Source organism: Thermobia domestica, chromosome 12, assembly GCF_964235325.1.
Source record: "Thermobia domestica chromosome 12, izTheDome1.hap1.1, whole genome shotgun sequence".
Lineage (NCBI taxonomy): Eukaryota > Metazoa > Arthropoda > Insecta > Zygentoma > Lepismatidae > Thermobia > Thermobia domestica.
This window is the reverse complement of record NC_137465.1, coordinates 55,364,167-55,489,835: the sequence shown is the minus strand read 5'-3', so window position 1 is coordinate 55,489,835 and position 125,669 is coordinate 55,364,167. Positions and strand designations below refer to the sequence as shown.

At 37.1% G+C, this 125,669-nt stretch overlaps 2 long non-coding RNA genes across 3 annotated transcripts; one reads left to right on the top strand and one right to left on the bottom strand.

Annotated features, from left to right (window-relative positions):
- Positions 1-11,379: 11,379 nt before the first annotated feature.
- Positions 11,380-66,877, bottom strand: LOC145665713 (uncharacterized). Of its 2 annotated transcripts, none has more exons than XR_014127615.1 (3): positions 66,375-66,877; positions 26,990-27,096; positions 11,380-11,502 (listed from the first exon to the last, which is right to left on the bottom strand). It is a non-coding gene; the product is annotated as an uncharacterized LOC145665713 (long non-coding RNA). The 2 variants fall into 2 exon arrangements; XR_014127616.1 differs by lacking the exon at positions 11,380-11,502 and adding an exon at positions 16,752-17,927.
- Positions 37,468-62,937, top strand: LOC145665712 (uncharacterized). Its single transcript, XR_014127614.1, has 3 exons — positions 37,468-37,529; positions 37,896-37,953; positions 62,611-62,937. It is a non-coding gene; the product is annotated as an uncharacterized LOC145665712 (long non-coding RNA).
- Positions 66,878-125,669: the final 58,792 nt, after the last annotated feature.

Sequence of the window (125,669 nt, the reverse complement as noted above, 5' to 3'; positions counted from 1 at the left end):
ATAATTCCGCAATAATTCATATTTTGTATACGGACTTGTTATTAATTTTTTTAAATTTTCACTTGCAGTATATAAATTTCTACACTTCACATAGACCCAGTGGCGTAGGGAAGGGGGAGGCCCAGGGGGGCCGCCCCCCCCAAAGAGGTCCGACAATGTACTTTGGTACTTTTATGTTCGTAATTTTTTATATATTTTTGTTTATATATTTTTTTGTTTGTAATTTTTCTATGTGTACCTATAACAGCACTTGGCCCCCCCCAAACACACATCCTGGCTACGCTACTGCATAGACCCATTCTGAAAATATTAGCAATTTAATGAGACAGTTGAGGAGTTACATGTTGTATCGTCTTTTCCCAGGGTGTTACTCCTGGAGCCTCTTTTGCGCGTTACGTCTCATAGTCGCTCTCAAGGCGTATGAATACACTAGTTGAATAAAGATAGTTCCCACACAGCACTTAATTTTTAAGTAATTTCTTCCCTGATAAAAGTTGATTAATTGAATATTGTCTTATTGGGGACAGATTAATCACATTTAAACACATGATAATATAAGTAATAAGTTGTTATTGTGAAAAATGCACATTATGACGTATAGTTTTAGCTTCGGAATTCAGCTTTGGGTAGGAGGGAGAAGAGAATTAAGCTGAGTTGAATTTTTCGTCCGTATTTGGTCGTATGAAGAGAAGAGTAGGTGGGCGGATGCACACACACATAGAAAAAATCAATAGGCTGATATTCAATATTACTAAATAAGAAATATATTGACGAAATTGAAAGAAACTCATTTAATTAAAAGCAAAGACATTTATTTATAAAATATAAGTATATATTTCAACATAGGTGATGTTCGTAAGATCCAAATTTTGACTTTGTTCATTCTATTGACGAAACAGCTTTCCATTCACTAGCAATTGATATTCTTCCCTCTCTTTGGATACCATTTAACTTTGACATTAAATTATGAATCTCTTCCAGCATGCCATCTTCATAGATGGGTATTTTCTGTCTTCGGCATTGATTCTTTTCTTCCTTCCATTACTTTTGTCAGTATTCCTCCATTTTCTTCTTCTTATTATTATTATTTCCAGTATTCCTTTTTATAAGGCCAACTTTAGAACAGCTTTCCTCCTTCAGCTTCAATGGGATGGCTGAAAGAATGGCTGGATAGGGGGAAGACAGACAGGGGAGCACGAAAATTTCAGGAGAGACATCTGGCCCATAGGACATCGGGTCAGATGAAAATGTAGGCATCGGACCAAGTGTTAGGGCGCTGATAAAAATGCCATAAGCTATGAAGAAACATACATAACATATGGAGAGCCAGGTAAGGTATGGTGTCGTGTAAGTGTAATTGTTCATATAACTATCACTGATAGGAGAGGGCACACAAAAATAACCGGAATTACAACACAGTATGGATACGTTTTGTAGTTACAGAATGTGCCACTAGACATTGTAGCTTGTGATTCCCTAGCCAATGTCAGGAGTGGTGTCAGCCTGTAAGTGGTTCCATCTTAGTGCTGCATTGTGTGTCTTCCTACTCGTAGTGTTCTGTGATTATTGTGATGTATGACCACAAGGAATAAGGGGATGTCTGAAATAGATTTGTTGGGAAAAAATCTACGGTCGAGACTACAGTTATCCGTCATTAAGCACTTAAGAATAATTCTTTCTGTAAATCACAAGTTTAGGATGTTTTCCCCTTTCGGAAATGGCAATATATCATTTGAATACATGGTTTCTTCAAAACGTATTTGATTTATTTTTTCGTTAACAAATATATAAGGAGCAGTCAATAAATAATGAGGCAGAAGATATTGTATAAAAATCTATGGTATTTAGAAAAATTGGGACAAACCAGACAAGTGGTTACTGGTGTTAGGAAAACTATTCTCCCGTTTTACTCGCTAAATGGCGTTACGTGTCCAGCAAGGAATAAGAAACGATGATAACTGAACAGTGGCCGTGTTGTCATTTCTTCTTTAAAGCTAGACATAATGGAGGCGTTGAAAGAAGAGCAGCAGGATGTTGTGTGCTTTTAGATAGCGGAAGGTGTATTAAGTGAAATCCATCGTCAAATGGAAAGTATTTATGAAGAATGCTCAAGTCAACCATTGGAAGTGCATCCCAGCACACTTTAGTGCCGGTCCAAAGTCGGAATAAATAGCGAGGGTTAGTATCAGGAAGTTCTTACGGCCGGGATAAAATAAATATAGCATACTTTAATCTTGCTTCGGAAAATGTTACGGTAGGGCGTTTCCCGTAAGCAACGCGTAATGGCCTCGTCTTGCCTGTTGTGAGAAAAGCGAAAGATACCGAGTAATGGGAGATCACTATTAAAGAAGCTAGTCCAGATATGATTCGGAACCTTAAATGTGGGGTCAATTACTGGAAGGGAAAGAAGTAATAGATCTAGTGGCAATAAGAAGAATAGAACCACTGTTTCCCCCCCCCCCAAAAAAAAAGTGAAGAGAAAATAAAGCGAAGAACTTAGGAAATGGATATAAACTACCGTATAGTGAAGCCAATCAACAAGGTAGAAATGGAATACGAATCGTCATGAGTAGTGATTTAAGTCGATATGTAGTTAGTATAAATAGGAGGGGCGATAGAACAATAAGTGTCAAATTGTATCTTGAAGAAATGTTTAATTTTGTAAGTATGCACTCCCGTAAGTTGGATGCGAAGACAAAGAAAAGGACGCTCTCTGGGATGATTCGGAAAGAAAATTAACTAGTATATCCACTATTAGTATTAGTAATGCAAGAAAGAGAATTCTGGGTGGATATCTGAACGTGCATATTGATGATAGAGTAGGAGTTATACGTATTCAAGGTTCCAGAAAGTTTGGAATGTCGGAGAAAATAATCGGAAATTGGAGAAAATATTAAATTTAGCAGTGGCATCTGATTATGTTATATTTAACTCGTTCTTCTAAACGAATACAAAGCAGTTAGTTACATATAAAATTGGAACAAGGAAGAGCTAAATAGATTTTCTCTCTTGCATAAGGTAACACTCGAAAGAGATTTTAAAAATGCAAAAATGAGAGAAAACTTTTACGGATAATTAGGACATGGGACAAACAAAAAAATATTTCTCTCAATATTATGCAAATAAGATACGAAAAAGAAGAAGTACTACATGAAGAACATAAAACCAAAAGATGATTGGAAAACTACTCTAGAGAGCTGTTAAATGAAGAAAAGTTAGAGAGAAATGATGGAGAACGGTGTATCAAAGCAAGGAGTTACAGACAACATAAAGAAAGAAGTAATATTAACGGTAACATAATAAAAAAAATAGGCAAAACAACTGGGCCGGATTAAATACCTGTGGAAGTATGGAAATCCTTCGGCGAAGAAGGAATAAATCTATTTTTAAATCTAATGCAAGAGTTATTTGCCGAAGAAAGAATATCCAAAGAATGGAAAAATAATATAATAATACTAATTTTAAGGAGATGGATGATATCCAAGATAGCAATAATTATAGAGCTAATGTCCCATACAACAAAGAGTTTGGGAAAATGCATTGAGAGACAGCTTCGCAAGGAGACCTCAATAGGGTAGGAACAATTCGTATTTCGGATTCATGCCAGATCGGGTAACAACAGATACCATTTTTGCAATTAGATAAATGATGGAAAAATATCAAGAAAAGAAGAAATAAATATATATGTAGTGCTTATCTACCTGGAGAAAGGTTAGGACAAAGTACCATGTTAAAAGATTTGAAGATGCATGAGAAGTAGCGTACCACGAAAATATGTTCGTCTCGCCCTTGATATATATGAAGAAGCTAGAAAAAGGATCAACAGCAGCATAATCTACACCGACTGGATACCTGTCAGTCGAATCTTCCTTCAGCCCATACACATTCAATCTGGGTACTGATGTCCTATGTGAAAAGTATCAAAGACACATCACATTAGTGCATCCCGTTTGTAGTAGACGATATTGTTCTGTATAATATCAAGAGAGAAGAGTTAGAAGAGAAACTAGAAAAGTATAGAAGACTTTGGGGGACAGATTAGAAATTAGTAGGAAGAAAACTCAATATACGAACTTTGGAGGAGAAGAGAAGAAACCATACATATTGAAGGACAGAGTGTAAAGGAAGTAAATACATTTAAATACTTAGGTTCCACGGTGGATAAACATGGGAATTTAGATGCAGAAATAGAGTACAGAATTAAGGTGGGATAGATGAAATGGTAGATTTCAGGTTTCTTTGTGATGCAAGAATAACTGTCAAAGGAAAAGGAAGAGCCTACAAGACCGTAATGAAATCCACATGCTGTACGGAGAAGAAACTAGACGTGGGCAAAATTAAAAAAAATCAGATGGATGTATGGTGTTACTAGGTTGGATTAGAAACGAAAGAATGTAAGAGAGCGTTAAATTGAATGATGTGTCGAAGGAAGTATGAGAGAAGATTAAAGTAGTATGGTCACGTTATGAGGAAAATGGTAAATATGTTGCAAGAGTGTGGGGAAGATGGAAGTAGAAGGCAAAAGAGAAAGAGGAAGATGAAAAAAGATGGACAAACTATGTGACTGTTGGAAGGAAAGAAGTTAATAGTGCATTATGTTTGGGACCGAGCAAGATGGCTGCGAATCATAAAAAATGTCAACCCCGTATAAGTGGGAAAAGAGATTAAAAGAAAGCTGTATGTCACTGTCAAGAGAAGATGCGACGGACAACCTGCCCGCAATGCCGGAAAAGACGCCCCAGCGCTGCTTTAAGATCCGTTGAGACAAGTATTTGGCAGCCCAAGGAGGACTATCCTGAATACACAATGAATAAAAAACGGATATTTTTCAACAAACTTCGTACAGTCATCCTGAAATAAAAATACATTGAAAACAATTCAACAGGCTATTAATGACGATAGTCAAAAGCTGCTGAGTGCCTGCCAGCAAACTTTATAAGATGTTGTAATAGGACGGGAGTCAGTCACAGTTGGGTCCTGATGCTCATACAGGCACAGAAAGAGCTCAATTTGTGGGAAATTTTCAGTTCAACCGGGAAACACTTGCAAACTTGTGGTTTATTCAAAGAATTATCCTTAATGGATAACAAAGTTCAGTTGCAGTTTTCTCTAACAAAAAGTAAAATTTCAGGCACTCTCTTCACTCCTCGTAATCATACATCATAATAATCACAGAACGGTATAAGCAGGAACACATACAAAGCAATACCAAAAATAAAGAATTCCAGCCCCACACAGAGATGACGCGACTCGGCTAGTGACGTGCGTTCCATAACTATAAAACGCGTACATGTTATGTTGCAATTCTGGATAGTTTGGGTATTCCCTCTTACTTGCGATCTAAAGAGCTAGAGTGCGCGTAATTGGAAGTATCAGTGTAATGTATTTGTGTAAATGTATGTTTTAAAAAAAAGACCCCTGTGGCTCAGTGGTAAAGCGCTCATCTCAGGAGCAAGGGGTACCTAGTTCAATTCCACATTCCGCTATGTAAGCGTTGTGGTAGACAAGCACCGTGCGCATGGATTTCTCGGGTTGTTCCCGTTTCCTATCATTTTCGCGATTCCACCATTATCATCCGTCTTATCATCAGCATCTCTCTCAGCCTCGGTGCATAATTATGGGACGTTAAACTAAAACATAATTATAATAAATAAATAAATAAAACTGTAGAAAACGTGTTTGTGTATGAATAATATTTTCCTGTCTTTAGTACGAGAGACTCCGGTTCTATTATCTGTGGGAGATCGTGTGATTCCGATTCCTTGTTAAGCTATGGATCCACCTTTCACAAAGTGTCAGGTGGATCATGAAAGATGTGTCAATATGCGTTTGTTCATGAAAGATGTGTCAATATGCGTAGTACACAAGTAGATGTGTAGAAACATTTGAAGTCAAAATGATGATATATGAGATGATTGAGACATTGATCGATGTGGGGTGGTATGAATCGGTACAGTATACAGGTAATAAACTAAAAAGCAAAAAATCATAGTAGCTATAAAAATTTTAAAACAAACTCCACAATGTTGAAGTATATGGAAGATATATTTATGCATTTATTCATATTTCCAATGTGACCACTGAATTATGGTGAATGTTTAAGTAAAGGAAACGAATAAACCATTCGGAATGAACGAAGATCGGGATTAAGTTGTAGAAATCAATGATTATTATTAAAAAGAAAAGTATAATGGAAATTTGAGGATAAAAAGAACTGGGAAATACATTATAGAAAAGCAATTTTCGAAGTAAGTGAAACAATAGAAGACAACAGCAAGCAGCGAATTCTTTAGGGGTGGAAGTTGCAAAGAAAGGAGAGTAAAGAAGATAATTGTAGACATAATGAAGTATATGATTTTAAAAAGGGGGGGGGGAGAAATGCACATTAGAAATATAAGAATAATACTACAAGTTTGGTGACGAGTGGGTTTCCGAAGTTCAAATTAGGGTTAAAATAATTTACGATTTAGGCAATATCAAGGTTTGTGGAATTTGGTGAGTGGAAATGAAGAATAATTTACACCATTTCTATCTGTTATGTAGATTGATTGTTGTTGTTGTACGGTTTAGGAATGTTAGAAGTCGATTGGAAAAAGAAATGCGGAAACAATGAAGTAGATTTTCTTAATAATATTAACTATTTGTAGATACGATTGAAATGATATTTATGTTCGATAGTTGGCAAGATAATGTAAGGTACACTCATCGAAAAGATCAGGATATTTTACTTGGAAGTCCTTAGGAATCAGTTAACAAGTATCTTCTAAGAATTTTGATTTTTATCAGTGAATGCAGTTGTCTACGAGTGACATGATAAACGTTGCTATGAAATCTGTGTAAGTGTGTTGGATTCCTTTTTTTATTTTTTGAGTTAAGCGTCCCTTTCAGCAGCGAGGCTATATGAGGTGTGGATCTACAGCTTAACAAGGGATTCGAACCACATATGCTCTAGCCGAGTATTGGACTCGGGTCTCCCCGTGTATGTGTCAATACATATATATCTATATCTATCTATATCTATATCTATATCTATCTATCTATCTATCTATCTATCTATCTATCTATATATATATATATATATATATATATATATATATATATATATATATATATATATATATGTGTGTGTGTGTGTGTGTAGGTGTTCGTATGGGTGTGTGACGTGCTAGCAATGTAGATGGGGATGCGTGTATGTTAATATATTTATACGTATGTACTTGGGTATGCGTGCATGGAAGTGGTGTCGTACGTGTATATGTCTACGTATAGATGTGTGTGTGTTCAGAGTAAAACCTTTCTGCCTCTTAATTGGGATGTCTCTAGACTTGACTGGCATTGACTCTGTAAGACATCCCACGCACCCAATCCAACGCCACCCAAGAAAAAAAAAAGATTAATATATAAAGCGCAGATTAAAAAAAAAAATACGTAACTACATCCGACCGTCTGCCCAGCGGCCCAAACGCCCTCCTTCCACTGCCTGTTCCCCTGTCTGTCAATCCAGCCACCATCAATCTTCACCTTTGACCCTTTGAAATGTCTGAAGATTGATGGTACACTATCCCCACCCACCCATTGATCCAACCACCCCATTTAATTAAAGCTACATACCATAAAATCAATTCTGCATACCCTTTGTGATCTGAAAATTGAAAACAAATTGATTTAGTGCAAATTGATTAACTGCTTATAAACTATCATCAGAAGGGTCAAAGTACTGATGCAGATGTAGTAGTTGAAACGTGCTGGAGAAAACTAAAACTCGTTGAAAGAAAAGCGAGGGTAAAAATTATGATTATGATGATGAAATCAATTGTAGCATTTCACAAAATTGAACTCATAACTTCTATCACAATACACAAAAGTATGCTAGGAAGTATTCAGTAATACTAGTTAACACATTAGCTTACATGCAAAAGCATATTAAGCTAAAGGAAAAAAGAAAGAAAATCGGGAAATTCCTCAGTTCAGAATAATCTTTATCTTTTCTGTGATATATCTAAATTCAGCACTGAATGAATGTTTTATACAAAGAAAACTTGTTTCTGACTAAAGTGACTCTGTTCTACACTGTTTATTCAAAGGAAACAGTAGTCAAAAAACAATTTCTGCTCCTAATGTTGGTAACGTTCCGCAGAATTTATTAATTCCTCACATTCTCACATATGTAAATAGCTGTTTCGCCTGGTGAAAGGGGTATATGAGATAGCACAACTTCTGGATGACTTTAAGAAGTGTGTTACGCAAAAGAAAAAAAGTCAGCCATCTAATTTGAACATATAGAATTCCGATCTCAGTAATTCAGGCAATCGTTCTACGGAAAATCGAAGAAAAAGTAGAATCTATCCTTACATATGATCAATTCGGATTCAGAAGAGGAAGAGTTAGTTGAAGCTGAGCAAGAGATGGACGTTACGCGTAATATAATGGATCAGGTACTCAGAAAGTATAGTATGAAGATCAATCTAAGACAAAGGTAATGGCAGCAAGTAAGAACAAAACAAAGGCAAGATATTTTATTGGTGGAGAGAAGTTACAGAATATATCTACTTTCACTTACCTTGGTTCTAAGATAACACTGGATGGAAGATTTAAAGAGAATGCTATCGAATAAACCAAGCTAATACCACCTTCAACAGCAAATGGAATATACTTATTCCTATAATATTGATACGAGGATTCGCAAGCGCTTGCTAACTACCTTTGTCTAGAAGCGAGAACTGGACGCCTGGCGAAACAAGTAAGAAACGCATAACTGCCTTTGAAATCTGGTGTTATCAACGTGTTTTGAAAATTCCAAAGATGAACATAGTAACAAATTAATAAATACTAAGAAGAATGGGAGAGAAAAGACCTTTCCTGTTAAAAGTGTTGTGAAAAAAAGTAGAGTTTGAAGTGATAATATCTTACGCCATGAGGAACTAATTGAAAAGTTGCTAGACCAACTTAAAGAGGGAAAGAATGCTAGAGGAAGACCTAGGTTACAGTATATACACTAGATAACGGAGGATACCAGTTGCAAGAGCCAGCAAATATTGTAGATACTTGTAGACGAACATGCATTTTGGATTACTTCACACCAATCATTTGATTGGTTACCGGAATGTGATGATTCATTTAATATATTAAACAAGATGTTTTCCATTAGACGAGCTGTCTTTCAGAAAGAAAATACAATAAAAATTATTGTTGATAGATGCAAGTGAATAATTTTGGAAAAAGATGGTGTGAAAGTAGAAGAAAATGTGAGAATTCACTCTCATAATGTCATCAACGTGCACACCATGAAGTGCAACGCTTCCAATCAGCAAAGAGCACTATACGACCAAGATACTACCATTACAATTATATAAAAGAAACTAGAACTTAAAATATAAAGCAAAATTAATTACTGACTAAAAGGAGAAATGCATAATATTTCTTTTGTTTCTCCATAGCTTAAACCGTAAATCTGTTAAGACATGGAAACCTATTTTACGATCAATCAAAAATGTTCAAATAAGATTAATTCTTTGCAATGTTATAAATCATATTTAACCACTTAAATATGGAAACACAAATATATTGCTTTGAAGATGATACAAATAAAATTTTACCAAGTAAATACTTCATTCTTGTTAGATGCCATGAGAGACGTATACATACTTACAGGCATATACATATATTTGTAGTGGGTTGATGCGATAGAAACATCGAATAACGTGTAACGTTCAAAGATGAAGAAATGATACCTTGTTAGAGCTGTTTTCAGCTACAGCAACACAGTCATGATGAAATAAGTTTGGAGTGTGCAATGCGAAGCTCTCAACTGCACGTTGCACTGCCGGTGAGCATGAACGTTTCCTGCCAAGAAGTAATCGAGATGCCGGAAGAGGCGGTAGTCGGAAGGAGAAACGTCAATAGAATATGGTTGGGGAGGAAGAGTTTCACATTGCAACTTATGGAGAGAGTGCACCGTCCTTCGAGCGGCATATGAAAATTCATTTTTATGAAACAAGAGGATATCATATCTGTCTGCCATTGCTGGATGCTTGCGAGTAAATTTTCGATGAACTTCGGAGATCGCTATAACGTTCCGCAGCGATGATCTCGCCTTGATGGAGGGAGACATAATGGATCACTCTTACCACAAACCGTCATTCCAGCAACAAAAGCTGCGGGTGAAGAAGTCAGTTTGGACGTTGATCAAACCAGTCCTGACCGTGTATGATTGTCGTCGCAGATCCAATTTTCATTCAATTGACCCTTCGATGCAGGAAACCTTCCCGGTTATTCAGTAGACTCAGAGAACTGCACACTTCCAGATCCCTGTTGTCCAGTGTCAACTCATGTGGCACCCATGAATCCGACGTTTTCACCTTACCAATTGCTGGAATCTAATATTCTTGCGAGGGTCCACTTTCACGATATTGCTGAGAACGACATCAGAACATCCCGTTGATCGGTTGCCGCAGAGCTCATTTTTCAATATTGTGTCACCGGTACCAAAATTCACTCTTGATGTTTTTCCGCGGATAGAAAGCTAGAATGTTTCAGTTTAAACTTTTAAAGGATACGCGCTCACAATTAGATATTCTCTACAATGCACTTTCACGCGACCCTGTTCAACACATTTCAATCTGTTTCCTGAACATATACTGAGTTAACGACGTAGTATGAATGACCTCAGGTCATTTATTGTAATCCAACATAAAAGCCGACATTCCGATAGTAGCAATTAAATATGTAACGCTTTTTGTATTTTATGTACTCTTTTTTTAAAGTGTTTCTTGCCTTTCTTGATAAGTGCCTAATTTATTTGCAAACTCCTATAGACCTACTATGTATAATCAGTAATGTTAATAATGTGACTAAGATCCCTCATGCCTATATGGTTAGTATACACGTCTTCGGCGCGGGACATCTGGGAATTCCCGGCCGGAGCTCATGGAGTTCGGATCCCAAGTTAAGTTGTAGGTCCACGTCTCATATAGCCTCGATGCTGGCAGAAACACCAAACTCCGACACAATGGTCGGATTTTAGTTGGTGTATGGTTAGCTCTTTGCATCCCTTGGTCATTGTGTAATTCTGTATAGGATGGAGTTCTTTACCTCTTAATCCAATGACCTCAATTGCTTCACGATGGTGGGCTTACACTAGAATTCTATGCATTCCAGAAGTTGAAACCGAGACCACATTTTATGAAAGACATGTGAGATGGCCCTTTGGTTAGAAGTTAACATGACAAATTGCCAAATTGTTAATAGAAATATATTTATATAGCACTAAGATCTTTGAGAATATAATTTCGAAAACATACGTGAAAATTGTACCTCTTGTAATCCAAACCAAAACTTGAGATTTAACGGGACTAGAAGGAATCTCTAAAAAGCAAGGATAAAGAGAAAACTTACTTTCTTGAGAGGAAAGAGATACTTCTTGCTCTTCTTTATGTAGAATTTGAGGTAATTGGCAAGATTAAGATCTTAACTGTAGTTAGCTACATCGAAGATTTCTAAAAGCTGAAAAGAATGAAGGATGTTAAAATTTTGTTCACTTTATTCAGTAATGCATTTCAGATGTTTTACGTTATGTGCGAAAATTAACATATTTATTATTAATATTTAAATTGGAATTCAATATTCACAATATCTACAATTTAAGAAATCAATTTCATTCTAATTGTTTCTTATACTCTTTTTAGTTTATTACACACAATCGCGAGCCATAGAATTGAATGAATGAATAATAATAAATAACTATTAGATGTAAACAGTAATAATAATTAATATTTTCCAAATAACAAAATATGTGTAGTTAGCTTAGACTCATTTGTACAATATAAGTGGAAATGAATTTTGGAAAATCTGTTGTATTCACTTGTAAAATTGAGAATTTAAGTACTGTAGATTTCAAATAACAGTGAGACATTATCTTGAATAATAACTTGCACTCATATTTAATATATTGCTATAGTGTTATATACACGTAGAAAACAATATATGTACACTCATGTCCAAAATTATTGTAGCATATCTATAAATATGTTCTTGTAGGAATATAATTTGATAAATTTGCCCGGTATTTCTTATAATGTTAGTATGTGTATAATCGACAAAGACATGTATGTGGTAAATTTCATGTCAAAAGAGCAGTAAATAAGAACAATAAAAGGAAAGTAAAACTTTCTTGTTCATTTAGCAACATTTTGTTTAACATTCTAATTTTCGTATTTATAATTCTTTTCCTATGAAATTTACAAATATATATTTCCCGATTATACACACAGTATCAGTATTAAAAGTACCCTGTAAAATCATTATCAAATTATATTCTTACAAGAAGACAGTTATAGATATACGACAATCGTTTTGGTCATGAGTGTACATATACAGGGTGGCCCTTAATTGTGTATCTGATATTTGACTGACTTTGTAATTCTGACTAAAAGTTTCGATATGACAACACTGTGTAGTCTGAGAGTTGGTATAACGGTCACTGGACATAGAATTGTGTCATACCAGTGCGAAAGTAGCTGAACGAAACACATATTTTCGAAATACACTGAACTCTAGCCATAAGGCATTGTGAACGGAGTTACGCTTGGCAACAATGTAGGAAAAATGAATGACGTTTATATCGCGATCACGAGTCATGACCTACATATAGCACAAAGTAAACGCCATGTGTTGTCGGCCCTGGTAGCGGAGTGTACTAGCGCAACATACTAGTAAGGAAAATTGTTTTGGCGTGGGTTCAAATCCTGCCTGAGGAAAGTTTTTCTTACTATTTTTAATTTTTTTATAATACTTCTTTCGTTAAAATAAGATTAAAATAATATTCAAAAAGTGATTTAACGATTATTTTTTAAAATTTTCATTAAACTTCTTTCATTAAAATAAGTTTGCCCTTGTACTTATACAGATCCATAGCAAAAGTAATAATAATAATAATAATAATAATAATAATTAATAATAGGAACGGGTTAGAATGCAATTCAGCATTCGTTTCCGTGCGATGTTGCCAAACCTAATGCCTTCTGGCTAGGGCTGAGTGTATTTCGAAAATATGCGAACGAAACACCCCTGAACTACTGCATCTGTCGACGTTGCCAGCTCGATCTCCCGTTTTGGCACTATCTGATTATTATTTCTTATGAGGTGTTTTAAAGGACAAATGTGTCAATATCGCATAAGAAATTTGGCCGAGCTGTGGGACGCTATCACAGAAGTTTTCCACGGGATACTAGTACGGGTCTGTCAAGCTGCTTGTGATAATGTTGCTATTTGTCTCAGCATGTATCAATTTGGATGGTGCATTGGTGGACCATACTATGGAGAACAAAGGTTAAAATTCTTGTAACGAAAGGTATGAGAGTAATTTATATTCAAGTTATGTTGCTGGTTTATATATATATATATAATTATGGGCCACTCTGTACATCTATGTCATTAACTTTAAACTTAACTTTATTTCACGAAGTCCCGAAGAGTTTGAGCTGACTAAACGTCGTCAAGTTAGGGAATGTGTCATCAGCATATGCGAATCCCATAATTATTGTTGCTTCTTTCCTTGGCCTGAGTTCCCTTCTCCTTCCACTCTAGTAGAGAAGCTGATGCTTTTTCTATTCAAACAACTTGAACACAGTAATACCTGTCAAACTGGGTTTTACAGACCAACAAAACTGTACGGACACGTGTATCAGTCTCTCATGTGTGCAGCAAAATAAAGGTCTTGCAATGGGCAAAATGCTGACGAGAAAAATCGCTTTTGAGAAAGGTACCTCATGACTCCTTCCCATGGAAACTTTAGCTTTTCCCTCATAATAGAATTGTAAAATAATACAACAAATGTTTTGTGATGGGACAAACCTCTGTCAGTGATTTAATTAAACGTTATACACAGCATACTTTCTTGCAACTCACATCACCAACGAAATTGCATCCAAAGAGAACAGCAGTGGAACTCACAAGATCTAAAGAAGACCAAAAATGGGGCTACCTGTGAGAAGCCATTGCCTTAGCGTGTTACGGTCAAACAATGATTACATGTGGCCCAGTCACACTGAGTCGTACGATCCATCATGAATTGAGGCTGCAAATTGCCCGCAAGGCCAGTGTGAATGAAATTTACATTATGGAGCGAAATCTGGTACCGCTGGAAGTTTGCTGTGACATGCAGGAAGCATAGATTTACCTAAAGGACTGTAAAAGGGGTTGGCCATCATCTATCTAGAAAGACCGATGTAACTTAGTGCGTCAATGCGAATAAAGTTTCTCGAAATATTTTTAGATTGTTACTTTCATAGCTGCAGAGTGAAGGTCGAAACAAAAGTCAAAATCAATGCCCTCATTTACATTGAGACAGTGGTGAAAATCCCGGAGGATGAGGGGGACATGTCCCCTCCAGGAGACTGTCCCCCCAATAATCCGATTTGAAATGTGATGATTTGTGTCCGATTGCCACAAAGGAAAGTAAGACGAAATTGATGTTCCCCAGAATAAGCCTCAAATCTGCCCGCCTCCCAATGTTGAAGACAACTCTGCTCCCTTGTTCCTCCATACCATTATCTTTCCACTTCATAAATACTGTGAACATCGCTTAAAAAAAACGGTCTTACCAATTCCCCCAATATTGAAGACAGATTTGCGCCGCTGCACTGAGAAATACTAGCATTGTGTACCGACGACGTCTATCGTGAGAAACTGCACCAGGACTATGGCCACCCGCAGTAGAGAGTAAACACTAGGTAAAAGCAACATTGCGAACACTATTTGCTTCCCCATCCATCTCATCTAAATACTGGCAAAGTCTAGGGATGATCATACAGAAATCAGTAAAGGAGAGAAGTTATGGCTTTGGTCTGTGTTATTGTAGACAAATTTTACGGAAACTTACTGGTGAATGCATGATTTGTATAGTGTAATAACTTTTAATTCGTTTCTTCTAATTTTTTTTTCTTTTGGTTGCTTGCCTGTTTCAAACAAATAGGATGAATTCATAAAGACAAATAGATTTACCTAAATCTTGACTTCTGGAAAAGTCATTTTGAATGAATTTGGTAAGAATTAGGAACTGCGGTAAATTTGAACTTGCTCAGCAAGTTTCCTGAACCACAAGTCAATTAGTTATATAAAGAAAACCAAGAGGATTCTGTAGCGTTTTCACCCACCTCCTTCGAACATCGATATGTCACTTAAGACGTACCTCGAAGATCACAAATAGTCCCCATTAGCATCGACGACTTCTGCCAACGTTCTGGAAGGCCATGGATTCCATCGCAGTAGAACTTGATGGACAATGAAACGAAGAAGTTATCAAGTGCATTTTGCACCTCTACTAGAGATTTCAACTGGCGTCCTCTAAGATGATTGTCCAAGGAATGGACCAATTGATAATCGGATGATGCAATGTCCGGGAACTATGGTGGATGCAATAGTTTCCCATCTAAGGCATAAAATGGTGTTACGGGTCATCTTAACCACGTGGGGCTTAGCGTTGTCCTGTAACAGGAGGAACCCATTGGAATTCAGAAATGCTGGTTCCAGAGTTTTGAGTTTATCTTGAACACGGATCAATTGCTGGCAGTACACAGTTGCATTGATGCTTGAACCAATTGGTAGCAGTTTCAGATGCATGATGCGGCGAGCAGTCCAGCAAAAACATAGGTGGGCCTCTTTTGGTGCAGTGCTGGTTTCGGCTGCTTTGGAACCGGTTCATGGGATACTAACCAATGATGATGGCGCCGTGGAGAGTCGTAAAGAACTCACTTCTCATCACATGTCACAGCAAAGAAACACAGGTGTCTGCTTACGTTGCCTTCTGGCCCGGAGTCAAATCATGTGGAATCCATTGAGTCAACTTGTTGTTCTTCCCAAGTTGATGGAGGTGCTGCCGAATGGTTTCTCCACTCATACTGAATTGTAGTCCCAGTTCCTCATATACAGTATCTGGCCACCGTCCGCCTAAATTGTTGCCTGAAGATCTTAATTTTGTGCATGTGTTGGTCTTCCGACATGTAGTGCGTCTTTGAGTGTTTCGTCACCGTCCTTAAACTTGTTAAACCACCGTTGCACTGTCCAGCACCCTCACGAAAGGCCTGGCATTTATTCTGCCCCGCTGCAGCGGCGTCTGACCCCCGTTTAAACTCGTACAGCATACCCGCCCTTATGACGCTCTGTGCAGGTCTTATGCTCACTCTGTCCTTACGCAATTTCACGGTGAAACTGAACTGCCACAACCAAGTAGTATGTTGGATATACCCATACCAAAAACTTAGCTTCGCCTTATCTCCATTCGCATTCAGTTCACTGTGTGAGGACCCATTGAACACAGACCTCCACAAAAAGTTACAGAACTTTCTTGGTTATTTTTATATGTAATGTTCAACTCTTGAAAGTGCTTTTTTGTTGTTCTGAAAGGAAATAGAAATATACTACAGTACATTAATATTTAGATCTAACATTATACTTACTAACTTCCATTGGATGTAAAACAGGCATGAACAGCAGTTCCAACGTAGGAGGTGGGTGGAAAATCGACAATCAGTGTCTCCAAGATTGCAGGCATGGACAGCAGTTTAAAAGTAGAAGCTAGGTGCAAAATCGACAATCAGTACGTAACATCAACAATTCATTGCAGATGTATGTTTCAGCTCGTTGAAGATTTAGTATATGTTTCTTAATTCACAGTAATATTGAATGTAATAATCTCAGGTGCACTATAAAGAGTAACAAAGTCTTGAAGAAGTTAAATAGCGTTGAACAATCCATCATAAACCTTGAAACCTTACAGCTTCTTACTTCAAATAATTGGAGTTGTTCGATCCCTCTAGGCATTGAGTAAGAAACATTATACTGTAGACTCTTCTTTGGAAGAAAACTGATTGTTAGGTAAATCGTGAATCTCGTTGTTTCTTTTCAATTTAAATCTCAATAATCTTTGAGTCTTCGTGTACAGATCACATTCAACTAGTCATAAAATATTTTGCACAAAATGTGACTTGGCGTGAGTGTGTTATGAACTTTTCCATGTATTGTGATCACATTTCGAAATTTGTTCCACTGTGTCCATGGGATTTATAATTTATCATCATCAACAACGTATGGCCATAGAAGAATCAAGAAAAATGTTTGGTTGACGAAGGTTGTATTAATCGTGTATTTTTTTTTTCAATTTCATTATATCTGTATTCTTCTGGTCGTTTACACAAATTATTTTTTTCACTTTACACAGATATTTATTGACAAACTTGTTTTGGCCAAAATTTGTCTTAGGTCTGATAGAATTAATTTACAAAGTTTTAATGTCTTTGATGCTTAAAACCTGATAAATTTCTTTGAAATAGAAGTACAACTGCTTTTGCGCATTATACTTCTATATTAAAGTTCTTCTGCAACATTAAGTTTCATTGCAATCTTCTGATTAACGAAACACACAAGTTATGAACATCGTCTTAAAGTGAACCAAGATTTAAAAGAAATATTAAAATTACACAAGATCACTATATTCTAGAAGCAAGGAATTATTGCATCTACTTCACAGGTATGTCCATTATATTATTCATGATTCTTGTCGAAGCTATCTCCTTTATCAAACTATATTTTTCAATGTATCTTAATAAATTCTTCCAATAACTTGAAGTTAGGCTGTATATTAATTCCTTAATCATCCAACCGAAGCATTTCTTGAAGACATGATTAAGGACTATACGTACACAGTTTTCCTTTCCATCACCAGTCACTTCCGATAGTTTGGTATTCATGGCACAAATAATATTATTTGTTTTCATTCCATAATATCAAGAATGTAACCAAGGTAAGTTTAAATTCATTCCATAAAAACACATGCAACTTCTTCCATTCGTCTTGATTTCTTAAGGATTTTAATTTATTTTTGGATCCAAACAAAGACTTTTGATTGGTAGATCTGACGAATTAGAATCTGCCTGTAAAGACAGAACGCTTTAAAGAACCTACACATCTTAAAATAGATATTTCAGTTATATTGTCTATCAATTAATGATACCATCACATTTTGGAAGGAATTGAATTACTAGCTGGGATTGTTCTTTCCTTCATTACACTAGTTAACAAAGGTTTTGTTACATAAAAGGAAATACCTGTTCTTAAAGGAACTTTTTGCGCTGAATTCGAATATGCACTCGGTTTTTCTCCATCACGTACGATTTTCCCGTAACAGAGGTATTTTCGGGAAAATCCGTCAAAAATTTCCCTTTTCGTTTATTTTACACCCCAAGATCTTGTCCCCTTGCATATACTAACATAGAAATTATACCTAAGTATACTTTGATTCATATTTAACAAACCCTCCTAGTTTCGTAATAATCGCTTTATTCTTTCTAGAGAAATAAATATGTTTGTATGTATACTGTGTGTACTGTTTATTGCACCTTATAGTAATGCTTTCAGATCTCTTAAGTTGAGGTAAAACGTTTTGCTTTATTACCACAAACACATATATAAAATATAATACAATATAATTTACAAGTGTGACAATTTACAATAAACAATAATACAAATGTACCAAAAGGTCATGAAAAGACAATCAAAACTATCACAATATATGAAACTTTCATTGGGTTACAAAAACGTACACTACTTCTTTCTTTTGTAAGAAATATTGCATTCTCTAACAAGACCCCAACAATAGTCCGCCATCATTGAAGGATCCCATCGTCCCTGGTACCTTTTCTCCATTGCCATTATATCTTTGTGGAATCTTTCCCCCTGTTCGTCGCTGAGAGCATCTAGGTTAGCAGGAAAGAAGCTGAGGTGGGAGTGCAAAAAGTGGATTTTTAAAGACATCCTACAACCCAACTCTTTGTATTTCTGTATCATGTCCTGTACGATTTCTGTGTAACTCTCAGCTTTGTTATTGCCCAGAAAGTTGCGCACAACACACTTAAATGCTGTCCAGGCAGCTAGCTCAGCACTGTTTAACTTGCCGTCAAAGCTATCATCAAGCATTAATTTCCTAATTTGGGGACCAATAAACACTCCCGCTGAAATCTTAGCATCACTCAGGTTAGGGAACTTATCTCGCAAATACTTGAAATCTTCACCAGATGTGTCCATGGCTTTGACAAAGTTTTTCATAAGTCCTAACTTGATATGAAGTGGCGGTAGTAATATCTTATTAGGATCTACCAAAGGAGCGTATTTGACGTTGCATTCTCCAGGTACGTAATTCACTCTAGGTTCCCATTCCTTCACTTCATAATGTTTGTCATCAGCTCGGCTATCCCATAAACATAAAAAACATTGGTACTTCGTGTAACCGCACTGCAGTCCTAATAAAATACCAACTACCTTGAGATCACAACATATTTGCCAACAATGGTCCTTGTAATTTATAAGATTTAGCAAAGTTGACATGGTGTCATAGGATTCCTTAATCTTCACTGAGTGCGCAAGTGGTATAGAAGGTTTTTTATTTCCATTATGTAAAAGGACAGCTTTAAGGCTGACCTTTGACGCGTCGGTAAATAACCTCCATTCTTCTGGAACGTAAGGAATTCCTAGCTCCGCCATCAACCCATTTATATCCGTACATACGCACACATTATCTTGCATTGAGAAATAGCTTGAAAATTGAACATGCCTTTTCCTGTACACTGATATGTTCGTTTCTGCATCCAATAAGTTCCACTGCTGGAGCCTTGATCCCAGAAGTTCCGCCTCTTGTTTTGTCAGGTGCAAATCACGGACTAGGTCATTAAGTTCACATTGCCGGATGAAATGTGGCTCGCGAACACAGTCAGGGATGAACGTTGGATCCTTGGATGTATATGTTGATGTCGATGGTTCATCAAGGTCATGATCATCATCAGAGTCTTTTGGCCATATCTCTTCCCAGTTGGTAGGGGCCTCGGGAAGTGGAAGTTCTTTTGCATTCTGTTACATTTGATAACAAATATTGATAACCATTTCATGAACAAAACGAAAGAACTTGGAGAATTGTATATATATGTATTAAGATATATATATACTGTACGTTTTAAAAAAAATATACGTTGGAAGTACATTCTATTTTTATACACGTTTCTAATTTACAGAAAGCAATACAAGTGTGTTGTTGACTATTGTAAATATTCATTTTTATGTCTGTGTTTATAGTAATAAAGCAAATCGTTTTTACCCCAACTCAGGAAATCTGAAAGCATTACTATCAGGTGCAATAAACAGTGCACACAGTATACATACAAATATATTTATTTCTCTAGAAAGAACATAGCGATTTTTACGAAACTTTTAGGGTTTATTAAATATAAATCAAGGTATACTTAGGTATAATTTCTATGTTACTATATGTAAGGGGACAGGAGCTAGGGGAATAAAATACCTGAAAAAGGGAAATTTTTGAGGGAATTTCCCGAAAATCTCTCTGTTACGGGAAAACTGTACGTGATGGAGAGAAACCGAGTGCATATTCGAATTCAGCGCAAAAAGTTCCTTTAAGATCAGGTGATTTTTCTCATGTAACAAACAAAAAGTTTAAATTTCTTAACTAGTGTTATACTTAAGACTACATGGTTCATCAATAAACAAAATATATCAACGCGGATTTATCGATAACTGTGCAACTTTGCTAGTCAAGAAGATCTCTTCACAAGACAGCACAGTTGCTGCTAATATTTAAGCAAGTCTTCATAAATTAAAGTTCTTAAAATTTATTAACATTTGGATGAATCATTTTGTATATTCATAACTAGCAGCGTTCACCCCGCTTCGCTGCGGTCACCCCGGAACGCAATAAACTTTGTTACTTAGATAATTTTTACTTTTTCGCTTTCAAGTGATATGATAAAAACCATAGAAGATTGCACTAATGTTAACATTATATCGCCTGTCATTTATGTTAACCCGCCCCGCTTCGCTGCGGTCACCCCAACCCGCCCCGCTTCGCTGCGGTCATCCCCGAACGCAATAAACTTTGTTACTTAGATAATTTTTACTTTTTCGCTTTCAAGTGATTTATAGCGCCTGTCAGTTATGTTAACCCGCCGAGTCACAGGGTCATGCGGGTTGCATATAAATACGTTTATTTTTATACCTATGATGAACTAATAACAAAGGATTTGTACGTATGGACACCTGAATGGTCAATTATCTCAAGACACTGGTAATTGAAAATTAAAGTGATATGATAAAAACCATCTAGGGTCCACATCCTAACAACCCCCCAAAAATGAAAGAAATCGGTTCAGCCGTATTAGCGTGATGAGCGGACAAAGGATTTTTTGTACGTATTGACACCTGATTGGTCAATTATCTCAAGACACTGGTAATTGAAAATTAAAGTGATATGATAAAAACCATCTAGGGTCCAAATCCTAACAACCCCCCAAAAATGAAAGAAATCGGTTCAGCCGTATTAGCGTGATGAGCGGACAAAGGATTTTGTGCGTTCTCTTTTATATATATAGATTTCAACCTGAGAATCTAATGAAAACGAATAACATCAACAATTTACATTTAACGGTTAATATTATGCGAAATCTCTGATAGCAAGAGAGAACCCACTAATCACCCATGATCTCAAATCAAATCATATCAAAGTCTTACCAATTTTTAAATACTATCTTAAAATTGGATTCAAATATGGTAGTTGGTTGAAAGTAAATTCAAAATAACTCAAGTACATTAGCTAATTGTAACCAAATATTAGTGTCATAATTTTAAAAGAAGACTAAAACCTTTGTTTGTCAGAAAAAGTTTCTTTTAGTTACGACACCCAATGTTGTAGCTGAGCTAGTACGCAGTACTGAAAATATAGAAAACTAAGCGTATTCCTTCTATCGGCTTGGGCATCCTCAGTAGGGGGGGGGGGGGACAATTGTCCTCTCTGGATTTTAGACAAGGGTTCGGTTCTTCGTAATACATGTCAAAATATATTTACTGCAATTCGGTATTTAATATGTTTACTCCATTTAATAAAGCTATGTAATGCGTCAACAATAATTGTTTTACATGAAATAACATATGCATCAAAGTGTTTATATTCGAGACTTCGCTTGTGTCAGTGTCCTGCCTTCCCTTTGAAAAGAATCTTGCAGATGCTCTTGTCTTCGATATACATCTCCGTTCCCTAGCAATTTTGTATCACGTACTAAAGATAAATATGTTGATTCCCTAAGTCGAAACGAAATCTGAGCAGAGAATTCGATTATGGAAGGTTGTCATTTGTGAACAGATCTTGAACGTTAAGTTGCAACAGATCTGTTTGCTTGTGATTTGCCATTTTGATTTAGTTTTCCAAAAGGAGTTTGACGCTGTAATTGGAACGTAAGGCACCGAGAGAAGGAAATAATAAAATAATGCAATAAACACCTTACTGAAATTCCCAGATTAGACTTAGACGAAACAATGTTTAGGGGAAGTTGCTCATTCCAGGGACAACATAGGCTATATCTACAGTCCTACTGAAATTCCTGGACAATTATTTCTTCTTCCAGTGAAATCATTTTCCCAAAAGTGATTTGCGTACTATGAAATAATTATGTACAACAACAAAATAAGTTAACGGAAAGGTAATTTAGGTTTTCCACATATAAAATTAATTTATGTGTTCGACATTTGGATCTATTTTTCTTATCGCACATAAATGAAGGTAACGAGCAAATATCTAGATATTTAAGATGGCCTGTAGCCAATCTGATTTCTTAGAGGAGGTAGAAGTGAATACTGAAGGGGCAATGATAAAGACATCAAGGAACACCACAAAACTATTTATTTATTTATTATTTATGAAATCTGTAACAAAGAGTTGTAGCTCCTTTTACGGATTATACTGTGCTGACAAATATTATGGTATACAACTCCAAGACTACCGTGATTCCTGTGAGGTAGTTTAGCAAGAAGTATATCATTTTCCGCGGAAATAAGTAGAATACGCTGAACGGAATTTAAGATGGTAAAATTGCATGAATTTCTGTTCTTATTTTGAGTAATTTTGAAAAGTTCTCTGCTAGTTCTATTTCAAAGAGGGTAAAAATATTTTTGGGCGGACAGTGCCCACTATAGCCCATTCCTAACTACAAGTCTGATTTAACACGTTCATCCATTGTTTCTTTATTTAGACAATTTTTATTTATTATGCACTTTTATACAATTGGATTTTGTATATGGATAGCAGTGATGAGCTCCCCCATAGAATATATATGCCCCCTAGAATATCTATACACATGCATTGAAATATTTGTTTTTCCTGTTTATTTATTTTTATTTTTTTCGAAAATTAAAAGAGTCTTAAAAGCTTTGGGTCTTATAAGCGAATGTGCTATGTTTAAAAGTGCGAGTGAATTTCGCAATTTAACGGAAGATCAAATTGTAAACCTTTGTAATTTATTATGTCATGACTTGAACGTAGCAGCGATTAAAGCGCATTATAACTGTTACAAGTTTTACATAAAGAACATATATCAAGTGACGTTAGGATTACAACAAACGTGTTTAATGCGTCGGTTAAATATGAAATCTTGAAATCACGGCTAGAATTAGTGTTCTGTGTCCCTATCTTCACAGCTACGGTTGAAAGAAGTTTCAGTTTGATGAACAGGGTGTTACCTAAGTTAAGTAATCGAATGGGAGAAGAAACATTAGATCAAGGTATGTGTATTTCCATCGAAGACACTGAGACCCATCTTCAGATTTTATTTCTAGAATTATCCAGGGGTGCCCACAAAGGGGGGCTATGACGCAAACTGCATCATTGAAATATTTGGGGGGGTTAAACTCTATATAAATATGTTTGAGGGGGTGTAAAAATTAATCGAAAAGTTTTTTTTCGTGGAAGAACACCTACGGATAGACAATTGAGGGGGGTGCATCATGGACATGAGGGGGGCTGGGCACCACTGAATTATCGACAGATACGCAGCTAAGAAACCGCGGAGGATGTGTCTTGTATAAACAGGTAAGATCTTTTTATGTTAAGTTCTATTTCTTTGTAACGTTTTGTTTTAAAGTTAGGTTCTTTTTGTATTTTTCCCTAGTATTTACATTACGTTGCATAGGATTCCTTTGTATATGTGTTTTTCTAGAATTGAACAGTAAATACATATGAACCTCCGGAAAAGTTTAGTGTGTTAGCAAAGTACCCCGAACAAGGTTCAAATTAGCCTTCATTTTCCTGACTCATTCTTCACATATGTATTGCCTAGGTTTCGAGACGTGCTGTTTTAGAAGCCATTTTGCACTGTTGGGAGCAAGGAAGGAAGGCAAAAAGTCGAAGAAGAGAGTCTCTCACATGGAGGTATAATGTGAGGGTTTTCCATACTGGTTTTTAAATAAAGGTTTCTGTGTTTTGTAGGGTACTTTCTATGCATCCCGGCATTCGTTTGGTGGAACTAAGGAAAGTTTTTGAAAAAAAAAAAAAGTAGAATGGTCATCCTATGTTGATACTTGCAAATATTATTGGAATATTGGCAACTATTTTCTTAGATAGCAATTGCTAATGTTAATATGAGTGTCCTTCTGGTTCTGTGACAATTCTCGGCAAGAATTTTGCCAATACACATCTAGGTTTTCGTGTGTAATATGGTAAAATTTGGAGCCGATGGAAATATTTAACTCTCACGATTCAATCTTTCGCTCCGAAAGGATGTACGCTAACCATATAGTCACGGAGCTGTACATTCAAATCCCATCAAACTCAGTACATGACTTATATAGACTCAATGCTAAAAAAGAGACATTAAACCGAAAATAAATTCTGCTGTGGATAATTATGTTAATTGAAATTTTTATTTATGTTTTCGACATGCTAATGTGGACATGATGTCTTTAATATATTTTCTCTCATGACCTCACCACTGCTGTATACAGGGGCGGATTAAGGCTTTTGGGTCCCTGGAGCCGGCTACTTCAACGGGGCCCTATGTTACGAATAATTCCAGCACATAAATTTTCTTTACTGCCTTCCACATCCTCATAGACTTACCGGAACAGCGAGAACTATGCTGTAATATTTTAATGTGGTCTAGGTTTACAATAATTAGTTTAAGTTAAATGCTCATATACTGCAGTGTAACACACAAATGCCAAATACAATCCAAATGGTCAACAGTCCCTGTAAAAACATTAATAGAATAAAAGGAGAAAAATCATGTCCAAATAGGTAAAGCTGTACAAGGCTACAAAATTAGAAAAGTTGTCATCCTACATTTTTGCTCTGTCTAGAACTCTAACATACATTTTTTTTAACTCTGACTAGACATGATTCAATAGATAACAGGGCAAGAGCATTGAGCTTCTGTTGCGTCATGTTGGACCTCACGGGACTTTTTAACCACTTAAGTTTAGAAAAGGATCTTTCGCCAGTACAACTTGTAACAAAAAGAGACAGATAAATTCTGTACGCAATGCGGACATTTGGAAAGCTGTATCTAAGTTACTTTCATATAACATCAAAAATATCATATAAAAGTAATGACAAAAACAGTGGTAATAAAACAGGCAGAATTCTCAAGGAAAAGGGAATAATTTTTACAGGCAAAATAGAGGAAATCAGAATCATAATCAAAGAGGGAATTTTAGAGGTCGTTTTAGAGGTTATTTTAGAAAGTTCAGAGGCCAGACGAGAAATCAATTTTAGCCTAGAGGAAATTTTCATAATTATCAGTTTCGAACACCTATATGTGGAAACAATTATCAACAATTTCCGAATCAGGCACAAACACATTACATTTGCTCTTTTTGTGGTCATGGTTTTCACACAGAAGATACGTGTTTGTTGCGTAAACAGTATTTAAACGCGTAATGTCTGTAAATGGGAAGTAGGAAATTAGGGTCATATTGTAAAATCCTCTATTACTACATTGTAAAATCTCCATTGGCTCTGCCTTAAAAGCGGTCCTACAGCTATGTGGTAATTGATGATATGACCTTAAGGGTTTTCACTACAGCGAAATTAAACTACCGCTAATTTTAGAGTTTTTCTGTAATATCTTCAAAACAAATAAAAATATTCGAAAAGTAGAAACGTAGTGAACTAGACAATACGATTTTGCATGTGATACCTTTACCACAACTCACCTATCCGCTTTTAGTATCCCGCTATTTACAGAACCCGCAAAAAATGCTAAATCTTTCTTCAGTTACAAATCGAAAGCAGACAGATGAGTTGTGATAACGGTATCACATGCAAAATCGTATTATCTAGTTCACTACGTTTCTGTTTTTCGAGTATTTTTTATTTGTTTTGAAGATATTACAGAAAAACTCTAAAATTAGCGGTAGTTTAATTTCGCTGTAGTGAAGACCCTTAATGCCATTATTGATTGAAGATAAGAATGCTGATGCCGGATTAGATTCTGCTTCGTAGATATCAATAATTAAAGAGGATTTAGTTTCATCTAAGGCTAAGATATTGAATATCGACATACGAATAAAAGGAGTTACTCAGAATTCTCTTTTGATAAACAAGATAGCAATTGTACGTTTCAAAATTAATGGAAGAACATTTCATCATGCTTTTCGTGTGTTAAGCAATTTTTCCCAAGATATGTTGTTAAAGAATGATTTTTAGTATCTCAGAGAGCCCAAATTGATTTGAATAGGAACGTTTTATTGTGAAGGAGATTGGGAAAACCTAGATTTGCTCTAAGTAATGAGATATTTTCAAGGAATTGTCACCACAATCTAATAATTTGGTTTGTAATACAGTTCCAAAATAGCTCACTTCCTCACAAAATAAGTATCGTGAAGACGCTGGTATAAGATGATTTAACTGTATCGATACCGCGAGTGTAGCGAGCGGGAAAAAATTAGCATGGCTTTGAAGCCTATAATATAAGTTGATTGCTATATTTTAGTATTAAAGAGAGCGATTTGGGGGGCCCTCTGAGCCTGGGGCCCCCGGAGCCTTGGCTCCCTTGGCTTCGTCCTTAATCTGCTTTTGGCTGTATAAACCTGCAAATAAAGGTCTTTTAAGCAAGAGTTTGATAGAAGAAACACATTTGTCTTATTCTACTTGATAAGAGCTTACCAAATCCGCCTAAGCAGCACACATGACCCACTAGGATCAAGACAGATTCTTTCATCAGTCGAAAGAACCACATTCTTTAAATGCTCAATGCCCCGATGAAACATAGTCTGAAAATAAAATAAATAAATAATAAGTGTCATGCGGTTTAAAGCAATTTAATTATTATTGTAAAAAACTCAGAATAATACAGGTGTTGGAATTCTGACAGCTTTTAAATACTCATTACACATTTCAACAAACTAATCTTTTCATTAGCTAAGTGTTACAAAAGCAGTAGAAAATTTGGTGCTGGCGGTGCTAGTGTAACCTTTAAGAAAAATGATTTGATTGAGGAAAAAGTACTATTGGTGTGGTTGTGCTTAGCTGAGCAAATACAATGAAACTTTCACCGCAGTATTGTTCGTCACGTAGTACTATCAAGGCATGGAAGGAAACATTTTTATCGTCAGAGAGTTAGGTCAGACGTTACGGTAATGCTAAACCCCGAGTGTGAAATGAACCTGTATGGTCGATAAGGGACTGTTTCACACGTTACTCATGGAAATCACTATCCACATTATCCCTTTGGACTTCTTTCTTTGGGAGTACATCAAACATACAATGTTTTTAGCTAAGTGCTAGATCTACAAGAACTGAAGGACCGTATTCAGAATACCATTATTTCTGTAACCCCTCAGATACCCCAGAAGACGTGGGGTGAGCCTGAATACAAGATGAACACTCTCCATATAACACAGGGAGGTCAATGGAGCTATACTGAGGTATGGTATAACACTGCTTCCAATAAAACTTCATGAATTTGTATAAAAAATGTATGTTTTTTTTTTTTTTTTGTTTCTAGCTACTTTTCACTATATGAAAATAACACACATTAGAAAACTACCAGTGTTACTTCGGATAATCTGTAGTTTACTCAACGTATAAAGTTACGTTGTCTTTTAAGCGTGTTTACACAGTGGCGTATTTAGGATTTTGTTTCGGGGGGGGGGGGCATAAGATGTGAATAAGCACTTATATTTTTCTTTTTGTGTGCCGACAAATTTTTAATGAAGTTGTACAAATTGATTAAATGGGTGCGTTAAAATACTAAATAATACTTTTGATAAAGTGGATACTTTCAAATATCTAGGATCAATATTAACAGAGGAAAATCATATTCACGGAGAAATTAAATGTCGACTAAAAGCAGGAAATTCGTGTTACTATTCGGTTCAAAATATCTTGTCGTCGCGAATTCTGTCGAGGAATTTGAAACTTAAAATATACAAAACGATAATCATGCCTGTAGTTCTGTATGGCTGCGAAACATGGTCACTTACTCTGAGGGAAGGACATAGACTGAAAGTATTTGAGAACAAGATCCTGAGACGAATAATCGGACCCAAGAGGAACGAGAATGAGGAATGGCGGAAACTACATAACGAGGAACTACATAATTTATACGGTTTACCCAACATTGTTAGGGTCGTCAAGTCTGGGAGGCTTAGATGGGCGGGTCATGTAGCTAGAATGGAAGAAAGTAGAGACGCTTTCAAAGTCTTGACTGGAAGACCAATCGGAAAACGACCATTAGGAAGACCTAGGCGCAGATGGGAGGACAATATTAAGATGGATCTCGCAGAGATTGGAATACAGAGTAGAAACTGGATGCAGTTAGCTAAGGATAGAAGTCAATGGAGAGCTTTTGTGAACGCGGCATTGAACCTCCGGGTTTCATAGGCCATAGAGTTAGTTAGTTAGTTAGTTGTACAAATTGATAACAAATTGGTTTCGGGGGTCTTGAGACCGATGGCCACCCCTAAATAGGCCACTGTATATACATAATGCATGCTGGAAAATACGCAATAATTTTAAGTTATAGAAACGAAGAGGGGGCTGCACACTTTTCTGTAACAAGCAATGTGGTTTGTTGATGCGCGGAAACAAATAATAACACAGTTCAAAGAAGATTACCCTTTGTGTAGAACAAACTATGCAGTTATGATTAGATTAAAGAACTACAATATATCTGTGAAGTAGCCTACAACAATTCATATACGAGGGTTGGAATTAAATAGTGGCAACACTGCTGTGGAGACACTATGCAATGAAATATACTAGTGGAGCTGATAGCGCACGTTGTTGACATACCTACCTAACCTCCGAGCAAATAGACTCGCCTGTCGCAAGTCACCTGCAGGCGCACAAGCGAGGGAGGCACAGCCACTTGTGAGCGAGCGGTCTAACGTAAAGGTGTCACTATGTTTTCGAAACAGGAACAACGGAGTTGGATCGAGATTGAATGTGTCAGAGGTCGTACAGCATGACAGTGTCATCAAGGGCTTCAAGAGGCGTTTGGGGAATCGGAATTGCCTTACGGAACAGTGGCACGATGGGTAAAAGCCTTCAACGAAGGTCGGCAAACTGTCAGACATGCATCGAGCAGGTCGTCCTAGCGTCTCTGAAGAAGAAGTGCAAGCTGTTGCCGCGTTAGTGAACAGTGATTGCCTGACGATTCGTGAGCTCGCCCACGAAACCGGATTAGCGCATACGACTGTGCTTCGCATCCTGAAGGAACGCCTGAGCATGTGCAAAATTGCATCACGATTGGTTCCTTTACGTTAGACCGCTCGCTCACAAGTGACTGTGCTTCCCTCGGTTGTGCGCCTGCCGGTGACGTGCGACGGGCCAGTCTGTTTGCTCTGAGGTTAGGTAGATATGTCAACAACGTGCACTATCAGCGCCACTAGTACATTTCATTGCATAGTGTCTCCACAGCAGTGTTGCCACTATTTAAGTTCCAACCCTCGTATATGTATAAAATAGTTTGTTTTCTGTTGTACAGGTGCAATATGGCATCTTGTGCGAGGAAAATTCAGTGTGTCTGTTCACCTGCGTGTTATTTTCGATTACATAGAGGTCGTGGCAGTCTATTAAAAAACCAAGCAAGACAAATTGTTTTAAACGTGCCAATCCCTGTAAGCGTGTGAGTGATGTTGTTAGCCTTACCGCAAGTGTCAGTGTGCGTGATTTTTTCGTTGAAAAAGGTATTCTTGGAAGAGGGGAAAGTGTCAAAACCCTTAAAGACAAGAAACGGTTGGAAAATAAAGGTATACTATTGGAAAAAATGGACGATTTTACAAAGCGTGTCATCCGTCAAAGTACATAACTTTTGGTGCAATGGAAGCAACAAGGCTTCCACGGTGAAAGAAATTTCGGCTGAAATCAACAGTGATCCTGATTTACAAAAAATATTTTTTTAATCTTTAGAATACAATTTGTATCGCCTCTTTCCACAAATTTCAACGTGAATGACAGAAATAATATAAAACTTACGCAAGCTCTTGAGATTTCTGGCTATATGGTTAGCGTACCCGTGTGGGAGAGCCACCTTCGATTCCCTCTGGGAACCCATGTTAAGCTGTAGGTCTACGCATCATTTACCCTCAGTGCTGAAAGGGACTCAGATACAACCAAAGAATTACACATTTTTTAAATGAACACACAGCAGAAGAACAAGGAACAGCACAATGTACTTTATTGAGATCCAATTTTCTATTACAATTTACATCTTTAAAATTTCCTTATTTACCACGAGGTTTCCCATAAATGTATTAAAGACAGGCTTTCATCGCACAATTTGGTGATCGCAACGCAACGTAAAAAAACAATAAGCAATTATAACTGCTATGCTTATTATCGCAAATTAAGATGCAATTGTTGCATTGTGTTGATGGAAACTCTACTGAATAAGGCCTAGAGAGACATGATTTTTTTTTTTTTTTTTTTTTTTTAAGATTTGAAATTTGTAAGCAAGTTTCATTCTCTCCCATTCTATATGGGGACACAGTGGCTCAGTGGTAGAATGTTTATTTCTGATTGGGGTCAGAAAGTGTATAAATTTTGGTACAATGGAAGGAACAAGGATAACACTGATAAAGAAATTTAGGCTGTTTCTGTTCTACTGTTTTTTAATTGATCGTCGACCGTGATTGATTGCTACGTGATGGTCAGAAGCTCTATGTCCACTCCTACACCTCGCTTCACATACTGGTTATCAGCTGTAGAAAACTCTCCTGAACGCGCGCATGAATACAATATTTTAATTCTGATTATGAGTAGGCCAGTGCTTACGTCACTGCAAGCTTAGATTGGCCACGAGTACAGATGAAAGTTAGGCACGAATAAAGTCTTTTCTTAAAGAGATTCGGTAAAACGGAACTATAATGTATTATTATTAGCTTCCTAACTATGGTGGATCCAATATTGAAATCGGAAGAACTACTATGTCCGGTTCCAGCAGAAGATAATATCGTTGTTTATATCAATAGAGGGATAAGGCCAATGATGAAGCCTTTTCTTGTGAAATCCATATCAAAATCACTTTTCGCTGGCTGCTATTGTTTCTGTACTGACGCCTCTAACAGATAGATCATAGCATAGTTCGGAAGTCTAAAGACATTCATCTGCAAACAAGAATTAAACAGATGAGTCTGAGATTTTAACTTGACTTAAGCTCTAAGTCATTCTGCATTACTATTCGGCAAGAAAATAATAAAATAAAATAAATAAAAACAATTGAAATACCAATATTTACTTTAACATTCGGTGGACCTTGTAGGAAATTAATGAATGGTGAAATAAAATAGTAGAAGCAGACGGAAAAACCGTGAGGAAACTCATACAAACAATGTTTTTAAACCACAGAGTAAGTCAATCTTCTCTTTCTGTACTTCATTTGGTCTATGATTGACCAAGGAACACTTCATAATAGAAGTAATTTACCCTCACGTGTCAGTGAAAAAGGATGCATGTCAAAAAGACATGTTAAGAATGTTAAATACCGGTAGGTAGCTTTTATCTTATGAGATAAATGAACTGTCCACGTGATATTCTTAGTGGCTACAAACTTGGAAAAAACTATTCTGGAACGAAAGGTACATATTGAATGCACTGATCACTTTGTCTCATAGTATTAATGTGTAATGTCTTGCGCAATGTTGACCAATGATAAAGGGTAAATCCTTACAGTATTATCTCTCATAAGATTTAAAGAAATATAAAATAATTTTTTATAACAAAATGTTTAGTGTTATTCATCGTTGTATATTTTAGTTCAGTTCTGGATTGAGCATTCTAAATGAATCACAAGAAATAAAAGAAAATTGTCGTGGCAGTTAGATTCCCTTCTGGTAGCCCCATAGGCTGCAACAGCGTCATTTCAGATTTTGCTTTGGGGGAGCATAAGATACTTTACCGACATAAAGTTCTATTTTTTTTACGATACTAGTATTATTACTATGATTACGATACCTCTTGCATACGTTCCTTGATATGTTAATCAAAGATAACTCATAGCATAACCGCAATATAAATTAATTAAAAATATGAATTTCTCGAAGCTTACTACGATCCCCTTGATAGTGGCGTAACTAAAGGCTTGGGGGCCTTCCCGCAGACAGCATGGACTGGGGCCCCTTCTGTACGTCCCACTTCAAGATTTGGAGCCCTCTTATGGCTTGAGGCCCCCCCCCGCAATGCGGGGCCTGCCGGGGCCTTAATTACGCCCCTGCCCTTGATAGATTATGTACAACACATGCACCACCGTTAAAAAAAAAAAAAAAAACGCTAAGAAAGACATGTAGGAGTGGAGTTAAATTTATATTACAGATTCATTACATGTCCGTACAGAAATGAATACAACTTCAGAATTGAACAACCCTCTAACCTTGCATTATGATTTATCAAGGTTACACCGTCTAATCAAGCAGGTATTGAATGTATTTTTCAAGAATCGCCTGCCACGCTGCTAAAGTTACGGTTACCAGACGTCTTCTTTTCCCAGATGTTACAAGATTTTAAAACAAAATCCGTATGATCTGTGACCGAAGTTGAAAAGTTAACGGATTCACTAGAAAAGTCAGATAACCTTAGCTTAAAAGCTCGAGTCAACAAGCCATCGACACATCTGTTGAAGGTCTGTGGTAAACAAAATGTCGACAATTATATTACTCTCATTTTCGATGAGAAACATCAGGTGACGAGTAGGTGAGGGAAACTTCGTACCTGTTATTCCTTTAAGAAGGATTCTACATTCTTGGATACATATGGCCAGGCGTTGTCCTGTTGAAACATCATGCGAAGTCATGTGAAGGAACTTTGCTAGTGTATCGTTTTCTGGTGGGTAGCAGTTGAGGTCGAATGTTGCACCAAATGGTGCCAACTCACACTTCCTCGCCTGTGTTTTGGCTGCCTTAATCACGATATCAGATTACACTCACTATGATAGTTTCTAATAGGTATGCAGCAGTCACTATACGACTTGCCTGCCGCTCAACACGCCAGCAACGGTGCTCACACATCCTTTGTAGTGTGAAGCATTTGTTGTTCTGAGTCAATGGAAGTCAACACAAAGCCATGCATGCCCCAGCACAACGTTCACCAGACGCTGTCAAATTGTCGATTAAAACAGAATTACACGGATTATGCTCCAGCGTCTAGCTAATTGACCCTACTGTGGACGATAATGTTCACTCTGTCATAGCAACGCGAACAATAAGTCTGTTGTTAAGTGGTGTGTGATCACATTGAGCGGTCGACTTGTCAAGGATCCCTGTGTATGGTTATCTTCTGTTTCGCCACAAGCATCAGTGTTTTAGGGGTATGATTTGCATTGCACAAATTTCACAGTATATGAACCCGCCTTTCTGTAGAAAGACTATGAAGTTCCATTCAAACACAGTACATCAATGCATTGAGCCCTCCGACGTCGACGATGCACATCTGTTCACTTGTCTATGCTCTGCTAGCTGAGAACTTCATTGTCCGTCGTTTCATGGTGATATTCCTTATATGTGACTAAAGAATGCTTTCCTTGTATAAATTATACTTTTTAAAATATATTTTCTCAATGTTTCGCAAGATTTTCAAATTATTTTCTCTCAACTTTCTCAAATTCTATTGATGCACGTTCGAATATAACCACCGAATTCTTGGATATTTTCACAAGCAAAGCTAGAAAGCCAATTATACTGATACCTTAAATGATTCTTCAACGATTTCGACGTTTTTAATTATTTGATGATGTTTGATTAACTTGCTGTAGCAAGTTAATCAATAATAGCTGCGCTCATAATTTCTCCAGTCGTTTGGTTTTAATCATAACTCAAAGAAAACTCAGACTTTGGTTACTACTGTATATGCCAGCAACACAATGTTCAATTTATTGCATGACAAGTGTTAAGAATAAGCAGGCCAATTTTGGTCGCGATAAACTGTGAAACTGAGAGAACTAAGGCAGGCGAGTAATACTGTGATTGAGTTCCGAATGCGCTGGAGCAGACACTATTGTAGTCAATTGGCCTTAAAATACCTTGGAAAGTGTACGTTAGGTGACAGAGAGTTTACATTATGGGTGTTTGCTTCTCCTTACGGTGCAATATATAAGTAAAGTACCTTTGCTCAACTTTAGAAAGCCTGCTCCAGCTACAACGTGCTGTGGCTGGTATCCTCCTCAGGGACTGAAAGTAATGCTATTTTCAAGTATTTTAAACACACTGCAATATTGAAAATAAACGCCTTAAAGCACAAAATAAATTTCACACTTAAGGGGGTGTCCTCTTATCCCCCCAAACAATAATAATATTCTATTAAATCTAACAACAACTGTCCGAGACGATAGCCAAACACATGCTCAATAAAACTATGTCTAGCTGTATATTCTCTTAAGCAAAATATCACAGAATTGCAAACTTGCTGCATACTTAATTTAATTTTCAAAGAAAGTTCCTCGAATAGTTTAAACACGCCAAAAAATGTCACAGGCAACTAATAGTTGCTCCATCTGTCGCAAACAAAACTAACTAAATCTTAACTTTGAGCTCCCTCGTGGCTATGCGGTTAGCATAAGTGCCTTTGGCGTGGGAGACGCGGGTTCGATTTCTGGCGGAACCTCATCTGGTTCGGATCTTACGTTAAGCTGTAGATCTACGTCACATATAACCTTGCAGCTGAAAGGGATGCTAAGCTGAAAATCCAGTCAATCTTAACCTTGACACCCTTGTCATAGAAGACAATGCTACAGAGCTAACCCAGTACCAACGCAATCTGTTGCAAAATAATTCTAAACGAATCCTAGTTTTCGATGCTAATGAAGACAAACTGGAGCGTCTATTGTAAAACGAATCTATTATAGCAAGGGAGGTTTCAGGGTTAAAATCACGCATATATCTGAATGTTTTACTAAATTTTAAAGCATTAGAATTGTGAATTTTAAAGCATTAGAATAGTGGTCGCGAAAACTCGCGAAACCTGGGCTCTACGCGAATCATAAAACTGCTTTCTCTCACGTGTGATGATGCATCGGAAGAATTCGGTACGATTCATGGAGTTGCATTCCGAATGCACGCTTGAGAAAAAGTGTAACAATTGGAGTGCAGCAACAACATTGCCAAACTTCGAGGACATGACAAACAAGTGAAAAAACAGCACTTAATAAGACTATAAAACGAACACTAAGAATTATTCGAATTAAACGGTAACAATAAAAATAGTAAAAACATAAAATAATAGCAATAATAATGACAATAAGCATAAAAACAAAACAAAACTTTGCAGAAATCCGGCAACACTGCGCTCTCAGGAGATCCTCTCCATATAGCACGAGAGACGGTTCTGGCAAAATTTCAGGAGTAGAATTGATGAGCGGGATACACCCTCGCGTTCTATTGGATGGTGAAATTTGTAAATTTAGGTCAAGCTTCATGACTATTCATGACTACTATAGTAATCAGTATCAATATATATTTATAGCGTACATACAAATTCTTATCAAAGGTCAACGCACGTTTAAATTTTAATTCTTACATAGGTCGAATACAATTCGTCGAAAATATGTAGCTATTCACATATTATTATTTATGAAAGATATTACCTATTGAAAAACCTGCATGTGTATTTTCTTTCCCTAAATTCTGAACACCTTATATTATATTTTGCAAATGTATTAACCAAAACTTTGAAAAAGAAATTATCAACTCACCTAAACGTCCATTTTCCATTTTCATCAGATTATGTTCTCATGGTAACAGATTTTTAAATTATTACAACAAATGAAATACGTTTAAAATTTTATAATTAAACGAACTTTCTTCTCATTTTTATTGTTCACACAATACTTGATCAGTCAGTAATATTTATTTAAATTTTCTTTTCTTTATCTGTTCTTAGTTTCAAAGTCCAACATTATGCATTAACCTGAAGAAAGACAGTGGTAATGAGATGGATGTGATGCTAATGGTGGAATGAAGGAAGTGGAAAGAAATAGGAGAACCCCAAGAAAACCTAGGTACACGGTGTTTGTCAACCACAAAGCAAGCGAGAGCTGGGATCGAACCTGGGGCCGCACACACCAGAAGTGAGCCACCGCAGTCCAGTATTTTCTATGCTAAGAATATATTATCACCAAAATGCTAAAGAGAATGTAGAACTACAAATCTATATTAGTACAGCCAGGGACTCTGTAACATTAAAATTGACACTGACGTACGCAGAATTTTATCACGGGGAGTTCAAGCACTCAACCAATCAAACCAACTCAATGGAAATGACCTCACTGTCAAGAGTAAATTTCTCCTTGTGGATTTTTCGAAGTAAATGAGTTATGCCATATTTTCAGGTTATTATAATAATCAAACATTTATTTATGAAATATAAAAAAGAAAATGATTGAGTTTATTTTGAGATAATAACCTGCAAAGAACACACTAAGAATTAGGTACTACTTCTGGATTTTTCCCCGAGAAATAATTAACACCACAGAACACCGTTGTTAATGAAATATTGATGTACGAAATACAAACAAAATCGTTACAACCGAAGAAAATCGCATTTCATTTTCCTGTATTAGCTACTGTTATTCCCGGAGGTGGAATAAAATTCGAACTGCACTTGTAGAATCTTATGAAACTTTAAGTGTAAAAATCTGGTGTGGATGAATAAATGAAACGTACTTTTAATTTAACGTCCGACGTTTGTGTTCTTTATACTAAACAAGACTTTATGGGATAACGAAAGTGAAAATAATTTTTTAGTGATCATACACCGGGAATCGAATACGCGAGCACTTGCATCTAGGTGTAAGCGTTAGCCACGATACCTAGTGAAAATGCATTATCCCGAGGCAATGTGTATATATATCGAAATGAATAGATAGACAGATATTCAAAATCGCTTTTTCGGCGCGTAATAGCAATGAAATCTGTGCCACAGTAGAAATATCGAAATCGAATTTTTTTATAACCATATATTTTTTTCTGCCATTATTTGAAAGTAGAAATGGAATTGAATGTAAAAGATCGAAAAGTAGAAAAATATCTCGAAAGTTATTTGTATTGTCTCTTCTTTGCTTGGCAACATTTGTTTATATGCATATGTGATAAAGGTGAAAACTGTTAGTCCAAGAAATATTTAAGAAGAAAACTGTGTAAGGGTATTTTTGAGGGTGAAGTCGAGTGAGTATGAATGGAGGTGAGGGCAAGTGAGTGTGAGCGAGTTGCGGTGGGTAAGTATGAATGCTGGTGAGGCCATTCATAATATTTGACAAGGGAGAAGCTCGGTCCAAATTTTGCGTTTCTATGTAGTAGCATGGCCTGGGCGATGAGTAAGACAGTACTTGGCGAACCTAATCAAATATGCGGAGATAAAACATTCGACCTTTCCAGTATTTTTTTCGGCGAACAGAATTTTTGTAGAGTCTGACATCATTGTTACGTGTTATTAGGGATTTTTTAAATGTGAAAATCAAATGTTAACACTGTATATCTGGAGGAAGCTTTTTGCTAGCTAGGAGGAAGTTTTGTGTTATATGTATTATGTGTTTATTGTTCATCATACTATAGACAACTAATACACTTATTTTTCGTTTTAGCTTCCATCGCAGAACATCATTTGATTGCTGTATCGTTGCTTCTTCTGTAGATAGCCAGGTAAGAAACAGATTTTTCTTATTTGTAACGTTAGTGATTTGTGCTGTATACTATTTTGTTAGACAATGTTTCGGTTTTAAAACAAACTGGTGGCTTCTTTATTTTATTCAATATTTAATATCATAGGAGAAGCTAATGATTTAAAAATATCAACTGTTACATTATGCTCGGCATAACGTAACATGGCCCGGTGCTTTTGGGCACCTTGTATATTGAAAGGGAATTTTAATTTTATTTAGAATATCAGAAAACATGTTTTATTTTGTAGTAGGAAACTGTAGGTCGCACATTTTGCGTAATTTCAGTTAAGTAAATCGTTTCAACGAGTATTAAATGAAGAATTCATTATTAGTAATTATATTTTATATATTTTTACGTATTTAGCCAAAAATATAACATTATCTTAGAAAATAAGTGTATGTTTTAGCTTTTTAATGGTTTTCAGTTTATTTTTATAGATATTTCGGCATAGGGAATCTTCACAAGAAAACTAAAATTTTAATTTCGTAAATTTTCTTCAAAATTCCAAATTAAGAAAGTCAGCCATAATTTCTTCTTGGTGCATCTCTTTGCTTTCGGAGTAAATTTTTGATTGGATAATCCGCAATCACAGCTGTGGCAGAGATTTTCGGCTTTCTTTGATCTCAGCACCGAAGCCTATCATCCGATAGTTACGTCACAATTATCTTCCAATTAGGGATCATCTTCTCATTGTTCTTTGTCTTACATCTTCAGCCATTACAGGAGACAGGCGTGCAGTGATCGTCGTCTATAACAAAATTGTGAAATTGACTAATATTTCTAAAACTGAATTGTTCTTCGTTTGGTATCAGTTAGTACTTGTATGGAATGGTGCTTCCAGTAAGTTTTACGTTCTTCAACAGCGAGGAATTGCAGTAAAGACGGTGGCAAAGACTCTTGTCTTGATTTTGGTGAGTAGTGACGAGAAGAAGAGGTGAGTTTAGTAAGCCAGATCTGCAGAAGGAGAATTCGTTTGGATATCTCGCAGCTATGTCAATTTTTGAAACCACCGTAAATGATTCTTTCTAGAATCAGGTGGAAAGATATTATGGTAACATACTCTGGTTAATAGGTTTCGGCTCATCGTTGGATAATCAAGTAAGTGTAACTAGGAAAGTCAAAAGGAAATCGTTTAGAAACTCCAACCTCGAAATCAATGTTTTGTGGCATAACATTAGTAGTGTGGTTTCTTGTGCTTGTGTAAAATATTAACATGATGTGCTAAATGCATTAAGTTTTCCCCAACACCTCTCATATACGGGTCTGGACAATGTGACATCGTGAATTCATTCAATGGGGGGGGGGAAGAAAGCTAGAATTATCTCAACGCAGAGCGATTGTCATAACAACAAGAAAATGTGTGTACCACACACACATTTTCCCCCAGTGAAAGAAATGTTTAGATTCCCTACAACCTCCAAATTGTTCATTTTCGGTAGTACTGCTCGAAATTAATTTGTACAATTTGGCATGATGTTTTTCTTTGGTTTTCTTTTAAACAATCCTAAACATTATAGTAATTTTGGAAGTGTCAGAAGTCACGGCTAGAGTTTAGTACAAGGGTACATCAAATTTGCGTACCGATAGCAGGATACTATCGTCAATAGGTTGAATATCTGTCATGTTACTCTGATACCCATCGAGGGAGTTTTAAATATACAGTTGAATGCTAGTAGAAATGTTTAAAAAAATTGAAGGAAATTAGAATTTCAGAGCGACACTAAAGAAAATAGCCACTACGTCTTTGGTCATAATATGGCAGAAAAATCAACATAAATACATAAATGAGAATGGTGCTTCATGAATATGTGTATGACTTTTTTTTTTCTTTCTTAGGTTAAGTTTGTATAGTGTAGCTAGGTTAGGATAGGGATTTTAGGTTTAAGTTGTGACAATATTTTCTATGAGTGTTTACCTGTGCTAATTTGTTCAGTGGGTCCGAGCCTCAAGAGAGGTAGCGAAAAGCGTAAATCCTCTATGCCGGCCACAATTTCAATGCACAGAAGGTTTGAACACTAAAATGAAAAGAAGGAAGTAAAATAGCCAACCACAATATTATGTAGTGAAGTTTTAATAGTATGAGGTGTTTATATTTTGTTGATTTTCATTTGTTCTGTGTCGATCTGATGCGAATATTTATAAATGTGAAGAATATAAAAGAATATGAATATTTTAGGAATATTTGTGAAAACTAAACAAAAGTAAATAATGTTTCGGCTCTGAAAGTTAGAAAATCTTTAATGTTAGTTTCTTTCAGCTCAATTCAGATGGGTATGTCAGAACATGCATGTGTAAAGATCCTTTTTATAAAATTTTCTTGTTCAAATCCACTTACATAAAGAATGTCAAATAAAATTTACTAGCCGTGAAAACCTCTTTCTTTTCAAGAACAGAATAAAATTATCTTGTAGTTTTAAGTAATAGAAGTCTTGAGTTACAGTTATGTTTTGGTATGTAAATGAAGCATGATCAAAGCAAAGAGCAGTACGTACAGAATAACTTTAATGGGAAAATGAGAATAGCTGTGAATTGAGGGAAGAGACTTTCCTTAGTGCGACCGGGGTTGGAAACAACCGAATCTGTAGAAATATCTTATTTTATCAGTTTTAAATCAAAATCTCAGTTTGGATTTTTTTTGTTGCACGACAAAATTCTGTTTTGGGATTTGTAAGATTTTTTTTATTTAGATAGGGCTTTTACAGACAACATCAAGATCTTCATTGTGCTCATTGCCAGCTCCACTCGTAGGTCGATGTCCTGTGTCTGTAGTCGTGGTTCACAACCTATTTCCGGATGGGATGTGGATAATGAACTGCAGGCCTGGATACCGGACTGTGAGTTGAGATGGAGGAGACTTTGGAATCTTTACATTTTTGGGCAAGATTTGAGTTCTATTTTCCGTAGATGATTGGCTTGGTGAGTGTATCAGTGACTGTTGATGACAAGCCCATACGGGCCCAGTAGGTTCGGTGTCACTAGTCAGTGATACATTCAGCACAGCCTATAGACTCAAGGAAAGGAAACATCATACAAAACACAATAGTAGCATCATCATTTTAATTCTTTTATTCTTATTTTTTAAAAATCATTTTAATTTATTTTATAATACTTTTTTTATTTATAAAGTAAAAATGGCGACCCTTATCCAGGATCTCTGTTGTTTCAATCCTACGCGAGTGCTAAGGAAAAAAAAAACAAACAATCACAGCAAAGTATTTGTAATGGGGATCATTATGAGAATCGACTCATTGAGTGATTCATGGTCACTTCTGGATCTGTATGTGCGTGATGTTGAGGAAAACAAATTTAATGAAAGTGAAGATGTCTGCTGGTAGCAGGTCTAGTAACGAATCTCGTCATCCGAACGAGTACATATGTTGTAGTGACGAAATCGCAGGGTTCAGTGTATACTGTGACAGTTGCTTCCGATGGGTGCATGCCCAATGCTATGACTTGTCTGATGAACAAGTCCAAGAGTTAGATAAAAATAGTGAACCGTGGTTATGCAAGCCTTGCATGGCGAAACAGGTGAGAGTGTTGCCACTTCCGAAGTCATCGGAAACAGATACTGAGTAAGGTGAACATGAAACGCGGGGTAGCCCGAACGAATCTGACAAAGAGGAAGGAAATCGAGGAAATGTAGCTTCCGGTTCTAATGTACCGTTAACTGACTTTGCAGCTATGATGAAACGTTTCAGCCAGGCATTAACTTTAACGCTAAATGAAAAATTTGAGAAAGTAGACAGTAAATTCCAGGATATTAGTAATAATCTTCAGGATATGAATAACAGATTCGAAAAGGTAGATAGTAACTTTCAGTCAATGAACCAGAAATTCGATAATGTTAAATTTGAAATGTTGCAAATAATTAATGAGAAGGTAGCTCATATAAACGAAGATGTAGAGGCTATTAGGTCTGAAGTTCGCGATTTGTATACATCTGTTGGGAATTATCAGAGTAAGATAGACGCGCGGGTAGATGCCGTTGAGGAAGGTCTCCGGTTATCGGTTGAGGCGCAGAATCGACGATGTGATGACTTGACTAAGGAGTTCTCACATCTCGAACTAAGTACCCAGAGGTCATATCAGCCAAAATTCAGACATTAGAAGAGAACCAAAACCAAAGAAAAGACAAACGGTATGGACGAGAACGATCGCGAGACTTTGTTGTCTGTGATGGGATCGAGTCTGATGGGACCGAGTCAGACATCCAAGTGGATGTACCAGTCTCTTCCGTTGAGGAGACTCGTGCTATTCCCACGGTGACTGTCTCTGTCTGTCAGCCGACCAGCATTCACGGCACAAATGTCCTTCCATTTGAATTTCCCTCACATATGTCGAACTTAAGCAAGTCGAATACATCCTGTGTTGAGACAATAGGTTGTCAGGCTTTGTCCAGGAGGTCGAATCCATTGTTAGTTTCACCTCAGGTGTCAGGATCTTCAAATACCATGTGTCGGTTGACCTATGTGGTGTCCTCTAGTAATGTAGCAGACATGACTCCGTCGTGTGCTGGAGTTCAGGAGGGAATGTGTGGTCGAGCGGTGGTATCCATGCCAGACAATTTAACTTCTGGACAAAATTACCAACATTATTCCATGTTCGGTCAAAATTACTCGGGTGCAAAGAGCCCCGCGGTTGGCCACAATTCTCCCGTGAACCCCAGTAGAAGCGAGGAAGGCTTTGGTAAGCGAACTCTAAATTTAAGACTTTCTGAACTAAATCATTTACCTACATTCTCTGGTGAATACGGTTTGGCTAGATCATTCTTAGAAAATTTAGAACAAATGTTTAATGTAATTTCGTCATCGGAACTTGAACGCCTAACCTTGGTACCTTGTTGCTTAACAGCTGGGGCCAAGACGTGGTTTCAGACTGTTTGTAAAGACATCAGTAGTTATGCAGACTTTGTGCGTCTATTCCGGGAACACTATTTTTCGGCAAGGATGGAAAGATTGCAAAAGAAGTTTATTCAAGGAATGAAGTATGATAGAGCGAAATACAACCGGTTGACAGATTTTGCCTGGAAAATTGTAGCGAAGTATTATGCGGTGGCACAGCATCCGGATGAAACCGAATTCATTGAAATTGTCTTGGACTGTTTACCAGCTGGTGATGCAAAGTTACTGCGGGCTGTTGAGCCGAAAAACATACAACACCTTATGGTTAAAATAGCCGAGATTGAGGGACATCCGGAGCCGAATGAACCGGTCACTGACAAAAAGTTTAGACGTTTTCAGGTGCGTCAGGCAAAAGTAGTCAAGAAGGCCGAATAGTCAGGAAAACAAACCACCAGGGATACTTTGTCTCAGACGGAGGAAGACGAAGGAAAGAGGAATGAAGGAGATTCCAATGGAAAAAGAGATTACCGATTTTCTAGAAACAGGGGTCGAAGAAGAAACTTTCAGACACGAAGACCTTGGCCCAATAATGGAAGGCCGAATTGGGTAAGAGATGACCATGGAAATCGGAATGCTCCGTATGGGTACAACCAACGCTACCAACCAGCAGCGATGAGTTACGGGTATCCGCGGGGTACATCTCAGACATGCGCGCCAAACGTGATGAACTCAACAGGAGCGCAAGTCTATCCGGGATATGCGCCGAATTTACTTCCTGGAGGGGGAGTGTCGACTCCCACGTCCACTCCTTTCCCAGGAGTGAACATGGCGATGTCCACTGGCTGGCCTCCGCAATATCCGACATTTGTACCTACGATGGCTCAGCCACCGGAATCGAACGGGAATAGTTTGGGAAATGCATATCGCAGCCCTCATTAGGGGAGAGTGTGGACTACGATGTGGATTCCTCAACTCCCCAAAAAGAACAAGATCAGTTAGCGAGTAGTCAAAATTCCAATTTGGTTACAACCTCATTCGATTTTGATACAAACCCTCCAGATTCAAAATTCAATGTTTTGGCTAATTCCAAAAATCGGGAGACAAAATTGGGCACGCCTCTGTTCTCGATTCGTTTCGTGATCGACGAGAAGGAGTGTGACTCCAGTGCGGAGAAAGGTATTCTTTTAACTTATCCTTCACCTACGTTAACTTGTTCAGTTGGGAGTTTGACTTTAGTCTGTATCCTGGATTCTGGAGCGGATATGAATTTGTTGTCTGGAGACGTTTGGAGGAGGATCAAGGAAATTTATCCATCTGCTAAGCTTCGTCCAAAATCCAACTTTTCATTACGAGGTTTCGCAGGAGACGAATCTTTTCAGGTCAAAGGTTTTCAAATTCTAAATTTTACCATTCAAGGTTACGTTTTCGAGGTTTCAGTATATGTGATTCAGAAATTAAAAACAGATTGTATTCTAGGTTTCCCCTTTTTCATTAGGTATCATGTTCTTCCAAATTGCAAAAAGAAAAAAGTCTCTCTTGAGACTGATTCAGGACAGACCATCTCCATTAGCATGGAACAGCAGCATTGTTGCCAAGTCACCGTTGCAGAGGTATCATCGGATAAAGAGGAAGACTATATCAACCATCTATTACCAAAGAAGAAATTCAAAATTTTGTTTCTCAAAGAACCGATAGATGCAGATTCTAGGAATCGATTATTTTCGTTGTTACTCAGGTTTCGTTGTCTCTTCACAGAGAATCCCAGAGTCGTGAAGGTTGAGCCGTATAGAATACAGCTTTCAGACGATGTTCCCGTGGTAGGAAAGTTGTATCCTATACCTGTTCACCTCCAGAAGGAATTCGAACAAGTGCTGGACAAATGGTTGAAACTTGGAATTATCATAGAAGGTCCTTCACCTTACAGATGCCCTGTACATGTGGTTCGTAAGGCGTCTGGGGATCTGAGACCGGTGATGGATTTGCGTGGAATCAACGAGCGCGTGATTGCGCCAAGGATTCAGGTCGAGCCGATCAATGATCTGATCGCACGAGTCAGTGGTGCCACCATCTTTTCCTCGTTGGACTTTACGCAGTCATATCACAGTGTTCCAATCCATCCAGACTCCTACAAATATGTTAGTTTCATTTATAAAGGTCGTCAATATCAAATGACACGCCTAACCATGGGTTTGAAATCATCTCCAGCAGTTTTCCAATCAGTCATGCATACTTTTTTCGGCTTAGAACCTTTCAAAAATTTTCTCATTGTGTATCTTGATGACGTCCTTTGTTTTTCATCATGTATTGACGAGCATTTTCAACATCTGGAAAAGGTCTTTGAAACTCTTCGTTCGGCAAATCTTTCGCTCAATTTTCAAAAGTGCAATTTTCTTCAGTTACAAATTCCTTTCCTTGGACACATTATTTCGGGATCATCAGTCAAAATTAATCCAAAGAGTAACGAGGCCATCCGTCACTTTCCTCTTCCGCGAACTAAGAAAGCTTTACGAAGATTTCTTGGTCTCGTGGGATGGCGAAAGCGACATTTCCCTGACTTTGTTGGGTTAACAGCTCCATTCTATGATCTTCTGAAAAAGGATCGAAAGATTGAATACTCTCCGGAGTTACTGGAAAAATTTGATCAGCTGAGAGAACTTTTAAGTAGTCCTCCCGCACTTGCGCAACCGGATTTCGGTTTTGATTTTCATTTGTTCACCGATGCCTCTGCGGAGTCATTGGCCGGCTACGTGGCACAATATCCCCCGGGACAGGATGATCCGGAGGTTATTGCGTATGCGAGTCGGCGAATAAAACCGCACGAGGCCTCTTTGTCAGTGTTCCAGTTGGAATTAGCTGCAGTTCTTTTCCTCTGTGAAAAATTTTCATACTTCATTTTAGGTCGACGACTACGGTCCACTGTGACAATGCGGCAGTCACATATGCTTTCAGTTTGAAAAACGTAGATGCTCGAACTACTCGTCTTCTGCTCAAACTGCAACGTTTCGACCTGCAGTTTGTTCACATCAAAGGCTCTGACAATGAAATCGCTGACCTATTGAGTCGTTATCCTCCAGAAATTCCTCAGGCAGAAGAGGATCATTTTGTAAATTTCTTGACCGCGGAGGACACTGACTTCTTGAATGTCGCGGAACTGAAGCGAGAACAGCGGAAAGATCCGTATTGTAAAAAATTACATACCATTTGGAAAGGGTGTCAAAACAATACTAGGGTACGTGTGGAGAATAATTTGGTTTACGTTAGAAATTTTCAAAATTCTGTTTGGTTGCTGGTCATTCCTTCCAGCTCAGTGAAAAATATTGTTTCGGCAATCCACAACAAAGGCCATTTTGGAGTGAAGCGATGTTTGTCGTTCGCTAAAGCCATGTTCCATTGGAGAGGTATGCGTGAGACTTTTACAAAGTATATTCAAGAGTGCCTTCTTTGTGCACGAACCAAGTACTCCTACAGGGTGATTAGAAAGGAGCCCTGTCATGTTGAGGCGTCTTCTTCCTTTGAAAAGCAATGCCTCGATCTGGTCGGGCCTCTTCCTAAGAGCCAGGGATATAAATATATCTTGTCCATCCTGGACGTCTACAGTCGTTTTGTGTGTTTCTTCCCTCTTCGGACGGCACACACAAGAGAGATTGTGGCGGTCCTTGAGAAGAGATATTATTATCAGCTACCATACCCGAAGTATTTGGTGAGTGACCAAGGTCCGCAGTTCTTGTCGGGCGTCTGGAAAGAGTTTTGTCAAAAACACCGGATAAAACATATACTTACCACGCCATACCATTCGGCCTCTCATGGCATTATCGAACGCAGACATCGTGACCTTCATCGCATTCTCCGCCTATATTGCAGTGACAACCAGTCCAAATGGAGTAATTTTCTAAATGCCGCCCAAGATTTGTGCAATCACTCTTGGTGTGATGCTCTCGAATGTACTCCAGCAGAGCGTTTCTTGTCGTATTCAGCATCCAAGAGCTTCAAAGAAAACTTCATTTGGCCCAAAGAGACTGTGCAAATAAAAGAAGACAAGAAATTTGTAGTCTCTATTCCGGCAGCAGTACCGAAGAAGGAAAGAAAGCTGCGGAAACAACAAGATACCAACACAGAAAATTCTTTGGTGATGGTGAAAACTCACCATGTGTCGTCAATACCGAAGAAGGTATTCGCCAAATTTATGAATACCTATGTTGGACCGTATAAAGTTGTATCCTTAACTCGAAATTCAGCGAGATTGCAAACTCTGAAGGGAGAAAACATAGGACTACAGAGTTATGACAATCTGAAACTGTTCCGCTGTTCTGAAGAGAAAAGAAAAGAATTATTAGAAGGATGAAAAAAAACTTAGTTTATAGGTTAAGATTAGGTTAAGATATTATCATATTATATAGGGTGTATGTATAGTTGTGTTTAGGATCGAGAATTTATTCAAATTAAAAATTTTGTTTTGTCTTATATAATCTTCAGCATTTTTGTAGTAAAAAAAAATCAACTTAAGAAGAACTCAAAGTTCAGATTTTTTTTCTCCGAAGTTCCCGGAGGATGTTACATTATGCTCGGCATAACGTAACATGGCCCGGTGCTTTTGGGCACCTTGTATATTGAAAGGGAATTTTAATTTTATTTAGAATATCAGAAAACATGTTTTATTTTGTAGTAGGAAACTGTAGGTCGCAAATTTTGCGTAATTTCAGTTAAGTAAATCGTTTCAACGAGAATTAAATGAAGAATTCATGATTAGTAATTATATTTTATATATTTTTACGTATTTAGCCAAAAATATAACATTATCTTAGAAAATAAGTGTATATTTTAGCTTTTTAATGGTTTTCAGTTTATTTTTATAGATATTTCGGCATAGGGAATCTTCACAAGAAAACTAAAATTTTAATTTCGTAAATTTTCTTCAAAATTCCAAATTAAGAAAGTCAGCCATAATTTCTTCTTGGTGCATCTCTTTGTTTTCGGAGTAAATTTTTGATTGGATAATCCGCAATCACAGCTGTGGCAGAGATTTTCGGCTTTCTTTGATCTCAGCACCGAAGCCTATCATCCGATAGTTACGTCACAATTATCTTCCAATTAGGGATCATCTTCTCATTGTTCTTTGTCTTACATCTTCAGCCATTACAGGAGACAGGCGTGCAGTGATCGTCGTCTATAACTAATTGTGAAATTAACTAATATTTCTAAAACTGTGAATTGTTCTTCGTTTGGTATCAGTTAGTACTTGTATGGAATGGTGCTTCCAGTAAGTTTTACGTTCTTCAACAGCGAGGAATTGCAGTAAAGACGGTGGCAAAGACTCTTGTCTTGATTTTGGTGAGTAGTGACGAGAAGAAGAGGTGAGTTTAGTAAGCCAGATCTGCAGAAGGAGAATTCGTTTGGATATCTCGCAGCTATGTCAATTTTTGAAACCACCGTAAATGATTCTTTCTAGAATCAGGTGGAAAGATATTATGGTAACATACTCTGGTTAATAGGTTTCGGCTCATCGTTGGATAATCAAGTAAGTGTAACTAGGAAAGTCAAAAGGAAATCGTTTAGAAACTCCAACCTCGAAATCAATGTTTTGTGGCATAACATTAGTAGTGTGGTTTCTTGTGCTTGTGTAAAATATTAACATGATGTGCTAAATGCATTAAGTTTTCCCCAACACCTCTCATATACGGGTCTGGACAATGTGACATCGTGAATTCATTCAATGGGGGGGGGGGAAGAAAGCTAGAATTATCTCAACGCAGAGCGATTGTCATAACAACAAGAAAATGTGTGTACCACACACACATTTTCCCCCAGTGAAAGAAATGTTTAGATTCCCTACAACCTCCAAATTGTTCATTTTCGGTAGTACTGCTCGAAATTAATTTGTATAATTTGGCATGATGTTTTTCTTTGGTTTTCTTTTAAACAATCCTAAACATTATAGTAATTTTGGAAGTGTCAGAAGTCACGGCTAGAGTTTAGTACAAGGGTACATCAAATTTGCGTACCGATAGCAGGATACTATCGTCAATAGGTTGAATATCTGTCATGTTACTCTGATACCCATCGAGGGAGTTTTAAATATACAGTTGAATGCTAGTAGAAATGTTTAAAAAAATTGAAGGAAATTAGAATTTCAGAGCGACACTAAAGAAAATAGCCACTACGTCTTTGGTCATAATATGGCAGAAAAATCAACATAAATACATAAATGAGAATGGTGCTTCATGAATATGTGTATGACTTTTTTTTTTCTTTCTTAGGTTAAGTTTGTATAGTGTAGCTAGGTTAGGATAGGGATTTTAGGTTTAAGTTGTGACAATATTTTCTATGAGTGTTTACCTGTGCTAATTTGTTCAGTGGGTCCGAGCCTCAAGAGAGGTAGCGAAAAGCGTAAATCCTCTATGCCGGCCACAATTTCAATGCACAGAAGGTTTGAACACTAAAATGAAAAGAAGGAAGTAAAATAGCCAACCACAATATTATGTAGTGAAGTTTTAATAGTATGAGGTGTTTATATTTTGTTGATTTTCATTTGTTCTGTGTCGATCTGATGCGAATATTTATAAATGTGAAGAATATAAAAGAATATGAATATTTTAGGAATATTTGTGAAAACTAAACAAAAGTAAATAATGTTTCGGCTCTGAAAGTTAGAAAATCTTTAATGTTAGTTTCTTTCAGCTCAATTCAGATGGGTATGTCAGAACATGCATGTGTAAAGATCCTTTTTATAAAATTTTCTTGTTCAAATCCACTTACATAAAGAATGTCAAATAAAATTTACTAGCCGTGAAAACCTCTTTCTTTTCAAGAACAGAATAAAATTATCTTGTAGTTTTAAGTAATAGAAGTCTTGAGTTACAGTTATGTTTTGGTATGTAAATGAAGCATGATCAAAGCAAAGAGCAGTACGTACAGAATAACTTTAATGGGAAAATGAGAATAGCTGTGAATTGAGGGAAGAGACTTTCCTTAGTGCGACCGGGGTTGGAAACAACCGAATCTGTAGAAATATCTTATTTTATCAGTTTTAAATCAAAATCTCAGTTTGGATTTTTTTGTTGCACGACAAAATTCTGTTTTGGGATTTGTAAGATTTTTTTTTATTTAGATAGGGCTTTTACAGACAACATCAAGATCTTCATTGTGCTCATTGCCAGCTCCACTCGTAGGTCGATGTCCTGTGTCTGTAGTCGTGGTTCACAACCTATTTCCGGATGGGATGTGGATAATGAACTGCAGGCCTGGATACCGGACTGTGAGTTGAGATGGAGGAGACTTTGGAATCTTTACATTTTTGGGCAAGATTTGAGTTCTATTTTCCGTAGATGATTGGCTTGGTGAGTGTATCAGTGACTGTTGATGACGAGCCCATACGGGCCCAGTAGGTTCGGTGTCACTAGTCAGTGATACATTCAGCACAGTCTATAGTCTCAAGGAAAGGGAACATCATACAAAACACAATAGTAGCATCATCATCATTTTAATTCTTTTATTCTTATTTTTTAAATCATTTTAATTTATTTTATAATACATTTTTATTTATAAAGTAAAACAACTAAAACCGTGGAATTCATGTCAGTTTAAAATCTTTTGTTTCCGCAGAAGTTTAAAATATATACAAAACGATAATCATACCTTTTGTATTGTATTGATGTAAAACATGCTCACTTACCCTAAGGAAGAATACTAGCTAAAATATTTGAACTCTGAAACGGAAATGACGTAACTTCATAACAAGAACAAAATCATTTATAGCCTTTAGTAAACATCGTTGGCTCATCAATCACTATTGCCATCTTATTATGTCATGTAATCAGAATAAAAAGCACGTATTTAAAGTTTTGAGTGAAAGTTCAATAATAAAAAATAAACGACCATTAGGAAGATCTAGGTGTAGATGGAAGACCGATATTAAGTTGGACTTTGTAGAAACTGAATTCACTTGACTAAGGATAGAAGTCAATGGAGAGCTATGGTGAATGTCGCCTCCAGTTTTAATTAGTCATAGAGTTAATTACTGAAAATGAAATCTTTCAGTTTAACGTCGCACGCCTATGTCGATTAGGCAAAAGGAGGCGGTAATGATGTGAATTGAATGAAATGTTGAAGTGGAGAAAGTGATACGAACATCGAAGATAAATCCACGCACACAAGTGAGAGCTGAGATCGAACCAAGGCCCTCAGACGTCAGAGTTGAGCTCTCGACCATTGATTCACCGCAGCCCACATGGGATCCCTTATTTACGTATTGATGAGAGAGATTTTGTCCAGTATGTTTTAGTTTAACGTAAGCTTAGTTTCTAAGTAAGTAGAAACATTGGAATGAGTGTGGGAGAAAATTCACGGGCAATGTGTTTTTCCACCACAATTTATATCAGATCCAAAACTTTTTGTTTCGTTGTAAAGCGATAGACCGTGTAACGTGGGTTTCTGTCACCACGGCATGCCGCGTCCTCAGGTTGCGGATCGAGGAGAACGCCACTAGATATAGAGGTTAGCTGCGAATATACTAAATAAGCAGTCGCGGACAGAAGAATAGGAGTAATCCTCCAGCTTGGGGGTTTAGGTAAGGCTAACAACCTCATCCTGTATAAAAAGGCACTTGTTCAGAAACATTCACAAAAGCCTCGGACAAGAACCAATAACTTGGGACGACCTCAGCAAAAGAAAATATACATGAGATTTGGAACATGGAATACTAGAAGTCTTTATAGGGCAGGCGCGTTAAAAACCGTAACGAGTGAGTTAGAGAAATACAGGATGGACCTAGTAGGAGTTCAGAAAATTAGGTGGGAAGGAAATGGATCTGTTAATTCCGGAAATTTTAATTTCTTTTACGGGGAAGCAAATAAAAACCACCAATTAGGAACAGGGTTCTTCGTTCACAAACGAATATTACCAGCAATTAAGTGGGTTAAATTAGTTAATGACAGAGTTTCTTTTATTACTCTTGAGGGTCGCTGGTGTGAAATTATTGTTTTAAATGTACATGAACCAACAGAAGATAAGGATGACGATAGAAAGAAATGGACGGATATTTTTTTACGAAGAAGTGGAACGGATATTTAACCAACTCCCACGATACCATATGAAAATTCTATTAGGGATCTCAATGCGAAAGTAGGACGAGAGGATATTTTCAAACCGATTATAGAGAACGAAATTCTGTACAAGGATAGTAATGACAACGGTGTTAGATTCGTGAACTTTGCAACACCCAAAAACCTAATCGTGAAGAGTACAACATTCCCACATCGCGACGTTCATAAATACACATGGACATCACCAGACGGAAAAACACAATCAAATTGATCACGTTTTAGTACATTGAAGAAGGAAATTGATGTCCGGTCGTTTAGATGGACTGATTGTGACACTGATCACTACCTGGTAGCAGCGATAATAAGAGAGAGAATTTCGTTGTATAAAAGAAATATTCAATGTCCGAAAACGGAGAGATTTAATTTAAAGAAATTAGATGAGAGCCAGGTAAGAGGAATACCAGATTGAAGTTTCTAATAGATTCTCGGCTTTTGAAGATTCGGAGTGCACTAGTGTTGAGGACACTTGGATTGAAATTAGAAATAGTATTAAGATTTCAGCAAAAGAAAAATTGGGACACGAGGAAATACATAGGAACAAACTATGGTTCCACAGGAATGCATTAAACTAACAGAGAAGAGAAAACAGGCAAAATTACGGTGGCTACAAAATCCAAATGAAATAACTACACAAAATTTCGTAGACATCAAGCGGGAAACTTTCAAAACTTTTAGAACAACGAAACACGATTTTTTGAAAGCTAAAATAAACTCGAAGAACAACAGGAACTCGAAAGGAACTCGAAGATAACAGTAAAAAGAAAATCATTCGGGACATGTATAAGGGAATCAACGAATTTAAGAAAGGTTATTTACCAACCTTGTGCATATATATTAAAGGAAGCTGACGGAACAGTTCTCACTGATACAGATAGCATCTTAAAAAGATGGAAAGATTTCTTTGATTATTTGCTAACCACGCAGCCAAAAACTAATGTGCATGGAGCAAACGAGATGCACACCGCAGAACCGTATATTCCAGAACCTAACTGAATACAAATAGAAACCGTTTTAAAGAAATTAATGAAACACAAATCTCCGGGTGTAGATGAAATTCCGGCTGAGTTAATTTTAGCTGGAGGCAAAAAATTGTGGAACAAGATACACAAACTCATTCTTCTTATCTGGAACAAGGAAGAATTGCCACAAGAGTGGAAAGAATCAATTATTGTTCCAATTCACAAGAAAGGCGACAAAACTGACTGTAATAATTATCGAGGCATCTTTCTTCTGTCAAGATCCTAAAAAATCCTTTCAAATATTCAATTAGCAAGATTGACCCCATACGCAGATAAAATTATTGGGGATTATCGGTGCGGATTTAGACGAAATCGATCAACTATCGACCAAATATTTACTATTCGCCAAATACTCGAAAAGAAGTAGGAATAGAATACCCTGGTACATCAACTATTTATTGATTTTATATAAAGGCCTACGACTCGGTTAGGATAACAACATTGTACAGCGTTTTTACAGAACTTGGAATACCGAGAAAACTAATTAGATTAATTAAGATATGTTCAAATGAATCCCAAAGTAAAGCCCGGGTAGGAAAATTTTTGTCCACGAGCTTTCACGTCGAAAATGGCCTGAAGCCAGGAGATGCGTTGACGCCATTATTATTCAACTTTGTTCTGGAATACGCTATAAGGAAAATCAAACATTACAACCAGGTCCTAGAGATGAATGGTATTCACCAGGTTATGCTGATGATGTAAATCTAATAGGGGATGATAGGAGAACAATAGAAAGAAATGCAAAGATCTTATTAAACGCTTGCAGTGACTCGGGATTAGAAGTAAATGAGTGCGTCGGGACCGTAATACAGCAAATTATAGATGCGTTAAAATATTAAATAATGCTTTTGAAAAGTGGATAGTTTCAAATATCTAGGATCAATATTAACAGACGAAAATCATATTCACGAAGAAATTAAATGTCGACTAAAAGCAGGGAATTCATGTTATTATTCAGTTCAAAATCTCTTGTCGTCGCGAATTCTATCGAGGAATTTGAAGCTTAAAACATATGAAACGATAATCAGGCCTGCTGTTCTATATGGTTACGAAACATGGTCGCTTACTCTGAAAGAAGAACATAGACTGAAAGTATTTGAGAACAAGATCCCGAGACAAATGTTCGGACCCAAGAGAAACGGAATGGGGAATGCCAGAAACTTCATAACAAGGAACTACATAATTTATACAGTTTATCAAACATTATTAGGGTCATCAAGTCTAGGAGGCTTAAGTGGGCAGGTCAAGTAGCTAGGATGGAAGAAAGTAGAAACGCTTTCAAAGTCTTTACTGGAAGACCAATCGGAAAACGACCATTAGGAAGACCTAGGCACAGATGGGAGGACAATATTAAGATGGATCTGGCAGAGATAGGAATACAAATTAGAAACAGGATCCAGTTGGCTAAGGATAGAAGTCGGTGGAGAGCTTTTGTAAATGCGGCATTGAACCTTCGGGTTCCAAAAACCATAGAGTTAGTTAGTTAGTGAAACGATAGGATATTTTGTCGGAATAGAATCGAGGACTCCATGCACTGAAGATAAACGTGGTATCTCTAAACCACTGCGAGACAGTTATTAAAAGAAGTATTGACTTTTCCTTAGATAATGAAGAACGTAAGAATGATAAAATTCTTAGTATTCATCCGTATGAATTTGAAAAAAATATATTCGAGATTAGGAATGAAAAGGTAGTGGGATATAGGAAACAAATGCAAAAGAATTGCTTTAACTGTGCAATGAAAGTGGACAAAAAACTTCGTGAAGATACTGATAGCTAGTAGTGCTTTCAAACGGGTCGGGTCAGGTCAGTCGGGTCAGCTCGGGTCTGGTTATTCGGGTCGAGTCAATCGGGTCAGCTCGGGTCGGGTCAGCTCGGGTCGGGTTATCGGGTCGGGTCAGTTCGCTTTGGTCAACTGAGTTTAGGTTGAGTTTAAACTCGGCTGGAGTCGAAAGCTGCTGTCACTAGCTGCCTAATTAAAAATAGCAATTTTCAATTGATTTTATAGAAACCATAAATCTATTTTGAACACTTGCAGCTAGTGTTTTTATGGTAAATGCTTATTTTTCTACTTGTGTGTACTTTAATTTTTAAATGTGGAAGATTGATTTTACTAATCGACTGTAATATTAACATCTACGCCAATATGGAGTCTGGATTTAGAACAAAACTAGAAGTTGTTTAAGCAACGCCAAAAGTGATATTGGATATGGACGACCAAGCCCAAGCAGGACCGCGGTGGCTCAGTGGTAGAGAATTTATCTCTGGTGCATGGCGTCCAGTAGTGTAGCTAGAGTTTTTTTTCAGGGAGGGCAATGAAGGGCCCAAGAAGATTTTGAGGAGACCATCTCCAATATATATATATATATATATATATATATATATATATATATATATATATATATATATATATATATATATATATGTGTGTGTGTGTGTGTGTGTGTGTGTGAGTGTGTATTCAAGGTGAATGTTTCCATCTTTGTTGTTCATGATTTTACTCTTTGGAAAACAGTGAAAATATAAGAATTTAGTAGGCTACATAAAACAACTGCGATTCATTAATGCAATTGATTTCTAATATAAGTAAATAGTTGTTTAATCATGGCGTTTAAAATATGTGTAGCTGGTTGACTTAAGTGGAAGCAAACACACTTTTACAGGTAAAGAAAATAACTTATAGGTTCATGCCTCTACTTGAAGAGGATCTTTCTATTCCTGTGGGCAGCAGCAAATATATCCACAACTTGTTAAAGATCTAACGATTTAGCAATTTTCTTCTCAATATAAAGTAACACTAAGTTTTTCAACCTGTCATGAGTCATTCAATTGCGTATACAAGTCTTTAATCTTTTCAAAGAAGAGAATTACCTTTCACATGTAGCACTAGAAACTGATATAATCACAGAGATGATACCTAGCTTGTAGGTTTCTAAGAATGCGTTTTTGTAGACACAAAGAAGATCAACGAAATTCGTTAAGGAATCAGCTTTGGTTTTCTTCTCGTCTTCATACAACTTAATTGTTAGAGCAACCCCCACTATGCTTTATTTCTTGTTTAATTATGCTTTTTTAAAATTATGCTTTATTGTTAATTTCAATGATTATTTTACATTAATCGTGTATAATGTATAATATTTATTATACATTAAAAATTCTAAATATCTTGATCTATTTATTGATATTTTTTTGCAACTAGTTTCTCTCATATTTAATGAACTTTCTACTTAATTCATTGTAAAGAGATGTGCTTTGCTCGAATAATTTTTTTCTATAATTTGTGTGCGCCTTGCAGGTACATATATACAGAAAGGGAAAGTAAAAGATGCCACCAAAAAGTACAGAAAGTGCTTAAGTTCAAAAAGTAAACATAACAATATAGTATGGAGTTCTTGCATACTATTCATTGTTGTCGGAAAAATTTCTTCTTTTACTTTTTTCTTTTCTCCACATCAAAGAATTACACCGAAAAGTTTACAGAAATGAAAATAAGCTTTTCGTTGTTGCATTGTTATGTTCTCAATGATTTTGCATTGTAAATATTGGTTTTAAAAAATATTAACAAGTATGTTAAACTTTCAGTTAAAGAGAATTTTCCAAGAATTGTGCTATATATTTTAAATTATGCTTTATGCTTTATTTTATAAAATTATGCTTTTAAAACTAGTTTCTTCTGGACCCTTGGACAATCACAATCATGTTCAAGGTACCAACCATATGTGTAAATTGCTGTTATGCTTTATATGCTCTTTATGCTTTTGGGTTGCTCTATTAATTGTGTTTGGAAGGATTTTGAGTTCTCACTTTAATGTTTGCAGATCACTCCATAATGCTGGGTTATAGGCTCGACAATGTTGTAATTTAAAAAAGTTTTTACTTTTTGGATGTAGAATGGTGATTGATCTAATGATTTTGCAACATGATATAAAGCGGTTTTCCATATCAGAGATTGTCTATCAATAGTAGGGAGAAAAATGTCTCTTGATAGATATATTATCTCTAGAAAATTCGTTTTCTGCATCTAATGGAGGGAAAAATTCATCCAAAATGAATTTATGATATTTCGATGGCGGATGTCTAGTTCGTTTCCACGAGGAACCCCTATATTCTATTTGTTTCCGGATCTGGAATTCGAGACCATTTTCTTTGCACATCTCCAAACATTCTTGATAAATTTGTTCGAATATCGTTTGATGAGAGTCATATTTACCAGACCTCATCTTGGACAGCGTTTGACTAGTGTATCTACAAGGATCAAACCTTCTGACATGTCTGCATCTACTTGAGATAAGGCGAAACTCAAAGTTATAGCATGGCACCAGTAATCTTAATTTTAGCAGCCTAAAAACATTCCCTCGTGTACAGATCACACTAATTTTCCGGATGGAATGATGGAAGTAAATAAATATCAGAAGTTCCAGATTTGTTTTAATACCGCATGATAATATAATGTGTTGAAAACAGATTTTATGAAAAAAAGGAATAAATGGATATGATAATTTGTAAAAAAAAAAAAAAAAAAAAATGTGATAGTGCTTAAGTGAATTATAAGAAAAAGCCTTGAAAAGTAATCGAGAGAAACCATTAATATGTTTTTCCTTTGTTATAATAACTTGTCCTAAGGGACAACGGTGATAGAAACTAATGAGACTTTATAATTGTAAAAAAATCATAAAGCACTTAATTTGAAATTAAAGATTGATAACATTTGGTAATATAATGGGGATTCAGGCTGGCAGAGGGGGAGAGTAAAAACGGAAGCAACAGAGACGTTCTTTTTTTCTTTTTTTTAGCCATGTGCAAAGAGATTAACCTTGGACTTCGGGTGAGAAGTTACCATATACCAGGGTGGAAAAAAATCATGATTTTTTTTTAAAAAAATCATTTTTGTTGATTTTTTTTATTTAAATCGATTTTTTTGATTTAAATCAAATCTTTCTCCTCGTATAATACAAATCGCGAACTGAAGAAAAAGCATTAGGAATTAGTATTAAATGCTAATTATGCCATTTAAGTGAAAGTATTGCGGTTGAATTTTGAATTATCCCAAATCGTTAACCTATATCAATCCCAAACAATGTTTCTTAACCCTTTTAAATTATGGCTTTTTTAAAAGGTAAATTATAGACTTTCAGTCAAGCAGCTACAGCATCATCCCTATTTATCCTAGGATAATGGTACATACATCACTCTTTTTAGAACAGAACAGCTTTTGAAATGGTAACATTCACATTTCCCTATCATGTCTCTGAAGCGGCAAATTTTGAGAGTAATCGGCATTTTTTCTTTTTTTTAAAAAAAGTGATCCCCTCTGGATTCGCCTGTGTTACGCACAGATCTCAAAATCAACTGGGAAATACTAAGGGGTGTACTAAATGTGTGTACAAAATTTCAAGCTTCTATCTTGAGTAGTAAGGGTGAGGAAACGAGCTAAGAACATTCCCACAATGCCCGAAATGACCCGGATGTAATATAAAAATTTCCTCAGACATCCCTATTTATCCTAGTATCATGATTTGTACATTATTTTCTTCAGAATAAAATAGTTTCAAACGGTACCCTTCAAACGTCTCCATCATGTATCTGGGGCGGGTAAATCACGAAAAAAGGAATTTTCTGTTTATATTTATATTTATATATATATATATATATATATATATATATATATATATATATATATAAATTTTACCTCTGTGGACACCTCCCCCCGTTTTAAGGCAGAGATCTGAAACAAATCTGAAAAATACTGAGGGGTCCACTGAGTAAATGTGCAAAATTTCAATTTTGTAGGTGCAAAAGTAAGCCCGCGAAAAATATTCCCCAAATACCCCAGATTCCCATATAAAACAGAATCTCAGGTAACAGTTTCCTGAGACATCCCTATTTATCCTAGGAGCATAGGATGTACATGATTTTCTTCAGAATAGAACAGCCTTTCAAACGATACCATTCATATGTCTCCATCTGAGGCGGGAAAATCACGAAAAAAAGCTATTTTTTGTTAAAAATATCCTCTGTTAAATTTTTTGTTAAAAAAACATTTTTGCCCCTCTGGACCCCACAGGGATCTGAAAACATCTGAAAATTATTAAGGGGTGCACTGAACGAGTGTGCAAAATTTCAGTCTTCTTAATGCAAAATGTAACCCACCAAAAAATAATACCCATAACAAAATATATCTTTCTAAATTTATGACGTCATCACACACTATGCCTCAACGCAGAAAGGCGTGAAAGCATATGTAACGTGTTCTAAAATGCCTCCAGTCTTGAATAAAACGAAGTAAAAAGCCTTATTGGTACTTTTTAAATCGAATAATGAAGATTCTACCCTATCACCCAAAAATAGGTGATATAATTTAAAAGGTTAAGCATTAAGGAAAAAGTACAGCAACGTTTATCAAAATGACCCTTTTTTTCACAAAAGTTACTGATATTTGGCAGGGGCCTATTTTTAAAAACGCAGAACTAGCTTGCGGCATGAAATACATAAGTTTCGCCTAGTTATAAAATTAACAAAACAATTTTTGGAGAGGGGATAGGACCCCTCTAAATACGCCCTATTATCTGGGAACAAACAAACAGACACGCAGAAAAAAGAATTTTCGTCTTAAATGTCGATGGTGATTTCCCCGTTGAAATAGTTAACGATTTTAAAACCCAAACCCAATGTCACGAAAAGAAGAAAGCAGGATTGCTCCGTTACCTGTTCAAAACGGGATTTTCCCTAATCATCCTCTGCATGACACTTGTTTTCATACTATACTGTACATCTGAGTCTCATTGTATTGTGATTATTAACTTCCATAATCGAAATAACAGAACAGAAACGGGATTTTACTTATTTTCACTTTAAATTAATTTATTTCGGAATTCGATTTAAATCAACGATTTTTATTTAAAAAATCAAGTGATTTAAATCTTGATTTAAATCGTGATTTAAATCAGACTGATTTAAATCAATCCACCCTGCCATATACTCATGTGAGTTTCAATTGCTACCACTTGTAAAAGTTAGCTAAGAAAGACAGTCTGAGCATAGTTTTAGTTTTTTAGCGTAATTAGTTTTTGTGACAAGCAACTCGTATATGCAAATAGCATCGTTAATATCATCTTGTATGTTAGAATTGTCTTTGTGTAAATAAAATTGTAATTAAGCATTTCGAGGTTCTTTTACTTAACTTCTACAAAGAAAATATTAGAACTTACCTCTTATGCACAGATACGACAGCGTGGGATACTGTCGGTCAGTAAATAATATAATCTGAAGTCATCTAACATACGTAACTAAATATAATTGATTAATCATTTTTATTAATCAATAAATAGTTGTTTGGTAGATAAACTCATAATAATAATAATAATAATAATAATAATAATAATAATAATAATAATAATAATAATAATAATAATAATAATAATAATAATAATAATAATACCAAAGTATTTAATTGATGCTATGCATTTGTTCTATGTCGCCATAATCAATGGAAATCAATTACTTAGTGTACGAAGACTTTTTTCGTTCAACACAAGTGTAATGTTTTACTGCAGTGCATGTTATTTGTAAGTATGCATATCATATTTTAGTATGACTTTCAACATTGAAGCGAATGAGAATGCCGACTGATTTTCTATTTTTCTGGTTGTTTGTCAAAAACAAAGGAGATAACTAGATAATGGACAGAGGTTAAAATGAATGTCCAGGTGGCGAGATCAATGCAAGCATTCCACAGATTTCCGTGAATTAGATCTTCCCGTACTACAAACTAAAACGAGTGGAGCTATTTTATCCGGAACGCAACGGTATTCTGCAGTTCGTAACTTTGTTGTCGAGAGATGTTTTGGAAGTAGTTTCACCCACTGGCAACTCACCGTTTGTCGACCTACAATAGCATCATCTGTGTGTGGGGGGGCACTAGGGGGCCAAGAATTTGAGCAAGGGGGCCTGGCCCCCTTGGCCCTCCCTTGGTTCCGCCACTGATGGTGTCCATGGTTCGATCCCAGCTTGTGCTAAGTGGGCTTTGTGGTGAGAAACGCCGTGTAGTGAGTTTTCTCGGGGTTCTCCTGTTTGCTCCCACTTTCTTCATTCCACCATTTCATTCATTTCTCATGGTGGAATCGAGGTGCAGAATCGAGGGACCTTAAACTGAATATTTCATTTTATTTCACGAAGCCCAAGGACACCGATACAAGAACAAGATAAAGATTGGATATGCAAGACGAAGTGCATAGTAATCTTGCTCTTGGCCTTGTTTTGGTGATCACCAAGTAGCGATGAGCGTATTTTCTTGCTTTCCGTATACTAGTATGAAAGACCATAATCAAAATCACACTTGGTCTTCATTTGTACCGATGAGGCGAGCATTCTTGGCTCTTGTATAGCATGAAAGATAACCAAGACTACGAAATGCAGGACAAAGACTTGACTGCAAGACAAAGGATAAGACGCAGTATTGAAGACCAAGACCCAGGGAGCGAATTGTTTGAATTTCATTTGTTGGGCTGAAAGCGATGAAATAAAATTAGTACTTTATAATTAATTATCATACTGTATTTTTAAATTTTAAATTACAAAATTCATATTATGTATCTTCTTACGTGCAACTATATATACTGTAAAATATGTTTTAATTGCCGAGAAAGAAAAATCAAAGTGGCACGGGTCCCGGAATCATAGGAACCTATTTTGGAATAAAAGTTGAAGGGTTGGAAAAAATCACAGTTGTTCTCCCGTTTCCTCAACCCTTATTATTGTAGTTAAACGATTTCCTTTTGTCTCCGCCAAGATACTCTTGCTACTGCCTTCCGAGAAGACCCCCTGCCGTCCAAGCAGGTGAGAACATTGACCTTGAAGAAAAATTTCGTCACATAGAACTAAAGCAAGAAAAAAATTCTCCCACGTCGGACATTCGTATCAGTTACAAAAAGAAATAACTAAACCTCAAAAGTGCCAAATATTCATTAAGATGCATATACAAATCCCCCGCTTGATCTAGCTAGTGGTTAACGTGTAAGACTTCGGTACACGTGGTCCGGGTTTAATTCCCAATGTGAGTGCATTTTGGCGTTTACCCAGTGTCGTGACCATAGTGCTCTCAAACGGGCCGGGTTGACCCGACCCGACCCGACTCGGATCGGGTCAGAGCTCAGGTCGGGATATTCAGGTCGGGTCAACCGGGTCAGCTCGGGTCGGGTTATCGGGTCAGGTCAATCAGATCGGATCACGGTTCGGGTCAGTCGAGTCGGGTCATCGGGTCGGGTCACGGGTCGGGTCGGGTCGGTCTTCAACCCGACCCGACCCGACCCGTTGAGAGCACTATAGCTAAGACAATCGAGAGCAGGAAGTTAAGACCTTGGTTTAGAATGAATTTTAACATGATAGAAGAAGAAAATAGGGAGAGGCAGAATGAAAACAAAACTTTTCAGTTGCAACAACTGACTTACGGATAATGACGGAATATATACGATAAAATTGTACTGTTCTTGCTTGAAAGAAATGTAAATATATACATTATAGAGAATCTTAAGAAATGTGGTTTGTATTGCATGAAAAACTAACTGCTTGTTCATTAGACCTTCACGATAAAAGCGAAAATAATGTCGGGACTCTGTAATCTACGTTATATGTTAGTTTATTTTGAGTGGAACACATATTTATTATTTTTTTCTTTTTCAGATATTATCATGGAACGCGAGATCCCAATAATTGATTTAACTTGTGATAACGAGCTGCAAATAGAAAATGTGCATAAAGATTATAATCTGTTAACAGGGTTAGTGATGAATTTCACAATATTTTATTGCAATTATGTTTTTTTTAAATAATAATTTTCAAATCAATTTAAAAGAATTGCAATGAGAAGTAATTTTATTAAGAGCAATTGTTGATGCGACAAATATTTATTATCCTTATATACCATGTCACATTAGATAAAATTTTATGGGTTTGAAAAGGAAAAGTGTAAATGTAAATACTGAAAAAGGAAAGAAGAAAAATTAGATTAGATAGTTAGAAATTTGAAATTCAGTGTTTTATTTTACAATTTTCTTATTGTCCTCTCAACAGGTATACGTAAATAAAACGTAACTGTTTGACTTAGGAGAAGAAAGAGTGAACGTTAGTTGTTGCTCTTGTCATCTTTTCACCTGTTGAAAAAGAAATTTTCAATGCAATAGCTTTTCCAACTTCATGTGTGTATCTCTTTTTTTCTCTTTCTCCCTCTGTGTGTGCTGTAAGTGAATATATATATATATATATATATATATATATATATATATATATATATATATATATATATATATATATATGTGTGTGTGTGTGTGTGTTATTCTTTAGCTGTGAAGGAAAATGAAATTTCCATTTTTCATTGGTTTCCAATACTGAAACTAACTTATATTTAAAAAAAATGTTGAAAAAATACCAAAATTGGAGTTTCCAGCACCCAAGTTACTTGAGACTTAACTTACAATTTTCGAAAAGCTGAAATGTAAACACAATTGGAGTTTTCAGTATTGAGACTTTATGAGACGTGATCTTAAGGCTTGGGTTTTCCAACACCCAAGCTATATCATATGGAACTTAACACTAATAATGTTTGATGAACTGTACATTATATTATTTGTAATTTTGCGAGCGTACTTATCACACAAGTATTGATGAAATTTTCCATCAAAGTTTATTCTTGCTAAGATAAGAAAAAGTGACCGAATAATAGGAAACAACATGAACAAAACCCACGAACACAATATTGTGTATCACAGATTTAATTATCCATCGATCAAACCAGGGACTCATACAGGTCAGTTTATTCTTGATGAAACATTAGGATCGACAGTGTCTGGCGAATGAAATGAAAGTGAAATCTTTCAGTTTAATATCTCTCTGTTATGTCCTGCCACCTATTTTTAAAATGTATTAAAGTGGAATCCTTAAGAAATAAATAATGAAATGAAAATGTGGAAGGAACCCCGAGAAAACCCACAGACACGATGTTTGTTTAGCACAAAGTTCACTTGGTGGGAGCTGTAATTGAATTTCTGACATTCCTGAATACAATACAAAAACGTAACCTGCGTTCTACCTGCCCTAAACAATCAAACGCCTTTCTTGAATACCAAGAACAAAGAAAGCCGCCCTGTCAATTACTATCTATTCTCAGAAATTCATAATATTGTTCCCAGGCTTACGTGTCTCAGGTAAAGTCAACATTCAAAGAAAATTCCTGAATACAATACAAAAACGTACATCTGCGTACTACCTCCCACTAAACGAGAATTTTGAATACCAAGAACAATGATAGCCGCCTTGTCAATTATTATTTTTCATCAGACTTTACTAACATTATTTCCACGCACATGTATATACTCTCAAGGTCAACATACTAACGATATTCTTGAATACAATAAAAGAAACTCACATCTGCGTCCTATCTCTTTCATGATATTTTGGAATGCAATGGCAGTATTACAGCAAAAGAACAAAAGAAACAAAAGAACAATAGCATGAACAGGTGTTCACTTTTGAACGATGGGTGAACGAGAACGAGAACGAAGTATCTACTTACATGGACCTGTGGGCGGAAGTGCATAGTTTGTTAGTTATAAGGTGCCGAAAACGTGAAAAAATTAACTTGAAAGGTCCTTATAGTTCCTCTACTATAGGACAGATCGTAGTCAGGTCAGGCATCACTGAGGAACTTGTATGTGAACTAGTATATATTCATCTTGTGAACTAGTAGTGAATATTTGTTACTATCCAGAAATAAATAAATAAAAGAAAATGTAATTATGCATCTGACTTGTGTATTGTATGACGTTCACCTTCCCTTGATTGAAGTGTGCCCAAATGCATTGCAAGTTTAACCAGTCAAAAACCTGTTTGGGCCCCCACAGAAGTGCGCCTGGCAACCCACAAAACATTCGTGCACTCCACTATCATGTGGGAACGCTGAACTCAAAAGGGGTCATGAGTAAAAAAAAAATCTTGATAATTCTGCGCAACGACCCAAAGAAAAAAAATTTGAAAGGCTGTTATGTCTACTTTTGGGTTCCCCTGTAACGCTATCTGTACCGTTTCACTTTCTGTTGATCTGTTTCTCCGTAATTATTACAGAATCTTGTTACTGAATCTACCCTTGTACCACTTTTGTTCAAACATACCTAGATTCCCTAAACTATTGGGTTTTCTCTGTATTTGTTTCAAATAAAAATTTTAAGTTTCAAAATTTTATCTATTTAATTGGCATCTCAAGAAAAATTAAATAATAAAAAAATAATGTAATGTGTACGGTTATGCTACATTTCTCTGGTTAAGCTTCACAGTATGTTCACCTCCTATATCTGCATTACATTTACTGTATTGAACATTATTACGTATTCTTTTACCGCAAAAAATCAAAATATTATTTTACAAAAGTTCGCTTAAAATCTTAGAAAATAACCTTGTCATTACATCATCCCTGTTACTTACGTTAAAATTATAATGCATCATCAACAAGCTTTCAGTTTTATATTTATTCTTAATGCAGGGAATTAAACATCCTGCTCCTTCATGTTTTGTGTGCTATATTACTTATTTTGGCACAAATTATTATTATTCATTACAAATTAATTAAGCAGGAATACTCAACTGCTATGTTAATATTCATTACATATTCGCACACATCAACATTACATCCTTACCCTAAGTTAACCTAGAATTAACCTACACACAAATACATACATAAACAAAACACGAAATATCACATTATATGTATCAGCACATATTAAGCATAGAGACGTGCAAGAAAGCGAAACGGATATCTTTACCCTAGTCTATTTTCCATCATTTTCTTCTAATTTAGCGTTAAAAAAATCTTTTAAAGTGAACAGCAAACTTTGATTTTTTAAATATATATATATATATATATATATATATATATATATATATATATATATATATATATATATATATATATATCGAAGACGGGATACGAACTCCGTACCATCAGTGACGTGCAACTGTACACTTAAATATATATTTTCCATTTCTTTCGAGAGTGTATAAAATAATAATGAACTATAGGTATTTCAGAACACGTCGCTACCGAATTCTCATTTTTTACTTTGTATATATCATTACGGTATTACCTAGTTAATTTGGTACATGTTCATATTTAAAAAAATGTTATGCAAGCCTAAAGAGAGATATCGAAATTTCTATGGATTTATCTACCTTCTACATCGCATACTGAAATAAGATACTATACATGATATGTACATTTGGATAATCCCCCTTTTCCAAAGAGAAACTGTTTTGGTTTACATGCGAATGCTCGAAAAGTAGCTCTATAAGGAACGAGGTTATTACTTACACATCGTGCAAACGGTGACTATCACTAACATAATCATTTCTTGATCGTCAAATTATACTATGGAGTAGAATGAATTTGGTTCACTAACCTGGTTTTCTCTTTACACTTTCCAAACAATCACAACCTCGAATACAAATTTTCAGGACCAATTTCACAAAAAAGGAGGGTCTGGGTTCCATTCTTTCCACCGGACATCGAACCTGGACAATAGGATGACTGGGCTTCACTTCCACTTGCAGGTATTAACATTCCAGATTTCTGCATTCCACGCACAGTTCCTTCTATAGATACTTGGATATCTGTATTTATATTTTAACCTTATTCGTTTTCTACCGTTCGCTAATAGCGAACAATTCCGTAGTTTCAAAACATAATCTTCATCAGAAGATACCAATTCATTATGTGACCGTCAGCATGGCCACAAGTTTACACTTTTGGACAGACAGTGTATTTCTTTCTAACTTTTATTCATTTTACAAAATCATTATTTTATTCACGGAAAAGAAGTTATTTTTCTTGCTTGGTTCTGAGCGCTTCCAAGCTGGTGAGAAACTCAGTTCTTTCTTTATCCGCAGGTGTTCCTCAGTTTTTATCGCCGCTGACAACAAAACAAAGAACTCGTTGTTTCTCAACTCAACTCTTATCTTATTAACAGAGTACTTTGAAACAGTAAACTCCCTAAGTGAAGTTAACAACCCATGGTTTTCGTTACTGTGACTGTTTTGTATATATTTTCACAACAACAATTATTACAGTTTGGAAATCTTTTTACACATGACGTTGCTACAGTGTGAGCAAGTACGCGTTGAATGTTGCATTCCCACGCATTAACGTTTCGTCATCCCTCCTACCCAGGGTTGCCACACTCGAGACTCGCGATGATGCCAAACACGGGTCTGAATTATGCTAGATTTTTGTAAATTATGCCAGATTTTCAAATTACCTTTCCTAACTAATTTTAAAGACCCACCCCTATTTATCTTCATTATTTTAACCCATTTGAACCCAAATTATTTTTTTTTATCGAATTTAATCTTGGTTCCCGTCAGATTGGTAGAAATAAAGGTAAATAACATATTTAAATACATTATGGTTCACGAAAATGTCATGGACCCCTAATTCGGTAATGTTCCATTTTTGGAACAACGGGCCTGAAAGGGTGCAGGTTTCTGAAAGAAAATATTTCAATTTAGCCAGGCTAAAGTATTATTTCGTTAACATTTTAGGATACAGATTTTACAATAATTAGCAATATTCATTAGATACAAAGTATACAAATATTGAAACATGTTAATATTATGCATATCCACATAATAACAGATTTTTTTCATTATAATTATTTTCCAATACATTACATTCTTACTACTGATGGAAGTAAAAGAAGCACTTCCATGTTGTGTTGCTTTCACTGTCCACATCTTGATTGTCTTTCTGATTTTACAATGAAATGTCCTTTGTCATATCCCACTTCATTTATTTTCTTTGTTGACTGGTCGCAATAGGTCTCCCAACAATTGCTGGTTGTTGGGATTACTTTTGTTATGCGAATTTGCAGAAGGCTGACTTTCATTACATGTACTAGTTTTCGGAGCTTCATTATCCAACAAACTCAAATATAAATTCATTTCTCAGCTGGCCGGTTTGCATTACTGTAAAAGAAGCTTCTCCCTTCGCGGGCAACTAATTTTTAGATAGCCTTTCTATATCTGTTTTTCTTCTTCCGAGAACTCTTCATTTTCTGGTGGTGTAATGACAATATTTGCAGCAAGACTATCTTCTCCGTTAGCAAGTATATTTATAATTTCGTCAACAGCCAATCTGAAATATAAAAGGGAAGATTTACATTTCTGGGCATCAATGGCCATGTTAGCCCGTCACGTTTGACACTCGGCGAGAACACTCTCCAGGGAAAGGGAATGAAGCAAGTGTTGGGGAAGGAAGGAAGCGGCCTGGGACATATATGTTAGGTACCACCCCGGCATTTGCTTGGTGTGAACGAGAAAAGCCAGGAAAACCTCATTCAGGATGGCTGGTCTGAAAAGCTTCTTACACTTTTACGACCGAGAGCCCGCACCGTGAATCAAACCCGGAACCGCTCGCACTCTATCTGAAATAAAACAGTATTTCTAGAAATAAATAAAATCCATATGAAGTTGTGAAATATACATTTAAAATATAAAACAACAAAATATTTATTTATTTACAAGCTACCAGACACAGGTCAAAGGCCATTTTACAATGGAGTGATCAACATAATGATAACATTGGGGAAAAAGTGAAAGGAAGGCGGCCAGGGCCTGTAAAATTGTGTAGGCTCCTAATGATTCCCCTACAGTACCTATAAAATATAACTATATAATATGCCTTTATCTATGTCCAAAATTTACTGTTTTTATTTCACTGCAGTAAAGTGAAATCAATAATAAATATTACAAAATGTAATCAGGCATTCCTAACAACTCCTACATATAGGTAAATAAATGTACGATCCAGTGAATGAGCGATCAAGACACCTGCAACTCTATTTGGCTGTCATGTTTCAACTGAAAAAGAGCTGCTTCGTGGCTAAGCGGTTAGCGTACACGCCTTTGGCATGGGAGACCGGGTTCGATCCCGGCGGAAGTTCATGTGGTTCGGATTCCACTTTAATGAATAGGCCAATTCTCATATAGCCTCGCTGCTGAAAGGAACGTTAAATTCACAATCAACTCAACTCAACTGAAAAGCGTACTGTGTGGGTGTAACAATTAAATCAATTTTTGTGTATAAATTTCCCCTCCTCCATGAGACCAATAAATTCCGAATGTAAGTGCAAAATGCCCTCAAAAGCGGCACAAATAGCATCAAATAAAAATACGCTCATAATATGTACGAAACAATTACTAATTCATGCAATAAAATTGCCATATTCCATAACTTTATGGGTACATTTTCGCCCGTTTTTCCAAAAATGGAACAAACAAAACGCAAACTTCACGTACCCGTTCGAGCCCGCTGTTCCAATATTGGAACATTTAAAATTATAAAACGCTTTTATTAATAACAATCATAATCAATTATTGCATTTCACATGCACTGAAAACTTGATACTTCTCCTACCCAAATAGTATTATATAGGTAGAAAATTCATAAACGAACATAAAATTCACTGACCTCCTTTGAGACGCCATAATTTGTTCTTATTCAACGCAACTAATATGGACAGTACACATCGTTCCCGCCAATTCAAGACAAAGATACGCCATTTGCTGAACCATTGGTGTCAAATGAAGAGGTCCATACAAAAATTGTTACCTTTATTCACGTAATATGAAAAATAAAAGTAAAGTAAAAAATGTTCCAATTTTGGAACAACGGGTTCAAATGGAGTGTATTAACTGTATTCATGTACAGCTAACATGATGCTGTCAGGAATGATAGTAAATGGCACGTTATAGGGGAGGATGGTCGAATTTATATTTTATGAATGGATAACATTTTAAGAAATATATACACAACATGCTCCTTTGGACACAGGCCTGAAGCATTTCTTTTAGTGTATTACTAACTGTCCCCTGACGGTCATATCCTTCCTCTCCCAAGTTGTAAATTGAAATGGACAGAAACATCCCAGATAACCGATAACACATTCAGGTTTCAGTTGACAGTAATAAAGCTATGGGTAAGTAAATGTGTTTCGCAGAGTCACGTTTGCTATTTTTGAACATTGCGTTTGCTCTGAATTCAACAAAAAATTACAACCGCAGAAATACTGACAGGTTTCATTGCTCCAACCATCGTTTCACGTAAAAGAAATGATTCCCGGCAGTCCTTGAACCATCTAAATTTCCGATCTTTTTCTGTTCACCAGAGAGAAGAATGAAATTATGCTAGATTTGGCCAGGATGCTAAAGTCAAGATGCTAGATGCTAAATGCATGTGGATTATGCTAGATCTAGCACCAAGATGGTAGATATGGCTTCACTGCTCCTACCGTGCGAACAGTGCTCATAGCCTGCATGAGTCGCAGACGAAATGACTAAGCCACACAATTGCCAATGTGTATTCTTCTCCACTGAACTGCTTTATATAGAATTATTGGGTGAAAAATCCATCAGTCGTGGAAGGAACCTTCAAGTTCAGTCTGCAACACTTGTTTAGTCGCCGTCTTCGAGTTTTCGTTCCCACAGAACTGAAACATGTGTTGCCAGAGCTCTTAAATCTACCACCATATATTTGTATTATGTAGGAATATACAAACTTCGATACTTCTCTTATTAATTTTTATAATGTACTACCAACACGAGGCATGGTGATCGGGATGTTCCCGAGTGTTAGTAAAAGCGAGGAGTTGGCGCTTATCACTGGGAGAAGAAGGAACGAAAAGTCTCTTGCGAAGAATTTACCTACGTATTAGTACAGGATAATGATGAGGAGTTATTAAGTAGGTGGTGAAATTGTAATTGCCGCACCAACCGGAAAAGTGAACGAAGTGATGTTCTAATATTTATCTTCTGGAGTGCAGCATTTTCTGAGTTGCGAAGCTTCATCAGAAGTTAGTGTTCCCTCCGATTCCCACACTCATTACCCCAACTACACAGTGAAAGTCTAATGTACGTGTGAATAGCGATTCAGTGCAAGTGATCACAATATAACTAAAGGGCTATGTTCTTAGTGTTTACATCTATCATACTCATATCTACGTATATCAAGCTTTGTAATATCAAGCGTTTTATCTTCAATTTCATTCGTTCAGTTCGTGTGTATGAATTTCTCTGTTTAAGCATTTGTGCTATGTGAAGTAAAAATGTTGTGTGTTATTAATAGACTTCGGATTTTTGCATATTTGCATGTGTTTTTCCTGATGTGATATTGATATGCTCTTTAAACAGAAATCCGTTTCAAGTGTTTTGGGGTAAAATAGCAGGGTTTTATAGTGTATATATTTGCATATTTCGGAGGTTAGTGCATGTTTATGTCGTTACTGCATATAAATGCATATGTAAAGGAACGATCAAATTGATAGTTTTAACGTCCAACAACTTTCCTCATAAATGGAATATCAAGTTCCTAATATAAATTAGAGTCAAGATCTTAAAATGGTTGATTGTTCTCACTTGTCAGTTTAGAATATCTTCCAAGGCCATGTGAAAGGAGAATAACAAAAGGGTGAGTGATTCATCCTCCCGGCAATGATACGTGACTGTCACCTTTTTGGAAGAAGATATAAATAACGGTGTCAAATTACCTACAACAAAATTTCCACGTCATACATCTCAGAAGTTAAAGTTGCTACTGTCGTTTGTGTGTGGGGAGGGGGGAGATTTGAAATTGTGTGGTCTTGTGGCAGTATAAGAATGCCAAAAGAAAAATCTGGGTCCATTTAGTTGTAGTGCGACATTTTCAAATTCGAATTTTAACTAGCTCAGAATTTTGTCCAATTTTTTGTCCACCCAAGAAAAAAATTGTACCATTCAAATAAACGAGGTAGGGCCATTTCAAAATTTCGACCACTTCAATCACCTGTAGTGCGACATCTTAAAATTGGAATTTTAATTAGCTCAGAATTTTATCGAATTTTAAAACATTTTTGTATCACCAAGAATAAATTCTGAACCATTGAAATAAACCAGGGACGGTCATTTAAAATTTGGCCACTGAAATTACTTGCAGTGAGACATTTTCAAATTCGAATTTCAGCTATCTCGATGGTACAAAAATCTGCAAAAAATAGGGAAAATTCTAAACTAGTTAGAATTCGAATTTAAAGATGTCACACTACTGGTGATTGAAGTGGCCAAAGTTTTGAAATTACCCTCTTTTGTTAATTTGAAGGTACAATTTTTTATAGTACAAATATGTAAAGAAATTGGGCAAAATTCTGAGCTAATTAAAATTCAAATTTGAAAAGTCGCATTACTGGTGATCAAAGTGGCTGAAATTTTGAAATGGACCTCCCTCGTTTATTTAAATGGTACAATTTTTGTTCTTGGGTGGACAAACATGGAAAAAATTCTGAACTAGTTAAAATTCAAATTTGAGGATGTCGCACTACAGGTGATCGAAGTGGCCGAAAATTTAAATGGCCCTTTCTCGTCTACTTGAATGGTACAATTTTTTTCTTGGGTGGACAAAATTCTGAGCTAGTTAAAATTCAAATTTGAAAATGTCGCACTACATGTGATCGAAGTATAGAAGTATACAGGTATAACAATACACACTTCTCAATCATACCTATTCTGTCTATCAATACAAAACTTGGAACACACATTTCTTATCTCCTATATTATTTTCCGAGATACATTTAGATTGTCTACTTTTACCCGGGGCCACTCCAGAAGGGTCCAAAGTTGATGGGAGGGATTTCTGGAGGGGATTTTCCCAACATTTTCTCACCTGTTCAAATGCATTATGGACCCCAATACATAGCACCTCTGGAAAATTTGTTTTATGCTGAAGAGAATTAACTATAAACCGTTTTCCAATGAACAGTGTTGATACAATAGCTATTTCACTGCGATTTTCTTTATACCAACAGGGTTAATGGGCCACAGGGACTTACTCCGTTGTTCTTGGCACCTAATTTTTTGTGCATGAACATATCTTTATGTTTATCGAATACACTAGATTTGATTCGGATGTTCGGATGGAACGTTCATGTCCGTTCCTTGTTAGCTAGTTAAAATTCAATTTTGAAGATGTCTCACTACAGGTGATTCAAGTGATTGAAAGTTTTAAATGGCCTTTCTTTGTTAATTTAAATGGTAGAATTGTTTTCTTGTGTGGACAAAATTCCTGAGCTAGTAAAAATTCAAATTTGATGATGTCGCACTACAAGTGATCGAAATTTGTGAATGGCCCTCCTTTAATAATTTGAATGGTATATTTTGTTTCTTGGGTGGACAAAAATTGACAAAAAATGAACAAAGGTGTCACACTACAACTAAATGGGCCCGAAAAATCTTCTAGAAGTTATCTTCTGAAGCAATGAATTGAAGTTGACAGACGTTAACAATTCAAGATGAAAATATATTTTGTAAAGTGTATGCTAAACAAGTAATACTTTCAAAGTAAATTTATTTTCAGAAAATGACATTTCTATTTTGTTCGACAGCAAAAGCTCAAACTTTAGTTTTTTTTTTTTTTTTTTTTTGCCTTCTTATATTTTCAGTTTTAAATCTGGTAAGAAGTTTATGCAACTATGAAACAGCCTAGATGTAGCTTTCTTTTTGCATACTTGACAGAGTTTATCCCAAAGAAACCGTAGAAAAATGTATTTCGGGAGGAAATAAACAACCTTTTTAAAAATGAGCTCTAAATATAAGAGTATTTAAATGTAAGCTTGTGTTGCTTTCATACACACTTCTGTCTCTCGAAACGTAAATTCCCTACTAAGTCTTCTGTTATGTTTTCGATAACTTCACCTTCTTCCCATTTATTCCTTGCTCAAATCACTTTATTCCATTTAAAATATTAATATTACATTGTAAATTATTGCTGTTTGAGACGGACAATGTTACGGTAGGAGAAAATTGGACACAAAAATTAATTTCAAGTGGATTTATTTTCTTTTAAACAAGAACATAAGGGTTTTTAATATAGGCTTTTAATACAGTAAAAATTTCCTTCAATAGGCCCCTTTTTAAACAGAAACTTATTTTAAACGGAAATATTTCACGACTCCATGAATTTAAAGGTAAAATAAAATGTGTTAAATTCTCTTGATTAGGCGAAACCTGTGTTGTGAACAACGGATGTTAAAATACGCTTTTTAATGGAAATCAAGTTCCGTAATGCAGTGTTTAAAAAAAAATTTAGGCATTCTGTGAGAGGTTAGGTATATGAACTATGTTGTCTGTAAAGGTCTTCGTTTACTTGTTACCCTACACATTTACTCTTTAGTTTACCACCATGTAAGGCCCTAGCAGGACCGTAACTTATGGGGAGGCAGGGGGGCAACTGCCCTTCCAGGAAAGCTCCCCGCAGTTCGAGGGGGCTCATTTTGAGACAAAATTTTCTTACTCCATATACGATACGAACATTAAATTATAAATGAAGCATCAAACATATCACTATATTACATAAACAAAACAACACACTAAAGGTAAATAAAACAAAAATGAGTCGTGGGCCGATTTCAATAAGAAATGTCTACAATTAGGGGTCCTAGAAAAAATATTTATTCGTATGGGTTTGGGATTTGTCAATGTTGTCCACTTAACTAATTTATGTATGGAACGGGCCCAGGGGCTTAACTAACGGCCCCGCAGACCTTGTGCGGAAAGGCCCACAGACTCCGTAAAGGGTAAAAGAAAAATGGAGAGAGGGGACAAAAGAATAAGAAAAACAACTTCTTCTAAAAGACCCAAATACGCGTATTAATGCTCGCTCCCCCTCAAAAAAATCTAAGTTACGGCGCTGGGCCCTAGATACTGTGCGCCTTTTTGTACGAAGTGCAATTTACATTGTTATCTCCAAATACCAATCGTTCTCTAGCTGCTCTAGAGACAGGAACAAGGAGCATAACATACACAATAGATCAAAAGGGAGACAAAAGTAAAGGGAGGAGCGCTGAAAAGAGCATAGCAACTACTTTTTGTCTTGGCCTTTGAAACCATATGTAGGCTCTTTTTTTTGTTCACTGTAAGTTTTATGTGTATTAATTCATAGCATATATAAATACTGTAATTGAATAAGGTAGGCCTATGTACAACATTTTATTTTATCTCACTATGTCCATTATATGTATGTACCTTATTTATTTTTAAGCATAGATTTATCTTCGTTAACTTTAAAACCTTTAAAGGAAATTTTTGCCAGTCTTGTTCAATTTCGCTGGGCAGGTTTTATTATGTGCTTATGCCAGTAATGTTTCTTCACTTTTCTGAGTATATTTATTCTTTATTCACAGATACTTGGCGCATTATTTATAAAACAATGACGGATCAAAGGAGGAGCTAAACCATAGTTTGCAGCTTTATTCAGTATAAAGCAGGATTGAAATACATTTTATCCACTTTGTACCTGAGCGTCAAGGGGTTCCCTATATATATATATATATATATATATATATATATATATATATATATATATATATATATATATATATATATATAACTCTATGGCTTATGGAACCCGGAGGTTCAATGCCGCGTTCACAAAAGCTCTCCACTGATTTCTATCCTTAGTTAACTGCATCCAGTTTCTACTTTGCATTCCAATCTCTGCGATATCCATCTTAACATTGTCTTCCCATCTGCGCCTAGGTCTTTCTAATGGTCGTTTTCCAATTGATCTTCCAGCCAAGACTTTGAAAGCGTTTCTATTTTCTTCCATTCTAGCTACATGACCCGCCCACCTAAGCCTCCTAGACTTTGACGACCCTAACAATGTTGGGTAGACCATATAAATTATGTAGTTCCTCGTTATGAAGTTTTCGCCATTACCCATTCCCGTTCCTCTTGGGTCCGAATATTCGTCTCAGGATCTTGTTCTCAAATACTTTCAGTCTATGTTCTTCCCTCAGAGTAAGCGACCATGTTTCGCAACCATACAGAACAACAGGCATGATTATCGTTTTGTATATTTTAAGCTTCAGATTCCTCGATAGAATTCGCGACGACAAGAGATTTTGAACTGAATAATAACACGAATTCTCTGCTTTTAGTCGACATTTAATTTCTTCCTGAATGTGATTTTTTCTGTTAATATTGATCCTAGATATTTGAAACTATCCACTTTATCAAAAGTATTATTTAATATTTTAACGCCTCCATAATTTGCCGTATTACGGTCCCGACGAACTTCCATGTACGAGTATTTAGTTTTCTCTGCATTTACTTCTAAACCCATGCCGATGCAAGGGTTTAATAAGATCTCAGCATTTCTTTCTATTGTTCTCCTATCATCACCTATTAAATTTACATCATTAGCATATGCCATAACCTGGTGAATACCGTTCAACTGTAGGCCGTGGTTGCTATCTTTGATTTTCCTTATAGCGTATTCCAGAACGAAGTTAAATAATAATGGCGACAACGCATCTCCTTGTTTCAGCCCATTTTCGACGTGAAAGCTCGTGGACAAAAATTTTCCTACCCGTACTTTACTTTGGGATTTATTTAAACATATCTTAATTAATCTAATTAGCTTTCTCGGTATTCCAAGTTCTGTAAGAACGTTGTATAATGTTTTTCTCCTAACCGAGTCGTACGTCTTTCTAAAATCAATAAATAGTTGATGTACCAGGGTATTGTATTCCCACTTTTTTCGAGTATTTGGCGAATGGTAAATATTTGGTCAATAGTTGATCGATTTCGTCTAAAACCGCACTGATAATCTCCAATAATTTCATCTGCGTATGGGGTCAGTCTTGCTAACAGAATATTTGAAAGGATTTTATAGGATGTTGACAGAAGAGAAATGCTTCGATAATTATTACAGTCAGTTTTGTCGCCTTTCTTGTGAATTGGCACAATGATTGATTCTTTCCACTCTCGTGGCAATTCTTCCTTGTTCCAGATAAGGAGAGAATGAGTTTGTGTATCTTGTTCCACAATTTTTCGCCTCCAGCTAAAATTAACTCAGCCGGAATTTCATCTACACCCGGAGATTTGTGTTTCTTTAATTTCTTTATAACGGTTTCTACTTCTATTCGGTTGCGTTCTGGAATATACGGTACTGCGGTGTGTATCTCCTTTTCTCCACGCACACTAGTTTTTGGTTGCGTGTTAAGCAAATCGTCAGGGACCGCGCCGAGGTTGGACGACGACAAGCCTGGACACTTTTTGTGTCCAAGCTTGTTGTTGGCCAACCTTGTCGTCAGCGACCCAAAATGAGATATGTCAAAGCATCTCGGGGTCGATCCCGACAAGCCTGGACACCTTCAGGAATGTGTCCAGGCTTGTCGTTGGCCAACCTTGTCGTCAGCGACACAAAATGAGATGTGTCCAGGCTTGTCGGGATCGACCACGACAAGCTTGGACACCCCAGGAATGTGTCCAGGCTTGTCGGGATCGACCGCAACGAACCTGGACACTTGAGTAATGTGTCCAGGCTTGTCGTCAACGACCCAATTTGAAATGTCTGTTCCAACAAACTCTACCAGTTAAGGCGTTTCCACTTCATACATACATGCCCCTCAATATAGAGTTGCGTTGCTCGCATCTATATCGCTATTAGCTGATTCTCGCCAGTCAGCTACTGCCCTCTACTAGAGAATTTTCGAATTATTTTAAATTTATTTATCTTTTATTAAAAGAGAGTATTATTATTTATAAAATTTTCGTTTTACTTAAAAAATTACAAGCAGTACTTAGCAATCGTTGCAATATTTCCGCCAAAAAATCATGGTAAGTACGGACCGTGCGACTCTGCCGTGAAAGCCACGTTTTCATGCACCGCTGACTCTAGGGGCGCATTCTTAAACATCGATCAGGTTAAATGCTTTCTTTGATCAGGTTAAATGCCTAGTGTTATGAAATTCTTTTCGTGAAAACGCTTATTTCGTTACGGGAGGTGAATCAATTATTAGCGTGAGTAGGCCTACACTTCAAAAAAAAAAAAAAAAAAAAAAACTTTTTTGATGAACAATTATAGAAGTGAGTTATTTGGGGAGATCATCTGTGAGCAATCGCAAGCAAATTAAGTATATCTGGTTTCTGCAAGACTATCTGATAGAACAAGAAATATCTAAAAAAAATCATGATCTACGACCATATAGAGCATTTTTGTTTGCGTGCCTCGTAGTAGGATGTTCAAAAGCTGAGAATGGGGTTCGTCTGAAAGAGGGCCGTACCCAGGATTTGTTTGAGGTGGATATAGGCCATATTTAGAGTATTTTGAGGAGGGTATAGACCATATTTAAGATATTTTCGTAGGTGCATCACTGTATTTTATTTAAACCAGTAACTACAATAAACATAGCAGCATTAGGCTGGGACAACAAGTATTTGTGCTAATCTTGATGAATCAATCGTTTGAGCTATACAGATGTAGTTTTGAATGGTAGAGAAAATTCTGTGTGGAACTCTCTTGCTTGACATCAGTGTATGAAAGAGTGGATAGTTTTATGACTCTAATCCAAGGAGAATGAGACAGACGGGCAGCTAAATGCTGATACTTGCTTTTCGTACAAGTGTTACAGATTTGATCTGACGAGTCTGCATTAATACTAAGCTTCTTTCTCGCTCCCCCTGGCCTATCGCATTCTTCAGTTAGTGCGTAGTCGAACCCATTCTACTTCTCTTTAATTTCATCTTTTTAATATTGCTGTTACAGGACTTAATTTCTTCTGCTTTCCTTCATTATACAATGAAACCTCTACTAACGGACACCTCTATAAAGCGGACACCTCCCGTAACGGACATATTTTGTAATCCCCAAACATCGTAGTAGGAAAAACATATTGGCAAACCTCTCTAAAGCGGACACTCTCTAGTACGGACACGGACAGTCTTTCTTGTCTTTTATAGGTATTATTTACCTCCTATTACGGACACTTATTCTAAAAACAAGTTGAAAAGTACAGTAAAAATACACTTTAAGTAATTCATACTATGTCACCAAGGAAGAACATGAAGGTGTGACAACATTTTGCCTCAACTGTCTGTTCAGCAACCCTGAGGAAGGGTCTCTGTTTCACAACACCCTTATGTCCTTTGCTTGCATTTCACTCCCACCCAACCTGTTTCAAAAACAAAAGTGATTGAGAGTTGCCATCTGTTTGGGATGACACATCATTCTACTGTCCCGCTGGAATCTCTAACCAAGCAGAAGTCAAGTTTGGTATTTTTGACCACGGGTAAGCATATTGTCTTAAAAAAGTCCTTATTGGACTGCAATTAACTCACAAATTAAAGCAACAAACCGAAAACGTAGTAAGCAGCTATAAGTGTAAAGTGCAGAGAACTATAACATCTTATTCCCATGTTCTGCCTCGAACACAGGGAATTGGATGACGCAAGATAATGCAGGTACAGTATCATTTTGGTAATATTCATAAATGCGTGATGCATGCAAAAACATTTTTTCTTATTGCATATTACCTTGTTTATTAATTTACGTAAGAAAATATTGAAACCTCTGTAAGACGGACACCTCTCTATAGCGGACAATTTTTGATTACCCACGGCTGTCCGCTTTAGAAAGGTTTCACTGTATATTTTGTCTGATAATTTACCTTTCTCTCTATGCCCTCATTTCGAAAGTTTCCAATTAGATTTCATTATCTGTTCCTGCAGGCCCAGATTTCCCAATAGGCCTACTAAGCCCGGGTCTAGGAACTAAACGTTCTGAGATGCGCACGGACAAAAATTGTATAAGAAACCGCCAGAGTGATCATAGTTTAGTTTTATATCCTTATTGTCGAAGGATAGGAGAATGTACTAAAAACTTTTGATCAAGATATCTTGCAAATCAATTGCGTAACATTGCATTTTCTTAGGTGATCGCGTGTGAAAGTGAACATGATTTAAAGCATAAATTGAAAGCATGTAGAAAACTGTCGCTATTCTACATTTCAGACGCGAAAAATCAATGAATACGTTAGTTGAAAATTGATTCTATTTTGAGTTGGAACTCCAAAAAGTTCACCACGTAATACAATTACAAACACTAGAGGTGAACACATTTAAAGTTTCTGCGATTGCTTTTCACGGCGAATAGCCGCAGTCTTAGCGTTCTCTTTTGTATTAAATGCATGTGTGGTTAATTGATACTAGGTGCTGCGTTAAAGCCTGACGGAACCGCTCAGTTCGGCGCCACCGTTTCAGCTCGGCGCTTATGTTAATCAAATGGGATGTGTGCCCTTGTACATAAAATTTTCGCCGAACGGAGCTGGCGTCGAAATGTAGCGGCCCCAAATCCTGATGGCTTGAATATGTTTAAACCCTAGGCATTTTTGGGGTTTAATCCTAGTTTTTTTTAAAATTTTAAACCGGGTTTTTATTTTTCAGTATTGATATATGATATTGTAATTGAATAATCATGTCTGTGGTACTTCTTACGATTTTTGCGAATATACGGTGGTATAAAAATAATACTGCAGTATAATCAGAGAACAGTTGACCTTGTACGTTGATAACACTAACTGCCCTTGTACACACGTACAAGTGAATAAACAGTTTATTTGTCAGATCATTTAATTTAGAAAACGAACATCTGGTTGCTTAGTGGATTAATACCAAGGTTCTTCGAGACCTTTCGTATTCACCCACCAAGTGACCACAAGTGATCACAAGTGACCACCATTTAAAAAGCATGTATCGATTTTAAATTACTGGCAAGTTTTGATTCACCCCCAGTTCATGTGTTCTCATTTTATTGGTTGTAGTGTTATGTTTCTCTATATTCTGTATTTTTAATTTTACATAACAACATTGTTATTATTATATAATTAGTTTAGCAGTATAATAATAAGCAACAATTTTTTCTAACGCATAAGGATGAGCACAAGTCAAGATAAAACTCGATTCGACTCGAATTCAAGTCGAGTTTCGAGTCAAGTCAAAGGTAATATTCTCGAGTCGAGTTCCAAGCCGATTCAGTTTATCGCGTCGAGTCTTGAGTCCAGTCGAGTTTGTTAAATGGCTCGTTCGTTTTAACTCGTCTTGAAATCATGGCCTGATTACACTGGAAAGCGAAAACCATAAGAAATGTAAGCTAAGCAGTAATATGGAATACTTTTAGTGTTGCTCACGAGAGGGGACACTGTTCGCATCTCTTCTCGTCTCGATAGCGAGACCACAAGAGATTTTTTATAACAAGCTCAGCTCCGCTCGGCTCAACTGAGAAGATAGCTTGAGCCGGCTCGCTTGGGGTTAGGGATGCGCTCGAGTCGAGACATGTCTCAAATCTCGACTCGACTCGACTCGAATTCGAGTCGAGATTCGAGTCGAGACACACTTTGTAAAATTCGAGACGAGTCGAGACAAACGTATTTCTCGACTCGAATTTTCGAGTCGAGACACGAGTCGAGTCGAGGCGGCTCTTAAAAATCTCGAGTCGACTCGAATGTCTCGAAAATCTTTCTATAATTTTTAATATTATTTTGAAGAAAGTATTCACTCAGAAACAGCCTTGAAACCAATTCCAGCTTTTATTCCTTCAGAAAGGTACAGAACGCATAAAATTAATAGTTAATCTTTAAAGATCAAGATTTAATTTTCAGCTCAATTCAGTTAATTAGAACTAATAGTTAATGTCGTTGTATTTGGTTGTACTGCAAATATAATGATAATAATAATAATTGATTATCTAGTTTGTATAAAACTATTATCCGTAGTCTAAATCTAGTTTGTATAAAACTATTGCGATAAAGTAAACTTCATAAATTCTCTGAATGAGCAGTTGATAGTCTATAGTAATTTAGCATAGTTATAATTATTGTGTTTTCGTTCCCATGAACGCAATAGGGTTACGTAACTTCTGGATTATTCGCTTGCCCAACTATTCTGAGGCTTTAATATGTTGCAGCATATCACGAGCTACGGATAATATATAATGTAACATTTGTTGTACATCACATTTTATGATACGAGACTATTTTACATAGTATATCTTACCTAATATAAATAAAATAAAGAGTTTGTTTGTGTGTTTGTCTGTCTGTCTGTGTGCGACCTGGGGACCAGACGAGTGGACCGAGAGTTCCCAAAATTTGGTCACGGGTACTTTAGTCCAGGCCCCAGATCAAGACGAAGCGTTTTTTTTAATTTCGAACCAGGGCGTCACGGGGGGGACGTTTACTCGGACCGACCTGGGGACCAGACAAGTTGACCGAGAGTTACCAAATTTTGGTCACGCATACCTTGGTCCAGGTCCCAGTCTAAGGCGAAGCGTTTTTGTCAAAATTGGAACCAGGAGGTCTCAGGGGGGCGTTTAGCGAGACATGTAGTAAAAGTAATCTAAATTGATCGACATTAGTGTCAAGTCCATAATTTTCACGGTCGCTGAGATCAATGGTGACACTTCCATCAGCGATGACTTGCAAATTCAGGTACTACTGTATGCGGGCCGGGTGTTCCGGGTGAGGAATACCGAGACATGTATAAATAGCCCATATTAATTGATACTAGTGTCAAATCCATAGTTTTCGCGGTCACTGAAATGAATGGTGATACTTCCACAGGTGTTGACTTCCAAATACAGCCCCCATGCGAAGAATGGGTATATTAAGCTAGTATTACAATAAACGGACTGCTTGGATGCCAAGAACTAGTACAGATAAGTACCATTCACTTCTATGAATAGGTATTTTTTAAAAAGATTTTTGTAAACACTAAGTTATAAAACAATGAACTACATACAGTAGTTATGGTTTTGGTTCCCAACATAAAAGAAATATGGATTGTTCATGAGATATTGAACTTCAACTTTCACTCCTGGAAAATTTCAATTTTGGAGTTAGGCCACTTGGCATCAAAACAGTTCACTGTAAGATAAATACATTCCGCACATTAGTAACATAGTTGTTCAGGGGGCCTTCGATTTCCATCCTCTCAAATGAAAGCTGAACGATTGCTTGATACATGCTGACTATATAGGAGAAATAGTGTATTAAGTTTTCGAGCTTTGGTGTGTATCCGTATTTACACTCTGATATAACTTTAAGTTCACACTCAAATCGAGCTAATTGTTTAATGCATTTCAAAAGCTTTTGTTTTTATGCAGCTCATTAAGGAAAATCTATTTCATAATCGTAACATTTATGTACTAAGAAACTATGAACGTAAAGTGGACTCGACCTAGCCCCGTGGCCGCTGTGACTCAGTGGCACAGCTCTCACCCTTGGTGTGTGAGGACTCTGATTCTGTGTGTGTGTGTGAACTCCGCGGCTAGTGTACGCGTCTTTGCCGTGGAAGACTCGGGTTCAATTCCCGGCGCGAGCTCATGTAGTTCGGATTCCACGTTAATCAGTAGGTCTACATTTCATATATCCTCGCTGCTGAAAGAGACGGTAAAGTCAAAATCAACTCAACAATATATATGTGTGTGTGCTTATGTGAATTTCCTCGTGGCTGTATGGTTAACACATACGCCTTGATCGCGGGAGACTTTGGTTCGATTTACGGTGGAAGCTCATGAAGTTGTTACCGGTATCCCACTTTAAACTGTAGATCCATGCCTCATATAACCATAGATATAATATATATGCCTTTGATACACTTATTTTCCGACTTGGAAGCCATCGAAAATTTCCGGACACAGAGTCCCGTAGACCGAAAATGAGAAACATGGGTACAGAGTAAAACAGCCATAGAAATTTAAGCTTTTTAGGCTAACTTAATCCTTACATATAATGCAACTAGCTTGGCCAAGTTATAATGTAGGAAATGCTATCATTGCAACACTCTGAGAATAGAAAATGTTCGTCAGGTATTACTATCCCCCCTCTCCTGCAGAATGAAAACCCTGACTAAAACTCAATATATATATATATATATATATATATATATATATATATATATATATATATAAAACTATTTTGTGTAATGTAACAAACAGTGGCGGATAGTATTCATGTTTCCTTGCAGAGGTCCTTACGAGGGTTCGCTTACATCTTCCAATCCCCAAGAACTAAAATAAATTAAAAAATTGCTATTACTTGTTAATCTTGTACAAAGGATGCAATTAAAAGTTCCAGTGTAACACCCCTTCACATTTAGATTTTTCCCCTGGAAGAAAACCAGTTATTATTGTTTCTTGATTTTTCAGTCTCACCTACATAAACATACGAATAGAATTACAGGATATGACATGTTTAGAGTGTTTGCACGTGACATCTAACTATATTTCTCATCAAATGTGTCACAGATGAAAATTTCCGTTTGTACTGCCTCTATTTTCTGGTACATATGTTTCATTTATGTTATGTTGCTAAAATTCGTTAGGAAACAAGTACAGACTGCGCCTGTGTGCCTGACAAAACGTAAATGTACTGGATAATTATTTGTTCACTTTCTTCCAGAAAAAAAAGTAACCCATCTCATGTCGGCTAACAAAAGGAGGTAGCGGACCAAAGATAGCCGTTGTTTACCTAAGGTCGTTACACAGCAGGGGTTTCATTCAGTCAGAGGGAAAAGAAAAAATAATTTAAGGTTTCTACATTTGTTTTGAACTGCAATATACTTCTTCCTTTTATTTTAAGAACCATTTCCTTCTCATTTGTCTGCATCAGAAAAAGAATGCAAAAAGATCACTAGAATGTGCCTATTTACCCAAAGTACGTACTAGATCACTAGTTCAATAGTAAAATCACTAAATCTAGTACCAAATCATAAATGTGTCATCCCTGGGTTGGAGCGAAAGTAATGGTTGGAGTAAAAACTAGTCCGTATTTCTACTGCGTTCTGTTGTTGAATTCACAGAATTGTTCAAAAATAAATTCAAGAAGTAAAACACGATCCTACAAAAGACTGTTTACTTGCTCACTGGTTTTCGTATTGTGAACTGAAACTCAAGTGCGCAGTCATGTTGAATACTTCTGTCCCTTTCTACTTTACAACTTGAGGTGGGATGAGGGTCAGGATAGATCTAGAGATATACCGCTAAAGGAAGTGCTTCAGTACAGAGTCGGAAGCGGTATGTATTGTTTATACTACTTACAACGTTACCCCCACATAAAATATAAATTCACCCTTTCTCCCTTCCGTTTTTCGAATACAATGAACCGACTCTTTTGCTGAAGAAATATGCTAAAAGAAAATGGAAACATCTGTGTCTAAACTTTCTTTGAAGCGCAGTCTTTTGTATTTGTAAGGTTTTGCGAGTGTTTTCGAGATAGCCAAATCTTTTACCATGGACTCCTGCTGCGAACTGACCGTGAGTAAACACCCGATCACGCTGTGCTCAATTTCTCTCGCACACGTGAAATGGGTTTGTTGTTTCCAAAACAAATAGGAAGTTACCTTGTGCTTTTGCATTTCTGCACGCACACAGGTACCATTGTTGTTTTAATGATCAGAAGAAATATCAAAACCATCCGATATATATGATACGAAACAGCTAACAGAGCGAGGCAAAGATAAAAGTAGGCCTATACCAAGTTTTCCGCGTGGTACCATTATGGAGAATAAATATTTGATAAAGTCACGTAGATGCGCTTAAACCTATTCCATCTGTCCTTATAACTTTTCTGGTCTCATCAATTTCTCAGGAGAATACGTACAACATATGTCCAAATTGAAGATATACTCTTTCTAAACTAATGAGTAAACTCATTAAGAACACCAACTGATATCAATAAACAATACTTTATACTTCTATCATTTGGTACACATCTCTATGAAGCACAGTTTGTTTCTTTTCGAAATAGCTCCTTCGTGTCACAGCTGAGGTTAGTTTTGTTTTGTGTTAGGATGAAAGAGAGAAATGGAACATTTGCTTCGCGGTGAAGTTATATATATTATTAAGATGAGCGGTGATAAGCGAGGTTTAACAAAGAGTGCCTTTCGGATGCACAATTTAACGGGAAGTTGCAGTCCGTGTTGAGAATCGAACCAAAGCTATGTAAGACATGTTATGACAAATCCAAAAGGTGTGTTGTGTCGTTTCAGTACCAGTTTTTCACGTTTTTCAAAATGTTCCAAAACCCAAAGAATAATCTTTACTTTCTGATATTTTAGTCGTCACAAATTACAATTTTATAATGTAGTCAATGTTTATAATTACTGGGCAGTTGGGCGTTTAAACTAATGACATCATAATCAAGTCAAAACCATAATTTTGATTTGAATTGATTCTGAGTTTAACGTCCCGTTCAACAGCGAGGCTATGTGAGACGTGGACCTACTGATTAACGTGGAATCCGAACCACATGAACTCCCACCGGGAATCAAGCCCAGGTTTCCCACGCCAAAGGCAAGTATGCTAACCGTTAGCCACGAAGGAGCTTCACCATAATTTTAGTGGGCGATAAGAAATATCTCGCCAGTGCTTTTACAATAAATAAAATTTTATAAGTATTAAAGAATAGTGGTAAGAGATTTTATAATAGCTCTTTTATTTATGAGATATGAGTATTTTGAAAAAAAAAACTAAAGAATAGGTTGGCGGAACCACAAAAGACTCGTAAAATAAACTCTCTTATAAATACATACGCACCTTACTCACCTTTTATAATTGCCATGCTTACGTTCTCCATAAAAACAGAAATTCACTTTTAGTGATACTTTACACAAGATCATGAAGTGGGTTCAAATTTAATTAAAGGCAAAATACAATACAATAATCCACAAATATTGCCTCAAGTGAGTTTAAAGATTTCTAAACACTAGTGCGAAACCGGGCTCTGCCGTTGCGATCGATTTACAGGTCTTGAGACGAAAGTAAGAAGGGACTTACGCACACAGTAAGTAGAAACAATTAATATGCCTGTAACTTTCCCCCAAATGGGTGTATCTTAAAACTAACCTTACCATTATTTTTCTAATTAAATTCTAGCCCGAAATTATGTATCTAGCCCGACCTTAATTCAAAATGGCGGATTTCAAGATGGCTGCCATCAAGGTCATATCTACCAAACGACTTCCCCCCAGGACTTATATGTATCCACATGCGTGTTTTCTTCACTTTTCTTCATTAACGCTCCGTTTACAAAGGGTAGTAAGGGACTTCTGTAGTAATCTCTAATAACCACATCACAACTTTTAAAAGTTATTAAAAAAAATAGAAAACATGCACCATGGCAAAAATTTGTCATCACAAGTAATGATGCATACATGCCTTCTATCAGCAAAAAAAGTTTCATTGAAATTGGAGCCGGACATTTGAGTGATGTCCCTTGTGGGATGTGATTGAACGTGACCTCAGATAACATCGCCCCCCTTCCCGGAATTTACGGGAATTAGGTGACCTGAGTGAGCACATGTGGTGCCAGCTCTCTCCAGCGACCTATCAAGGATCATTGCGTGTATGCCAAGACGTGTCGCCATTTTTATCCATGCCAAAAGTCGACATACTGACAATTAGGTACGTAGTCATGATGGTGTGGCTGATGTGTGCGTATATTTTAACTCGTACATTTTGTCTCGACTCGAATTTCGAGACGTCTCGACTCGAAATTCGAGTCGAGTCGAGACAGAGACTGTAGAGTCGAGACACGAGTCGAGACAGAAACATATTTTCGAGTCGAGACACGAGTCGAGACAACATTTTCTCGAGACGAGTCGAGACAGGCTTAAATCTCGACTCGACTCGACTCGAATGCATCCCTACTTGGGGTGAACCATCGACTCGAACTGGCTTGGTTGGGATGAGCCATCTGCTCGGTTCGACTCAATTGAGCCGAGGGCTCTAGCCGAGTTGGTTGGGTGAGGTGTTGGGTCGGCTCACTTCTCGGTTCGGGTCGATAGTGATTGAGCTGTGAGCCGAGCTGCTCGAGTCGTTGACAATTCGAAGCACAGGCCGAGCAGTTTTGAAGATATTTGGCCAGTGCTTTATAATTTTATACAGTGTTTGGCTCGAGCTCGAATACTCAACCCAGACCCAAATTCAGAATGTCGTGAACAATGTCCTTGACTCTAGACTTCACGACTAGCGAGGTTGGCAATCAACTAGTTTTTAGTATTCAAATACAAACCGCCTATCTTTCATGTTTATATACGGTGTTGTTATAATAATAATAATAATAATAATAATAATAATAATAATAATATAAGTTGTAGTAGTAGTAGTGTCATTGATAATTATATTGTCTATGTAATATACTTGAAGAGAGTACTCGAAACTATATACAGGATTTGGCTCGACTCAACTCGAAACTCGACCCCAATTCGAGTCAATAATAAGCTGGTTTCAAACTCTATAATCAACGGGACTCTAGGATAAACAAACTGACCTGAAAGAACTCCAATATTACATACCATCAACAAACTATTTTCTAGTAATAAAGTAGGCCTGCTCATCAGAACAGTTTATTCATCTTAACCCCTTACTGTATGTCGTTAACTATGGTACCCTAGTTGTTGATATTTTCCACCAGGTGTAGAGACCTGGTGCGTACGTCATTTAAATTTTGATATGCAAATGACGTATCAGAATTTTTGCATATCAAAATGGAAATTATATGTAAATCATTAACCACTTATATATTATATCAAATAATTTGAATATTTTAATCATGCTAATTAAATGTTAAAAGCCAACAGTACGTATATTGTTTGTATTGAATTCATATTAATTTCATGGGAATGGGTGGAAGAGTTTCAAGTACTATTTTTTTTTCTGGAGACGTTTCAAAATTTTTCAACATAAAGTTCAGCGAACTCATAGCCTCCAGCAGAACACCCACGTACTGCAGCTGAGAGAGTACAACTGTTTCCAGCTTACTACAATTTTCGAGACCAGAGATTGGACTATTCTGAGATAGTTGTACAAAGAACTACAATTGTATGTCCAGGACTAGTGGATGAGAGATGGGTTGGCTACTCTCCAACATAGCGCCGTTCAGACGTGAACAAGGCTTTTGTATCCTAGTCGCACATTGGTGCTGGTTTTTGGGAACAATAAGGTGTCAGAAACGAACTCGATGACGTATTTTAACACCTTACCCGCGTCCCTCGCCTCCGCTCAGAACGGATCTATCGTCAGCCATGCGCGGAGTAATATGATTTTGAACATGTAAGTTGGCTTTTGGGAAATTTGATTGTATTTAAATTTGAAAGGTTCTTGGATGCAACCGAATCTAAATTATGTTAATTTACTACGGTATGTCCCACATCCGAAAGTATAACGTACTCTTTTAGTACGCTTTGAAAGTACTATTTTCAGGCAGTTTCTTGAACCCGTTGAGCGGCTTCCGTCTGCAAAAATGGAAGAGGCCTTCTGCCACCGATGCATCAGGAAGACAAAAATGTTAATTATCCCCACACAAGGTAATGACAGTTATATATTATAGTATATTTATCAAGTAAATTGTATATTATTATTAATGTAATGTTTAATTTTGCTGCATATATGTTAAATAAGCAGGGGTGAGTGTAATTAAGTTGAAGTTGGTATTTTGATTACACCCCGCGTCAGACAGGGTTTGTTTACAGATGGCACCACCTGTCACGTGAGTGCTTGATGGAAGGGGGAACGTGTATTTTTTAATATGTTTTGTTTGTTTAATTGATTTCGTTGTCTTCCTATGCATAACATATGTAGTGTTGAATATCAGTATAATCGTTAGAGTTCAAAGTAAATTATGAACTAACTGAAACTCACCAGAGTGTGAATATAAACGATATATCAGTGCATAAAATGGTGACCTATTTAAGAATTCGGTATTTACCGTAAGAGAGGGAAACGTTGACCCATAAGAAAACAGTAGACAAAAAGTGAGTCTATGTTTTTCTAGTTCCGCGAGCCTAATAACTACGGTTGCGAGGGAGGTCACAGGACACTTTGGTTCTGTTCATCGGACACTTCGCTACTAGTCACGATACACTTCACTTAGAGAGACGATACACCTCGGGTCTAAGAGTGCGACACTTGACTTCGCTTCTTGACACTTTGCTTCGAGTCTTTGCTAGTGTACGTTAAAATGTGTACAAACTCACTTAGATAGCAAGAGGGGAAATATCACCTATATATGACCCCATCGGGAGTGTGATTTTTCAAAATTAACTTTCTTTGGTTTCATCACCGTACAGATAGTTAGGGGTGTTATTTACACACCAAATCCAACTATTGAGTGAGAACATGTACGCAATAAGTGGAAATTATTAACGTGTGTTGGTGGACTAACAGTGTGGCACACCTATACAATGAGCACACTTCCGACAAGTTTTTTTTAACTCGCTAGAACATTCGCATACATAATACAGCGATGTTAGTCAATCTGTCATCGGAAGAAACATTTATTTTTCGTTTAACCTGTGCATCTCACGTTAGTGCACCATGAACAGTGTTTTTTTAACCTGTAAATTTTAAATAGTGGGACTTTTGAACCACAGAACCCAGAATCCAGTAAGGTGTGACGAGCCAATGTCACCTTTACTGTGAACGTGATGACAGTTACTCTCTAAAATTAAGAGAGAGATGCCAATGCAGAGATCTACGGAGACAGCGTGATCTTCTAGACCGAGCGTCGAAAAAAACCGTCCTATTTTGGGAAGAGGGACGTCACGCATAAACGGAAGAATGTGTGCGGACTGGAGACACCAGACAGCGGTGAAGACCTGGAATCATTGAGGACTTTTTCTATGAAGACAACTAAACTTAACGGACTAGAACTGTTTAACTAAAAAATACAGTAGCTACTGCGAAAAAAGTATAATTCTTTTTTTAAATGTGTACAGTGTTTGTGTGAGAAAAGTAGTGTACAAAGTTTAATTCTGCCAAGGATCTATTAAATCTTTATCAAAATTACTTTTACGTCCGATTTATACTGGAATCCCTGAAGGTATCCTGAATGGTCACATGCTGCGTGATGAGTACAAAACTACCGTATATAAAATGATTTGTAACTTCTATTTTTCAGGTGGACGTCGTTCGGCGGCTTCATTAAACTTAACTGCAAATAGTATTCCTTTGTAATGTGTATTCTGTTGGTGTCACTAGACTCAGTCTCATGTTACATGAGCCACTACTATTTATGTAGTACATGAGTCACTTCGAGAGCGAATAATCAGGGTAGGCCACATGAACTATGAGTCCTGTGTAGATCTCAAAATCGGAACTTTCTTTTTAATACTAAATGTAGCATAGATCTACATAGGAGCATTTTGGTTTTTCTATCTAATTAAATTTTGTTCAAATTAAAGAGTCTCAACATTTTTTTTATTCTTCAGTCTCTACCGCAACTAAAAAAAGTTCATAGTTCATGGGACCCACGATGACAGACAGTCTTCCTTGGTGTGAAATAAGACTGCTGTCAAAGGAAGAGAGAGAGACATACCTCACCATCACTGGTACGTCTTCCTCTTCTCTCCCCAGGGCCTCAGCCTAATTTACATTTTGACACCTCACGTCATATGCAAATTTTGGCACACCTGTGCTTTAGGGGCTATTTTACATTTGGCACCCGAGCCTGAGGCTCACTCCTCTATTCACAACGTGGCTGCCCGAGCGTAGGGCTAATTAGAGGCACCCTCGTCTATTTTATAACGTGGCGCCCAGCGTGGGGCTAAGCATACGCTTGCAGCGTAAGCCGAAAGGGTTCCTACCTTGATACACCAACAGAAGTACAAGGGTAGAGCAGTAACTTTTCATTTTTTTTCTTGATCTCTTATGCCGCGTGAAAGTTTTGATATTCAGTCCCCTTGGTATCCAAGAACCTTGTTGCAGTGGCTTATATTTGTTTTTGAAAGTGTTTATTACGAGTAAAAATTTGTTTCCAGTGTATTTGCATAAAAATTAGGGGGGAAAGATTTTGTGTTTGATAACCAATAGGGAAATTAGAGTTTGTTTTGATTTTGATTAAATGCCGGTAACGAGAGCTCAGACGCGTAAGATGGAAGAAGAATTTAGGTCACAGGAGTACGCGCAGCGTATTGAGCTGGAAGCAGATATAGTTAGCGAGAATGTTACCGTCAATACGACAGAGAATGCAAAGGAGGTAGATAATTTGCATAGCGAAACAAGCGTGGAAAGAATCACTGAAGATGTAGTAGGTTCAGGAACCGGTGACAGTCACCTACGTTCCGATGACGTCACTGAGAAAGAAAACAGTGACCCAGCTGATGGACAGTGTGGCCAACCTGTCCAGGAAAACCCAGCTGAAGTAACAAGCGGAGAAAGTGTTGCCGAGCATACCGGAAGTCCAATTGCTGAGACCGGAAGTGGGCAATCCGGAGCTCAATTCGTCACGACTGCTGACTTATCGAGGCTACTAAACGGGTTATTAGATTCTATTTCGGCTAAGATTGAACAGTGTAGTGCGTTGGTTGCTGAACAACATAGAGCTAGTAACCAGTCTGCGTGTGAAAAACTGGAGAAATCTTTAGTAACGAGATTAGATTCTTTTGTTGAAGAGAACAATAAGAGATTTGAGCAATTGAACGAGTCAATTGCTTTAGTGAATCGAATACTTGACACCTCCAACATGGAGCTGCAGACACAGCTAGTGTGTACCAGTCAGAGGATACAGGCTTCATTAGAGCAAGTTAGTGATAGGGTACAGTCTAATGAAGTCTCGATTGCATCCTGTAGTAGCGAGATACGCAGAGTGGAGCAGTCAGTGAAAGATGCTCAAAGTTCACTGACAGTTCAAATTAGCGACGTGGAGAATCGATCCAAGGACCTCGGTGATAGGGTAGGCGACCTCTCCACCAAACAAACAGACATAGATCATGCAGTAGAGCGCATGCACTTAAGAATGGAGAGAGTCGACCGTAGCGTAGAAGACATTGTAGGCAGTCAGGCCGAAATTAGAGCTGAACTTCAGACAGTGCAAAGTGAATTTGCACTGAGATCTGAATCCACAGCACAGCTGGGAGACAAAATTAGGGACCTCCGAGACGAAATGTCTCGTGAGATACAAAAAGTAAAACAGAGTTCACGACTTGAGATGGAGACGCTACTAACTGCACGAGACGGGTTGTCGTCTCGTTCAAGCGAGAACGAGACACAAAAAACTGAGGAGAGAGTAGTTGTCGAAAGTGGTCCCAGCACGAGCTATTTGTTAGCCCCGCCTGTACTGTTGTCGAGTAACAGTAGGGAACCTGTGCCATCAACATCACGTGTGGGAGGACACGGAAGCGTTCACACAGTTCAAAGTAGTGGCGAAGCAGCCCAACTCGCCACTGCAATGAACTCGTTCATGCACAGAGACCTGATCTTATCGTTATACAATGGAAATGAGGACGAATCAGCTACCCATAATTATCTAATAGACTTAGATAATTATTTTGAATTAACTGGAGTAGCGCAAGAGCACAGACTGAGCTTCTTAACACGCCCGTTAAGAGGAATTAGTTTACAGTGGTATAAGGTGATGCAACATAAGATCACCAACTATGCTAGTTTCATTGAGGAATTTAAGAAAAATTACTTAAGCTCCGATCGTCTAGCATCCCTGCGTGCAACTCTGCTAATGAGTCATTATGACCCCCGAATTTTCAGACAGCCGAGTGAGTACCTTCTCACTCAGCTGCAGAGAAATGCTGTTTTGGACCCTCCCTTGTCTGAACAAAACCTTTTGAAGTTACTACCGAGACTGCTTCCTCAGTGTATCTGTAGGTGTTTGATTAGTGCGAAGCCTCAAAGCATTTCAGAGCTGCTCGCGTTAGTAAACGAAGTTCAATTGACGCACAGGGAGAACGGTAATCACCAGCTGCGACGCAACATAAACATGATTGAAGTGACAGAAAACAATCAATCAGCAGGGGGGAACTTCAAACGTAACACGAGACGTAACAGAGCACAGCAGGGGCGGTATACTAGAAATAGTAGGGGCAGGCTAGAACGGTCTAACGAGAATAGTGAGCCTAGTAGTAATCCTCGAAATGAATCCCGACAGAATCGGTTCAGAGGCAATGGAACTAGTTCGTTCAGAGGTACTAGAAGTAGCAACAGAAGCAATAGGAGTAGGCCTAACCACCAGATGAGAAACAGTAGGGATGAACAAATACAGGTTCTCGAAGTGTACGATACACGAGACGAGACTCGGGCAAGTACTTCGAGACAAGTACAGTCCGACAACAATGGGCGTGTCCTGAATGTATCTCGTAACTGAGGACATTCGGCACACATTTGGAATCCCATTAGCGTGGAATCTCAGGATAGCGATTACACACCAATGAGGTCGAATTATGTAACTTAATGAGTGCTGGAAATTTCGAGTAATGAGACACATGAAAATGAGACATTGATCAAGGAAGTAAATGAAAATGCTAGTGACAATTGTAATGAGTGACAGGAAATTATTGAGAAAAATCACTTTAAGGAAAATTTAGTTAATTTTGGTACAAATAGTGAGAAATTAGAATTGAGATTGAGGAATGGAAATGTAATACTGTTGAATCGAACTGAATATGATCAAGCGAATTCTATTTTTGATAATTTATTAGATACTAGTGATGACCTAGTTGTTAGAAATAACGTGATAACTTTACCAGAAATTGAAGTTATCGTGTTCGCTCAACCGGTACTTGGCTTGTTGGACTCAGGTTCGAGCATCAACGCGATCAGTAGTGAATTGTGGCAAACAGTACAGAATAGTAACCCCAGACCTGCGTTCCTTAGAACGAATAATATGAAAGTAACGTCAGCATTCGGAAGTAATGTTGCTAAGATTCTTGGTCAAATTTTATTGCAAGTAACGATCAATGGAGAACAGTTTGAAACTGTGTCATTAGTAGTGCAAGGGTTGAATAGAAAGTTGATTCTTGGTTCTCAGTTCTTTGCTGAGACTGACGCTGTGTTAGACTATGGGAGAGGGGTGTTCAGTTTGAAGAAGCCAGTAGAAGTAGATGTAAGTTTCAAAGACGTCGAAATATCAAATGAAGATCTAGTGCTAAGAAATATTGAGGAGATTTTTAGTTTTGATGATCTCGAAGGCGGAGATCAACATAACGGTTATTCACTTGTAAGAGGTAGACAAGTTGGCACTCGTGAGATGGGTACGGGGATAGGGAAGAATAGGCTAATTGAGAGCAACCCACCCGTAAAGTCGCAGGTTAGAGGATACCCGACGCCCACAGAGTTGGCCAGAACCGTGTTTTCACCAGAAGAGTGGAAAAGCTTTCAAACACGCGCAACGGAGCGTGATATTAAAGAGCACGTAGATGGCTACACTGATCTCACTGATTTTCAGAGAGCAGAACTCACCTCCCTCCTCATAAGACATAAACAGCTGTTTGATGAGAAACCCGGTTGCATTAAAGGTTATGAACATGAGATACATCTAACCGACACAAAACCGATTCGTTCGAAAATGTTCCCGTTTGCACATTGTTATCAGAATCAGGTCAGGAATGAGATTAATCGTTTTCTAGCATGGGGAATCGTGAAAAAGGCTGCCACGCCTTATAGCAATTCACTAGTAGTAGTACCGAAGATGAATGGGAAGTTACGTCTATGTATCGACGGGCGCCCTCTTTCGCGGGTCACTTTTGCAGAAACTGACCAACCAATCCCCGCCATTGATGTTTTACAAGAGTTGAGCGACAAAAATATTTTTTCAGTTTTCGATGCAGTAGATTTTTCTTCCAAGTACGAGTAAAAGAGGAATTTCAGAAGTATCTTGGATTTGTGCACGAAGGCATTTCGTATTGCTTCGTCAGATTACCATTTGGTACGAAGACGTCTCTGTCTTCCTGTATAAGGGCACTTGATTTAGTACTAGGAGATGATGTAAAGAGCTTTTGTCAAACGTACGTAGATGACCTAGCGGTAGGCTCATACAATTGTACACAGCATTTAGACCATCTAGACCAAGTTTTCACTAGGCTGGAAACTGTCGGAATAACACTCAGATTGAAGAAATGTGTTTTTGCTCGCACACATGTCAAACTTCTAGGTTTTGAATTGTCTGCTGAAGGAAACAGAAAAGACAGGGAAAAGATGGAGAAAGTAGTAAATTTTAGACCTCCAAAGACGGTGAAGGAAGTTAGACAGTTGATAGGTTTCCTCCAACATTATCGTCCCTTCAGTAATCGTTATTCTGAGGTACTAGTTCCACTATTTGATCTTCTAAAGAAGAATACTAAGTTTAAATGGAAAAAAGTGCATGATGATGCCTTAGTCAAAATAAAAGAGATTTTTCAAGAAGAAATCGTTTTAAAGAAACCACTTTCAGATAAGGAGTTCATTTTAGAAGTGGATGCCAGTGATAGGAGTTGTAATAGTATCCTATATCAGATAGACGACAATGGTGAATACAGGATCATTGGGATGTCTTCAAAAGTTTTCAATAGTGCCCAGGGGGTTTATTCTATAACAGAGAAGGAACTTTTGAGTTTAGTAGAGGGTGTCGCTAAATTCAAATACTATTTGATAGGAAGGAAATTTAGAGTTCGCAGTGATCACTTATCACTGAAGTTTATTTTGCATTGTCGATTGACGAATCAACGTATCACACCTTGGGCCTTAGGGCTCGCGAATTAAAATTTTTCCTTTGAATTTGTTCGCTCACGCGACAATAAAGCGGATTTTCATTCACGCTACCCAGCGCAGACTAGTAACGTGACAAATTTCGATAGTAAGCCAGTGTTACGCGAGACATTAATGTCATTGCTAGAGGAAGTTCCGTGTGAACTTCGGAAGTTAATTGCCGTGTTGCCAGAACACCAATCGTCAGATGCCTTTTACGGTCCTCTGAAGAAGGCGACACAGAGTGCCGAAACGTCAAAGAAGATCAAAAGTCAACATCATGAGTATATTTTGTTTAGTGGAAGGTTATGTAAGAAAGATAAAGATGGTGTAAAGATTTGTATACCAGAAGTTTTGGTTCGACCATTTCTGCAGTACCACCACGATGAAAGTGGGCACCTATCCGCTTCGAAGCTGATACCACAGCTTGTCGAAACATACACTTGGCCAAAGATGAGAGAACAGATAAGAAAATACTGCGGGTCATGTGTCATCTGTCAGAAGGCGACTGCCCCACACACCTACATGTGTGGGCCACTAAACTCAATTATTCCTGAGAAGCCTGGTGTGTTCATTGCAGCTGATTTCTGTGGACCACTAGTGCGAGGTATTGGTGGTGTCCAATACATCCTTGTGTTTGTTGACGTTTCCTCTAAATTAGTTGGTCTTTTTGCATGTCGTCGCGCAACCACTCACACGGCCTTACAGAAATTGAAACAGTTTCTCAAACTGTGTCCGCGAGCTGAAATTCTATTGACGGACCATGGTTCTCAGTTCTGTAGTAATCAGTGGAAGAGAGAGATTCAGACCTTAGGACTGAAGCATTACATGTCTACTGCCTATTACCCTCAAGCAGAACCTACAGAGACAGTAGTAAAGAGTACAACCTGGATGTTGAGAAAGTATTGCCATAACAATCAACGTTATTGGCCAAGAAACTTAAGTAAAGTAGAGAGATGCTTAAATAGTGCTAAGCATCTCAGTACAGGGTTTTCAGCTTATGAGCTGCATCTGGGAGATTCGTCCACTGCTGACGTTGCCAGAATATTTGAGATACCCGAAGTTGAACGGCCAGTAGATAAGGATTACTTCGTAGAAGTAGCACACAAGAATTTAAAGAAGAATGCAGCAGCCAGGAAGAAATACTTCGATTCTCATCATACTTTAGTAGAATATGATGTAGGGCAGTTAGTGCTAGCACGTGTATTCCCGAAATCTGATGCTTTGGCCGGAATTTCGAAAAAAATACTACTAATGTATTCTGGGCCCTGGTTAATCCTCTCGAAAACTGACAAGAATGTGTATGTTCTCGCTGACCCACACACTAAAGTGGTAGCGATGAAAAGAAACGCTTACTTGCTTAAGCGTTACAGAGAAAGAGAATCTGAAAGTCAGAGAAAAATTCCAGCAGCTGAAGAAGAGAATGCTGAAACAACGAAGAAGAACTGAGCTCTTCGTGTTATATTCATGTAAATATTTTTCTACGTGTAACATTAATAGTTTAACGTTTTTGTGTATGTATTATGCTATCATATTATTATTGGAACAAGTTTCTTTAATGTTTTTATTATGTATTGATTAGTATTGTTGTGTTAAAATATTTTCAATTACGTCCGCACTTATTATAATATACTGTTGTGTAATGAAGTATTTCGATAAGTTTTGATAGCTAAGTATCTTTTACTCTCAAAACATATCGAAAGGGGGGAATTTGTAGAGACCTGGTGCGTACGTCATTTAAATTTTGATATGCAAATGACGTATCAGAATTTTTGCATATCAAAATGGAAATTATATGTAAATCATTAACCACTTATATATTATATCAAATAATTTGAATATTTTAATCATGCTAATTAAATGTTAAAAGCCAACAGTACGTATATTGTTTGTATTGAATTCATATTAATTTCATGGGAATGGGTGGAAGAGTTTCAAGTACTAATTTTTTTTCTGGAGACGTTTCAAAATTTTTCAACATAAAGTTCAGCGAACTCATAGCCTCCAGCAGAACACCCACGTACTGCAGCTGAGAGAGTACAACTGTTTCCAGCTTACTACAATTTTCGAGACCAGAGATTGGACTATTCTGAGATAGTTGTACAAAGAACTACAATTGTATGTCCAGGACTAGTGGATGAGAGATGGGTTGGCTACTCTCCAACATAGCGCCGTTCAGACGTGAACAAGGCTTTTGTATCCTAGTCGCACATTGGTGCTGGTTTTTGGGAACAATAAGGTGTCAGAAACGAACTCGATGACGTATTTTAACACCTTACCCGCGTCCCTCGCCTCCGCTCAGAACGGATCTATCGTCAGCCATGCGCGGAGTAATATGATTTTGAACATGTAAGTTGGCTTTTGGGAAATTTGATTGTATTTAAATTTGAAAGGTTCTTGGATGCAACCGAATCTAAATTATGTTAATTTACTACGGTATGTCCCACATCCGAAAGTATAACGTACTCTTTTAGTACGCTTTGAAAGTACTATTTTCAGGCAGTTTCTTGAACCCGTTGAGCGGCTTCCGTCTGCAAAAATGGAAGAGGCCTTCTGCCACCGATGCATCAGGAAGACAAAAATGTTAATTATCCCCACACAAGGTAATGACAGTTATATATTATAGTATATTTATCAAGTAAATTGTATATTATTATTAATGTAATGTTTAATTTTGCTGCATATATGTTAAATAAGCAGGGGTGAGTGTAATTAAGTTGAAGTTGGTATTTTGATTACACCCCACGTCAGACAGGGTTTGTTTACAGATGGCACAACCTGTCACGTGAGTGCTTGATGGAAGGGGGAACGTGTATTTTTTAATATGTTTTGTTTGTTTAATTGATTTCGTTGTCTTCCTATGCATAACATATGTAGTGTTGAATATCAGTATAATCGTTAGAGTTCAAAGTAAATTATGAACTAACTGAAACTCACCAGAGTGTGAATATAAACGATATATCAGTGCATAAAATGGTGACCTATTTAAGAATTCGGTATTTACCGTAAGAGAGGGAAACGTTGATCTATAAGAAAAACAGTAGACAAAAAGTGAGTCTATGTTTTTCTAGTTCCGGCGAGCCTAATAACTACGGTTGCCAGGGAAGTCACAGGACACTTTGGTTCTGTTCATCGGACACTTCGCTACTAGTCACGATACACTTCACTTAGAGAGACGATACACTTCGGGTCTAAGAGTGCGACACTTGACTTCGCTTCTTGACACTTTGCTTCGAGTCTTTGCTAGTGTACGTTAAAATGTGTACAAACTCACTTAGATAGCAAGAGGGGAAATATCACCTATATATGACCCCATCGGGAGTGCGATTTTTCAAAATTAACTTTCTTTGGTTATATCACCGTACAGATAGTTAGGGGTGTTATTTACACACCAAATCCAACTATTGAGTAAGAACTTGTACGCAATCAGTGGAAATTATTAACGTGTGTTGGTGGACTAACAGTGTGGCACACCTATACAATGAGCACACTTCCGACAAGTTTTTTTTTAACTCGCTAGAACATTCGCATACATAATACAGCGATGTTAATCAATCTGTCATCGGAAGAAACATTTATTTTTCGTTTAGCCTGTGCATCTCACGTTAGTGCACCATGAACAGTGTTTTTTTTTAACCTGTAAATTTTAAATAGTGGGACTTTTGAACCACAGAACCCAGAATCCAGTAAGGTGTGACGAGCCAATGTCACCTTTACTGTGAACGTGATGACAGTTACTCTCTAAAATTAAGAGAGAGATGCCAATGCAGAGATCTACGGAGACAGCGTGATCTTCTAGACCGAGCGTCGAAAAAAACCGTCCTATTTTGGGAAGAGGGACGTCACGCATAAACGGAAGAATGCGTGCGGACTGGAGACACCAGACAGCAGTGAAGACCTGGAATCATTGAGGACTTTTTCTATGAAGACAACTAAACTTAACGGACTAGAACTGTTTAACTAAAAAATACAGTAGCTACTGCGAAAAAAGTATAATTCTTTTTTTAAATGTGTACAGTGTTTGTGTGAGAAAAGTAGTGTACAAAGTTTAATTCCGCCAAGGATCTATTAAATCTTTATCAAAATTACTTTTACGTCCGATTTATACTGGAATCCCTGAAGGTATCCTGAATGGTCACATGCTGCGTGATGAGTACAAAACTACCGTATATAAAATGATTTGTAACTTCTATTTTTCAGGTGGACGTCGTTCGGCGGCTTCATTAAACTTAACTGCAAATAGTATTCCTTTGTAATGTGTATTCTGTTGGTGTCACTAGACTCAGTCTCATGTTACATGAGCCACTACTATTTATGTAGTACATGAGTCACTTCGAGAGCGAATAATCAGGGTAGGCCACATGAACTATGAGTCCTGTGTAGATCTCAAAATCGGAACTTTCTTTTTAATACTAAATGTAGCATAGATCTACATAGGAGCATTTTGGTTTTTCTATCTAATTAAATTTTGTTCAAATTAAAGAGTCTCAACATTTTTTTTTATTCTTCAGTCTCTACCGCAACTAAAAAAAGTTCATAGTTCATGGGACCCACGATGACAGACAGTCTTCCTTGGTGTTAAGTAAGACTGCTGTCAAAGGAAGAGAGAGAGACATACCTCACCATCACTGGTACGTCTTCCTCTTCTCTCCCCAGGGCCTCAGCCTAATTTACATTTTGACACCTCACGTCATATGCAAATTTTGGCACACCTGTGCTTTAGGGGCTATTTTACATTTGGCACCCGAGCCTGATCCTCACTCCTCTATTCACAACGTGGCTGCCCGAGCGTAGGGCTAATTAGAGGCACCCCGTCTATTTTATACAGGGGACTTCAGACATTTTACTTTTAAATTCTGTCCACCATTATCCTCAGCTCTTAAGAAAAAAGTATTCTTTCAAATGTTCGAACGGTGAAATATTTTCGTTCTCCATCTTTAAAAAAATAACACCAATCAAAGTAAAATAGAGTACCGGTATCATTGCACTCCTAGTTCACTCACTGAATGCATTGATTTCGAGCTGTCAAAATCTACGACAAAATCTTCCAGGTGCTTGCAATCAGTACACGTGATTTCCCTGAGGCTGTCCTCATTTTCCAAAAACAGCAAGTGGCACTACGGACTTATCTGTTTCTCTGTATGTCGATGACTGTCGGTCACTGACATACGTAGTTCATGCTCGATTGTTTCATTCTGAGAAATTCACTTACAGGAAAGAAACATTTGTTTCCGAAAAAAATACATATATTGTAGTTTCTTATCCGAAATGTAATGCGAAAAAAGTAACGCAAACTACGTTACTCAAAAATTTGTAACGCGTTACCGTTACACTTACTTTGGGAAAAATGTAACGCGTTACTAGGAAACGTTACTTAAAAAGTAACGCGTTACTTGCGTTACGTTACTTCCCAAGACTGGTGGAGGGAGTGAAATATAAATAATAGTATAAATGGTTTTAATGAAAATCTTAAGAACGACTACACCGATTTGAACGAAACTTGGCACACGTATAGCTTATAGTCTGGTGAATAATAATGTTGGAGTAGAACATCCCTAGTCCGTCCAGGGGCGGAGATGGATGGGTGAAACATATATAAATAATGGCATAAATGGTTTTAATAAAATATCTTAAGAACGACTAAACCGATTTGAACGAAACTTGGTACACATATACCTTATAGTCTGGCGGATAATAATGTTGGAGTGGAACACCCGTAGCGCGTCCAGAGGCGGAGGTGCAGGGGTTGAAATGTAAAAATTGTCGAAAATGATCAATATTAGTGTCGTTTATATAGGTTTTGAGGTCACTTAGATCAATGTTAACACTCCAAACGCCGTAGTAGTAGTAGTTGCTGTTGTTGTTGTTGTTGGAGTAGTAAGTAGTAGTAGTAGTTGCAGGTAGGTGTAGTAGTAGTAGTAGGTAGTTGTAGTAGTACTAGGTAGTTGTAGTGTTAGTAGCAGTAGGTATTTCAGTAGTAGTACGGTATTATTAGTATTAGTAGTAGTAGATAGTTGTAGTAGTAGGTAGTAGTGGTAGCAGTAGTAGTAGTAGTAGGTAGTTGTAGTAGTAGTGGTGGTAATAGTAGGTAGTTGTAGTAGTAGTAGTAGTAGTAGTAGTAGTAGTAGTAGTATTAGTAGTAGTAGGTAATTGTAGTAGTAGGTAGTAGCAGTAGTAGTAGTAGGTAGTAGTAGTAGTAGTACGTAGAAGAAATAGTAGTAATAGTAGTATAATGTAGTAGAAATAGGTAATAGTATTCTAAAATATTTTTAAGAAACCAAATCTCCTCGTACGAAGTCGGGCGTTAAGGCTAGTAAGCTTTAAAAAATAGGAAAATACTGGGATAAACTGCATGTAACGTAAGTCCAACTACAGGGTGGGCTATAATGTTTCAAACGAAAATCGGCAAGTGCACCACGAAAAACGTTACCCCCACCCCTATCTCCGAAACGAAGGGGAATAGACTCTATGTTTACATAAGCATTTGTGCTTAACATGACCTTCCTGATCCCCCTCCCCATCAAATCCCAAAATCTTTGCATTTCCTCACCGGACACCGTGTATACATTATAATATAGGCCTACTTATTGGAAATATCAGTATAATATTTCCAATAAGGGTGATGTTCGTATCAAAATTGATATTCGAAAATTCTGCATAGAAATTTTCTAGAATTTCTGGCATGAGGATCTCTAATAGTGTATTATCACCTGTTCTCACTTTGTGTGGGGTAGGATACATTAAAGAGACTGTTTATGTTGTTCCACTGCGAACTACCGTGGATGAAATGGGGAATCAGTATTTTGTATATAGATAATAATCGGGAAGAAGAAGAAGACTAGATCCACAGATTCTACTCTATAGCGCCTCACGGTGCCCCCTACACTATCTATCTTCTTGCGTAAACAGAATTTGAAAATTGTTCTTCGTTCCAAAGATAGTTTGATTTGTCAAATTAAATGTACATAAAAATCCTGTATATAAAAAGTGTATACCTTTTTTAACTTTATGAAAGTAATTTTTTAATGCTGAAATTGTATTCAAACTGCATTCTATATGGTTATTACTTTTAACAAACATTAAGAAAACATCAATAGCTCAATACCCGCGAACTTGTACCTTTTCATACACACGCACAAATATATTCATTTTCACAAAATTTATATTTGGATTGAAATATTTTTGGTAAAAAAAAAGAGCACAGCAACTTTATGGAGCCTGCGGTGCTACTTTCTGGGGTATTTATCATCTCCCGAACCTGGAAACTGAACGAAACTTTTCTGGTGGAAATTCACGCAATGCTGCTCTTTCAGAGCTAAACAAACTGATTGCTACGTGCTTTGAATGCACGAAATCGGCCCATTGGAATGCGTCCAGGCTTGTAGTTGACCAACCTTGTCGTCAGCGATCGAAAATCGATCCCGACAAGCCTGGACACCTCAGGAATGTGTCCAGGCTTGTCGTTGTCCAACCTTGTCGTCAACGACCCAAAATGAGATGTGTCCAGGCTTGTCGGGATCGACCACGACAAGCTTGGACACCTCAGGAATTCATTCGAGTCTGGCGCAAGGGGATAAATTGAGAAGTGTCCAAGCTTGTCGTCGTCCAAGCTTGTCGTCGTCCAACCTTGTCTGCGTCCCAAATCGTCAAAGAAATCTTTCCACCTATTTAAGATGCTATCCGTGTCAGTGAGAACTGTACCGTCAGATTTCTTTAATATATAAGCACGAGGTTGATAGCCTTTCTTAAATTCGTTGATTCCCTTATACATCTCCCGGATGTTTTTATTTTTACTATTATCTTCAAGTTCCTTAATTTTAGCTTTCAGGAAATCGCGTTTCTTTGTTCTAAAAGTTTTGGAAGTTTCCCGCCTGACATCTATGATATTTTGTGTAGTTATTTCATTCGGATTTTGTAGTCAGCGTAATTTTGCCTGTTTTCTCTGCTAGTTTTATGCATTCCTGGTCGAACCATGGTTTGTTCCTACGTATTTCCGCGTGTCCCAATCTTTCTTTTGCTGAAATTTTAATGCAATCTCTAACTTGGCAACAGAGTTATCCCGCCATGGTGCCTACTAGGGATGGATAGTTCCGGAATGAGTCGTTCCGAAAGAACGAATCCTTCAGAGGAATCAAAGGAACGAATCTCTGGAAGGAATCGGATTTATTTAGGCGGATTCACTCACGGGATGGATTCACTCAGGAAGTTTACATATTGAATCAATGGATTCGGTTCGGTTGGTGGAACCAGATCTTGGAACCAAATAACAGACGAGTGCATTGATATGAATGGAGTATTGATATGGATGGGACAAAAACAGTAGTAAAGAATAGACCAACACTGTAAAACAGAGAAGCAAATAATGCACTACTGTGCATGTCTGGAAACAAGCAATCTTTCTTACGCGCTCTCGTGTCACTTTACCGCAATATTCTGACCACCGCAACAGCTCTCTCAACTGGAGGAGATGGGGAGATCGGCTGCTAGTCTCTCACTATTTTTTCTTTCTTTCTTTTTACTTGTACTTTTTCACAGGTATTCAGCATTACCAGGTCTATAGATTATTGTTGCAAGACGGATAATTGGTTGTTTGATTAGATTTTAATGCTTATTTCAACACTAAGATAATATGCAATAGGACTTAATGGACAAGGTAGGACTTCTATCTGAGGCAAAAATCCTCAACGGGATCAAACCCGGGACCACTTACAGAAAAGTAGGTTCATTAACAACTCTCGACCACGAAGAGAGAAAGTACAAGCAAGCCAAAATTTGACACAATGAATTTGTAGTTGGAAAGAGGGACGTTAAGTGTTTTTACGACTATAGCTACGCAGGCCCGTGCTGGCCCACCGGGACGTGTCCCGGTGCGCCCTCCGAAACATCACAGTATAAATAAAAGTACAGGTTTTTAGTAATGAATTTTTACAGTTTTATTGGTAAAGAACCCGTGAAAGGTCTTTTACCTTAGGCGCCCTTGCGAAACCACATCAAATATGAACGATTTTATTCACTCTTCTGTATACCACAGTTCTGTACAATAAATACATACAGTTACTGATGGAAAAGAACCCGTGAAAGGTAAAGTGCGCCCTTTACATAATGCGCCCTATGAAACATCACATTATAGATAAGTGGTTTTAGTTATCCTGTATACCAGCTTTGTATAATAAATTCAAATAGCGACTGTTAATAAAGAACCTGTGAAGGATACAAGGCACCCTTTATATAAGATGCCCTACGAAATATCATATTATATTTCTTTTAATTTTATTCTTCTAAATCTCAGTTTTGTATTATAAATTCATACAGTTTCTATTGTCAGAGAACAGGTAAAGAGTATAATCACTTTGAAAAATATAAGTTATGTAGCTATAAAACGAAACAATGTGATATATCAAGAATAGTTCGGATCAGGAGCGTCATTTCAGATTTTGCTTCGGGGGGGCAAGACCCCTTGATATAAGTAAAATTTCGCATTTTTTTCTGATTTACTACTATTCTATTGATAAAATCTATATACATATCAAACTCAGGGGGGGGCAAATGCCCCTCTCTCCCCCCTAAATGACGCTCCTGGTTCGGATAGTCAAACGTACGATGTATTCATGAAATACTACATTGTCACTAGTCTCTAATTTACGATTTTTACGGCATCGAAGCTTTCACAGTCTTAATATGCATCCATATATCCTAGCAGTGGCGTATTTACGATTTTGTTTCGGGGGGGGGGCTTTGCCTGAAAATGTGAAAATTCTGCAAGATATTTCATATAATTTACTATAGTAAGTAAAATTTCGGGAGGGGGGCTTAAATACGCCACTAAAGCATATTGATTGTAGTGTTGCCACGAGACGAGACGAGATGAGACTTCAGGCTGTCTCGTCTCGTCTCGTGCAAAGCATGTCTCGTCTCGAAAAAATGTGCTCGTCCCGTCTCGTGTCTCGTTCCCGTCTCGTCTCGTCTCGTCTCGTTTTGTCTCGTCTTGTCTCGTAAAAAATATAGCAGCATACCATGGGAACGAAAGTTAAATGTAGCAGGCTGCACCATGCTAATCAAGATACAACTAAGTTACAAGTATTAACCACAACACAAAGACAAGAAATGTCACGGTAGCTACATCGTGAAGCCTTCACCTCTGATGTATGTGGTAGTCGGTTCGATCTCGGTTAGTGCCATGTGAGCTTTGTGGTGGACAAACATCGAATGTGTGTGGGGGCCGCGGTAGCTCAGTGGTAGAGCGTTCACCTCTGGTGCTTGGGGTCTCGGGTTCGATCCCAGCTCCCGCCAAGTGAACTTTGTGGTGGACAAGCACCGTGTGCGTGGGTTTTCTCGGGGTTCTTCCGTTTCCTCCCACTTTCTTCATTCCACAATTTCATTCATTACTCATCATCACCGTGTCCTTTAGCCTAACCGGCATAACTGTGGGACGTAAAACTCAAAGATTTCATTTCATTTTATTTCATTTAATTTTTCGAATGGGTGTGTTTTCTCGAAGTTGTCTAGTATCCTACCACTTTCTTCATTCCACTAATTTTCCCATCATCATCCATTCGGGGTGGGCCAAAGTTGCCTAAAGGTCTTAAAAATAAATTCAAATAAGCTCACAAGGCAAGGACAAATAGTTTAGAAGATAATATATCTCTGCTGTTAGTTGTCTAAGGCTTCTCGACCCTGGCTTTTTTTTATTTTTTTTTATTTTTTTTATTTTTTATTTTATTTTATTTTTTTTACATTCTGAAACATTGAAATTTGTTTCACCAGTTTCAATACACGAATATACAGTACATTGCTCATAGGTACGTCGAAGATGAAGACACTAATGTCAAATCAACATGCACGGAAGTGCATGGCAGCCAAGTTCCAACGAAGCAAATGAAAACTGGCCTGCACTGCCGTAAGCATATAATGTTTACACGACAAGCAAAGTTCGATGTAAAGGTGTCACCATCCACGACACTATCGTATACTATCAGCCCACTTGCTTTATAGTGTCTGTATATATATATATATATATATATATATATACAGAGAGAGAGAGAGAGAGAGACAGACAGACAGACAGACAGACAGAGAGATTGATATATAGATAAATAGAGAGATTGATATGTGTGTACACTTTGATTTCATATATTCCAGAATTTAGGTTTCCATACCAATCCAAAAACTACTTTCCATTTTAGCATGTTTAGATTTGTTGCAATTATTTTTTTTTTAAAAAAAGCTCGGAACCAAATAATTTTATTGAGTAATGGAAAGTATTTGATTGAAATTTTATATGTTACTGCACAGTAAGCTCTACTTAAAGTGCCATAGTAATGGGAGCTGAGCGACACATCGGACCAAAGAATGCTTGGGGCCAGTCTTCACCTCCATGGTACAAATCTGTTCCCATAACCGCGGGGTGTGTGCCACTATATGGTGGTTGCCCCGTTTGTGTAACAAACTCATGACAGTACACCAAGATTAGCTAGTGGTCTAGAAAAAGTTGATTTTTGGGTGGCCATTTTGGATTAAAGTTTCTTATATTGTCGTGATCTACTCGCAATCATACAACGTACATCTTCATACCAAGCTTAGCGGTCTGCGGCGATAGACCATCGGCTTGAAGGCCCCGGGTTGAGTCCCGGAAGGGTCATGTGTATGGATTTTAACAGCATTTGTTTTTTCGTATTGTGTCAGGGGGCGAAATCGTACGGGATAAAAGGATTTCAGTCTGAAAAAATTGGAGAGAATATCCTCCCCAGGATACTTTCATGGGAGTAAGGAATTAGTAAAAATATAGGATATACATTTTATAGGTTTAAAATTATGGTTTGGGTATCCTATTTCTTTTCTGTTAATTATGTTCTTCAATGTTCGAATTTTGATCATTCTCATGATATTTTCTGCTTTCAATGGAGTTCCATGAATATTATACCAAATGTTCTTTACACTCTGTAAGAAACCATTTCTGAAGATAATTTAGGTCCTAATGAATATTATTCACTAGGAAAGGGAAGTATTCCCCTCCTCTGAACATGGAAGCAGAGCAAGGTCCGTCGACCCTACTGTTCCGCGCTTTTACAGGTCCCTTCATAACTCGTTGTTTCTGCGTAGCCACTTTCTCCAGCTGTAGTGTGACGTCACCGTGGTGAAGCAGGGACAAATATCGTGTGGTAAGCCTATGTTCCGCCTTAGCGATTTGCAAAGGGAAACAAATTTTTAAATGCAATAAAAGTAAATACTACATACAGATACAATATGTACTCACTATATCATTGAGTAGCACTTGAAGAACAGCTTTGCATCTACTATCTTAAAGAACATTCCCTTGCGGAGTTCGTGTGTTTTTCTACTCAAAAACCGAATTCTGAAGTATGTCTTAGCCTTGTCGAATAGTTTCAAGATCGAAGTGTCTTTCTTAGGACATAAAACGGTCAGCCAATCACATTCTTTTTCTTTTCTTCGGTTCACAGATTTTATTGAAATGTTCGAAATATAACTTCATACTATTTTATTGCTTCCATCCACCTGGAAGAAGGTGAAACGAGACCACCACGTAGCCTCATATTGCCAGCATTGAACTTCGAAAGAATCGCAACTATCTTGAATCCTGAGACTTCAACTTTCGATATGATTTCGAAGAGTAATTTTCTTTTCATAGTCTTATCGAAATCATAATACACTGGCTGTTTCCACACATCTATTAAGCCTCGAATCATTGCCACCTGGACATTTCTGTGTGGTCCTAAAAATAAATAAACGTTTTGGTCATAGCATTCACGCCTATTAACATTCAATTCATCAAATATAAGCACTAAAAATTTTTCCACACTCTTTAATAGCGCCCTTGCTAAGTCAAAATTTTCAAAATTGGGGTAGGAATACCAGGAAAAAGCGGTAATTTTTGCATACAACGTCGAAATGTTGACACATTGGGTACGGGGATTCGAACTTGTAACCGCAGATGATTGTATAATTTATCGATGAAGCGTGTTGTGTTAATGCACGAATGATATCTTAATCAATCCATCTTAGTTTTTTCTTGCCATTCATTAGCATATTTACTTGGCCCTGTATAAAACTTTTTCGTAATATATCCACCACCGGTTATTAACCACTTTATTGAAACGATCACAATATTATATTTTAGAACTGGCCTTTGAAATTAATTCTTTATTATATTTGCTTTCCAATTCTTTTAACTTCGTTTGTAAACATATTATTTTGGCTTTGAACATACTGTTATACTTCAGTTTTTCGTTCTCTTTACGCAAAAAGGAGAGCTCTTCTTTTGGTTTATGCCCCTCACTCTCCACAAAACAAACGAAAAATAACATAAACAAAGAGTTATTTTTTATTTCAATCACAATAGTTATTTCATCTGGCTGCACCCCAATGTCTGATTTGTTTTTTCTTTAAACACCTAACTTCCATACATTTAATTCTTTCATTATTTGCATCAACACGGTTCCGTATAGTAAAGGTAAGTTTAGTGAAGGCACGTCTTGTTTAAACTTTTTCTTGGGTAGAATATTTAGAAGCTCACATTTTAAATTATGTCCATAAGCTTCGGGAATAAAATGATTGGAGTAGACGCTGGCGTTTTCAACTTTAAAGATGTCTTTCCGACAGCATTTCTTTTGCCAAACTTTACGCAAAGGAACCGAGGGAAATACATGATAAATAACTTTGGAACCCATAGTATTTCTACTATAATTGCGACAAGTACTTAGTGTAGAATTCGACATGCTTATAGGCTAACACGAGCACTACAGTAATTAATGTTTTCTTAATACAGGAAAGCAAGAATCACTCACTTTCCTGCAAAAATCAAAGAAACAAACAAGGGTGAATGACAAGGACCTTGGGCGAAAGCTGTTTCTGCTCCCGTCGTGATGTCACAATTTTACTGCATCTTCGGTTTTCAAAGAAGGGTAGTTATGACGCGACCTTAAAAGAGGAAAGGAACAGTAGGGTCGACGAACCTATAAGCAGAGGGCAATTTCGAACACTGGTCAGATCAAACATTTCCGCGTAACAAAACGAAGGTCCCCCTGTAAAACCTCTTCATTTAAAGCGTTATTGTTAGTATCATAAATTTGCTGAAAGCAAACAATTTGAAGGGTTCGTCGGTAATATCTGCTTTCTTTGTCCTTCGCTCGCCTTCCAAACGAAGAGGTGAATTTTACAACATGACTTCTGTATAATAAGCGAGCGATTGGTAAAATGGTAAAAGTGTATTTTTATGTGTATGTGTGTGTGTGTGTGAGAGAGAGAGTGAGAGAGAGAACGAGAGAGAAGACAAAATTTTAGTTGCAAGATGACATACTTCAATTGCCGTTTTCGGTTAATTTCGGTTCATATAGCAAAAATAATATCGCCACCAGAGAATCCGCCTGTAATGAGTGTAGACCTTATCCAGTTTTCAAATTGAATAGATGGTGGTGCTACTTCGGTTTCTTGACCTTGTAAAAATTTTCCCTGTCTTTGATTTTGTTTGTCATCATTCCAGCCAGAAATGAAAAAAAAATGAGAATTCCTCAGTTTACGGCAAGGGGAATTGGGGACAAGACATTAAGGATGATATTCCTGGAAGCTCATGTATCACGATTGTTTCATTCAATAGACAGTTTTCTATGAAGGCTTTTCAACATGTTTTCTCACAAAGGGGATTTTCCTTTTGCAATCTATATGACCACTGGCAATTTCAATCTTGGCCATTCCCGCCAGCGTTTTCATTTTCGAGACACGAGACGAGACGAGACATTTCACGAGACGTACCGTCTCGTCTCGTGTCTCGTCTCGTTTTCGAGACGGGACAAGTAGTCTGTCTCGTCTCGTGTCTCGTCTAAAAGGGTTCCGTCTCGTCTCGTGTCTCGTCTAAAAGGGTTCCGTCTCGTCTCGTGTCTCGTCTCGTTTACGAGACGAGACGAGACGAGACACGAGAAATGTCTCGTCTCGTGGCAACACTAATTGATTGTTCCTATGTTTCAAAGCAGTGTTCGGTTAATCAGTACCTATTGTGTTTCTAAAATATAGCTATATTAATTTCCATGAAAAATGGTCTTTCTGTCACCACGGCATGGCGTGTCTTCAGGTTGGCGATCGAGGAGAAAACTTTTAGATATAGAGGTTAGCTGCGAATATACTGAATAAGCAGACTCGGACAGACGACAAGGGGTGATCCTCCAGCTTGGGGATTTGGTGTGGACTAACAACCTCATACTGTAAAAAAAAAAAAAAAAAAAAAAAAAAAAAAAAAAGTGTTCAGATATACTCGCAGAACTGATTACTTGGCACGATCTCAGCAAAGTAATATCGACATGAGATTTGGAACATGGAATATAAGAAGTCTCTATAGGACAGGCGCGTTAAAATTTGTAACAAATGAGTTTAGAAATAGAGGATGGACCTAGTGGGATATCAGGAAGTTAGATGAGAAAGAAATGGAGGAGTCTAGTCGGGAAATTTTACGTTCTTTTACAGGGAAGAATTACAAATTACCAAGTAGGAACAGGACTTTTCGTTCACAAACGAATAATATAAGCAATTACATGGGTTGAATTTGTTAATAACAGATATTTTTTTACTTCTCTTAAGGGTCGGTGGTGTAATATTATTGTATTAAATGCATGTACCAACAGAAAATAAGGATAATGATATAAAAGACAGTCTCTTTTAGGCGGTATCAATGCGAAGGTAGGACGAGGGGGGTATTTTCAAACCAATTATAGGGAATAAATGTCTGCATAAAGGAAGGTTGTGGCAGCGGTGGGCGTTAGACTCGTGAACTTTGCAATATTCAGAAACCTTATCGTTAAGAATACAAAATTCCCATATCGCGACATTCATAAATATACTTCGATTTCATCAGATGGGAAAGCATAATCAAACTGATCACGTTTTAGTAGACAAAAGAAAACAGTCTAACACTACTAATGTTCGGTCATTCAGAGAAGCTAATTGTGATACTGATTATCACCTGGTAGCAGCGATAATAAGAGAGAGACTATCGTTAAATAAAGGAAATATCCAATATCTGAAAACGGAGAGATTTAATTTAAAGAAATTAGAGGAGAGTCAGGTGAGAGGGGAGCCAGATTGAAGTGTCGAATAGATTCTCGGTTTTAGAAGGTTCGGAGTGCACTAGTGTTCAGGATACTTGGTTGAAATTAGAGGAAACATTAAATTTTCATTAAAAGAAATATTGTGGCACGCAGAAATACGTAGGATCAAACCATGGTTTGACCAGAAATGCATTAAACTAGCAGAGAAGAGAAAACAGAAGAAACAGCGTTGGCTACAAAATCCGAACGAAATAACTACATAAAATTTCACTGTCATTTGGCGGAAAGCTTCGAAAACTTTTAAAACAAAGAAACGCGACTTTTGAAAGCTAAAATTAATTAACTTGAAGATAATAGTAAATACAGAAACATTCTGAACATGTATAAATGTATCAACGAACTTAAGAAAGACTATCAACCTCGTGCTTTTATATTAAAGAAAGCCAACGGAACAGTTCTCACTGATCAGAATAGCATCTTAAATAGATGAAAAGATTTCTTTGATGATTTGCTTAACACAAAGCCAAAAACTAATGTTCGTGGAGAAAGTGAAATGCATACAGCATAACCGTATATTTCAGAACCTAACCAGACAGAAATAGAAATCGCTTTAAAATATGTAAGAAATACATATCTCCGGGTGTAGACGAAATTCTGAATGACTTAATTTTAGCTGGAGGGGAAAAATTGTAGAGGAAGATATACAAACTCATTATCCTTATCCGGAACAAGGAGAAATTGCCACAAGAATGAAAAGAATCAATCATTGTTCCAGTTCAGATGAAAAGCAACAAAACTGATTGTAAGAATTATTGAGTTATTTCCCCTCTCCTGTCAACTTCCAATAAATCCTCTTAAACATTCTATTAGCAAGATTGACTCCATACAGAGATGAAATTATTGTAGATTATCAGAGCGGACAGTGGCGTATTTAAGATTTTGTTTCCTGAGGGGCTTTGCTAACTTTCGGGGGGGGGGGGCTTTGCCTGGAAATGTGAAAATTCTGCAAGATATTTCATTTACTTTACTATACTAAGTAAGATTTCGGGGGGGCTTAAGCCCGGAAGCCACCCCCCTAAATATGCCACTGAGAGCGGATTTAGGTAAAACCGATCAACTATCGACCAGATATTTACCATTCGACTAATACTTGAAAAGAAATGGGAATACAATATCCTGGCACATCAATTATTGACTTTAGACTCGGGTGGGAAGGAAACATTGTACAACATGCTTACAGAATTTGTAATACCAAAAAGTTAGATTAATAATATTAAGATATGTTTAAATGAATCCCAAATTATTATTGACCTTTGTTCTGGAGAACACTATAAGGAAAATCAAAGACAGCAATCAGGTCCTAGAGCTGAATCGTATTTACCAAGTTATGCTGACTATGTAAATTTAATAGTGAATGATAGAACAATAGAAAGGAATGCAGAAATCGTAATTACCGCTTGCAGGGATATGAACTTAGAAGTAAATGCAGAGAAAACTAAATACATGGAAGTTTGTGGGATCGTAATACTGCATTTTATGGATGCGTTAAAATATCAAATAATATCTACTTTCGACAAAGTGGATACTTTCAAATATCTAGGATCATTATTAACAGACCAAAACCATAACAACTAAGAATGGGAAACGAGAATGGGGAATGGCGGAAACTTCATAAGAAGGAAGTGCATAATTTATACGTTCACTAGACATCTTTAGGGTCATTATGTCTAGGAGGCTCAAATCAGCAGGTCATGTAGCTAGAATGGAAGAAATTAGAAAGGCTTGCGAAGCTCTAACTGGAAATCCAAATAGGGTAACGACCATTAAGAAGACTGAGGCGCAGATGGGAGGATAATATTAAAATGGTTCTGGCAGAGATTGGAATATAAAGTAGAAACTGGGTCTAGTTGGATAAGGACAGAAATCAATGGAGAGGTTTTGTAATCAATGGAGAGCACTGAACCTCCTGTGTCCATAGGCCATAGAGCTATATTAAATTATTGATATATTTAGCTTTTTTTATTTGACAGAAATGTTATTACAGGAACTAAAAAAGTTTTCTCTAGTAAAGATTTCGATTCGAGGTTGAAACAAAATAGCTATTTACGTTAATACTGAAACAAATTTGGTGGCGATTTTGATATAAAATGGCAACCCATACTTTCTTTCAAAGTCAATTTGTATGGGCGCCCTTTTAGTAGACTTGTCCACCGCCCTCATTGGTATCCCAGCACGGGCCTGAGCTACCGAATAAGTTTTCCATTTTATTTCATTACAACTAATTCTTTCATAGAACTAATTTAGAGGTATTGTTCAAAAATCTAAACGAAGCGTACCTGACCCGTGGACTAAAAGCAATTCGGCAACTGATCTTCTACGGCTTACAAAGCAGGGATGCTCATTTCCCTAAAACACTTGGGCACAACCTTCAAATTTACCATTCTACAGTTTGATTGTATAATTTTCAATGAATAATTATAACCCTAAAATATTTTCATGAGCGCAACCTGCGCCCTAAAATCCCTCCATGGACCTCCCTGGAAAGGGACACATTAAAAAAAAAAAAAAAAAAAAACTTTCCAGCTAGAACCATAGTTGAACGAATAGCTCTCAGTCAAATACAGACTAATTTCATGACGTATAAAACGGTGTATCGTCTATTGCAATAGCATTATAGTTATATACAAGTGCTTCCATTTTATGTGAGAATGGATGAGCATTCCTGTGTGGCAAGATCTGCTGCCCAAAGATGTATTTATTGTATGTAGGTAAAGTAATACAAAACTAATCTTTTCGGTTTACAAGAAAACAGCTCGTCCCAAATTTTATCCGCCTCTCCGTTTGCTCCCCCTCCCCCAAGATGTTAAAGTTGGTGACGTCACTGGCTGCAGCTCTAGAAATCCTTTGCTCACGTGACTCGTGATTTTTCTCGTCTTGTCTCGAAAACAATACAAGAATTCTCTTAACTTTCCTACTGTACTTTCACAAAATTGTGTTAAGTGAAGTCAATAAGGGCCACATATTTTTATCAAGCCTCGGGCCTCCAGATGGGTTAATACAGCCCTGCCGTTTTCTCCCAATTTTTGATTTCACCAATTCTTCCATTATCATTCGCTAGCTTTAACCATCGTCTCCTTTAGCCTAAAGGGCATAATCGTGGATATTAAACTGAAATGAAAGATCTTTATAAGATAATTCATGATACGGGCACTCATATGTTAAGATGCTGAAGGAATCCAATTGTTGTTGCGCTTGTTGTCATCAAAGAGGGCCTTGTTGTTTCACAATCAGCATTAATAACTGGAATGAAATTCTAAACCAGACTAGGGAATGATATGTCATCTGTATTTAAAAAATACGAGCTATAAAAAAATGGAACCTAAACCTTACACATTCTCCCCCTTCTGGCCTTCAACCAGAAAATTTTCTCTAAAAGGGTAAGATCAAAATGTGACTATTTCCTAGTCACAAGACTGATATAAAATAGTGATTTTACTTACCTTATCCCTTTCCCTCTCGAGCTCCTTCGTGGCTAAGCAATTAGCGTACGCTCCTTTGGCGTGGGAAACCCGGGTTCGATTCCCGGCTGAAGCTTATGTGGTTCGGATTCCACGTTAAACAATAAGTCCCGTCTCATATAACTTAGCTGCTGAAAGGGACGATAAACTAAAAATAAACTCAACTCATTTTCCCTATCCCTGAGAAATATGCGTGAAAGTAACTCTGTTTATATGAGTTCCCATGATTCACCACACTTCTTTCATCCTTTTGAGGAAAGAGAGTTTAGCGTCTCTTTCAGCACCGAAGCTATTGATATATATGACGTGGGTCTAGAACCTAATGAGAAATCCGAACCACACGAAGAAAATGGAAACTCAGTTTTACGTCCCATGAACGCTCTACCACTGAGCCACGGCATCCTCCCTCCCGAACCACCCTAGTTGCCACTGGAAATACAACTCGAGTCTCCCGCGAGGAGAACCAAAATTCCGCGTAATGAAATGAAATGAAATGAAATCTTTGAGTTTTACGTCCCACGGTTATGCCGGTTAGGCTAAAGGAGACGGTGATTATGAGAATGAATGAAATGGTGGAATGAAGAAAGTGGGAGGAAACGGGAGAACCCCGAGAAAACCCACGCACACGGTGTTTGTCCACCACAAAGTTCACTTGGCGGGAGCAGGGTTTGAACCCGAGACCCCATGCACCAGAGGTGAACGCTCTACCACTGAGCCACCGCGGCCCCAAATTCCGCGTAATGTTTATTATTATTATTATTATTATTATTATTATTATTATTATTATTATTATTATTATTATTATTATTATTATACAATTTATTAAAAAATATGTAATTCTCAAAATCAGGATCGACAATTGCCCCTGCCCTCTCCAAATGACACTCCTTCACAAGGAAGCCCGACACTTCGTTTGTTGTCGCTAGTATTACGTATTTAAATAAATAGTAAGAACGAAAATTACAGAACATTTACTTTTTGCGTTTAATAGTCATGTAAAAAATGAGAAGAAGAAGAAAAAGAAGACCACATGTTATCCTTGAATAGTTTCAACGTGCACTCTTAGCAACACGCTTTAATAAAACTGAAAACTTCAAAGAAACAAACAATATCTGTATCTGCTCTTGTCGTATGTGCAATATTATCTCTGTCTTATCTGGAAAAAATGGAACCTTGTGAACATGTTTCAAAACACCGCAATCCCTCCTTTTGGTTTTAGTCATTCCAATTTCTCACACCACCACACTGCAGCAACTTCTCAGGCCAGGGACGTACGGAAGGGGGGGGGGACACGGGGGTCCGGACCCCCCCCCCCCGAAATTTCGACTTTTTAAAAATTTAGCCTAATTTTAGGGGCAATTTTAGCAATTTTAATATAAAATAGCTTCATATTTAGTTTGAACCCCCCCCGAAATAAATTCCTGGGTACGCTACTGTCTCAGGCGATAAGGGTGGTTTGACAACTTTGGGTGAAAGGAGGAATCGAATTGGAGAACGATATGAGAACTCAGAATTATTCCGACTCACCGGAACCAAAGGATTCTAGAGAGGAATGAATCCTGTTTGAGGAAATCAAATCTAAAAAAAAAGAAAAAAAAACACGGAATCATTTAAGTTTGCGGAACCAAAGGATTCGGCCCGGAGGAACGAATCCTTCTTCAGAACGGATTCAAAGGAATTGAACCAAACTTCCCATCACTAAACTGGGACTTTAATTATGTTATTTTACTGATTCCTTCTTTAAGTTGGCTTGCATTTTCAAAATTAATTTACATTACAATATTACTCAAATTAAATTTCATTATCTATTTATTAAAATGCTACAATAGCAACAAAAGCGCCTGAGCTCCAATCTATAACTTTGGACTTCAAAGCTTTGATTTACCGTTATTTGTGATTTCACGTTTATAACAAAGATAAATATTTTAAAGTATGTGCACTTTAAATAAATTACTTAAAGATATCTTATGCATAAAGTTTATCCTTTTAAATTATTGTTCAAAGCCTTTGCATTTTAATAAGCCTTCTCGAAAATAAATGCAAATGAATTGTGCTGTTATCTTTGAAATTTTTAAAACTATACGTTTGTGGACGTTTATATGTTTGTGGCAAATCCTTTCGACAGTGAGATCTCAGACACTTCAGGCTCAAGAAAGATTACGTTTTCACTGATTGATTGCAAATTTTGCGTAGATTGTTCAGTTCTAACTCAATATTTTTTTTTAAAAAAAGGAACATGGCCTTATTTCTTTATTACATTTTTAGAAGTGTTGAATTTTTTTTAAAAAAACTAAAGAATCATACCCTACCTATTGCGCAAAAAAATGCAAAAAAAAAAAATTGTGGGTATACTGTAACACGATTTTTCGCATTTATTCCATTTTCCTTACGTTTATGAGTACAATTCAGTTATTAGTATGTGGAGATGATAGAAAGCTAACCATCTAAGGAGATATTTCCAAAAGATATAATAAAATAATAAAAATATAAGCAAAAAACAAAATTTACGCTCGGTTTTGTGTATACTGGCAATCATGCTTTTGAGGAGGGATTTTTAGTTGCAGGGCACGATTGCGAATGGAAATTGACAATAGGCAGTGAACGAGGGGCGATAGACGGAGGAAGTAACTGGAAAGTGGAGTAAAATATTAAATTTATTGGTTTAAACTAGTGCTGTCGAAATCGGTTTTTGAAAAAACCGAAAACCGGTTTTTGAAAAAAGTGAAATTTCATAAAACCGACATGTCGGTTTTGAAAACCGCATTTGCGGTTTCGGTTTTGAAAACCGCTTTTGCGGTTTCGGTTTTGAAAACCGCATTTGCGGTTTCGGTTTTGAAAACCGCAAATGTCACAAAAATTCTACAGCACTAATATCAAGTAACGACGAGAGAACAGCAAAGAATCTTTCCCCACACCGGCTCACAGTTGCCAGATGGAGGGAAATTTCCCTCGGCGGCTTAGGGAAAAAAGATCAAAATTTGCAGAAGGGAAAGAAGGTATTTTTTCTTAAAATGTCCTAAAGTGTAGGGAAATTCTATACTTTTACAATTGGCAGAATAAAAAAAAAAAATAAGTTGCAATTTCTCAAAGAGGCACGGCTATCGTTATTGGGAAGTAAAAAGATACAGAATAAAATATGATCGGTGTTTCCGTCTAGTATAAATTATTGCAGGTGTCTGGGACTTGCGATAAGAAGCCAGTCGACACATGCAAAACCACAACATTCACATTTATCGGAGTGGCAAGAAATCAACAATAAAATTGTGTATTGCGATAGAGATTTTCTTTCTTTCTTTTCTCTTTCTTTATATTAAGAAAGGGAGGTGGTGCCTTTTTGTTAACAAAAGAAAGAGTGGCAGTACTATTTTTAAAAATATGGGGAAAGAGTAATAATAATACACCTGTATAAAATATGTCAGTCTAAGTGGATGATATTTCAAATTGAATTTCATGAGTTGCATGTGTAGTGATCTTAAATAGGGATATACCTTATTTCTATTGAGTGTTGGCTTATTACCCTATTTTAGCGGGTACCACCCCATTTTCAGGTTATATATTCGTCCCCCGCTTAAACATATCTTAATCACGAAAAACCACCCGCTTTTTGGGATTGGAGAAAAATCTAAGAGGACTTAGTTGATAAAGTGTTGGTATGGTATATTCAACGTAAACCGCTACACCTTTGACAATCTCAATCGCGATTGAGTTAAATTTGGACTCGCGCTCAGGCTCAGGCTCTGGGCTATTTGAGCAGTGCGCGTGTGCAGAATCATTTGCTAATAAGAGATCTGCTCTAATGCACAATGGTTTTCTTTGTATAGTTCATGTGTTTTCTATGTAATGTGTTGGAGGTTCTATACGAATGAATATTCGTTTGTAGATGTTGTAACAAACATACGTGAATTATTCATGCCTTCACAAGCTACAAGAATGCCGAACGACAATTTCAAGAGTAACTTTAAAGACTCTTATAGAAGCGAATTTACGTTTCTTAGCCAGGGCAGAACTCAGTTTGAAGCAAAATGTACACTCTGGAAAACTGTTTCGTTTGAAAAGTAGGATGCAGGGAAGCAAATTGGACCTCCCCTGATTTTTATATATTTTGTAAACTAGATCACGAGGAACACGAATCTGAAGGCGTTTTGACATTCCGACCTCCGGAACTCGAGATATTAAAACTTAAAGTTTAATATAGACGCTATATGAAAAAAACACAATATTCTCTATACGAAACATATTATGTCCTGTGAGGTATATAAAGGTAACCAAGAAAGTTCTGTCGCTTTTTGTGGAGTTCTGTGTAAAATTGACCCTCATACCGTGAGTTTAATGCGAATGGAGATAAGGCGAAGATCAGTTGTTGGTGTGGGTATATCCGACATTCTACCTGGTTGTGGAAGTTCAGTTACAACGTAAACGTATGTAAGGACGGAGTGAATATGGAACCTCCACAGAGCGTCATAGGGGCGTGTATGCTGTACGAGTTCCAACTTGGATCAAACACCACTGTAGCGGGGCGGAAGATACCTCAGGCCTTTGGTGAGGGTGTCGTGATTACGCAGACAGTGCAAGGGTGGTTTAGCAAGTTTAAGAACGGTGACGAAACACTCACGGAAGACCAACACATGTACAAAATGAGGATCTTCAGGTAGCAATTGAGCCGAACAGACATGTGAGGAACTGGTGCTAACATTCAATGTTAGTCGAGAAACCATTCGCCAGCACCTCCATCAATTTGGGAAGCACTACAAGTTGGGTCTATGTGTCCCAGATGATTTGTTTCCGGACCAGAAGGCTACGCGTGCAGACACTTGTGATTCTTTGCTGTCTCGTCTGAGGAAGGAGCCATTTCTGAACAGGATGTTGACATGTGATGAGAACTGGGTCCTGTACGAAGCTCCACGGCGCCGTCATCATTGGTTAAAATCCCATGAACCGGTTCCAAAACAGCTGAAATCAGCAATGCAGCAGAAAGTCCTCCTGTGTGTTTGGTGGACTGCTCACGACATCGTGCATCGGAAACTGCTACCGGGCGGTCAGAGAAGAACATCAATGCAACTGTCTACTGTCAGCAGTTGAGCCGTGTTGAAGAAAAACTCAAAACCCTGGAGCCAACACTTCTCAATCGCTAAGGGGTTCCCCCATTACGGGACAACGCTATGCCCCACATAGCTAGAATGAGCCGGAACACCATGCTACACCTTGAATGGGAAACACTATTGCATCCGCCATACTGTCCGGACATTATACCGTCCGGTTATTACCTATTCCTTTCCTTGGACACTCACTTTAGAGGACTCCAGTTCAACTCCGTAGTAGAGGTGCTAAATGCACTTGATACCTTCTTCGCTTCACGGCAAACCAAGTTCTACCGCGAAGGAATCCATGCCCATCCCGAACGTTGGCAGAAGGTCATTGATACTGATGGATACTATTTTTGATCTTCCAGGTACGTCTTTGGTGACATATCGATGCTCTAAGTGATAGGTCAAAAAGCGACAGAACTTTCTTCGTTACTTTTATACATATTACATAAAACTACTGTATAAGTTCTAGTATCTCGAGATCGGGAAATCGGAATGTCAAAATTCGTTCAGATAATTGCTAATTTTGGTCCAGTTTACAAAACATATAAAAATCAAATGGTGTCCTTTTTGCTTCCTGGTTACTTTATGTTCGAATATCTCGAGTTCCGAAATTCGGAATGTCAAAATTCCTTCAAATTCGTGTTTCTCGTGGTTTAGTTTACAAAATATATAAAAATCAGTTGGGGTCTAGTTTGCTTCCGTTTTCACTTGATGTTCGAATATCTCGAGTTCCGAAATTCGGAACGTCAAAATTCCTTCAGATACGTGTTCCTTGTGGTCTACTTTACAAAATATATAAAAATCAGGTGGGGTCCAGTTTGCTTCCATGGTCAATTTATGTTCGAATATCTCGAGTTCCGACATTCGAAATGTCAAAATTCCTTCAGATTCGTGTTCCTGGTGGTCTAATTTACAACATATATGAAAATCAGGTGGGGTCCAGTTTGCTTCCCTGCAGCCGAAAAGTACATTGAAAGTGTCGTCAAAGAAATAACTAAAAAAAAAAAAGCTAAGGATCGAACGTCAGTATTTGTCACCCTAATTTAGCTGTGACTTGTACAACCATCGAATTATCCCTTTCGCACTGTGCTGCACATATGACCATAATAGTCTTGGAGCAAATAAAAAAAGTGAAAACACACTTATAAATCAATACATTTGTCTCGATCGATAGATGCTTTCACAATTGTTAAAAGGTGTAATTAAAAACAGCAGACATTGTTTCTGCTTTGAAAAGGACAATCTCTTATAAAACCGCAAAAACGTTTCGGGCGGCTTTCGCTTTCGAAAAGAGCTTTTTCGGTTTCAGTTTTGAAAACCGCATCTGCGGTTTCGGTTTTGAAAACCGCATCTGCGGTTTCGGTTTTGAAAACCGCATTTGCGGTTTCGGTTTCGAAAACCGCTTTTGCGGTTTCGGTTTTGAAAACCGCATTTGCGGTTTCAGTTTTGAAAACCGCTTTTGCGGTTTCAGTTTTGAAAACCGCATTTGCGGTTTCGGTTTTGAAAACCGCTTTTGCGGTTTCGGTTTTGAAAACCGCTTTTGCGGTTTCGGTTTTGAAAACCGCATTTGCGGTTTCGGTTTTGAAAACCGCTTTTGCGGTTTCGGTTTTCAGAAAATCGGTTTTCTCAAAAACCGAAAACCGCAAATGTCACCAAAATTCAACAGCACTAGTTTAAACCTAGTGTCTAGATGATTTGCCAAATATAATTAGCTTCTGTAACTAAGATGTCGTATGAAAATATAGAATTAAACAGAAAAACTCTTATCTGAAGTCTCCTTTAGCCTAACCGGCATAACCGTGGGACGTAAAACTCAAAAATTTCATTTCATTTCATTTTTTTCTTATCTGAAGGTTCGAAGCGATACGCACCATGGTTATGAGCACTATTTGTTAAGAAAAGAGAGCAAACAAAACAGTCTCCGTGGTTAGGTGGATAGAGTGACGGACTACGAATTATTTTATTATTTTGACACGAGATCGAACCCCATCCCGTCCCATATATATATATATACCGGTATATATATATATATATATATATATATATATATATATATATATATATATATATATATATATATATATATATATATATATATATATATATATATATATATATATTACAAAACATTATAGGAAGTGTATAATTTTGATGTTAATGAGAACCAAAACAATATAATAAGGAAATAACTTATTGATAGTATCCTTTAATCGACGTATTTTTTCAATATTAGAATAAGTGTAGGCCTACTATTGGAAACAGCGATTGTTTCAAGTTGATGGTATTGTATGTTACCTTCCCTGCCCGTTCTTGAACAGCAGACAACTCACTTCGGATTTGTGTGTCAGGAACAGAAAAAAGAACATACGTGACCTTGACAGTCTTTCCAGTCTTACCCCTTGTTACATCGACCTGATATCAAATTATCGTTTATGTGTGTGTGTGTTTGTGTTTTTTTGCTTTTTTAGAGTATTGACTTTCTCTCTCTTTTTTTTTCATATCCACAAGTGCAAGAATGCTTTCGTTGAACGTAAGTAAATTATGCCATATTTCTACATTATATAGTAGCGTGAAAAACTGATATTCAAATGATATAACAAACAGGCATAAGCTTTTTTTCTAGCATGGCAACACATTAAACGTAAATCATTAAATTTGGGGGATTACAAATTATCACCTTACGTGTCGTTGTATTCCTATTCGTTTTCACGTTCGAGTGACGAAAGAAGAAATTCTAGTGATAATGATAAAAATCGAATTCGAGATTTCAATGAATTGAAGTTTCACGCCCGCACATATCGAAAAAGTGATTTTGATGTCTGTCCATCTGTTCGTCGGTCGGTCTAAATAAATGTAGCGTTAATAACCTAACAATATGACACAACTCGTTTGTCCTGTAAACATTCAGAAGGGGTAGTTTACTCTTAGTTTACTTTTCTCCGACGATTTTCTCATTAACGCCTGACGCAATTTTGTTCATATTTCATAAATATGTATTACATAAATAACCTAACGATATGCTAAAAAGCTAGAAGTGGTATATTACTTTTCGGAGTAAGTTTTACCCTACGATTTTGTCGAGAACGACTCAGGCATTTTGTTCGTATTTCATAAATAGCATAACTCGTTTGTCCTGAAAAGATATACAATGGATGTTTTATTCTTGGGGATGACTTTTTTGACGATTTTCTCAGAAAGTACTCTGACGCTTTTGCTCATAGTTCTCATACAATTATTTCTTTAATAATTGTGATATATGACAAGTTATTTCTAATAGAAATATGACTAAATGGGTACTTTACTTTTGGACGTAAGTTGCTTCAAAGTTTTCCAAAACACATTATTTTATTCGCATTTCCCAAATAAATATTTCAGTAATAGCTGCACCCTAACACGAGTCAGTTTAAGAAATTCGAGCAAGAAAATTAAGTACGTTTCATCCGTACCCTTTCTTAAATATATTATTAAATCACAATTTTCCTAACAAAATCGAAACTTGTTTTTAAATGTTCCTCGTTGTGGCTAAATGGTTCAAGTGCATTGGTTCTGGACAGTGGCGTAGCACACTTTTGCGGGCCCCCCCGCAAAGTATAGAGAAGGGGCCCTAGTTGTAAAGCCGATAGAAGTAAGGTTGAAGTTCTACTTCTTTAAATCTTTATTCATCGCAAGATTTCGGGGCCCCCTATACCTCGGGGCCCCCCCGCACTGCGGAGGTTGCGGGGGCAGCTGCTACGCCACTGGTTCTGGATTTGATTCCCGGTGAGAGCTAGTATATTTTTGTCCTACGTTAAGGTATAGGTAATAAGCAGGTGCAAAGAGAGAAGTGTTTAAACAAGCCTAACCAAGCTAATGAATAATACAATATTACGAAGTTATAGAAGAAACATTGTTAATATTAGATATTTGCCTGTTAAATGTCCAACCGATGACTGTCAGCTCCAAAGGTAAGAAAGTGAAACATCCAAAACCAGGTTAATCAGTGGTCTCTAGGTAAAGCTATCCTACTAGGAAGTGATTGAAATACCAAAAAATATTGTAATCGCTGGGAGACATGTTAGAGAGTTTAATGCTGCAACTCATGAATAGTCTGCACCTTCGTTGAGTATTGAAGCGCGTAGGCCTACGTAGGTTTGCACTGAAATGAGCATTAATACACAATATCTGTTGAACATTACGTGGGTCTTGCAGACAGGTTTGCAGTTCATTTCACGGGGTTCGATATTGTAACGAACCTAGCGAACTCCTGAGCTTTCCCCACTGTGCACTATAAGTTAAATTCGTGCTTAATTAAAACTCTATTTGTTTAAATTTAACACTGTTAACCGTTATCACCTGTGCACTATGAGGAACAATCCGCCAGTAATTCTTTATTTTTGCCTTCTGTTTTAGCCCTATAAAGTGTTTGTTCATAAATTTGTTTGTCTATGGTTTTGCATATACGTAGCGCGGACATTAAATTTTGACTTCTACGCCATATGCAACTAATTACAAACACACCTATAACACGAACACAACAAACTTGGAATATATAATTTGTGTATGGAAAAGCATACATGAGGTGCTGCACGGGAGAGCCGTGTGCATACATATGGCAGTCAACTTCCTAAGAAATAATAATAATAATAATAATAGTAATAATAATAATAATAGTAATAATAATAATAATAATAATAATAATAATAATAATAATAATAAACAGAAAACGAAACACTTATTTACATTATTTATT